This window comes from Dendrobates tinctorius, unplaced genomic scaffold, assembly GCF_039654945.1.
Source record: "Dendrobates tinctorius isolate UK_male_01 unplaced genomic scaffold, ASM3965494v1 ptg000038l, whole genome shotgun sequence".
In the NCBI taxonomy this organism is placed as follows: Eukaryota; Metazoa; Chordata; class Amphibia; order Anura; family Dendrobatidae; genus Dendrobates; species Dendrobates tinctorius.
The window spans coordinates 5,337-133,102 of NW_027361706.1; the positions used below are offsets into that span (position 1 = coordinate 5,337).

The following is a 127,766-nucleotide window of genomic DNA, read 5'->3' on the forward strand; positions in this document are numbered from 1 at the left end:
ACACATATTATGTATGCACATAAGAAAGGAAAAAAATAATGGCGATCAGACCGGTTTAGAACATTTTTACTCTATATGACTATAGCAGGCTAGTGTGTGATTAAGCTCTGTTACTGCTATTACACAGTTCATACAGTGTTTTGCTAAATTATTCACTTCGTTGGCATTTTCTGGGTTTTGCTACCTCACAACCTGGATTTTCACAGCTTTTTTTTTTTTGAGGGTTTGCATTAGTTCATGTAAAGAACATGCCTACAACTGTGAACATTTGGTATTCTTTTTATTGTTAAGCAAATAACAAATATGATAAAATAACTGAAAACTTCAGTGTGCTTAACTGTTTAGCTGCCTAAAGTCAGTACTTTGTAGAGACTCCTTTTGCTGCAGTTACAGCTGCAAGTCGCTTTGGATAACGCTCTATGCTCTTTCCACTTGGGATTTTTGGCCATTCCTCAAGGCAAAACTGCTCCAGCTTCTTCACGTTAGATGGTTTCCTCTGGTGAACAGGAATCTACAAGTCTGACCACAGATTCTCAAATGGATTAAGGTCTGAGCTTTGACGAGGCTGCTCCAAAACATTTACTGAAACAGTTTCTGCACCATCCATCACTCGGATCATTTTCACTGTCCCTACTGCCGATAAAGATTCCCACAGCATGATGCTGCTACCACCATGTTTCACTGTGGGGATGGTGTTCCTGGAGTGATGAGCGGTGTTGGTTTGACACCAGACATAGCATTTACCTTGATGGCCAAAAAGTTCAATTTTGGTCTCATCTGACCACAGAAACTTCCCCCATACATATGAGGAGTCTCCCACATGTATTTTGGCAAACTCAAAACAAGCTTTACAATTTTTGTGTGTAAGTAAAGTCTTTTTTTTCTGGTTACTCTTCTATAAAGGCCACCTCTATGTAGTGTATGGCTTATCATGGTCGTATGGATAGATACTCGGGTCTCTGCTTGGGAACACTGCAGCTCTATCAGGGTTACCTTTGGTCTCTGTGCTGCCCCTCTGATGCATCACACACGAATCGGATTACAACAAATATTTACACACAGGTTGTAATGTAACAAAATAGGTCAAAAGCCATGTGGGTGAATACTTTCGCAATCCGCTGTATATAACTCCTGTCTGCTATTTCGCACAAAATCTGTAGAAAGGCACAATCCTTCAGCCCTCATCCCCCACAATAAGTTAAAACTGCCTGGTGCACACACCAATGTGTGCAGGAACGGTCAGCACTCTGCCATCACTATAGGTGCCAGAACCTCATTTTCCTCACGTCCTAGTACGCATTGCTCCTGCCATTGCCCGATGGATTGTGTGTCCTGGACTGAATGTTCACCTGTTATTTCTGTAAGCAGTTTTATAGCGATAGACACAAAGACCCACTCCCCGCTTCCTCCCTGCGGGGCGACAAAGGCCCGCTCCCATGATCGCCATGTATACTACTCGTAGCAAAGTCCAGAAAAGATGAACGCCGGTCCCCCAATATTGGAGGAGGGGGAATTAATTTAGCTGACATTAAATAAGGGGAGAGAACGGGACATATCGACTGGAGAGACCATTGAAAAACTTGTGCATGGGAAAAGATGAAGCGTTGTACTAACATTCTGATTTTGGATCTAATTTCATTATTTTAAATTTTTTTAATTTTCCAGATTCCTACCAAGTTAAAAGAAGCTCTGAAAACAGCCAAAGAATGTATGGAGAAGAGGCTCGCAGAGGAGCAGAAATTGGTAATGTCCCTGCCATTATTAGATTGTGCCGAGATGACATTAAAGGGGTTCTTTGGTTAAAACAAACTATCAACTATTCGCAGGACAACTGGAGGTCCGACCGCTGGGACCCGCACCGAGAACGGGGAACTTTTATGCTCGTTGCAAGATGGTGGGCAGACCGGATGCCCGACCATTGTTTAATTCATTCTCTATGGTTCTGCCTGAAAAAGTGGACATGGAGAATGAATGGAGTGCTGGTTGAATATGAGCTGTAATGGGGATAAGTGTCCCAGCAGTCGGACCCCCACCGGTCAATAAGTGAAGGGTCTGACCCCTGGGATTTGTTTTTGTTCTGTTCATCGCGTATAAAACTGGAAATTACATTAGTAACAATCAGGAGTATCCGTAAAGGATGAAGAGGTTTATGTTAGAAAATGTGACTAGACCATCTGTGGTCACACCGGCACTAACCCAGCCTCGCCCACATTATCGTGTAGATCTACCAGCACAGACGACTGACACGAGCACAGTCACATCACGGGTCAGAGGAGGAGAAGAAAAAGAGGAAAATTCTGGCACGAAAGGTAAAGTAGAAATGTATTTATTTATTTTTATAAAGCCATAAACCCCTTTTATTATTGCACGTTTTCCATCTTAAGGACCAAGTCTTCATCCCGTCTCCCTTGTTCTTGCATTCCCTAGAAGTCAAAGCGCACAAACTGCGAATCCGGAGAGGAGCAGTCCACGAAATGCAACAACTCGAATAATTCAGGTAATAACTTTTATGGATTTTTTTTTTTTTTAAATATATAGAGGTTTTATCCACTTAGAAAAATTGCTCTTTAGAGGTGTTGAAAAAAATACTAATAAATGACTATAATCACATAATGTGCAATCCAGGGTCCAGCAGCTCCGCTTTATTTCTATATGAGTATTTCCTGTGTTAGCAAGTGACCGCTGCGGTTTGTGAAGGAGGCTGGCTGGGCCTTTCAAAAGCTAATCCAGCCCCCTCTCAGTATGTACCGGGATGGTGAAGGGGGCTGGCTTGGCTATTGAAATGAGGTGATAGCCAGCCGAAACATGACTGCTCTGTACGCTGTGTAGTGGCCGGTCACATTCACTTCAATATGGAACTGTGCTGTTACGGCTCCGTACACTGTTTACAGGCACCTACAACTCTCATCATATGTTAGCGACTACAACTACAGTTTTCGGATCTTTGATGTGTAATCTTTTGCTTCCTTTTTCATCTGTTAAATATGTCCGTCATTTCTGGTTTTCAGGCTCTGGAACAAGTTCTCCTTTGACGTCTCCCTCATCTCCGACACCACCTTCAACAGCAGGTCAGTATCAATGGTTCTTTGTCTGTTTGTGTAACCCAGGAACTATGACTTTAAGCTGGACTACACACTTCAGCCCTTCTGGCTTACAGCGCTCTCTTGACCCCCCCATACACGTGCATGCTCAGTTTGGTTGAGCGTGCATGGGTTCCGATTGGGAAGTTGCTGCCAGGCACCTCTGATGTCGGCGTATCTCTCCTCTGGTCTTGGCTTTGAAATATAACATGCCCCATCCTTACTCCCCTCCGAATATCATGGCAGACCCTTCCTCACACAGTCAGGCATTTCAGACAAGGTGGAACGGGGTTTCGTCCAACGTTAATCTAGTCAATTTGAGAAATTGGCCATTGACATCTGGAGGGTGACGAGTCTGATACTGTAAGTTCTGGTTCCTTATGGGTTTTTTTAGGTCAGTTCCCCTTTGAGTATTTGCTCATAAAATAGGAACAGTCATTACTAACCCAGTTTTCTTTCCAAGAACAGCTACAAGGTAAGTTATGGCGCGATGTGCGCTCCACCCAGAGCTACCTCCGCTTCTCTCCGCACCGGCTGCTCTCATGCACGCTTTGTGTCCACACATCGCACCTCCTGATCTCTCACGTCATCACATCACCGCCTTTACCGGAAATATCCTGCGCTGAGATATTTCGACCCTTTTCATGCAAAACAGATTGTGGCGCAATGGATAAAAGGGACATTGCTGTTACTGCAGAGAAATTGGTTTGGCTTGTAATTTAGACATTCACTTTGATATGTTTTATAGGACTCAATGAGATACATAATTTATAGTAATGAAAAAAGGAAATGTTAAGTCAGTTTCTGCTTCCCATTTCCGGTGTCTCTCCATTATGGGGGGGTGGATACCCAACCATTGTCTTTGACAGGGTGAAATAGTTATATTAACATTTGTTTTTTTTTGTCCATTACTGCACTTATCTACTATCTATCAGACTCTAGACTTATTTCAGGTTTCCTGATTTCCTTTCCTTGCAGTTCAGCCTTCTCTTGACACCATCTTGAATTTGAGATGTCACTCTGTTTCTTCCTCTCTGTGCTCTGCTATCAATCCCCTGATGCATCAGTACAGCATCTATACCTGCTGGGAAGACAGTGTCATTATTTTTTTTCTTTTTTACAAAAAAAGGCTGACACTCTGTCGTCATGTAGGTTAAACTAATTTCCTTCATTATAATTGTGTGGCAGGAGCTGTCTAATAATCATCAGTAACTGTGATGAACGTTTCTGCAAAAACTGTGGAGAAGCACTACTTTAGCCAGATGATAAAGATTACCTGGGGACACAATGTAGGGAAAAACATAAAGGGGACACATCGCTAAATGCACCAGCATCCCCTTTATTCTTCATATTGGTGGGATCTCAAAGGTCAGAATCCTCACTTTGAGATGTGCAGTTTCACCGCATGGGGCACACTCTACATGGTATTGTGTGTATTTAGTATACACTTCACAGGTGGCCCTACAATATTGTTTTGGATTTACTTAGATCAGGATGGTACCAGAGTCCACCAATTGACATGCATTATTAGCATACACTCCTTATCGTGTGTGAATTCACTTTTGTGTATTTTATAGGTTTTTTTCTTTGAATAATTGAAGCATTTTCATGACATGGCCTGATGGTGCATAATAGTCTATTGAGTGATAGATGTCGGACATGTTGGATGAGCAGTGTTGTTGTTCGGTTCCCATTGGAAAATTTTCCTGATTATGTAAATATTCAGTGATCGATGTTGGTGGGGATTGATGCGACTAGAGACTTCATCCAAATACATAAATGAAGTTGCTATGTGGAATATCTATAGAGGACCGCTATTGTCCCCTCTAACTGCATTCTCCCACCAGATCTGAGATGTAGGGCAACCATGCAACTTCTGGAGCAACCCAATCCTCCCTACCCCAGTGTGGAATTCAAGTATCACTCCCTCTGAGGTTTCTATGATGGCACTGTCAATCAGTAGTGCATCATAGGATCAGGTCTATTGTATATCTGTACACTACTCACAAAAAGTTAGGGATATTTTGGTTTTCGGGCAAAATTTACAGAAAACGTAAAAAGTTCCCACTACAGTGATATTTTCTCATGAAAGTAGGGCATTTAAGTAGAAGCATGCAGTTGTTATTTCCTCATCGCAAACAATTTATTGAAACAAAAGCCAACAATGGTGAGTATACCACCCCCCCCCAACAAAAAAAAAAAAAATGCCAATGACTTGTCATGTGGCCTTGAGCATCAATTACAGCTTGACAACAAAGTCTCCTGCTGTTCACAAGTGGAGTTATTGTCTGCTGAGGCATGGCATCCCACTGTTTTTGAAGGGTGGCCCTCAGGTCATTGAGTTTCTGGGGTACAGAGTTACGAGCCTCTACACGGCGACTCAGCTGGTCACATCGGTTTTCTATAGGATTGAGGTCTGGAGACAGTGCAGGCCGCTACATTAGCGGTACCCCAGTCTGCAGCAGCCTTTCCCTAATGAAGAGACCTCAATGAGCTGGAGCATTGTCATCCATGAAGATGAATTTCGGCCGGTGTTGTTGGTGCAGAGGCACAATGACTGGATTAATGATGTTCTTCAAGAAGGAGGGGCTTGTTACAAAGTGTAGGGCAGCTCTGTATTGACTAGACACACCTGCCCATACCATAACACCACCACCACCACCAAAGGCTCGTCTGGTGTCAACAGTGGCTAATGCATAGCCTGCTCCTTGACATCTCCAACACTGTTGGCGGACATCATTTCTACACTGAGGCCCACTGGTCACTCGTCCAGCGTGGATGAAGCCTGGGTCTGGTGGTGGGGTCATGTACCCTTGCTGATGTACACGGTTTTGAATGGTCTGGAGTGACACTTGGGTGCTTCTCACCTCCCTTAAATGTGGCTGGAGTTGTGTGGCATTCATCATCTGATTCCGAAGGGCATTGTTCACAATGAAGCAGTCATCGGTGTGGGATGTGGCCAAAGGACATCAGCTTTGCGGCCTTTGTGACTCTTCCAGCACCTCTGTGTCTCTGTTGCACCCTGCTGATGACTCTGTGACCCTCTAAGCTCAGCGGTCATTTCCAACCGAGAACGTCTTGCTTGAAGCCTCACAACGGCGAGGTTCCTGTTCATGAAATGTTGGGTGTCGTCTTGGTCTCATGATGTCAAAAATGTGAACATCCTGATGAGGATGACTGTTTAATACCAATTCTAATTGAACCTTGAAATTTATTGGGCGATTTATGGATCAAACACTTGTTGTGAATTTTGCCATTAAGCTCCTTGTTACAGAAAATTGTGCAAAAAGTCCTGAAACCTAGAACGGTTGGACATGTGGATCCAAAAGTTTAGAGCTGGTCACATAAAGTTCACCTGAAAAGTTTAGAGCGCATTTTAGGTTCATTCTGAAATTTTGCCCGAAAACCAAATATCCCAAACTTTTTATATGAGTAGTGTTTATGGCCATTAAGGTTTTAACAACAATCCCCAAAATGGAAGCGGTCAATGTGGCTTAAATTCCATAAGTGTCATGGACTCCACAAAAATGTCTTCTAGCATTACTGTCTCTTCTGGTGTATACCCCATGCTGATTGTTTCCATCATGCTATCATGCTAAGACATTGCTGCTTCATTGTGTATTGTCGGCAGCATTCTCTGAACCCATCGTGGAGAATGTTGTCCTCCCTGCTTGTCGGAAATGTCGCCTTGGCCTAAACACATTCTCATCGTTGTCTATATAACTACATTTATGTTAACTCTTCGTCATGAAAAGTTTGATACCCTTAGGCCACGTTCACATGTTCAGTATTTGATCAGTAATTCTATACTGTGTGTAGAGAGAATGCTGTCAATGTAACAGCAAGGGCAGAGGGCACCGAGGTCTTGCATTTTGAAGCCGTCACTTGTGAGCATAGTCAAATGCACTGACCGGTGGACTTTCAATATTCTGTCATTTTCATAAAATCACCTTTTTATCCTGCTCTCATATCAGGAAGAATAAACCTTGTATTACGTTCCCTTTTCAAGGGGTCATCCTGCTAAAACATTTATCCACTGGATAGATAAGTATTCAATTGGTTTGGGGTTCGATTACTGGGAGACTCACCGATGCTGAGAATAAAGGTACTGCAACCCCTGAGCAAATGGTGCGGTAGTGGACATGTATGAAGACCACTGTATCAGGAGCTGTCCAATGATTATCAGGAACTATGATAAGAGTTTCTGTTCCCTCCATATGTTAATTCCAGAGTCTCTATTTTGGCATAGTATTTGGAGAGAGCTTCCTTTCGAAGCTGATGTAAGCCAAAATGAAGGACTTTTTTTTCCCCACCTCTGTATAAAAATTAAAGCCTACAGCTGTATGTTTTGTATCATAGATTGATACAAGTGCTACATCACCGCAGTGTATACAAAGGATGTCTTGTGACTGATTTTCATGGATTTAATAAACATTTATTAGATATTTTTACGGAAAAAAAATCCATGTGCTTGCTTGCTAAAGCTGCTCTGATTGGTTGCCAGTTAAAAATCCGCCTCAGTGTATTTAGTGTAGTCATAGAAACCATTATTGTTTACAATGTTGATTATTCAGAACAATAGCAATAAGGTTCAGTTACAGGAGGACTTTTGATTTCATGACTACAGTGACTTGCAAAAGTATTCACCCCAAGTTCTTGTTTTTTTTGCCATCTCACAACCTGGAATTTCACTTTTTATTTGAGGGTTTGCATCAGTTCATGTAAAGAAAATGCCTACAACTGTGAATATTTGGTTTTCTTTTTTTTGTGTGAAGCAAACAATAGGACAAAATAATTGAAAACTTCCATGTGCAATACTATTCATCCCCCTAAAGTCAGTACTTTGTAGAGCCTCCGTTTCTCGTTCGCCTTATTGGGGGACACAGAGACCATGGGTGTATGCTTTGCTGCCACTAGGAGGCTGACACTATGCACAAAAAAATGTTAGCTCCTCCTCCGCAGTATACACCCCACCGACTGGCACCAATTTCCTCAGTTTAGCTTAGTGTCAGTAGGAGGTGGACACGGGTCTTTCATTAGACCCATATCTACCTCGTCGTGCGTCGTTCCTTTACAGGTTCTACGGAGGGATACAGAGTGAAAAGTCACATCTGTACTCCCACATGGAGTCTGCGAGTACGGCGTGTACTGCCACCCCGTATCCTTGCAGTTCTCCGCGGCAGGACCAGCCAGACTGACGCCGACACCAAGACGTGCCAGCGACTCCAGGGGTCCTTGTCGCCAGTCTCCCTCCCACTCGCCTACCAGAGCCTGTCGGTTGGATGAGACGCAGGACTTCTTCAGACCCAGGTACCGGATCGGGGATGGGTGAGTATAGATTTTTTTTTTTTTAAATTTTTATTACCTGGCTGCTCATTCCCGATGGACAGGGGGCCTCTTCAGTGGCACAGGGATGCGGGCGCTGCGGACGCTCGCAGTCGCCCTACTTCTATAGGCACACCATGCTCTTTTTTGCTGGCCCCGCATTCCCCCCCCTTTCTGGGGACAGGGAGCACAGGACCTTTTTCCTTTCCTCCCCTTGAGAGCGGCTTGCGGCTGCGGCGTCCCCTTCTTCCGACCTCCGCGCTGACCCCCTGCTGACAGGCGGCCGCCGCAACTAATTTAGGCCCCGGCTTCAGTTCGGGCCTACCGCTGCGTCGCGGCCACGCCCCCCGCCCCTTTCTTCTAAGCGGGCTTCTCTCCCGCTCTTCCCAGGCCCTCCCACCGCCTGTCCTTCACCTGCCCAGCCTGCTATTGGCTAGAGGGCGGTGAATTTTAACCCTGCGATGTGCTCCGCCCTCCCTCCTCTCCTGGACGCGCGCTCTTTCTCAGGCAGGCGCCATTTTACCAGCCTGTTAGCCGGACACCAGCTCGTCACCGGATTATCTTCTGCCAGCTGTTTTTTTTCGTTCAGGACGTCTATCGGCCGGATTTCGCTCTGACCTGCATCCACTGACAGGTCGCAGAGCATCGCTTCTGGGGACACCGGACCGTGAGTAGCTCTGCACTGCAGACTGACCCTTCTCCGCCCTCTGTCCCCCAACCTTCTGGCATTACCTCAGCTTTCCAATAACACGGTTCTCCCGCTTTCAGGCGTGGCGTCCCTAAAGGATTCTAATGACAGGATTATAGAATCCCTGGCGAAGTCTGCCTTTGAAGCGGCTTCAGCGGCTGTGTGCCCAATCTTTGCTTCATCCTGGGCAGCAAAGGCCATAGCCACGTGGGCAGACTACCTTCGTCAAGGCGTCTTAGATAAGGCGCAACCGGAGCGTTTGGCCGATCTCGCCAATCAGATCTCCCATGCTGGGGACTATCTTCTTTCCGCTTCCTTGGATGCCGCATCCTGTGCAGTTCAGGCGTCAAGCAACGTAGTTGCAATTTGACATACAGTTTGGCTAAAGGCCTGGCAAGCGGACTTGTCTTCTAAAAAGTCCCTCACTAACCTGCCTTTTCAGGGGGTGCGCCTCTTTGGGTTCCAATTGGACCAGATTATTAAGGACGCCACCGGAGGCACAAGTTCACTCCTCCCTCAGTCCAATCCTCGCAGACCTCCACTAAGGCGTCAGTTTCCACCCTTTCGGACTTTCCGCCGTTTCAATACGGCGGACAACTCCTCCAGCCAACAGAGACCGCAGGCTCGCAAGGAGAGAAAGAAAGTTTCCTTCAGACCCACTCCTTCCTGGCGATCCCACTCTTCCCAGGGCAGACCGTCCAGATCTGGATCTGGACGGTCTACTTCAGCATGACTATCGTCGGACACGCGAGGGGCCTTTCCAATTGGGAGGCCGACTTCCTTCAGGGACGTTTGGCTGGCCTCCGTAGAGGACGCTTGGGTCAGGGAGGTCGTATCCTCAGGATACAAGATACAGTTCGCCTCTCCCACGGGATCGTTTCTTCGAATCCCGGCCTCCAAAGGATCCAGCCTTGATCCCGGGGTTCTCTACGGCTATCGCCTCTCTCCTCAGACAGCACCACTACCAGCTCGTCGCACTGCCCTTCGGTCTTGCCACCGCTCCCAGACTCTTCACGAAGATCGTGGCTGCGTTGATGGCTTTGTTGAGAGTCAGAGGTCTCGTTCTTTTCCCGTACCTAGACGATATTCTGATCAGGGCTCCCTCATTTCAACAGGCTCACCAAAGTTTGTCAATCGTCTTGGACACTCTTTCCGATTTCGGGTGGATCGTCAACAGGAAAAACCTGTCTGGTTCCTACCCAACGCCTGGTCTTTCTAGGCCTTCTGTTCGACACTCGTCGGTCAAGGGTCTTTCTCCCACAAGAGAAGATTCTCTCTCTGCAGCAGGAAGTACGATCGCTGCAGATCTCAATTCCCGTCCCTCCGTACAGCCAGGAGGGTCATGGGAAAGATGGTGGCGGCGATAGAGGCAGTTCCCTTTGCCCAATTTCACGACAGACCTCTCCAGCAGGCCATTCTGTCGAAGTGGAACAGGTCGCCTCGGTCCCTGGATCGCCCTGTTCCTCCTTCTTACCGGATCAAGCGGTCCCTCAGCTTGTGGTTGTCGTCATCTCTCATTCTATCGGGTCGATTCTTCCTTCCCATTCGCTGGCAGATGCCAGTCTCCTCGGTTGGGGTGCAGTGTTCCGCAACCACACTGTTCAGGTTCGATGGTCGGATCGGGAATCAGTACCGATCAACATTCTGGAGATTCGAGCTATCCATCTTGCTCTCGTTCACTGGGCTCCTCAAGGGACTGCCAGTACGGATTCAGATAGACATCGCCACAGCGGTGGCATATGTCTACCGCCAAGGGGGAACACGGAGTGTCTCATCCCTGGCGGAGGGGTCCAAGATTCTTCGTTGGGCGGAGATTTCCGTTCCGACAGTTTCCGCGGTGCACATTCCCGGCGTAGACAACTGAGCCGACGATTTTCTCAGCCGCAAGGGTCTCGCGGCGGGAGAGTTGTCCCTCCATCCGGAGGTGTTTCATCTGCTCTGCCTTCGGTGGGGAACCCCGGATGTAGACCTCATGGCATCTCGCCTCAACAGGAAAGTCCCACAATTCGTGTCCAGGTCTCGGGACCCTCTGGCAGTGGGCGCCGACGCCCTGGCCGTTTCTTGGTCCCAGTTCGACCTTCCCTACCTGTTCCCTCCTCTGCCTCTTCTTCCCAACCTGTTGAAAAAGATCAAGGCAGAAGGAATTCCAGTCATTCTCATCGCCCCGAATTGGCCCAGAAGGTCTTGGTTCGCGGACATTGTCAACCTTCTCGCGGACGCCCCCTGGAAGCTTCCAGACAGAACAGATCTGTCTCAGGGACCGATTTGCCACCCCAATTCTCGGCCGCTCAATTTAACGGCGTGGCTGTTGACCGAGGTTCTGAAACGGGCAGGATTTTCCGACCAGGTAGTTCAGACCATGATCCGAGCCAGAAAGCCATCATCTTCCAAGATCTACTACCGTCCTTGGAAGGCCTATTTCACTTGGTGTGAGACCAATGACATCGCGCCCATGTCTTTTTCGCTCCCTTCAGTCCTAGCGTTTCTTCAGGCAGGATTGGATGCGGGCCTTCCCCTCAGTTCCCTGAAGGGTCAAGTTTCGGCGCTGTCCATTCTATTTCAGAAAACATTGGCTTCCCGTCCTCAGGTTAAGACCTTTCTTCAGGGTGTGGCTCACACGGTTCCGCTGTACAGGGCGCCCGTGGATCCATGGGATCTTAATCTGGTTCTTGAGGTTCTGCAAGGTCCTCCCTTTGAACCCCTCAGGGATATTTCCCTTTCTCTCCTTTCTTGGAAGGTAGCCTTTCTGGTGGCCATCACCTCCGTCCGGCACGTGTCGGAATTGGCAGCTCTTTCGTGCCGCTCCCCTTTTCTGGTGCTCCACCAGGATAAGGTAGTTCTGCGGCCTCCGCCCTCTTTCCTGCCGAAGGTGGTGTCCTCGTTTCACCTCAACGAGGATATCGTGCTACCATCCTTTTGTCCGTATCCAACTCATCCCCGAGAGCGGTCCTTGAACAAGCTGGACCTGGTTAGGGCGATAAGAGTCTATCTGTCTAGGACGACTTCCTTGCGAAAGACAGAGTCTCTTTTCATTATCCCTGATGGGGCGCGGAAAGGTCACTCGGCGTCAAAGGCCACTATTGCTCGCTGGATCAGATCGGCAATTTTGGAAGCCTACCGAGTTAAGCGTCGCGGAGCCCCTCTGGGGATCAGGGTCCACTCTGCTCGGGCAGTGGGTGCCTCCTGGGCGGTGCGCCACAGAGCTTCCGCGCTGCAGCTTTGCAAAGCTGCAACATGGTCATCGGTTCACACGTTTGTGAAATTCTACTGAGTCCACACCTACGCTTCGGCGGACGCCAGCCTAGGTAGACGGATTCTGCAGGCCGCGGTGGTGAGTCCGCTGGCCTAATGGAAGTTTGTTTCCCACCCCAGGGACTGCTTTGGGACGTCCCATGGTCTCTGTGTCCCCCAATGAGGCGAACAAGAAAACAGGATTTTTTGGGTTGCTTACCGTAAAATCTGTTTCTCGGAGCCTTCATTGGGGGAAACAGCACCCTCCCATGTTTTACAACTCCTGTTCTTATGTTTGTCGGTTGGTTACAGTTGAGTTGTCTGTTCTGTTTTCATTCTGTTTTGTTACTTCTCCTACTGCTTTCTCACTAACTGAGGAAATTGGTGCCGGTCGGTGGGGTGTATACTGCGGAGGAGGAGCTAACATTTTTTTGTGCATAGTGTCAGCCTCCTAGTTGCAGCAAAGCATACACCAATGGTCTCTGTGTCCCCCAATGAAGGCTCCGAGAAACAGATTTTACAGTAAGCAACCCAAAAAATCCTGTTTTTGCAGAGATTACAGCTGCAAGTTGCTTTGGATAAGGCTCTGAGCTTTCCACACCTTGACACTGGGATTTTTGCCCATTCCTCAAAGCAAAACTGCTCCAGCTCCTTTACATTGGTTTCCTTTGGTTAGCAGCAATCTTCACGTCTGACTGGAGATGTTCTATTGGATTAAGGTGTGGGCTTTGACTAGGCCACTCCAAAACATTGACATGTTTTCCCTTAAACCACTCGAGTGTTGTATTAGCAGTATGCTTTGGGACATTGTTGTGTTGGAAGGTGAACCTCCGCACCAGTCTGTAATCACTGACAGAATTAAACAGGTTTTGCTGAAGACTATCCCTGTATTTCACACCATCCATCTTCCCCTCGACTTGGACTGTTGTCCCTGCTGACGAAAAACATCACAGCATAATGCTGTCACCACCATGTTTTACTGTGGGGATGGTGTTGAGCTGTGTTGGTTTGATTCCATACATAGCGTTTACCTTTGTGGCCAAAAAGTTCAATTTTGGTATTATTTGACTACTGCACCTTCCTCCATACATCTGGGGAATCTCCTATGTCTTTTGGCAAACTCAAAAGAAGTCTTACAATTTTTGTAAGTAAAAGCTTTTTTTCTGCCCACTGTTCCATAAAAGCCACTTCTATGGAGTGTACGGCTTATTGTGGTCGTATGGACAGATACTCCAGTCTCTGCTTGGGAACTCTGCAGCTCTTTCATGGTTACCGGTGGTCTCTGCGCTGCCTCTGATTAATACCCTTCTTGCCCAGGCTGAGAGTATTGATGGCGGCCCTCTCTTGGCAGGTTTGTTGCGGTACCATGTTCTTTCCATTTGATGATGCTTCGGGGGATCATCAGAGACTGGGATTTTTTTTTTTTTTTATAACTTAGCTCTGACTTAGTTTGGAGAGCTCCTTGGTCTTCATGATGGTGTTCGGTTAATGGTGCTGCAGCCTATGTGGCCTTTCAGAGAAGGTAAAGTGTATATACTAACAGACATGTGACATTAGATTACACACAGGGAGATGTCCTGTCACCAAGCATGGGACTTATGAAGGGAATGGCTTGCACCAGACACTTTTAGGGGCATCATACACATGCACATCACAATTTTTAGTTATTCAATCCCATAAACTTAATTTATGCCTATATTTTTCTAACTTTACTTCACTAAACTTAGACTATTGAGTGCTGATGCATCACACACAAATCTGATTACAAAAATATTTACACACAGGTTGTAATGTAGAAAGCCGCAGCCTTAGGGTGAATAATTTTGCAAGCCACTGTAGATAGCTTTCCTTTATAGAGTTAAAATGCCTGTTCATGTAGTCATCATAAAGGGGTGAATCCCATCACAGGGACTCCTGTCAATCGTTCTTACATGGCTGCAAAGAACGTGGCCTGGAGTAATAGAATGTATTGGCTCGTCGTGTATGTGCCCGGCTATCCCATTCATGTTCTATGGGAGTGAGGATGAAGGCCTAACACAACAGTAATCATCTATCCATTGGATAGTTGTTAATTTTTGTAAACTGGAATACCCCTTTTTGACAGGAGTGAAGAATCGTAAAACTATTCATAAAGTGGGTGAACAAAATTCCAGGGTGGAAATGTTAAAGGGAAAAAAAAGAAGCCCCCATTAGTTTACGCACATAAGTGGATTTTTTTTTTTTGTTATTTCTGGTGACCGATGAGTAATATTGTTTTTATGTGTTTTGTCTAATGTTATTATTGATCGGTGTCCTTTTTTTCTTCCTCTGCTGTCTTTCTATGTAGAGCATGCATCATTTTGAACGTGAAATATCGGTAAAGTAAGCAAAATGCTTCTTTTGTCGCATAAAAAAATAAAATGCCAGTTGCTACCATGTGGGGGCAGTGTGGAGTATTGCCCCATCACCATGCTACTGTGTCACTTGTTATTTTACATTTTGGCAGAATTAAATTTTGTTTTAATAATTCTTTTTTGCCATTTGCATTTCACCCATTAGCCAGGTTGGTATGATGGTTGCTTGGTTAAAAAAAAAAAAAAAAAAAAAATAGACTCTAAGACAATTTTAAGAAATTGTCAGAAATCTCCCCCCTCATCAGCTGATGAAATGTATTACATGGCGAATGTAGTATTACATAGTTGCCAACAGTCTGACTTTTGCGGAGGCAGACGCAACAAAGGAGCACAAGAACCACCCAAAAGTGGGTGTTCCTTGTTTGGGGGCAGTCACAGGCTTATGCCCCGGTTTTGCCTATTAGATTGTGGGCATTTATGGTAGTAGAGCAAGCAGAGATCTTGAAAAACATATTTTAGACAATGTTCCAGGTTAAGTTCTTTCTTATACTATTTGCAGGACCCCTCAGCCTCCAAAAACGTGTACTTCTGGAAATGGTCAGCTCAACCACTAGGGCTAGTACTTCCTGTTCTCTGCTGATGACCCCTAGATGTTCGGGGCTGGCGAGTTTGGGTAATTTGGGTAAAAAAAAGTCAGGTGCCAGAACAGTACCCGAACATCCATTGTTTGCCACACTGTCATGTGCATGACAGTGCGGTAAACACTATGTATGATCGGCTGTATAATCATTACCACGGGTAAGATACCCGTGGTTCTCATACTGTCAAATGATAGTGTGGGAACCGCGGCTGGGATTGAAGGTAAAAAGTTTACCTCCGGTCATTGGCGTCAGCTGATGGGACTACTCATCCTATCGGCCTGCTGCCGCTTATAAAAGAGAGTGGGCGCAGCTGATTGGAGTATTCATCAGCCGGCACCTGCGCACAAACCAAATAATACAAAAAAGAAACTCGATGTGGGTTTTCCTTTATTTTTTATAACCAGCCAGGCAAAACTGACAGCTGCGGGCTGTAATCATCAGCTTAAACAAATCTTGCTAAAACATTAAAAAACGATAACCAATCTAAAAATAAAAAAAACAACGGTGTGGATTCCCCCCGCTTTTTGACAACCAGCCAAGCTAAAGCAAACAACTGGGGGTTGGTATTCTCAGGCTGGTAAGGTGCTCTGCATATTAGATGTGCCAATTTTGGTCCGGTTGTTCTCACTTGCCATGTGGCAGTGGCAACTGGGGTTCATAGTTGTGGGGTTGATGTCTCGTTTATGTTTTCCAGTGACATCAAACCCACGGCTTAGTAACCGAGAGGCGTCTTTAAGACACCTATCCATTACTAATCCTATAGTTATCCTGTAAATAAACACATCAAGAATAAAGTCCTTAATTTGAAATAAAATACTTTTAATTAAAAATAAGGAAAAACCGTTATACTCTCCTAACTAACCATTCCATTGAAGCCCTTGTCTCTTGTTACTACAAAGACTAAAAACAATAATATCCCTCACCTGTCAGTCGTTCTGTCCCATGCCACAATTCATGTCTGGGGATAAACAGATTTCAACCTGGATGGTGCCAAGATGCGATCCGCCAGTATGAGAACCACTGGGAGAATAAGCTGCTGTGAGCACAGTGGTAATGTCATAAGTGACCCCATTTTGGAAACTAGACCCCCCCAAGGAACTTATCTAGATATGTGGCGAGAACTTTGAACCCACAAGGGCTTCACAGAAGTTTATAACGTACAGCGGTACAATTAAAAAATCATTTTTTCCACAAAAATGATCTTTTCACCCCCAATTTTTATTTTTCCAAGGGTAACAGGACCCTAAAAGTTATTGTGCAATTTGTCCTGAGTACGCTGATACCCCATATGTGGGTGTACATGACTATTTGGGCGCATTGGCAGAGTTCGGAAGGGAAGCAGCGCCATTTGACGTTTTTGGCTGGAATTGAGATCGGACACCATGTCGCGATTGGAAAACCCCTGATGTACCAAAACAGTGGAAACCCCCCACAAATGACACCATTTTGGAAGCTAGACCGCCCAAGGAACTTATCTAGATGTGTGGTGAGCACTTTGAACCCCCCAGTGCTTCACAGAAGTTTATAACGCCCGGGCGTGAAAATAAAAAAAATCGTATTTTTTCCACAAACATGATCTTTTAGTCACCAATTTTTTTTATTTTCCCAAGGGTACCAGGAGAAATTGGACCCCAAAAGTTGTTGTGCAATTTGTCCTGAGTACGCTGATACCTCATATGTGGGAGAAAACTACTGTATGGGCACACGTCGGGGCTCGGAAGGGAAGTAGTGACGTTTTGGAATGCAGACTTTGATGGAATGGTCTGCGGGTGTCATGTTGCTTTTGGAGAGCCCCCACAAGTGACCCCATTTTGGAAACTAGACCCCCCACGGAACTTATCCGAGACACCTATCCATTGCTAATCCTATAGGTATCCTGTAAATAAACACACATCAAGAATAAAGTCCTTAATTTGAAATAAAATACTTTTAATTAAAAATAAGGAAAAACAGTTATACTCTCCTAACTAACCATTCCATTGAAGCCCTTGTCTCTTGTAGTAAAACAAAGATTAAAAACAATAATATCCCTCACCTGTCAGTCGTTCTGTCCCATGCCACAATTCATGTCTAGGGATAAACAGATTTCAACCTGGATGGTGCCAAGATGTGATCCGCCAGTATGAGAACCACTGGGAAGAATAAGCTGCTGTGAGCACAGTGGTAACGTCATAAGGACCCCATTTTGGAAACTAGACCCCCCCCAAGGAACTTATCTAGATGTGTGGTGAGCACTTTGAACCCCCAAGGGCTTCACAGAAGTTTATAATGCCCAGGCATGAAAGTATTAAGTTACGTACCGGTAACGGTATTTTTCGGAAGCCCATGACAGCACCACGAGAGAGGGGATCCGCCCTTTAGGAACAGGAAACCTACAGATACAAAAGGGCGGCACCTCTCCCACGCATCAGCTGGTTTACAGAGCTGGAGAGGCTACCATGGTTAGTACACAACATATAATATATACAACCTATCTACCCTATATAGCAGAAATATTTTTTTTTTTTTTACACCATCTCCCACATACCGTAAATTGTGGACAATCTTCTAGAGGAGTGCACCCCTATATGTGAACAAGGGAGGGAACTAAGGGTGCTGTCATGGGCTTCCGAAAAATACCGTTACCGGTACGTAACTTGATACTTTATTCGGACTCCCATGACAGCACCACGAGAGAATTACAGAGATGTAAACTAATTTAGGGCGGGACTACATCCTGCAGCACCCTTAGCCCGAAGGTGAGATCTGAAGAGGCACCCATATCTAATCGATAGTGGTTAAAAAAGGTGGAAGGAGATGACCAGGTGGCCGCCTTACATATCTGATCAATTGACACTCCAGATCTTTCTGCCCAAGATGATGCCATGGCACGAGTGGAATGCGCCCTCAGGTTCTGCGGAGCCGGACCTCCACCTGCTGTGTAGGCAAGAGAGATAGCCTCCCTAATCCACCTCGCTAATGTGCGTTTCCTGGGACCTTGGAAGGATAGGAATAATGCATTCTCCTTCTTCCAAGGATCCGTGGCTGCTAAATATTTAAGTAAGCATCTCCAATGCCTGAAGTTTTTGCTCCTTAGGGTTGGTCGGATTAGGGAGGAAGGAAGGCAGAACTATCTCTTGTGTCCTGTGAAATTGTGATGCTACCTTGGGAAGGTATGCTGGATCTGGCCTTAGGATTACTCTATCCTGTAAGAACTCTGTGTAAGGGGGCAATCTGGAAAGTGCCTGTATGTCGCTCACTCTACGTGCGGATGTTATCGCCACCAGAAAAGCTGCCTTAAGAGATATAATCTTTAATGAGGCCGAATCCAGAGGTTCAAATGGTCTTTCTGTCATGGCCGTAAGGACTAAATTTAAGTCCCAAGGTACACATCTGTCTTTGTGTATGGGTCTCGATGTAGCCGCTGCTTTGATGAACCTTGCTACCCAATAGTTATTGGCAATATCACATGCAAACAAGGCCCCTAAGGCTGAAACTTGTACTTTTAATGTACTTGTGGAGAGACCCAATTCGAGACCCTTCTGGAGAAATTCCAGAATATGTTTCGTGGGAATTCCGTCTCTGGCGTCAAACTGAAAGGTGGACAGGAATCGCTTCCAGGTCCTAGCATAGATGTTAGTGGTAGTCAATTTCCTGGTTTTTAGGAGGGTATCAATTAACTTCTTGGAGAACCCTCTATCCTCTAACAGTAACCTTTCAAAGACCACGCCGTCAAATGGAGTCTCGCTACTTGTGGGTGGCTGACTGGCCCCTGGTAGAGGAGATCCGGAAGGTTCGGGAGCACCCAGGGATCGCATACAGACATGGTCCTCAACCCTGCAAACCAGGTCCTCCCGGGCCAAAAGGGGGCAATTAATATGACTCTTGCCCGATCTTCCCTGATCTTCCTTACTACCAGAGGTAGAAGATTTAATGGCGGGAAGGCGTATGCCAGAGAAAAGTTCCATCTTATCAGGAGGGCGTCCACTGCTAGTGGATTTTCCCTGGGATTCAGAGAGCAGAACGATTTTTCTTTTCTGTTTTCTCTGGTGGCAAAGAGGTCTACCTCTGGCCGACCCCATCTGCGGACAATCTGGTGGTAAATATCCCTGTTCAAAGCCCATTCTCCTTGCTTTAGAGCCTTGCGGCTTAGAAAGTCTGCCTTTACGTTGTCCTTTCCTCTGATGTGGAGCGCCGTCAAAGATAGAAAACTTCCCTCTGCTATTTGAAGGAGACGTTCTGTTGTCCGCATCAGGGCGTCGGAGCGGGTTCCACCTTGGTGGTTGATATATGCTACCGCTACCTGGTTGTCCGAGAGTATCCTCACGTGATGGCCCTGTAGGTACATGAGTTCTTTGACTGCCTGCTCTATCGCCAATAGCTCTCTTTGGTTGGATGAGATCTCCGTATCCGAATCCCACTGTCCCTGTACCACTATGTCCCCCATATGGGCCCCCCAACCGAAGGGACTAGCGTCTGTGGTTATAACACGGGTTATCTGCGTTATCCAGGGCACCCCTGAGGCTAGGTTCTCATCATCGAGCCACCATCTAAGCGATGTGACAGTCGAGGGGCTTAGCAACAGTTGACCTTGTAAGGAGTGTCTTAAGGCCCTGCTATTAAATAGGACATCCTTCTGAAGGGCTCTAGTATGGAATTGTGCCCACCTAACTGCTGGGATGCATGAGGTTAGAGATCCCAACAGGGACATGGCCTGTCTGAGGGTCATAGAAGGATTATCAACCGCCCGAAGAACCTGCTGCTGTATCTTTTGCATTTTATCCAATGGCAACAGACACTGCTGAGTTTCTGAATTTAATAGTAAGCCTAGAAACTTTTGTATTTTTGAGGGCTGGAGTCAGGATTTCTCGTAGTTTAATATCCATCCGAGGTTTTCTAACCTTGACTTAGCTCTTTCTATCTGGGATGTACAATGGCCCACCGATTTTCCCACAATTAAAAAATCATCCAAATATGGAACCATCAGGATGTCCACTTCCCGTAAATGCGCCATCACTTCGGCCACTATCTTTGTAAATACCCGGGGCGCTGCAGAGAGACCAAAGGGAAGGGCTCTATATTGATAATGACGGACTGTGCCGTCTATTGAAACCGCCACCCTCAGGAACTGCTGGAAGTGTGCATGGATAGGTACATGATAGTACGCATCTTTCAAATCTATGACTGCCATAAAACACCCTTTAAACAATATTTTTATTGTCGTATTGATGGACTCCATCTTAAAAGTACGGTTCACCAAAAACTCATTAAGGAAACGTAAGTTAATGATCGTTCTAAATGTCTTATCAGGTTTTTGGATCAGGAATAAGGGAGAGTAGAACCCTCTTCCTCTCTCAGCTTCTGGAACCTCTATCAGGACGTTTTTCTGGCATAAGCTCAAGACCTCCGCTTCTAAAGCTGCTTGTTCGAGGGGTGAAGATCTTAAAGGAGTGGATTTAAAGGTATCCCGCGGGACCTGGGTAAACTCCAATCTAAGCCCGGTGGATATTACATTGCGCACCCAGTCACTATTTGTAATCTGTGACCATGCCAGAAGGAAGGATGATAGTCTACCCCCCACGGGAATTGCTAGTCATTGATTCTGTCTCTTTTGATCTCTAGACGAGCGTCTAAACATGTAGCCCGTACCTCTTCTCCTTCTATCTTCCCATCTGGGACGGTCTCTAGTAGGCGAAGAATTGCGCCTTCTCCCCTGACCGAATCTCCTTCTACCAAATGGGCGTCGGTAGGATGTAGGCCAGAGATTTGGGAATTTTTTCTTGTCGTCCCCAGCAGTTCGTCCAGGACTGCGCCGAACAAATATTCCCCCTCACACGGAATAGTACAAAGCTTCGCCCTGGTCTGAATGTCTCCCTGCCAGCACTTTAGCCACAGGGCTCTACGAGCCGCATTAGAGAGACCTGCTGCTCTGGCTGCCATTCTTACTGCATCCGCCGAGGCATCTGCTAGGAAGGCTGCTCCCTCTTGGATTGTTGGTAGGGCCCCAAGAATTGTTTGTCTTGACGTACCCTGTTTTAATTGTGACTCCAACTGGTCCAACCAGACCATCATGGACCTGGCTGTGCATGTTGACGCCACTGTTGGTCTTAAGGAAGGTGTCTGCCTTCCTGTCTAGGGGATCTTTAAGGGATCCCATGTCCTCAAAGGGCAGCGAGGATCTTTTCGATGCCTTTGCAATGGCCGCATCTAATTTGGGGGCCTTGTCCCAAGTATTTACTGCCGGATCGTCGAAGGGATATCTGCGTTTGAGGGCTGGTGGTAGCGACCCTCTTTTATCCGTTTTTTTCCACTCTCTGTGGATTAGATCCTGGATCTTCTGATTTAACGGGAAGACTCTACGCTTCCTCTGCTCCAGCCCCCTGAACATGACATCCTGCATGGATAATTGGGGCTTAGGCTCCTCTACTTCCATTGTCCCTCTGACTGCTTTGACCAGCCAAAACCGCCAAGAGTCCTCTTCTCCTGAGGAGGACGAGGGAGATGAAGCCTGGGAGTCTCTACTTCTCCTCCATTCCGCCGAGGAATCGGACTCCACCGGGACCCCGCCCTTTATAGTTTCCGGCTGGGACAGTGACTTTAGGGTTTCCTTCATTTCTGCCCTAACAATGTCTCTCAAACTCGCTGCTACCGCGGGCGACTCTTCCGCCACTGTCTGCTGAATACAGGGGGGGCACAATTTTTGGGGGCATGAGTCCGGTAATGGGCATGCACAGAATGCGCATTCCCTGTGTTTAGTTTTACTTGAAGCCTTCTTCCCCTAGAATAAAGCACAGAAGGGGGGGCCCCGTCACTGAGTGAACTTTCACGAAGATCACTTACCAGTGTGCCACAATCAAGTACCGGAGGAGGAGGGGGATTCTTCTCAGTCGATGCTCCTGTCTGCTTAGAGGAGCTTTTATGACTGGACTGGTCACTTCGTCCCGCACGTTCGCTGTCACGTGACTTTCTTTTTCTGCTTGACCTGCCGAAGGTCATCCAGGGGCGGCAGAGATGTTAGTCGCTGCTGCCGTCATTGCTGCTGCTGCTGCTCCTGCTCGCAATAATGTGGCCAAGGCAAGGCACCCTGCCAGGGTCCTGCCTATATACCCCTCCTCCGGACAGCAGTATGCGTGCCGCGCCCCTCCCCCCCTAATAGGGCTCCCTTCCCCAGCTGGCGCCGCACCCGGCCGGAGAGCCGACGCTCATCGGCGTTTGCGATGGGCGCCGCCATCTTGTTTTCCTCGCGCCTGCGCAGTGGCGCCGCCGACCCGGAAGCACCTCCGGCTGCCCCCTGACGTCACCGCGACCCCGCCTGACCGGAAGTCACGCGGGACGCCCGGGAGCTTCGGGATACCGCGCTCCCCGGTCGCAGCCCCCCCTCGCAGCGCGCCGGCCACCGCACTAGCGCCGCCGGATTCGGGGGCCTTTATCCTGGAGTCGGACCCCCCCGCTACCTACCAAAACCGGTCAAATTTTGTTAAAATACAGATTGCACATTTTCTGTTAGTACAATAAACCTTATTTGAATCCAGAAATATAACTGAGTCCATCAGTTATTGGATATATGAAACTGAAATAGCTGTTGCAAAAACCAAAATTGTTATAAAGAAAAAAGGTTAACATTAATAGGGGTGCCCAAACTTTTACATATGACTATTTTCAAAAAATGAATTTATTGGGGAATATTTTTTTTTTTTTACTAATTTATTTGGCAATTTTTTTTTTTTTTTTTAAACTTTATTACATTGTACCAGTTGGGACATCACTGTCCTGTGACAGATCGCTGATCTGTCACATCACAGATCAGCGATCTGTCACAGGCATAGACGCAGACTTCATCATGCCTGTGCTTTGCAGGCAGTGAGGATGTCAGCTCCCTACAGGCCCGTTGCCATCTTGGATCCGGGGGCCTGTAGGGAAAGAGCCCCCCGCAGCAGCGCTGCACATTGCGCTGCTGTGGGGGGCTCAGGGAAGCACGGAGGGAGCCCCCTCCCTGCCGATGCTTCCCTTTAACCTCCGGTACACCGCGATCGTGTTTGATCGCGGTGTAGAAGGGGTTAACGTGTCGGGGGCGGTCCGTGACCGCCCCTGACACATTGTGCCGGGTGTCAGCTGTGATAATTAGCTGACACCCGGCCGCGATCAGTGGCGCTCACCACGTGGGCGCTGCTGATCGCTATGACGTACTATCCCATCCCTGGGAATTAAGTCCCAGGGCACATGGACGGGATAGTACGTCATATGGCAGAAAGGGGTTAAATAAAGGACTTTATTCTTGTGGTGTGTGTTTATTTACTATATAACTATAGGATTAGTAATGGATAGGTGTCTTATAGACAACTCTTCAGTACTAAGCAATGGGCTTGATATCACCGTCCAATACAAAGGCGACACCGACCCCACAAATATGAACCCCCAACTTGCCACCGTCACAAGGCAAGTAGCAAAAGTTGGGCAAAGCGCCAGAATTGGCACATCTAATAGATGTGCCTTTTCTGGACAGCTGCGGGCTCAATATTCGTGGCCCCTTACCAACCTGAGAATACCAGCCCCCAGCTATCTGCTTTAGCAAGGCTGGTTGTCAAAAAATGGGGGGGGGAGGCACCCCACACAGTTATAAAAACAAAACTACGTGGGAACCCCTCTCTTCTTGATAGCATTAGCAAGATTGGTTAACAGCTGAGGGTTACAGCCCGCAGCTATCAGTTTTGCCTGGCTGGTTATCAAAAATACAGGGGAAACCATTTTTTTTGTTTTTTTAAATTATTTATTTAGAGTGCAGGCTGATGAGTACTCCCATCAGCCACACTGTTATTAGCGGCAGCAGGTCGTAGGCTGATGGGAGTTGTAGTCCCATCAACCAATGCCAGTGACAGGAGGTAAACTTTTTATCTCTGATCACAGCTGTGGGCTGACGCTGTCATTTGACAGCATGGGAACCACAGCTGTCTGAGCGGCTATTACCGCCGATCAGAGGCAGTGTTTGCTGCACTGTCATGCAGATAAGAGTGAGAAACACCCAGTGTTCGGGGCGCCGAACCCAAACAATAACACTGACTTCCTGGTGAAGTCCGTGCCAGAACAGTTCTGTTCGGGTTCACCCATCTTTACTTTTCAGCAGTTTCATTATCACAGATTACATTAACAGATAACATCTCTATATACAGTATATAACACAGGAGTCACCATTCCCAATAGGTGATGTCACAGCTCACCTCCTCCTCCTTTACAATGACATCTGCCCAGATAAGAAGATAATCATCACATACTTTGGCTCAGACGTTACTTAACTGTAGTGGTCTGTTGCTGCCAATTTCCATGTGGCGTTCCAGAAAGTATAAGAATTGGATGTCTAATATAAATCCTTGTTTACAGTTTGAAAATGGCAAAACTTAAAGGGGTAGTCCCATCTCCAATATCCTTTATGTAGTAGGTGTAATGTTAATATTAGCAAATATATCTAATTAGAAATGGAGTATACTTTTTCAGATTCGCTGTGTCTCTTTTCTCATGTGCAGGTGTTGCAGGACCTTGGGTATCCATGGTTACGACCACTGATATAGTGAGTTACCTAGCTGCTAGTGGTCATAACCATGGACACCCAAGGTCCTGCAGTGCCTGCACATGAGGAAAGAGACCCAGTGAATCAGAAAAACTATACGACATTTCTAATTGGAGGTATTACACCTACCACATAAAGGGGTATTCCCATGTCTAAGATCTTATAATTTTGTTATTTTTGAATAAATTGCAATATGAAAAAAAAAGACATAACTTTAAACAATAGGTCATTTTCTGATGGTATATTCCCTTTAGAATTAAAATGTCAGCGCTGTGAGGCCTACAAATAATTTGCCTCTTCAAAAGCACTGATCTACACTCACCGACAGAAGTTTTGTCGCTTATCCATGTTATGTAAATAAAAGCTTATAACCTGACGTTAAATTCGTCCATTTGTTGTATAAATTATTCTTTTGAAAGCTGAAACCCTCCGAAATGTGGTTTAGGTTAAGAAAATAAATTGCCATCAATGCACAAATATTGATCATTTAATGGACACAGAATGGTCACATTTTGGCAAGACAAAAGTTTTGTTGCCTGGTCATATAATGCACCCAATCCTAGTTTACATCCTCACCTGTGCTCAGTAAATGATCGGTTAATTAGTGGGTGTGTATAAAAAGAAACCCAGCACCACAGACCTTCACTTGAGCTCTGACAACATGCCAAAAATCCACCCTGCGACCAAAGCCTGGATTATCAAGAGGCTGAAGACCAGATCCACTGCAGAGGTGGCTGGCACCTTTAATGTGTCTCAGCGTCAAGTACAAGATTTGAAGAGACTGGAGATGTGTTTGACAAGCCCAGGTCCGGCAGACCCCGCAAGACAACTGCTCAGGAGGAACGTCTGTTGGTTAGAAAATCCAAAGCAAACCCTTCTTCCACTGCAGCAGAGCTCCAACAGGCCTGCTCACCTCAAGTCCCTGTGTCAGCTAGAACAGTTTGTAGGATTCTGTCTCGAAATGGCCTCCATGGTCGAATCAGTGCCCAGAAGCCAGCACTAAACAAAAGGCTAATAAAAAAAACCGTGTGGCATTTGCAAAGTCCCACAGCCTGCAAATGAGATGGACGCTGGAAAAGTGGCAGAAGGTATATTTCTCTGATGAATCTTCAGTAGGATTCCACCACAGCTGCTGCAAATACTGCAGGCAATCTACTGGAGCCCGTATGGATCCAAAATACACCCAGAAAAGTTAAATTTGGTGGTGGAAAGATCATGGTCTGGGGTTACATTCAGTATGGGGGTGTGCGAAACATTTGCAAGGTGGAAGGCAATATCAATAGCCTAAATATCAAGAAGTATTAGCTACCTCTTATATTCCAAATCATAAAAGGGGTCAAATTCTGCAGCAGGATGGTGCTCCATCTCATACATCCATCTCTACAGCAAAGTTCCTCCAGGCAAAAAAGATCAAGGTGCTCAAGGACTGGCCAGCCCAGTCACCAGACATGAACATCATTGAGCATGTTTGGGGTAGGATGAAAGAGGAAGCTTGGAAGACAAAAACCAAAGAATCTAGATGAACTCTGGGAGGCATGTAAGACTGCATTCTGTGCTATTCCTGATGACTTCATTAATAAATTGTATGAATCATTGTTGAACCGCATGGATGCAGTCCTTCAAGCTCATGGAAGTCACACAAAATATTCAATATGACTCTAATAGCACCACAACTTTATTCACCAATGTTATGCAACATATTTGTATTTTAAGTTATTTGTTTGAATATCACATTACTTTCTGTGGCCGACAAAACTTTTGTCTTGCCAAAATTTGACCATTCTGTGTCCATTAAATGATCAATATTTCTGCTTTGATGCCAATTTATTTTCTTAGCCTAAACCACATTTCAGAGGGTTTCAGCTTTCAAAAGAATAATTTATACGACCAATAGATGAATTTAACGTCAGGTTATAAGCTTTGTTACATAACACGGATAAGCGACATAACGTCTGTCAGGGACTGTATAGTATAAATAATTATTATACATTATACACACACTAGTATATCTACATCATAATACCACTATAAGGAGCAGAGATCCTCTCTTTAAACTCACCTTTTGACTGGGTACAGTCCGGCGTCTGACCAGACCTCTATCGAAACGCCTTCACCGTCTGCTGTCCTACTCCAGTCCTCCGCCTCCATGCTGGATCTGCTCCTACTCCAGCAGGTGAACATTTAAATGCCAATTCGTTGAGAAATTTTCAGGTTTCAAACTCCTAGAAATGGCACTTTTTTTTCTGCACAATATATTTTTGGTGGTTTTTTTTGCCAGTCTGAGCTCCATACGGGGGTTGACACATTGTGCAAAGGCTCTGCAGACCATTATAAAGTGATTACACAGTCCAGGTAATCCGTTTCTGGTAGCGTGGGGGGAAACTATTGTAAACGGAGAGAACATAGATGCTCCCTGCAAGTGTTGGCAGTACTATCCCCCTATAGTAGTGATGCTTCCAACCCTTTCTGAGGATATGGGGGTGGGGGTGCACTTCTGTATGGTGCTACCGATGCCCCCATTCATTTATTGCAAACCATATACTGGGGGTAGTTTGTTTCTGTGTATCTTCATATTAGGGCTTTTTCATATGATCATCGGTCTGATGACAGCTTCATTTATTTCATGACCACTGTGTTAAAACGCACCAAAATTCAGGCACAAAAAGGGTTTTGTCCCGCCACCTAAAAAAAAAAAAAAGAACCATAGGTTGTAATGTGATATTGCACCTAGGTTCCAATAGCCCCGACCGTCCGTACCTTTTAAGGGTGTTGTATGTATTGGAGCGCTCCGATACACATTGTGGTTGGCGGCGCCACTGCCGTCATTTTTACCAAAACCGCACCGCTCTCGTCCATGCGTTGTGTCTGGTATTGCAGCTGCACCACATTCAAGCGAGTGTGGCTAAGCTGCACTACTACAGACAGCCTGTGTCCAAGTGTGGCGCTATCTTAAAGGGTGCCTTTATTTTTCCAAATATTTCGTTTAGGGTGTGTGCACACGCTGTGGATTCTGCTGCGGATTGATCCGCGCGGATTTTGCAAAATCCGCAGGTCAAAAGACCTGCGGTTTTTCACCTCTACAATGGAGGAGATGGTAAACCGCAGCGGAATCCGCAGAAAGAATTGACATGTCAATTCTTTCTGCAGATTAGAAACCGCAGCAAATCCGCACGGAAAAATCCGCACCGTCTGCACTGCGGTTTCTATTTCCCATAGGATATTATGGTACTGTACACCGCAGCAGAATCCGCACACACCCTCAATGGGTTTTTTTTTCCCCAGTATTCCACCCATATTGATTTTCTAGCTGTTTTCTTATATTAAAATCTAATGGCCTGATATGAGGTAAGCAGCTGAAATTCTCATTTAGGACACTGCGTGTGATCTTTGATTCTTAAAGAGTCACCATTGTTTTTATTTCTCATAAATCAGTCGTCCACATGAAAAATAAGAAACTGTTTATCTTAATCAGAGCAATCTGCTTCTTTCTCCTCCTGGACTCAATTCAATGCTAAATTCAGGGTAAAATCAGTATTCAGCATAGACACATTTTGCCATTAGTGAGATAGGGGATGACAGTTGGTGCTTTTAAAAGTCTATGGAGGAGGAGGAGACAGACAGACATGCTGCAAGTTTTCCATGGAATTTTATGAGCACCAAGTGTCATCTCAGTAATGGGGAAAGTCTGTATTCACTGAAGACACATTTTACCTGTGAATTTAGAATGATAAAAATTACAAGAGGAGAAATATAATCTAATTATGATTAGATGTAAAAAAAACAAAAACACTCCACCTCCATCCAAGATCACGTTATTACCAAGCCTCTGGCAGCTAGACCGGTCAGAGTTCTAGAACATTTGGCATTAGCGCTATACTAGAGAAAATACCACCGCTATTCAACGCTAATTTTATTTTTTTTCTGTTTAATTAAGGAACGTCTACATTTGCGATACCGGCCCCCCCGCCGCCTCCTCCACTATTCGCGCCCGTTTCTCCTTCAAGTAAAGATGTTCCAACTGACTTGGCCGTGCCCGCTGTAAACGGTACAGACCGTGGTGCCCTTCTCCACTCCATCCAGAGCTTCAAGAAAGGAGGGCTGAAGAAAGCAGTGACGACGGACCACAGCGCCCCCCGGATCAGCTGAATGTGGATGCACACCGTCCGGTCACGACTTACCGCTGAATAGCCTGCTTTCGGTAAAGAGAACCCCTTACATTTTAAGGAAGGTTAATAGTAGGAAAGTAGAGATCCAGACTCTCCTAGTAAACATGCCTTGCAGACCACCTATCAGATGAGGAAATTAAATAGAAAATAATAATTTTACCTGTAAATTGAAGACTGGTCATGGTTTGCTGCCTTCACATATGGAGTCCTCACCATCCTGGCACAGGGACTCTCAGCGGCAGCTTCATCCACAGGTTATATACCAGTAATGAAAGGACATTCGGGGACTTTTTACTGCACTTTTTAAAAGGTGGATCTGGGCAAGACTTAAAAGTTTTATTTGCCTTCTCTGAGACAGATGCACCAGGCAAGATGGAGGTCCTGCAGGCACAGTCTGCAGCTATTCCACAAATGTCTTTGATGGGAATACTCCTTTAAAAGGAAGGTTTCATCAGAAAGTATAATATTTACACCGGCCTAATATTAGACTCTCAGGCCCCGATTCATGAAGACTGGCGCTGTACGTGAATAAGAAGCCCCAAATTCACTAAGACGTGCAAGCTCCTTAATAAATTGGGTACGTCTCAGCAGTGGTGTGTACTGTGCCAGAAAGCTTGCTCCAGCCAGGGACCGGAGTAACGTTTCTAGCATAAGAAACACCAATGCGATTGAGTTTGGCGGGTGTAACCACGTACTGACTTATCCCAAAACTGGCACGTACCTGGCGAGTTGCACACTTATTTTTTTTTTGCAACTTCTCAGTGTTTGAAGAATCGGGGCCTTACTTCCTTCAAGGAACAACAGTCTCATTATCACCACAGAATTATAAAATATTACCTTCTTCTACATTAGCTAACAAAGGATTCACCATTCACAATAGAGGATATCACAGATCACCTCCTCCCCCTCCCTTCTTAATTACCTTTGGGCAGTCAGTACATTAATCATTGTATTGCTACCAATAGGTAGCAGCCAATGCCACATATTTTTACATTAAATATCATCTGCGATTTGAAAAAAGTTAAATAATTTCAAAACATCGATTTAAATAATTGGATCATTTTCTGATGACATTTTTTGCATCTAACGCACCGCATCCGCAGATTGTAGGGCCGCATTTTTCACACCCGCTTGTAACAAAAGGCATCACTCGACTTCTGTGATTGACCCATTTACCCCTGATTATAGCTCCAGCCCTGGGAAACGTGTTGGGAGGATCTAGAACATAACACATTCCAAGATGGCGCCAGGCGGCGTGATTTATCGATTTAGCAGTTTTAATATTTCCATTAGGACAGTCACACGTGTTTACAGTGTTCAGTATATTACCAAAATCCGTTACACGATGTGGGCAGAGGAGAAGATGGAAGGTACAGCCGGCAAAGAATTTTTTTTTTTTTTTTAATTTCTTTTTTGCACTTTAAATTGTTTTCAGAGGGATCTAGTGTATGATTATCAGGCTCAGTAATACAATGTATATTCAGTCATATTTTTATTAAAAATAATAAACCCAAACTTTGGTCTTGTGTGAGTTTATCATATAAAGGAATCTTAATTGGAATTATCAGGCAGGCGCAGGGACTCTTAACATTTTTCGAGCAACTCAAAGACACTCTGTTAGTACCCGAGAATGCTCGGATAACGCCTTATCCAAGCACAACCGCTCATCTCAACTTGTAATTTCTTTGTTAACTACGGTAGCCTCAATGAGAAGAAAAAAAAAAGGACCCACCCCAAAACTAAATAAATTCCAGCTTTTATTTGTATACAAAGCAATATTGTAGATGTCCTCAGTCACAATGTGTGGACCTCTGAGTTTATATGGACGTATGGGTGATTTCTAATAAATATTGTCTGCGCTGTAACACATCTCCAGAATATGATAAACTTGGTGGAGTGTCTTAAAGCGACTGCATATGATAAGACACCTAGTACAGACCCTTTGTCTTAAAGGATTGGCCTATGCTGTTCACTTCCATATTAGTAGGCAAATGGCTCCGATGAAGTCACATCCCCAATTAGCAGATGGGACGTCTGCGTGACCGTCAGGTGTCGTGTGCAGATCCGAGTCTAATGAACAGGACAGGACCACGATACCTGCTGGTCGTGCGGACGTCATCGTCACCGCTCAATGCGGAAGTGAGTGCCACTGGCCAACCCCTCTAAGTCAGTTTTCCCCAACATAAAATATGATTGCACATTTAAAAAAATGTACCCAAAAGACAACATGGGGGTACTGATGTTAGATGTGTTACCTCTTTAACCTCTTTACTGTAAGATATACCTAAATAACATTGAGGGTCTTTTTAACAGCAAATATGATGTCCTTCACTTGTGGTATGCAGTTATCTTCTAATATCTTGGCATAAGGCATGGGAACGTCGGCACCGGTCACACGGAATACGGGGGCATCCAGGTAATTGAACGCAGGTCCTGTTTGAGGGAAAAAAAAAGTGTATCCATATATTCTTAAGTGTATGATGCCGACATGCAATGCCAGACACATCCATGTACAAGTGCGCGGTGTGCTTGTGAGACTACCCCTGACACCTGTCAGAGACCATCTCATAGATACTTTCTTAAAAGGACTTGTCTAAGAGGGTTCAACACTATATCAATGTGACATCAGCACCCCCCAGGGTCTATCTGGTGACAAAGTCCTTTTAAGGGCTGAAAATAGCCTATAAAATTTAGATAAATACCTTGTTAAAATCCCTGAGCACTCCCGATTCTGACACTTTTATGGTTTGTGCTGCATTGCAAAGATATTCACATTTGTTCCTTTTTGGAGGCAGTATGAGAAATCTCCGTTTGCAGACCAACAGGACGTCTCTTCATTCTTCTCTGAGGAGCATTTGCTTCTCACCGCTCGCTCCCAGACATTGACAATCATAACATGGCAGTGTCAGACTGCTAGATCATTTGCAGAGTTGTAATTGGCAGGGTCTGAGAGAAAGCAGTGAAAGTGAACGCCCTGAAAGAAGACTGAAGAAACACTACAACCAGAGATTTCACATGCTGCGCTCCTAAAAAAGAAACAAATGTGAATATCTCTGCAAAGGAGCAACATATTGCAAAACTGAAAAAAAGCATCAGAATCAGGGGCACTCAGGGATTATTATTTATTTTTTTTACAAAGTATTTAACGCAATGTTTCTTTCAGCAAGTGACATATCCTCTCCAAGGAGGGGCAACTATTCATTATGAGAAGGTTTCCCTTACAACAAACTGCTGTTTAGACCACAGCAATAAACAATTATCTGATCATTTTTCCTGGAGCACCACCTCAGGGAAAATGAAACATAACATAGCTCCCATTTAAGTCTTTGGACTATTTGTATAACTAATGGACATGCAGGATCTGTCAGAGCAACAGATATGATTTGTAGGTGCAGTTTCCTTCACATACAAAAATCTCTCCAACAACAAGGGTTCCTTTACCTTCCATGATCTTTGCGCAGATTTCAGCTCCAACTCCGAATTGTGGCCAGCCGCCTTCGACAGTCACTAGATGGTTTGTCTTCACAACGCTGGCTTCAATGGTTTCAGTGTCCATTGGCCGAATGGTGCGCAAATTGATAACCTTTATAGAAACATGGGAGTTTAATCCATTGATAATTTGAAGAGACGATTGCTATAGGGAACCTGTCAGGACGATTCTACTAATTAAACTAGTCGTCTGGCAGTAAGGCTCATAGAACAATAAAATAGATCGCCCTCTTATAATAACACGATGCATCAGTGCTGAAAAATTAAACTCTGAAGCCAAATGCCAAACTATCCTGAAAATGCATTGGGGGGGCGTCAACGTACCTATTATGTGGCATGAACCCAATGCATTTCCAAACTAAATTGCAGGGGTCTTCAAAGCTCAATTTCTCAGCGCTGGCACATCGGATTACTACAAGTATCATTTATTGTTCTTTTAAGATCTATACAGCCAGACCACTAGTTAAGACAATTATACTAAACAGGTTCCCTTTAAAAGATGCATTTTTTTAGTACAGGAATGTACAAGAAAAATGCCTTAATATTGGGGTTGGTGTCTTTAAATCACTTAAAAACAAGCATTAGGTGTTAAACGCATTACCTTGGTAGCAATTACAACATATGGATGGTAAGGAGTAAGCTTAGCAATCAAAGTGCAATCAATAGCAGTATAAAGCCACATCTACATAGGTGACATTCCTTGGAGAAAGAGCACATTAAAATATATGCAGTTACCAATCGTTATATTAGAGTTGAGCGACTTTGGTCGGATCGGGTTTCGTGAAACCTGAATGAAACAAAATAAGTTTCAGATGAAACTCGTCCGACTAGAGCAAAACAAAGTTGGAGTTTCGTCCGAAACCCGACCCCAATGCAAGTCAATGGGAAATAAAAGTCGGACGAAACTCCGACTTTTTTTGCTCTAGTCGGACGAGTTTCATCTGAAACTTATTTTGTTTCATTCGGGTTTCACGAAACCCGATCCGACCAAAGTCGCTCAACTCTAGTTATGATTAAATCATTTACCTCGCAATCAATTCCCTCCTTGGACAGCACGTTGGCAGCCTCTAAGCAATGTCCGACGGATCGTGAATGGGAGACCATAGTAATCTGACTACCTGTATGGGGAAAGAGGGGTAAGGTTACATATCATACATACACAGAAAAACAACTGCTAGACTGCAAAAGTCTAAATGATGGGAGCGTCAGAAACATTACTTTGTGTTGGTACAATCAATATTATCTGAAGTCTATATGTTGAAAAGGTTGAGTCTGCAGAAACTGCGCTCCGCATGCACCACGTCCATCCCATCCTCTGCCAAGGTGCTGGTGTAAAGGTTCTGATACACTTTAGATAGAAGACGTCTAAACCCGACGTTTTCAACGGGATCGTTCGACCAGAGAAGGAGCCAGCTGTTTGATTTTCAACACTCGATCCTTTTATTCGGCAAGGAGATAAGCGGCTGCCAGAGGAGCCTGGCAGCGGCTGTCTGAGATTACACAAATGCTCAGCATTTCTGTGTGTGGAGGTCTCGGTGGAGATAGCGGACAGCTGATGTATGTGGACTGCTTTAATTTTTCCATGAATATACAGTGGCATGTAAAAGTTTGGCACCCCTGGTCAACTTGGATAACTGTTCACAATAACAGTAATTTTGAAGATGAAATGATCTCTAAAAGGAATGTAAAGATGACACATTCATTTGTACATAAGGTAAAAAAGTGTACATAAGGCAAAAAAGTATACATAATCCTTTTCATTTTAAAAATTACAAAAAGGAAAATGTGCCAATGCAAAAGTTTGGAGATTTGTGTGGTCACATAACTTTGACCGTGGTTTCAGACCATAATTAGCCTGTTAGGGTTATGGCTTGTTCACTATCATTTAGGAAAGGCCAAGTGATGCAAATTCCCCAGTTTTATACAAACCAGCCTCCTCTAACCCTGTGCCAAAAACCAGCAGCCATGGGTGTTCTAAGCAGCTGCCTAGCACTCTGAAATTGAAAATGGTTGGAGGTCCACAAAGCAGGAGAAGGCTATAAGAAAATAAAGCGTTTTCAAGTTGCCTTTTCTTCAGTTCAAAATGTAATTAAAAAATGGTAGTTATCAGGAACAGTGAAGGTCAGGATAAAGTCTGGAAGACCAAGCAAAATTTCAGAGAGCTGCTCGTAGGATTGTTGTTAGACCGGCAAATCAGAACCATCGCTCGACTAAAAGACCTTCACAAAGATTTAGCAGACTCTGGAATGGTGGTACATTGTTCTAACTGTTCATAGACACCTGCACAAAATATGACTTTTATGGAAGAGTCATCAGAAGAAAACCTCTTCTGCATCTTCACCATAAAATTCAGCATCACAAGTGTGCAGAAGAACATCTAACCAAGCCTGATGTATTTTGGAAACAAGTCCTATGCACTGATGAGGTTAAAATAGAACTCTCTGGCTGCAATGATTAAAAGGTATGTGTGGAGAAAAAAAAAAAAAATAGGACAATTTCAGGAAAAGTCTTAGTTACTCACCGGTTAACGGTGTTTTTCGGAGTCCATGACAGCACCACCTGAGAGGGGATCCGCCCTTCAGGAACAGGAAACCTACAGATACAAAAGGGCGGCACCTCTCCCATGCATCAGTTGGATTACAGAGCACAAGAGGACCACAATGGTTAATGGCAAAATTTATATACAATACTTTTACACAACTATTCCTTACCAGTGTACATAAAAGAGGAAGAAGTGCACACCCAAATTTAAACTAAAGGGAGGGAACGGGTGCTGTCATGGACTCCGAAAAACACCGTTAACCGGTGAGTAACTAAGACTATCGGTCGTCCATGACAGCACCACCTGAGAGAATTACAGAGAGTAAAACTATTTAGGGAGGGACTACAGCCTGCAGTACCCTTATACCAAAAGAGAGGTCTGTGGAAGCACCCAAGTCTAGCCTATAATGACTATAAAAGGTGCTCGGAAAGGACCAAGTAGCCGCCTTACATATCTGGTCAATGGACACTTCTAATCTTTCAGCCCACGAGGTCGCCATGGCTCTGGTGGAATGCGCCCTCAGCTTCCGGGGTGGCGACCTGCCTTTTGAGGTGTATGCTATTGAGATGGCTTCTCTAACCCACCTGGCTAGTGTACTTTTTGACGCTCTACAACCTTTCCTAGGGCCTTGATGAGAGACAAACAGGGCATTATCTTTTTTCCAGGGATCGGTAACTGCCAGATATTCTATGAGGCATTTTCTAACATCCAAGGTGTGAAGTTTCTCTTCCTTCTCATTAGCTGGATTAGGGAGGAAAGATGGAAGGACTATCTCCTGTGTCCTATGAAAGCTGGAAACTACCTTAGGTAAATACGCCGGATCAGGTCTGAGTATTACCCTATCGTCCTTGAACTGTATATAAGGAGGACGTCTAGATAATACCTGGATGTCGTTTACCCTATGAGCTGAGGTTAGAGCTACCAGGAAGGCTACTTTGAGGGACAGGTTTTTTATGGAAGCTGATGAGATGGGTTCGAATGGTGCTTCTGTCATAGCCGTGAGGACTAGGTTCAAGTCCCACGGCATGAATCTATCTTTCGCTATTGGCCTGGATCTACCTGCTGCCTTAATGAATCTACTGATCCAGTAACTACCCGCGATGTTGCAGCTAAAGAGGGCCCCCAAGGCTGATACTTGTACTTTAAGGGTAGTGGAGAGCCCCATATCCAGACCTTTCTGAAGAAACTCTAAGATTTGGTTTACAGGTGCTGAAGTGCCAGCGACCACTCCAGAGTTCTGCAGGAATTTTTTCCAAATTCTGACATAGATTTTGGTAGTGATGACTTTTCTACTTTTAAGTAGGGTGTTAATCAGGTCTGGGGAGAAGCCTTTTTCTCTCAGCAGTGTCCGTTTAAACTCCACGCCGTCAGATGTAGGCCAGCCACCTGAGGATGGAACACTGGGCCCCGGGATAGGAGATCCGGGATGTCCGGAAAGACCCAAGGGTCGGACACCGACATGGTCCTGAGGCAAGAAAACCAAGCCCTCCTGGGCCAAAATGGAGCGATAACTATCACCCTTGCTCTGTCTTCTCCTGATTTTCTTCATCACCAGGGGTAGTAGCGATAGGGGAGGGAAGGCGTATGCTAGCCCGAAGTCCCACTTTATCAGAAAGGCATCTACCGCCAGGGGGTTCTCTCTGGGATTTAGGGAGCAAAATTGTTTTAATTTTCTGTTTTCCCTGGTAGCGAAGAGGTCTACCTCTGGTTGTCCCCATTTTTGTACAATTAGGTCGAAGATGGAGGTGCTTAGGGACCATTCTCCTTGTTTTAGTGGATTGCGGCTTAGGAAATCTGCAGTGATATTTTCCTTCCCTTTTATATGTAGAGCTGTTAAAGATTGAAAATGCTGCTCTGCTAGCCGGAATAGCCGCTCTGCCACATTCATCAGGGGTTTGGAACGAGTCCCGCCTTGGTGGTTGATATAAGCCACGGTGACCTGATTGTCGGAGAACACTCGCACATGATGGCCCTGTAGATACACAAGTAGCTCCTTAGCTGCCTGCTCTACCGCTGTCAACTCTTTCAGATTAGATGACATTTCTATCTGATGATGCTCCCATAGGCCCTGTACCAGAATCTCACCCATATGAGCCCCCCAACCGGAAGGGCTAGCATCCGTGGTGATTATGCGGGATATGTCATACTCCCAGGGGACCCCTTTGGATAAATTTTCCTTGACTAGCCACCACTCTAGGGACTCCCTTGTGTTTCGGGACAAGGTTAGCTGGCCCTCTAAGTAACCCTCAAGGATTCTCTGATGCCTTAAGACCTCGCCCTGCAGTTTTCTTGTATGAAACTGTGCCCACTGGACTGCCGGGATACAGGACGAGAGGGAACCCAGAAGGGACATGGCTTTCATGAGGGACATGGTAGGGTTATTGGAAGCGTTCAGGACCTCATAGTGTAGGCGAACAAGCTTCTCCGGGGGCAGACGACATTCCTGTTTCTCAGAGTCTACGATCAGGCCCAAGAATTGTTGGACTCTCACCGGCTGTAACCGAGACTTTTTAATGTTAAGCAGCCATCCTAACCCCTCTAGGGCAGACATTGCCCTTTGTAGTTGTTCCAGACAATGTTTTCCCTACGATCAGGAAGTCATCTAAGTAGGGGATCACCAGAATGTCCGATTCACGTAGATGGGCCATAACTTCCGCTACTACTTTGGTAAACACACGGGGAGCGACTGCCACCCCAAAGGGGAGGGCCGCATATTGCAAATGTTGGACTGACCCATCCAGCTGAACCGCCACTGAGAAACCGCTGATGAGCTGCATGAATGGGAATATGGTAGTAAGCGTCTTTTAAATCTAACACCACCATAAAACAGTTTTGAAACAGTAATTTTATTGTTGATTTAATTGTCTCCATCTTAAACGGGCGTATGACCAGGAATTCGTTGAGGGATTTAAGGTTTATTATAGTCCTGAAGGACCCGTCTGGTTTGCGGACCAGGAACGGGGGGGGGGGGGGGTTGGGGGGAGTAGAACCCTTTCCCCGTTTCTCCCTCTGGGACCACCGTTAGGACCCTCTTACGGCAGAGATCATGCACCTCGGCCTCCAGGGCAGCTTGTTCTGGTGTGGAAGACCTGAGCGGGGTGACTTTAAATCGATCTTGGGGGACCCGGGAGAATTCTAGGCGTAGACCCGCAGCTATCACCCCCAGTATCCATTTACTATTGGAAATCAAGGACCAGGCTGGGTAGAAGGCAGCTAGTCTCCCCCCTACCGGGGTAACTAGTCATTGGGGCGGTTTTTTAGTGTCACGTGCTGGACCTTCTTGACGCCCCCCTCCTCCGAACATGAAACCTGTACCTCTCCTTCTTTTGTCCTCCCATCTGCCCTGATCTCTGGACGGCCTTCTACGGAAATAGCCTTTCCTGGTAAAGGGACGTCTGTAAGAAGGATTCGGTAGACTGGGGAACTTCTTTTTATCATCCCCGGCTTTCTCTAAGAGTTCATCCAAGACTGGGCCAAACAGATATTCACCCTCACATGGAATGGAGCAGAGTCGTGATCTGGCCTGGATATCTCCCGGCCAGCATTTTAACCAAAGGGCCCTTCGAGCTGCGTTAGATAAACTCGCAGTTCTGGCTGCCATCCTCGCAGAGTCCGCTGAAGCATCCGCCAAAAAAGCTGCTGCACTTTGGATGATTGGCAGCGTTTTCCGGATAGAAGCTCTTGAGACTCCGTCCTTTAGTTGGGAATCCAATTGGTCTAGCCAGACCATCATGGATCTGGCCGTACATGTGGCTGCTATCGCTGGTCTTAGAGCACCTGCTTACATCTCCCAAGTTCCCTTCAAAAAGGAGTCTGCTTTCTTATCTAGCGGGTCTTTTAAGGAGGCCATGTCGTCGAAGGGAATGGAGGATTCTTTGGAGGCTTTGGCTACTGCCGCATCCAGTTTAGGGGCTTTATCCCATCTGTTTACCACTGGGTCGTCAAACGGGTACCTCCGCTTGAAGGCCGGAGGTAAGGAGCCTCTTTTTTCAGGTCTCTTCCATTCCCTATCTATTAGGCTCTGGACCTTATCATTTAATGGAAAGGCCTTCCGCTTCCTGGGATCTAGACCCCCGAACATCACGTCCTGAGCTGAAAGTTCCGGTTTTGTGTCTGCTACCCCCATGGTGGACCTTATTGCTTTAACTAGCTTATCCATCTGGTCTAAGGGGAAGCAGAATCCACTCGAGTCTTCCTCCGAAGAAGACGAAGTGGAGGCCGGGGAATCTGAAGAGTCATCGATCCTTAGGGCGGTCGAGGACTCTGAACCTGAGAAACTACATTCTCTTCCCTTAGAGGAATCCTTTTTAGATAGGGCCTTTATCTCTGTCCTGATTATGTCCCTCAGGCTTGTGGTGAAGTCCGGCGTTTCTTCCGCTACCTATATGGACGGGGGAGAGTGTAAGGGCCTGTCAATCTACCCCAGGGCCAACGTCCCCTTCCACCCCTACCGTTTGTCTCACGCATGGCTGACACAACTTTTTAGGGTGGCCGTCCGGCAAGGGGTAACTAGAGAGGGCACATTCCCTGTGCTTCTGTTTTCCCGTAGCTTTCCTCCCCTGCGAAAAAACATAAGGGGACACTGCATCAGGGTACATTCACGGAGATCTCTTACCCATGCAGATGAGGCAGGTACTGGATCACAGAGGGAAGCAGGAGGGTCCTTTAGCCTGGAGGAACTTCTGTGGCTTTGTTCGCCCGTCCGTTTCTTCTTCTGCTGGCCACTCGCATGTGGTTTCACTGTGGCCTGTTTCTGTGGGTGCTCCTGCACCTCGTCCAGCTGCTCTATGGGGGCTTCTGTCGTATCCATCGCTGGCCTTCAGAAGCACCCCAGCAGCGTCACCTCCTGCCTTTTAAGGCCTCCTTGTCCGGGTCAGCAGGGTTCTGGCGCGCACCTCCCACCCGGGACCCCCCCGCAAGCTCCGGTCATTGACCCCCCCCCCCACCTTGCGCCGCCCAGTACCGCCGTGCGCGCGCCGGAAGCCGGCCGGCACCCGACTTCCGGTTTCAGCGTCCCCGGCCCCGCCCCCTCCGCCGCGTCACTTCCGCCGCCCGTCTGAGGCCTGCGGGGACGCGCAGAAGGAGCCGGCACGGCGCCCCCGGCTCAGGCCAGGCCACAGCCCCCACGCGCGCCGACCTGCACCCGCCAACCGGGCACCACCGCCGGCCCGGCCGGAAGAGAGAGAGCGGACCACGGGGAGAGCGCACCAGGAGGGGCCCGGGACATACATACCTCCTGGTGCGGCAACATGGAGGTGGCTGTCCACCGGACCCCTGGCTCCACCTGCTCTCACCACCGTCGTGGTGACCTACCAGGCCCCACCGTGGCGCTTCCAGGAACCCGAGCTTGACCGAGGTAGGAGACCCCCTCGCTACCTGGGTCGGTCAGCCGGCCTGGGAATCCCTCGGAGACTCCATGATGGACGATCTGAAGGAAGTCCCGTCCTCTAGGAACAGGAAACCAACTGATGCATGGGAGAGGTGCCGCCCTTTTGTATCTGTAGGTTTCCTGTTCCTGAAGGGCGGATCCCCTCTCAGGTGGTGCTGTCATGGACGACCGATAAAGAACATCTAACCAACCATTAAGCATGGGGGTGGATCAATCATGCTTTGGGGTTGTGTTGCAGCCAATGGCACGGGGCACATTTCACGGGTAGAGGGAAGAATGGATTCAATGAAATTTCAACAAATTCTTTATGCAAACATAACATCTGTAAAAAAGTTGGAAGGTGAAAAGAGGATGGATTCTACAAATGGATAATGATCCTAAACACATCAAAATCCACAATAGACCTCAAAAGGCACAAGCTGAAGCTTTTACACTGGCCCTCACATTCCCCTGATGTGAACATCATTGAAAATCTGTGGATAGCATGCAAGATGACTCAGGAAACTCACAGAACTGGAAGAATTTTCCAAGGAAGAATGGATGAAAATCCCTCAAACAAGAATTGAAACCCTTGTCTGGCTACAAAAAGCGTTTACAAGCTGTGATGCTTTCAAAAGGGGGCGCTACTAGGTACTAAACATGAAGGGTGCCAAAACTTTAGCAACAGATCATCTCATCTTGAACTCTCTTAACTATTCACAATAACAGTCATTTTGAGCAGGGGTGCCCAAACTTTTACCAGCCACCTGTAAGGTAAAGACGAAAAAAAACAAACAAAAAAAAAACAATCTAAACTTACCTTGTCGCTCTATCTTTGCCTTTCCAATAGGAATAACAAAGTCTTTAGATAGGACGTCATCAGATAGTTCAAAGGGGACGCCGTACATCAGCTCGTTCTCCAGTACGACCACTGAAAGTTACGGGAAAAGGTCAGCATGGCTACAAGACCACAGCAGAGCAATGGCAGACTACCAGAAAACTCGCCTGGGTTATCATCTCTGATCGCAGCTTTCATAAGACCTCTAGCATCTTCGGCGTTCCAGGGGCTCACCACCTTCAATCCAGGGCAGTGTCCGTACCAGGCGGCAAAGCATTGGGAATGCTGGGCAGCGACGCCAGCTGACGCGCCATTGGGCCCCCGGAACACAATGGGGACAGGCACGAGGCCCGCAGACATGTAATAGGTTTTAGCAGCAGAGTTAATCACTTGATCGATGGCTTGCATGGAGAAGTTGAAAGTCATGAACTCGCAGATTGGCCTCAACCCAGCCTGTTATACATGGAAAATTATACATATAAATTATACATATAAATTATATACACACGCGCATTCACTTACTGTATGCATCTGATGGCAAAAAGCTTATCCACTTACCATAGCAGCACCGACAGCAATCCCAGCAAATCCCATCTAAACAGGAAGAAAAATTAAGAAGATGTATCAACCTTCTAGAAAGAGAAATAATTAAAATGCTATTATCATAATCATCGGGCAGAGAAAAGTAGGATCTGCATTTAGCATAAGCATGGTCTTACTCTTCTCATCCCCCCCTACCAATTTACAAAATTTACAAATTAACCCCTTCATGTTCGGGCAATTTTCCGTTTTTCACCTTCAATGCTTCCGGGAGCAATAATTTTTTTTTTTGTCCCCATAGCTGTATGAGGGTTCGTCTTTGGCGAGACGAGTTAGACTGATTGACCCCACTAACTGCATCAAGTAATGCACTGGAAAGTGCGGAAAAAAAAAATCCAAGTGCCTTGAAATTGCAAAAAAAAAAAAAAAAAGTTCAATCACAATAATTTCTCTTATTTTTTTTTAATTTACCATGTGTATTATATGGTAAAACAATATGCAATATGACTCTCCAGGTCAGTACGAGCCTGCACATACTAAAACTGTATAGGTTTTTTTTGATTTACGTGGTAAAAATAAATAAAAAAAAGGATTTTGCTTGTGTTGCCATTATCCGAGGCCCATAACGCTGTCAGTTTTCAGGACATGGGGCTGTGTAAGGCCTTGTTTTTCCCCCCGATACCATTTTGGGGTAGATACCATGCTTTGATTGCCTCTTATTGTAATGTTGCGTTGGCCAAAAACAGTAATTCTGGAGTTTCAGTTTATTTACTAATCAAATTTATTAATTTTTTGATGAGAGTTTTACACACCCTGGAGATACCAAGTGTGTGTACTTATTTATTTTGTGTTTTTTTTAATGTGGAAAAAGGGGGTGATTTCAATGTGTTTTTATTTTTTTTTATTCATTTTTTTTTTTTAGTTTATACTGTATTTAAAACAGTACTTGAAGCTGCGATCGTCTGATCGCCTGTGCTATGCAGAGCTACGTATCAGAACTGCTACGTATAGCTAAAATCATGATCTATGAACGCCGGTTTTCACAGGCGTTTGGCAATGACAGGCACAGGGGTCTTCAGCAGAGCCTCGGCTGTCATGTCAACCCATCGGTGCCCTGCCGGCGCGTGTTAAATGCCGCTGTTAGACTGACAGTGGTAATTAACAGCCGTGGCAGAGCTCAATTCCACATGATGGCTGATTAAATCAGCCACTATCTGCCAAGGATGGGGACTATGTGCGAACCCGCATCATTCGGCGACATGGCATGTGACAACTGTCTGTCATGTTGTGGTGGGTTAAAACTGCTTCAGTGCACATAGGTCCAATATGTCCAAGAACGTTCCCTGATTTCATCTAGAAATTGTCATTCCTCTCCTATTGGCCAGTTGCTACTATCAGCACTATAGGTGCTGGAACACCCTTTCCCCTCACTTCCCATTCTCCAATATCTTGCTTGCCCTAAGCTCACAGCCCGCATCTCTGTTGTCAGGACGCAGTTCGACAGACGGGAGAGCAGGACCAGAGGCACGAAGCCCAGACCCTCCCACACCCTGTAATCCTGGCGTCTCTGCTGCTACAGTCGGATTACACGTAACAGGCAGTGGACAGGAAGTTTGATAATAGGGAGACACTCCTCAATCAGCACGTGATTTGCTTGCCTCGAAAATGTCGCTTTGGGTAAATAAAAGTACTTAGCAACTTTGTTAACTCTTTTTCCATCGTAAGAGCAAACTTTGATTGAAATGACGTCAAGTCTCCGGAGTGCATACATTAAAAGTGTAAGGCTGGTTTCACATTTGCGTTTTTTAGCGCTGGAAAAAAACGCATATGTGCGCATGCGTTTTTTCCCCTATATTTAACATGGGTGCGCATACCTGCGCGCTTGTAAGCGCATGTATGCGATTTTCATGCGCTGCGTTTTTTTGGGGTGTGCGTTGGTATTTTCCAGACGCAGCATGTTGCATTTTTTGGCCCTGCAAAAAAGCGCATGCGCACATATGCGCACGTTTTGCGCTAAAAATGGCCATTATAGCCTATGGATGCGCATATGTGCGCACTGGCATGCTCATGTATGCGTTTTTTTGCATATGCGTTTTTTTTTTTTAACCATGGAATTTAGGGGTTTGGGTTAGAGTTAGGGTTAGTTAAGGGGGTTTAGGGTTAGGGTTAGGGTCAGGGTCAGGGTTAGGGTTAAGTATGGTTTGGTTAAGGGTTAGGGTCAGGGTTAGGGTCAGGATTAGGGTTAAGTATGGTTTGGTTAAGGGTTAGGGTCAGGGTTAGGGTTAGGGTTAAGTATGGTTTGGTTAAGGGTTAGGGTCAGGGTTAGGGTCAGGGTTAGGGTTAAGTATGGTTTGGTTAAGGGTTAGGGTCAGGGTTAGGGTCAGGATTAGGGTTAAGTATGGTTTGGTTAAGGGTTAGGGTCAGGGTTAGGGTCAGGGTTAGGGTTAAGTATGGTTTGGTTAAGGGTTAGGGTCAGGGTTAGGGTTAGGGTCAGGGTTAAGTATGATTTGGTTAAGGGTTAGGGTTAGGGTCAGGGTTAGTAAAGTCATGGTTTGGGTTAGTGTGAGGGGACATCCAATGTTGGAAAAAAACGCAAACGCGGTAAAAACGCACTAAAAACGCATACAAATGCTTAAAAACGCTGCGTTTTTTTTCATGCATGCTCATAAAAATGCTTGAAAAAAACGCAGCAGTTGTATGCTTTTGTATGCGTTTTTTCAATGCGTTTTTTTGCGGGAAAAACGCGCTGCAAAAAAAAGCAAGTGTGAAACTAGCCTAAGACCAGTGGGCCCGCACGTAACCCCATGTAAATGTGCAACTATATCTGCAACAAACATGCCGAATATGAACACACCCTTATAGGAGGTTCATTAACCCCTTTACCCCCAAGGGTGGTTTGCACGTTAATGACCCGGCCAATTTTTGTACTTCTGACCACTGTCAATTTACTCAGAGGTTATAACTCTGGAACGCTTCAAAGGTGATCGAGATTATTTTTTGTGACATATTGTACTTCTTGACAGTGGTAAAATGTCTTCGGTATAATAGGCATTAATAATAATAATAATAATAATAATAATAAAAAAAACAAAAAAAAAAAACGTGTAAGTCTGGAGAAAATTTAGCAATTTTCCAACTTTGAATTTTCATGGTCTTAAATCACAGAGATATGTCACACAAAATAGTTAAATAACATTTCCCACATGTCTGCTTTACATCAGCACAGTTTTGGAACCCAATTTCTTTTTCGTTAGGAAGTTAAGGGTTAAATTTGACCAGCGATTTCTCAATTTTCCAGCAAAATTTACAAAACCATGTTGTTGTTTTTTTTTTTTTTAGGGACCACATCACATTTGAAGTCACTTTGAGGGGTCTATATGATAGAAAATACCCAAAAGTGACACCATTCTAAAAACTGCACCCCTCAAGGTGCTCAAAACCACATTCAGGAAGTTCATTAACCCTTCAGGTGCGTCACAGTAATTTTATGGCAAAAAAAAAAAAAATTAACATTTACCTTTTTTTTTTCACAAAAAATTGACTTTAGATCCAACTTTTTTGTAATTTGACATGGGTAACAGGAAAAAAAAAAAAATTGTTGTTTAGTTTCTCCCAAGCATGCTGATGCCCCATATGAGGGAGAAAACCACTGTTTGGGAGCACGTCAGAGATCGGAAGGGAAGGAGCACTATTTGACTTTTTGAATGCAAAATTTGCTGGAACAATTGGCGGATGCCATTTCTTTATCGCCTTATTGGGGGACACAGAATACCATGGGTGTATGCTGCTGCTAAGAGGCTGACACTATGCAAAACAAGAAAATTAGCTCCTCCCCGGCAGTATACACCCACCGACAGGCACTAGGCACCTCAGTTTGTGCTTAGTGTCTGTAGGAGGCGGACCGGGATCTCCCCAGATCCGCAGTTAACTTTTTTCCTTAGGTTTTCTAGTAGAACGTTTTAATTCTTTGTCTTTTGTTTTTCAGATTCAAGTCGGGAAACGGTGTAAGTTTCACCCTGCTTTCCCATATCAGGCGGCTGAGCGGGCAGTGTGGTTGATCCCACATCGCAACTCTCAGTACCTTTGGCAGGACTTTTTCCCTATCACCTTCTGGTGCTATGGGATGTGGACAGGTGGCTGGTCCTTGCCAAATCCCCCTCCTCACCCCTCTCTCGGGACAGGGCTGAGAGGAAGACGGCGATCGCAAGATTCTCCTCGTCAACAAGAGGTTAATGCCGTCTTCTGCAGGATGCGGGTACAGAGGACATTTCCCAGCGGCTTGCCTTATGCTCGTGGGCCCCTGTGATCATCCTCTTCAGGGACGTCAGGTAAGTGCCTGTACGATCCCTCCAGCCCCCGCAGTGTTACAGAGAACCCATCGGCATTTGAATCTCCCGCCTCTCTCCCCTGCCTGCCACGCACTGCTCTCATCAGCGCGCGCCTCCCTTTCTATATTCAGGGGGGCACAGCACATGGCCTGGGCAGGGATTTCAAGAAATCTGCGGGCATAGATACCTTAATAGCGGCATTTTTTATTGTCCTGAGTTGTTATCAGGCATGGGGCTGCGACGACGTCAGTTTCACTTTCGCCGCTCTCAGCGCGCTCCCTCCTCCTTCTGAGCGCGCTGTCGCGCTTTTTCTAGCCCATCACAGGGCTCCTTTCTCTTTGGCCTGGCCAGCCCTCCGACTCGCCGCCCCCCCACCCCCCGCTGCTCTTATCCAATCGCGGCTCAGCCGCTAAGCTCTGCCCCCCACTTCCATCATCAAGCATTTCCTGGGTTTTCACTCCTCTTCCTGCGCTGCTTGGGGGATACTTCGGCGTTTCTGCTGCTCGCCTGAATCTCGGTAGGCTCTGCTCTGAGGCTGGAATTAGCTCTCCTCTGCAGTTCTTCCCCAATTCCTTCGGCCATTCAGCGCAGTTTACTTATGCCCAACCCTTCAGGGGATCTCTGCTTCAGGCCCACCGCTACCCATTACGCCTGTGCGCGCGGTAAAAAGAAGTGGGCATCGGGTCAGTCGTCTCCCTTCTGCCCATCCTGCAGTCCTTCAACTATGTCTGCATCTCAGGAGCACACGAGTCCCTGCCTGTGGACACCACCGCTCCCAGGAGTGGGCCGTTGTAATGTCTCAGTCAGTATCTGACTTGACAAAAGTTTCTCAGTCGCTGGTCCAGGTCTTAGAACGATTACCTTAGCTATCTACAGCCACCTGTGCTCCGACCGCCTCTCAGGCGTGAGTCGTCCGCACCTGACCGCGACCTTCAGAGAGACAGACAGGGCAGGAGTTCTAGGAAGCGAGCCTTATCTACTTCGTCCCTTCCTCGGATGACGACCTTAAGTCTGGCGATGACTCTCAATCGGGATCTAGTTCAGAAGCAGACAGCGTTTCTAAAACACGGGACATGGTTGATAGCCGAAATGAGACTATCTTCCAAACCTTTAAAATTAAACAAGATAAGGCTCCCCCTCAGGAATGCTCTGTTCTCTTTAAACGAGCAAGGACTCCATCTCGAACCTTTCCCAATCACAAAGAGTTCGATACTACCTTGTCCAAACACTGGGAGCTCCCGGAGCAACGTTTCTCAGTCCGCAAGTACTTAGACGTGCTGTAACCCTTTGATGCAGACCTGCTCACAAAGTGGACTAAGGCTCCCGAGGTGGATCCCCCAGTTTCCCGGATAGCCTCAAAAACGGTTCTATCCCTTCCAGATGGGGCATCGCTCAAAGATCCTACTGACAGGCAGATTGAATCTTTGAGGCATCCGGCGCCTCCCTCTGCCTTATTTTCGCATCCGCCTGGGTGGCGAAAGTAATTTCCGCTTGGGCAAAAATTCTTCGCAGGGGCGTCTTAGCGACAGCTCATCAAGACGAGTTGGCAGATCTAGCGGATCAGATTAACCATGCGGTAAAATATCTTTTAGCCGCCTCCTTGGACACGGCCGACTGTGTAGCAATTGCTAACAGCATCATAGTAGCTATACGCCGAGTGCTTTGGCTAAAGTCATGGAATGCAGATACTACTTCAAAAAAGTCGCTTACTAATCTTCCATTCCAGGGCTCTAGGCTATTCGGAGCCAAGCGGGATCAGATAATCTCCGATGCCACGGGTGGTAAAAGCACCTCTCGCCCCCAGTCTCGACCATAACGTTTTTTTTCAACAGAAAGGGTTTTCGGCCATTCCAGGCCCTTTCATCCCTTCTCTTCCACGGAAAGATCTGCCCAGCAAGATCGTCAGTCCACCACCAGGGAGCGGGAGCAGAAAAAAAAAATAAAAAAAAACCTTCTTAGGCTAGTTTCACACTTGCTTTTTTTTGCAGCGCGTTTTTCCCGCAAAAAAACGCATTGAAAAAACGCATACAAAAGCATACAACTGCTGCGTTTTTTTCAAGCATTTTTATGAGCATGCATGAAAAAAACGCAGCGTTTTTAAGCGTTTGTATGCGTTTTTAGTGCGTTTGCGTTTTTTTCCAACATTGGATGTCCCCTCACACTAACCCAAACCATGACTTTACTAACCCTAACCCTGACCCTAACCCAAATCATACTTAACCCTAACCCTTAACCAAATCATACTTAACCCTAACCCAAACCCTAAACCCTAACTAACCCTAACCCTAACCCTGACCCTAACCCTAACCAAACCATACTTAACCCTAATCCTGACCCTAACCCTGACCCTAACCCTTAACAAAACCATACTTAACCCTAACCCTAACCCTGACCCTAACCCTTAACCAAACCATACTTAACCCTAATCCTGACCCTAACCCTTAACCAAACCATACTTAACCCTAACCCTGACCCAAACCCCAACCCTAACCCTGACCCTGACCCTAACCCCCCTTAACTAACCCTAACTCTAACCCAAACCCCTAAATTCCATGGTTAAAAAAAAAAAAAAACGCATATGCAAAAAAACGCATACATGAGCATGCCAGTGCGCACATATGCGCATCCATAGGCTATAATGGCCATTTTTAGCGCAAAATGTGCGCATATGTGCGCATGCGCTTTTTTGCAGGGCCAAAAAATGCAACATGCTGCGTCTGGAAAATACCAACGCACACCCCAAAAAAACCGCAGCGCATGAAAATCGCATACATGCGCTTACAAGCGCGCAGGTATGCGCACCCATGTTAAATATAGGGGAAAAAACGCATGCGCACATATGCGTTTTTTTCCAGCGCTAAAAAACGCAAATGTGAAACCAGCCTTACAAACCCGCTTTTTGCTGGAGATCTAGAGGACAGTACTCCAGATCTTCAGGCGCCAGTTCCGGCAGGTTTTCCTTTAAGGGACGGGTCACCCCCACCTGGAATTTCTTCCAGGGTGGGAGGCAGACTTTCCTTTTTCATGGTTGCTTGGCTCTCTTGTCGACGACGCTTGGATCAGGGAAATCGTCGCATCTGGATACAAGATCGAATTCGCTTCCCTCCCTAACAGACGTTTTTTCCTGTCTCAGCCACCAAAACAGCGGTCCCACATTTCAGGGTTCTTTCAGGCCGTTTCCTCCCTACTTTCCGCCGGAATGATTGTTCCCGTTCCCCCAAACGAACGGTTTTCAGGGTTCTACTCAAATCTCTTCGTAGTCCCGAAGAAAGACTGCTCCCTTCTTCCGATCTTGGACCTCAAGTTGCTCAATTCCCACGTGAAGATTCTTCATTTCAAAATGGAGTCCCTTCGGTCGGTCGGTATAGCCTCAATGGAACCCGGGGTATTCCTATGCTCTGTGGACATACGGGATGCCTATCTGCACATTCCTGTTTGTGTGCAACATCAGATATATCTTCGATTTGCGATTCAGAAAGATCACTACCAGTTCATGGCGCTTCCCTTCGGCCTAGCCTCCGCTCCCCGTGCTTTCACGAAGGTAATGGTGACTGTCATGGCCATCCTTCGCTCCAGGGGGATCCTCATCATCCCTTACCTGCATGATCTCTTGATCAAGGGCTTGTCCCGTCAAGACTGCCTTCAGAGTCTTCAGATAACCCTGGATACTCTCCGCCGCCTGGGATGGATAGTCAACAAAGAGAAGTCCATTCTAAATTCCCACTCAGCGTCTGACCTTTCTAGGCATGGAATTCGACACGAACCTAGCCCGGGTGTTTCTTCCGAGGGACAAATTTGTGGCTCTTTCCAAAGGCATCAGAATCCTAAAACAGCCAACTCCCATTCCCCTTCGGTTCTGCATGAAGGTTCTGGGGAAGATGGTAGCTTCCATGGAAGCAGTGCCCTTTGCACAATTTCATCTTCGCCCCTTCCAGCTGTCCCTTGTTTCAGCCTGGGTCAAGACCACGCTGTCTTTGGACCATCCCATTCTCCTCCCTCTCAGAGTGAGGCAATCCCCGACTTGGTGGGCAATGCCAGCGTCAGTTCTACAAGGGAGGTCTTTTCTCCCTTTCCAGTGGCAAGTCATCACCACCGATGCCGGCCTTCTCGGATGGGGAGCGGTGTTCCATCAGAGAACGGCCCAAGGACGCTGGAGTCCACAGGAGGCTCATCTTCCTATCAATCTTCTGAAGATTAGAGCAATCTCCCTGGCCCTTCTTCAATGGCAGCCTCCCCTCGTCGGCAAACCGTTACACATTCAGTCGTACAATGCCACGGCTGTGGCGTACATAATCCACCAGGGGGGCACTCGCAGCTAGCAAGTTATGTCAGAAGTGGCCAAGATACTGTGCTGGGCAGAACGTTACGTTCCGGCAATCTCCGCCGTTCACATTCCAGGGGTGGAAAGCTGGGCAGCTGACTTTGAGTCGTCAAGGTCTAGCATCACACGAATGGGCTCTTCATCCCACAGTCTTCGATCAGATATGCCAGCGCTGGGGCTCTCCGGATGTCGATCTCATGGCATCTCGGATGAACCAAAAAGTTCCGCGCTTCGTGGCCAGGTCCAGGGACCCGCTAGCCGTGACTCCGTGGTCCCAGTTCCAACTTCCTTATCTGTTTCCGCCTCTTGCCTTGATCCCACGAGTGGTCAAAAAGATAAAATCGGTAGGCATACCAGTGATTCTTTTGGCGCCAGACTGGCCAAGACGTCCTTGGTACGCGGAGCTGTTGAACATGCTCGCAGACGTTCCCTGGAGGCTTCCAGACCTTCTCTCGCAAGGCCCCCTTTACCACGAGAATTCTCAGTCTCTGAGTGTAACGGCATGGCCGTAGAGGCCGCGATCCTGAAAGGATCAGGTCTGTCCAGCCAAGTTATTCAGAGTATGATCAGAGCCAGAAAGCCAGCCTCTTCCTGCATCTACCGCAGGTACTGGAAGGCTTTTTTCCGTTGGTGCGATGATAAGAAAGTCTTTCCAATGTCCTTTTCCATTCCGTCCATACTGGGTTTTCTCCGGTCTGGCTTAGATTCGGGTCTCTCTCTCAGTACCCTCAAGGGCCGGGTTTCTGCTTTGTTTATCCTCTTCTAAAGAGAGCTCGCTTCCTTGTCGCAGGTTAAGACCTTTCTCCAAGGGGTCGCCCACGTGGTTCCTCCTCATCATTCACCGATAGACCCGTGGGATCTCAATCTCGTCCTTAGCGCTCTTCAAAAGGCGCCGTTCGAGCCTATCCAGGACATTCCGTTGTCCCTTCTCTCATGGAAGGTAACCTTCTTGATTGCCTTACGTCCATCAGAAGAGTTTCTGAGCTGGCCCATGTCGTTCCCCTTACCTGGTCCTCCATCAAGATGAGGTCGTCCTCAGGCCCGTTTCCTGCCTTTCTTCCGAAGGTGGTGTCCTCTTTCCACATCAACGAGGATATCGTTCTTCCATCTTTTTGTGCTCCTCCTTCTCACCCTCTTGAGAAGTCTCCACAAACTGGACGTAGTTAGAGCCTTGCGTGTCTATCTCACCAGGACCTCTTCATTTCGTCAGTCCGATTCCTTGCTGGTCATCTATGAGGGTCGCCGGAAAGGACTTCCGGCATCCAAATCCACGATCGCTCGCTGGATTCGTTCTACCATTCTGGAAGCATACTGGCTACAGGAAAAACGGCCCCCTCCGGGAGTGAGAGCTCACGCCACCCGAGCCGTGGCGGCGTCGTGGGCCGTTCGTCACCAGGCCTCGGCCTTACACTTTTGCAGGGCCGCTACCTGGTCGTCCTTGCACACCTTTGCAAGGTTCTACAGGGTTCATACCCAGGCCTCGTCTGATGCAGTTGTTGGTAGGAAGGTTCTGCAGGCGGCGGTGGCGCACCGGCCGACCTAAGCCCTTCCTGTTCCTTATTGCTGTTCCCGCCCTTGGGACTGCTTTGGAACGTCCCATGGTATTCTGTGTCCCCCAATAAGGCGATAAAGAAAGATGGATTTTTGGTTCTTACCGTAAAATCTCTTTCTTGGAGCCTTCATTGGGGGACACAGCACCCTCCCTGTTTAAATTGTACCGTGTTGGGTCGGTACATATGTTTAGAGTGGTTTCGTTGCTTCTCCTACTGCTTTTTCACCAACTGAGGTGCCTAGTGCCTGTCGGTGGGTATATACTGCCGGGGAGGAGCTAATATTCTTGTTTTGCATAGTGTCAGCCTCCTAGCAGCGGCAGCATACACCCATGGTATTCTGTGTCCCCCAATGAAGGCTCCAAGAGAGAGATTTTACGGTAAGAACCAAAAATCCATCTATTGCGTTTGCAGAGCCCCTGATGTGCTTAAACAGTGAAAATCCCCCACAAGTGACCCCATTTTGGAAACTAGACCCCACAGGGAACTGATCTAGATGTGTGGTAAGCACAATGAACCCAAGTGCTTCACAGAAGTTTATAACGTTGAGCTGTAAAAATTAAAAAAGAAAAAAAAAAAAAAAAAAAAAAATCTAATTTTCAGCACTAATATGTTTTTAGCACAAAATATTGCATTTTCATAATGGTAACAGGAGAAATTGCTCCACATAATTTGTTGTGCAATTTCTCCTGAGCATGTCAATATGAGGGAGAAAACTACCATTTGGGCGCAGAGCAGGGCTCGCAAGGGAAAGTGGTTTGACTTTTTGAATGTAAAAATTTCCTACAATTATTAGTGGATGTTATATCCCATTTGGAGAGTCCCTGATGTGCCTAAACAGTGGAACAGCACCCCCCCATAAGTGACTATTTTACAAAACACACCTTTCAATGAATTAATCTAGGGGTGCATTGATCATATTGACACCATGGGAGTGTCACAGAATTGTATACTATTGGGCAGTGAAGAAAAAATAACTACATTTTAACCACCACAATTTTGTTTCAACTCCAGATTTTACATTTTAACACAAGAAGTTAGTAAAAATGGCACCAAAATTTGTCCCTCAATTTCTACTGAACGTGGCAATACCTCATCTGTGACTGTATAGTACTGGTTAGCCATATTTTAGCGCAGATTTTCCTAAACGAGTTTGCAGACTCCATATACAGAGCCCCTATTTGCTAGAAGAGCAGAATCCCCCCTCATGTGACCCCATTTGGGAAACTATATCCCTTGGGGAATTTATCTACAGGTGTAGTGATGATTTTGACTCCATGGGCATTTTCCAGAAACAAGCAGCAATGACTGTTGCCAAGTGAAAATTACAAACCGCCGTTGCAGTGACCAGTACGTTGTAGTGACCAGTACATTATGCCTAGCCCCTGCTTCTGGAGACACGCATCCATAAGTTAGGCGGACTCTCATCGCTTCAGAAATGCCAAACGTGGATGCAATATGTGGTTTACGTACACTGTGGGGCTCAGAAGGGAGGGGGGCATCTGGATTTGAGAGCTCAGAATTTGTGGAATTTCTTTTGGGGGTGAGGAGCCATTTCGCTTTTCTAGAGCCTTTGTGCTACCAGTAACGTGGAAGCCCCCTATATTTCCATTAACAAATGACAGACCTTAGTGGGGACTTGCTTTTCTTTGTGGATTGAGTTGAAGCTTTTATTGGGAACATTTTACATAACATTTGGGATCACATTTATCCGGCGCTCTACGCTGAGTACTTACTTTGGAATTTTCAGCTAACTCTCCGAGTGACGTGATTCAGATGAAACCCCCGAAGGATCCATTCAATATAATGAGGCAGCAGATTTACTCTGGACTCCGTCTGGCCTCTGTTCAGCGGTGTCTTTTTCAGAAGTGCACAAAACTGTGGCCGAGGGCACTTTTATGCAATCCTGAAAAGACGGACAGGTCAGGCGGCGTCCACAGTGCCTCCAAAGCCTCATTATAGGGAATCTTCCACCATAGGCTCCGTCTGAATCACATATTTCAGAGATTTACACAGAAACCCCGATGCAAGCGCTCAGCGCAGGATAAATGTGCGTCGAGCCTTACTGTGATCTTTGGGAGGCAAAATGAAGCAATGAACAGCAGGTGAAAAATTGGTTTTATTTTTACACCGTTCTTTGTACAGTAAAAGTGATTTAGGCAACTTTATTCTTGGGGTCGGTGCGATTACAGCGATAGATTTATAGCGGGTTTTTAGGCTTGTCAGCTGTCACACTAAAAGACGCATTTATTGCAAAAAAATAGTTTTTGCATCACCATATTTTGAGAGCCATAATTTTTCCATATTTTGGCCGACAGAGTCATGTACTGGCTTGTTTTTTACTGGATGAGTTGAAGATTTTTACTGGAACCATTTTCGTGCACATGACATTTTTTGATCGCCTTCCATTCCGATTTTTAGGATGCAGAAAGAACAAAAAACAGCAATTCAGGATTTTTTTTTTTTTCGGGGGAGGGATTACAGTGATACCACAATTTTTTTATGTTTTGGCGCTTTTACACAAAAACTATTTTATAGCCAAAACTACTTTTGCATCCCTTTATTCCAAGAGGTATAACTTTATTTTTCCACTGACATAGCTGTATGGAGTTTATGTTTTGCAGGACAAGATTATGTTTTCAGCGGTAAAATGTGTATTTAAGACCCGTCTTTTTGATCACGTTTTTTTCCATTTTTTGTATGATGATAAAGCAGTTTTTTTCCTTGTTTTTTCTATTTATTTTTATGCTATTCACTAAAGGGGTTAACTAGTGGGATAATTTTATAGGTCGGGTCGTTGCAGATGCGGCGATACCAAATATGTGTACTTTCACTTTTTTTCATTCAAATATTTATATATATTTTTACAATTATTTACAAACATTTTTATAATTTTTTTTTTTTTTACTTAGTCCCACTATGGTACTATCATTTTTTGCAGGCTGATCGCTTCTATCATGGGGTTGCAGCAGCATCCCCATGCTGTAGAAACTGCCAGCTCTGCACTGACCGAGAAACTTGCTGATCATGTACTGCGCACACATGATCAGCATGCTTCCTAGCTGTGATGACCCGGATGTCGTCATACACACACGATTTGTTTTTGCGGCAATTTCAGACTTACGTAATCTATGGAAACTTCTGCCATTTTTACGCAAATCAGAAATATACTATAAATGCAGGTACATCCTCAATGAATGGTTTCGATCTCCAGACAAAACCACGGGTAGGGGGTGAAACGCACATCGAAGTGTGCAACAGTCTGTCCCCATTTACCATGTCCACAGACAATCACCATCTTTAACTCACTAGAATGGAATATTTTGCATATATGTATTGTGAGGTATATTCATGGTTTAGGAGGCTTTTATAGTCAAATATTTTCCTACCTTTGTATGTTTATGTTCTGCTATAGTAGAGTTCCTACATACTGTATATATGGCCAATTGACCTATACAATGTATATTGGTTTGACATACACAGCTATTTTCCTATACAAGTATTTACCCATTAATTATATTATTCTTCATTCTATGTATGCCAGCCATATTCATCTTATATGGCCTTTTATATGTTTAGTTAACTCATCTTTTCAGAGCATCCATTTTAGGGTGCACAGTTTTACTTGTGTTTCTGTTTTTTGTCCATTTTTGTGGTGACCTATTTGGGTTTACCTTTTTTCTATGGTATTGATGTATTTATTGGAAAATATATGTTGATGCTTTTTTTTTTTTTGGAAACTTCGCATACCATTGTTTCTTCTTGTAGGTTTCATATACTTTTGAATGAAGGGACTCTAGATTTTATAGAGGATCGTTATATGTTTCTACATCGTCGATGAGAATTCGCCGAGCACTTGTTTTTTGGGGTTCAGAGACAAACAATATCCGATGACTTCGCCTCCATCAAAGAAGCCTCATACCTCCGATATAGGAGTGTCCATGATCCTTTTATCACCGTACTTTTTCCAAAGACCTCTGCTGATCTGAAAAACAGTTAAGGAATAAACAGTCAGAAACAGACAAACAAGCAAGCAAGACAACAGAAGAACAGGCTTCACAGCTCCTAGCTTATAGGAGGGTCTTTTTCCTGTCCTCTCATCAGGTCTTCTAGCCTCAGCAGAGACATAGGCCCATAACCAACGATTTGCTGGGCATCCCTCATCATTGGGACACGACCCCATAGTGCGTAAAGATTATCACAAAGACCCATCCACCGCACACAATCATAAAAATCATCAATACTTTCCTTCCCTACTTTTTTCTTAGATCTCTGCAGTGCTGTTCTTCCTCCTGACCATAGTGTGCAAAAAATACTGAGGACACTAACGTAAATGTGTTGGCTGGGTAAAAATAATGTTTCTCAACGGTCTTGGAAAAAAAAAAAAAATTATATATATTTTTTTTTTTTTTTTAGAAATATGGCACAGACCCTGGATTCAGTGCTCAAATCAGCTGTCTGCTGCGGCAGTGACATCTCCCCTTCCAATGTCAGCACAGACCACGGAACCGCCGACCCCGGAACCTGGTGGGTGCTGGTAGGGGAGTATCACCTTTTTTTTTTTTTACAGCTTCAACTGCCTGGGGAAATTTTCTTTTTGCCCCAACAGAGGTTATTGTATACACTAAAAGAGGACTTGTAGAAAAAGGAGATTTTTGTGTACTCACCGTAAAATCTCTCTTAGCCTCTAATTGCGGGACACAGAACCATGGGTGTTATGCTGCTGTCCACTAGGAGGCAACACTATGCATAATCTGAAAAAGATTAACTTTGGCTCCTCCTCTGCAGAATACACCCCTGGACGGCGTCAGCCTTCTCCAGTTTTGTGCAAAAGCATTAGGAGGAACGTAACCAAATAACATAACCATGCCTGTTAGAAGGCTACTATGTACGAGCTCAAAGAACAATATGAGAACTCAACTGTAAACAACGGCCCATAAGAGCAACAGGGTGGGAGCTGTGTCCCCCAATTAGAGGCTAAGAAAGATTTTACGGTGAGTACGCAAAAATCTCCTTTACTCTGTCGCCTCACTGGGGGACACAGAACCATGGGACGTCCGAAAGCAATCCCTGGGTGGGAAGCAATGGACGAATATTGTGCTACCAGGTCCCTAAATTTGGGGCACTGCTGCCTGCAGAACCCATCTACCCAGGCTCGCATCCGCTGAGGACTGGGTATGAAAACTGTAGTGCTTTGTAAACGTGTGTAGGCTAGTCCAAGTGGCCGCCTTACACACTTGTTGTGCCGAAGCCTGATGCCGAATGGCCCAGGAGGCCCCTACTGCCCGTGTAGAGTGTGCCGTGATACCGGCCGGAAGAGGGGAACTGTTAAGTCGGTAGGCCTCATGTATGGTGGACTTGATCCACCTGGCAAGGGTAGCCTTGGAAGCCGGCAGTCCCTTGCGACTAACTTCTGGAAGAATGAAGAGGGAAATCGACTTCCGGAAAGGTGCAGTCCTGGACACGTAAATCCGCAATGCTCTGACGAGGTCAAGCGTATGCAGAGCCTTCTCCACTGAACAGGAACCGGGCAAAGGGATGGCAGTGAAATCTCATTGAGGTGAAAGTTGGACACAACCTTCGGAAGGAAGGATGGTACCGTGCGGAGAACCACCTTGTCCTGGTGAAAGGCTAGGAAAGGCCGTCTGCAGGAAAGTGCTGACAATTCCGACACTCTGCGTAACGAGGTGATCGCCACTAGAAAAAACACTTTCTGAGATAGAATGGAGAGTGGAACGCCTCTAAGATGTTCGAAGGGTGGAGCTTGCAATGTTGTCAGGACCAGATTGAGGTCCCACGTATCCAGCGGACGTTTGTAGGGAGGAACCAATCGGGAAACTCCCTGGATGAAAGTCCTTACTTGCGGTTTAATAGCAATGCGCTTTTGAAAAAGGACTGAAAGCGCAGACACCTGACTCTTAAGCGAGCCTAAGGATAGCTTGGCGTCTAGGCTCGATTGAAGAAAACCTAGTACCTTCGGGAGGGAATAAGGGAGTGGGACTTGTCCATGAGATTCGCACCAAGAAAAGAAAGCTCTCCAGGTACGAAAATAGATCTTGGCGGAGGCAGGCTTCCTTGCCCTGATCATAGTTGCAATGACTGCCGGTGAAAAACCTGCCTGGGTTAGAATCCAGGTTTCAAGAGCCATGCCGTCAAATTGAGAGCCCCTGAATTCTGATGGAAGAACGGACCTTGAGACAGAAGGTCGTGACGGTCGGGTAGACGCCAGGGGGCGTCTGCTGTAAGTTGAACGATGTCGGCGTACCATGTACGTCTGGGCCAGTCTGGCGCGATGAGGATGGTTGGAACTCCCTCTTGCTTGATCTTCCTCACGACCCTGGAGATTAGGGGGAGGGGTGGAAAAATATACAGGAGTTGGAACTGGGACCAGTCCTGGACCAGGGCATCCGCTCCGAGCGACCGCGGGTCATGTGTCCTGGCCATGAAATTGGGGACCTTGGTATTGAGACGGGATGCCATTAGGTCCACCTCCGGGGTTCCCCAGCGTTGACAGATCTGGTAAAAAATCGCGGGAACCGGCACCACAACTCCTGCTTGAAGGAGAGAGACCGCACGAGCCTTGTCTGGTGGTGTTGGAGGAATAGAAAGGAAGAACCGGTTCGGTGGGCTGGAAGTGAACTCTATCTTGTATCCGGAAGACACTATTTCCCTGACCCACCTGTCTTCTGTAATAGGCAGCCAGACTTGCTGGAAGAGTAAAAGTCGGCCGCTTACTGGTGGGGTGTCTTCCGGAGTTCGTGAGTCATGATGAAGCGAAGTTCTGAGGTTTTCCTCCCTTGGGTTTCACTTGGCCTGCTTTCGACTGCCAAGACCTGTCCAGTCGCTGCTGCGTCCGTGGGTTGTCCCTGCGGTTACGGTTTTGCGCTGGGCGCGAGACGGACCAGCCCGAGGAATTCCGAAAGGATCGGAATCGCATCTGGTTTCTTCGTTTAAACGTGCGTTTCGGTTTTAGTTGAGGGAGAGAGGTACTCTTACCCCCAGTGGCATTGGCTATCCTTGTGTCCAACTTTTCGCCGAAAAGTCTTCCAGTAAGATACGGAAGTCGCGTGAGGGACTTCTTTGAGGCCGCATCCGCTTTCCATTCTCGCAGCCAGAGGATGCGTTGGATCGTGATGGCGTTTGATGCTATTCCCGCTACACCTCTTGAGGAATCCAGGGCTGCACGAAGCATGTAGTCTGCTACCACTGCTATCTGGACCGCTTGGTCCGAGAGCTCGGGATTTGAAGCTTGAAGACCCTCCTGTAGTTTTTTGGCCCAAGCCAGGATGGCCTTGGCCGCCCAAACTGAAGCAAACGCAGGGCCCAGAGAGGCGCCGGCCGCTTTGAAAATAGAACGAGCCATGCGTTCTACTTGCCGGTCTGCTGCGTCCCTGAGGGTTGAGCTATCTGGCAGAGAGAGTAAGGTCTGCGCTGCAAGCCTAGAAACCGGGGGGTCCACTTCAGGTGGATCTGTCCATTGTTTGGTGTCTGTCTGTGGGAAGGGGTACTTCGCTTCCAAATATTTGCGATTAGCAAATTTTTTCTCAGGCTGCGCAAACTGTTTGGTAAGTATTTCCTCAAACTCATGGTGATTAGGGAAGACCTTAGGTGGTTTCTGAACACTTTCGAAGCAAATCCTATGTTCTGGGACTTCCGGGGCCGACTCTGGAATTTTTAGCACCCGATGAATGGCAGAGATTATGTCCTCAACTAGCGCTGTATTGCTAGGGGGAGAAGGTACCACGGACCTCTCCGTTTCGTTATCTGAGTCGGAGTCACAGATGCCCTCCGAATCCTGTGCCTCGCTAAGGTGATCCCTGGAGGGCGACCTGGGGCGGGGGTCTTCTGTGGTGGGGGATCTCTGTGGTAAATTGCACTGTGTCTGTGACAAGGGACTGCCTAGGAGACCTGGAATGACGGTGTCTCTCCCTGGGGGGGGGGGGGGGAACGACCTTGTGCTATAGGACGACTCAGGTGATCAAGACCGGTGGGTCCGCTTACGTCTGTGAGAGTCGGAAGCAGCATGTTCCTGAGACAAGCTGTCCGCTTGCTGTGTAACGTCCATAGCCGGGGCCAGACTCTGCAGAGCTTGCAGCAATGTGGCAGTTAAGTTGTCTATGGACTGTGTCATAGACTGTGACATCTGAGTTGCCCATTCCGGCGTGGCCTGTGACACTGAAGCGTCAGTAGGGACTCCCTGGGGTTCTGACCCAGAGTTCTGGATGCAGTCCCGGCAGTGCGGATTTGTGCTGCCACTAGGGAGCGTGGCTTTGCAGGCTGTGCAGAATGCATAGAAACGTTCCTGCCTGGTTCTCTTCCTTGAGCCCGGCATAGTGCACAGAGGCTGGCTATCAGGGATCGTACAGGGGTGGCTACGCAGAGGGAACCCACAGAGAGCCTTATAGGAAGTATGGATTCACAGCTGAGTAATGAGAACCCAGCTGTGAGCTTACCCCACCGGTGTGCCCCTAGGTCCAGCGCTGACAGATCCCAGTTCTGTGCCCCCCGGAGACCGCCGTGATGCTCCTCTCCTGGATCTCATCCAAAAAAAAAATGGCCACCGGGACGCTGAGGAGAGGGAGGAGGGGGCGGAGAGCTGAAAAGGGCGCGCTGGGCTGTGTAAAAACGCGCCCTTTCTGCCTCAATCCGCCCCTTCTATGACACTCCAGCGTGTCATTTTAGTCATCCGGGGGGCGGGCCGGGGAAAAGGCGGCGGCTTCGGCTGGGCGGAAGCCGCGGTCTAAATTAGAGGCCTGATGCCCAGGAGGGCTCCAGAGCGGCGCAGTAGTCTGGGGGGGGGGTTGGCGGATGTACCAGACCCCCCCAGAATGGTCGACTGGATAGCGGTGGGGGTAGCAGGGGAAGCGGTTCTTGTATGGGGGGCCCCTGGAGCGCTATGGAGCTGCTGCTGCTGCAGAGACAGGGACGCAGAAAAGCCCTGTCTCTGCTGTGCCATGCCAGTCCGCACCCTCCCCCGGCCCCAACAGGATCCCTCAGCTGGTCTGGGGTCCCTGGAAGCTGCGGAATGGTGCCTATTCTCCAACCCTACCTGAGGCGTCTCAACCTAATGCCCCCTGCGGGGGATTAGGGAGGGTGCGTCTGTCACCGTCAGGGGGTCTTCATCCTCGCCTCAACCTCAACCCAGACCCCAAAGGGGTTGGGGAAGGAGGGGGGGGGGGGCTCAACTTCGGACCAGTACCCGCAGGACTGGGGAAGGAGCGACATGGGGAATAGCCATCTCAACTTCAACCGGGCACCCCTAAAAAGGGGGCCAAGGAAGGAGCCATGTCGGGAGTCTCGCTGGAGACCCACTTTTCTTCATCTGTTGCTGACGAAAAAAAAGAGAACGGAAAAAAAGGTGTGCCTCCTTGCGACACTAAGCAAAAACTGGAGAAGGCTGACGCCGTCCAGGGGTGTATACTGCAGAGGAGGAGCCAAAGTTAATCTTTTTCAGATTATGCATAGTGTCGCCTCCTAGTGGACAGCAGCATAACACCCATGGTTCTGTGTCCCCCAAATGAGGCGACAGAGTAAGGTACATGTCTTGCACTAATCACCCATAACATGAAACCACCTGCTTCAGAGGAACATGTGAAACATTGTCCATTTCCATTTTTTTTTTTGACATCCCAGATTAAAATAAATAATCTTAAGAAGGCCCAACTCGATTTCCCATGGCTCTGTCCATCTTTACATACCCACTGAGTTCTTTAGACAAGTGTCAACCCCCCCAAAAAAAAAACCAATAGAGGGCGTGACTTCTTGAGAAAGGATTGTGGCTAAGGATGCAACATCGTGCACTAAAATTGTGTTATGCTGGATATGTATAGAGAAAGGCACACGTGAACTAATGTATTCACTTAAATTGCTGCTTGTGCTATCCATCGTGCACACGGACAGCACATAAATGGAAAACGTGGAGGTGTGAACTGTGCCTTATATTGTTTATGTCCTCCTTGAGCAGCAGAAAACCCTTATAGGTCTCCTGTGGTATCTAGCCCCAAGATGCAAGCACATCCTGTCACAACAGAGTGACTGTTCAAACCAAGCACTCAGCAAACCCTTGGTGTAGCAGAGCAGTTCAGTGCACCTTCCTACCAACTTATTTTCCATACATCTCAGCCTCCCGCTTCCTTGACTGACCGGTCTGGCCTTGAAAAAACCAAAGGAGTGAGGATATAGATGGAAAACATAGGTGGGAAGGTGCACTGAACTTTGCTAATCACTGCATTGAACGCCTGTGCTTGGTTTAACCCCTTCACCCCCAAGGGTGGTTTGCACGTTCATGACCGGGCCAATTTTTACAATTCTGACCACTGTACCTTTATGAGGTCATAACTCTGGAACGCTTCCATGGATCCCGGTGATTCTGACATTGTTTTCTCGTGACATATTGTACTTCATGATAGTGGTAAAATTTCATTCAAATAACTTGGCGTTTGTGAGAAAAACAGAAATTTGGCGAAAACTTTGAAAATTTCGCAATTTTCCAACTTTGAATTTTTATGCCCTTAAATCACAGAGATACGGCACACAAAAAACTTGATAACTAACATTTCCCACATGTTTACTTTACATCAGCACAATTTTGGAACCAAAATTTTTTTTGTTAGGAAGTTATAAGGGTTAAAAGTTGACCAGCGATTTCTCATTTTTACAACACCATTTTATTTTTACGGACCACATCACATTTGAAGCCACTTTGAGGGGTCTATATATGATAGAAAATACCCAAAAGTGACACCATTCTAAAAACTGCACCCCTTAAGGTGCTCAAAACCACATTCAAGAAGTTTATTAACCCTTTAGGTGCGTCACAGGAATTTTTTTGAATATTTAAAAAAAAAAATGAACATTAACTTTTTTTCACAAAAAAAATACTTCAGGTTCAATTTTTTTTATTTTACCAAGGGTAACAGGAGAAATTGGACAGCAAAAGTTATTGTGCAATTTGTCCTCAGCACGCTGATACCTGATATGTGGGGGGGGGGAACGACTGTTTCGGCGCATGGCAGAGCTCAGAATGGAAGGAGCGCCGTTTGACTTTTTCAATGCAAAATTGGCTGGAATTCAGATCGGACGCCATGTCACGTTTGGAGAGTCCCTGATGTACCTAAACAGTGGAAACCCCCTACAAGTGACCCCACTTTGGAAACTAGACCCCCCCAAGGAACTTATCTAGATATATGCTGAGAACTTTGAACCCACAAGGGCTTTACAGAAGTTTATAACGTACAGCGGTACAATTAAAAAATCATTTTTTCCACAAAAATGATCTTTTCACCCCAATTTTTATTTTCCCAAGGGTAACAGGACCCTAAAAATTATTGTGCAATTTGTCCTGAGTACGCCGATACCCCACATGTGGGGGTAAACCACTATTTGGGCGCATGGCAGAGCACGGAAGGGAAGCAGCACCATTTGACGTTTTTGGCTAGAATTGAGATCGGACACCATGTCACGATTGGAAAACCCCTGATGTACCAAAACAGTGGAAACCCCCCACAAATGACACCATTTTGTAAACTAGACCCCCCAAGGAACTTATCTAGATGTGTGGTGAGCACTTTGAACCCCCCAGTGCTTCACAGAAGTTTATAACGCCCGGGCGTGAAAATAAAAAATTCGTATTTTTTTCCACAAACATGATCTTTTAGTCACCATTTTTTTATTATTTTCCCAAGGGTACCAGGAGAAATTGGACCCCAAAAGTTGTTGTCCATTTTGTCCTGAGTATGCTGATACCCCATATGTGGGAGAAAACTACTGTATGGGCACACGTCGGGGCTCAGAAGGGAAGTAGTGACGTTTTGGAATGCAGACTTTGATGGAATGGTCTGCGGGTGTCATGTTGCCTTTGGAGAGCCCCTAATGTACCTAAACAGTGGAAACCCCCCACAAATGACCCCATTTTGAAAACTAGACCCCCTAAGGAACTTCTCTAGATGTGAGGTGAGCACTTTGAACCCCCAAGGGCTTCACAGAAGTTTATAATGCCAGGGCATGAAAATAAAAAAATCGTATTTTTTCCACAAACATGATCAATTAGTCCCCAATTTTTTTATTTTCCCAAGGGTAACAAGTGCTTCACAGAAGTTTATAACGCTCGGACGTGAAATTAAAAAAATCATTTTTTTCCACAAAAATGATATTTTTGCCCCAAATTTTTTATTTTCCTGAGGGTAACAGGAGAAATTGGACCCCAAAAATTGTTTTGCAATTTGTCCTGAGTAGGCTGATACCCTACATGTGGGGGTAAAACACTGTTTGGGCGCATGGCAGACCTTGGAAGGGAAGGAGCACCATTTGACTTTTTCAACTCAGAATTGGCTGGACTTGAGATCAGACTCCATGTTGCATTTGGAGAGCCCCTGATGTGCCCAAACAGTGGAAACCCCCAATTCTAAATCCAACCCGAACCCCAACACACCCCTAACCCTAGCCCTAACCCTGGACCTAACCCTAACCCAAATGGAAATAAATACATTTATTTTATTATTTTTCCCTAACTAAGGGGGTGATAACGGGGGGTTTGATTTACTATTTATGGCGGTTTTTATGTTTGGCAGCTGTCGCACGCTAAAAGACGCTTTTTATTGTAAAAATAGTTTTTGCATCACCACATATTGAGAGCTATAATTTTTCCGTATTTTGACCCACCGAGTCATGTGAGGTCTTATTTTTTGCGGGACGAGCTGATGTTTTTATTGGTACCATTTTCGGGCACGTGACATTTTCTGATCGCTTTTTATTCCGATTTTTGGGACGCAGAATGAACAAAAACCAGCGGTTCATGAATTTCTTTTGGGGGGGTGCGTTTACACCGTTCCGCGTGCGGTAAAATTGATAAAGCGGTTTTATTCTTCGGGTCAGTACAGTTTCAGCGATACCTCACTTAGGTCTTTTTTTATGTTTTGTCGGTTTTATGCAATGAAAACTATTTTATATAAAAAATTAATTATTTTTGCATCGCTTTATTCTGCGAGCTATAACTTTTTTATTTTTTCGCTGATGATGCTGTGTGGCAGCTCGTTTTTTGCGGGACAAGATGACGTTTTCAGTGGTAGCATGGATATTTATATGCGTCTTTTTGATCGCGCGTTATTACACTTTGTTTGGCGGTATGATAATAAATCATTTTTTGCTTCGTTTTTTATTTAAGGGGTTCGCTAAAGGGGTTAACTAATGGGACAGTTTTATAGGGCGGGTCGTTACGGACGCGGCCATACCTAATATGTGTACTTTAAATTTTTTTTTTTTTTATTTCCAAAAAATGGATTTATTGGGGGAATATTTTTTTTTTTTCTAATTTATTTGGCGATTTTTTTAAAATTATTTTAACACTTTTTTTATTTTATTTTTTTTTAACTTTATTACATAGTCCCAGGTGGGACATCACTGTCCTGTGACAGATTGCTGATCTGTCACATCACAGATCACTGTGACAGATCAGCGATCTGTCACAGGCAGTGCAGAAGGCTTCCTCATGCCTGCGCTTTGCAGGCACTGAGGAAGCCAGCTTCCTGCAGGCCCCCGACGCCATCATGGATTCGGGGGCCTGCAGGAAAGGAGCCCCCTGCAGCAGCGCTGCACATTGCGCTGCCGTGGGGGGTTCAGGGAAGCACGGAGGGAGCCCCCTCCCTGCCGATGCTTCCCTTTAACCCCCGGTACACCGCGATCATGTTTGATCGCGGTGTGCAAGGGGTTAACGTGTCGGGGGCGGTCATTGTGCCGGGTGTCAGCTGTGATAATCAGCTGACACCCGGCCGCGATCAGCGGCGCTCACCATGTGGGCGCCGCTGACCGCGGTAGACTTACTATCCCGTCCATGGGCATAGGGGCCCGGGTCCCATGGACGGGATAGTACGTCGGATGTCAGGAAGGGGTTAAACAGGCAATTGGTGCTAACAGACTCCCTTCAAAGTTTCAACTCCAAGAATAGGACTTACACACAAATAAGACAGGACTAGTCGTGACCTAGACTCTCCATCATCCTCCAAGGAAAGATTGTCAGCCTTCATCACACTACAGAAGTGGAGTCTCTATACACTGAAAGCGTCAGACTTTGAACCTGCTGTTGGCTTGTACAAGGGAAAATTGTTTGTTCGTTATAAGATACAAGGGGCGTTCGTTAAAGATTTCCCCTGGCCCACTTCCATTTATCACAGGACGGTGAAACTGCACTTGTGTAATGATATAAGTCTCTAGAGTTACATCTCAATTTGCAACTTAGAATTGATAAGGGTCTTGATTTTACAGGTGCTGAACTGGTGTGAGGTTTGATAATGGACTCAGTGGTACAAATGCAGTTATCAAGTTCCTTTTCTTGAAAGGCCACACTCCAAAGGATACATTCGATGAGATGAAAGATATTTATGGCAATGATTCACCATCATATCATGTAGTCAAAAACTGGCATCGTCAATTCAAACGTAGTCGGACAAATAGCTCCAATTCCAGGGCGACCCCACTCTGCTATTGATGAACACACCATCCAGCAAGTGGAGGTTGCCCTTTTGGATAATCGCCACATAACCATTCGCCACCTAGCCCAAAATATCAAAATTAGTGTGGGATCCGTGGTAAAAAAAAATCATCCAAAACCAATCTTCACATGCATAAAGTATCCGCTCGCTGGGATCCCCGGCTGTTCACACCTTTCCAGAGGCAGGAACGAGTTGAATGCTCTCATGCTCTATTGACAATGTGCCATGGAAACCAGGAGGACTTTTTCAACAGACTGATCACACAGGATGAAAGCAGGGACCATCACTAAGTCCAGTCGATGCAGTGGAAGCATCATGACTCACCACCTCCAAAGAAGGCATGTGCCCATCCCTCAGCAGGCAAGGTCATGCTCACAGTATTTTGGGACCAGCACGGAGAAGTATTGATGGATTTCCTAGCAAAGGGTACCATGATCACTGGGGCATACTATGCATCAATGCTGCGAAAATTGCGGGAGGCCAACAAAACCAAAAGATGTGGCATGCTTACCAAAGGTTTCCACCTTCTGCAAGACAATGCACCAGTTCACAACTCACATGTTGCCCAAATGGAAGCAGGCTCCTGTGGCTTTGAAATTCTACCGAATCCCCCGTATTCACCTGACCTCGCACCATCAGACTTCCAACTCTTTCCAACAATGAAGTTATTTTTGAAGGGCAAGCATTTTCCAGGTGATTACTGATTTCTGAAGTCATAACGTGGCTTTTGGAGCAAGCTGTCGACTTCTGCAAGCAAGGTGCTTATAGCTGCTTAAAGAGATGGGAAAAGAGGGAGTGTCCCTAGGTGGCACCTATGTAGAGGACTAATAACTGTGCCAAGTTTCATTGCTCTCAGTCCACAGGAAGTGGGTCAGGGGAAATCTTTAATGAACACCTCTCGTACAGCCCCATACAATATGGTGCACATCGATATACAGGACCCAGTCTATTGCCTCCTTGGTAATCTATGGCCGCTCACATATGCGACACAATGCAACGATGAACCGTGGATTCCAGGAGGATTCTCAGGGCTCCCATCCAGTAGTCAGAGGTTACAGACTTGGTCACTTGACTGGGTCAGAGTTGGTTCACACCAAAATTAACACCTTAAATATACATGTACCTTGTATGCTCCATCGTACTGAGCGACTTCCTCCCCCAACAGAAACACATTCTCATCTCGTTCCAGCTCTTCATCTAAAGCCTGGTTTATAGCATCTCGCACGGTGACCTACAACAAGAAATAAAGGATGAGATTAACTAAGCTGAATGTGCACCAAGACATTGCCATATAAGCCTTGCACCGGGTTGTGCGATTCACACACTTTGTGATTTATGTGACATTCTGCATGGTCCAGTGGAGCACAGGCAAAACATCATGGGGACGAGGCGATTCAAAACGGTGCTCCAAAATTACTCCAAAACCCATCACACCTTATTCAAACGATTGGATCGGCTGCAGAAATCTTCCAGACGTGACTCCATACAGCTTTTTTTTTTTTTTTTCTTCTTCAATATAGTTTCTTAATGCATTTCTTTTTGCCCAAAAATACTGTAGTCAGATATTACCGTACATGATTTTTTTTTTTGCTTAGGTGGTTTTCTTTTGGGTCAGTGGGTCATAAAGTAATGAATGGAATCATGTGTAGTGAAGCAGTCATTTCAAAACAGTCATGAAGAAGCCTACACGGGGGAACGTCACACTGGTCCTACTGAGGGGATTACAGTTTGAGGTGGCAATATTTTGGTAGTTGAACTCCTCAAGTCTTCAGCATAGTGTTACATTCATTTGGTGGTGGAACTAGTGGTATGGCCATTTCTCCAAAGTGTCTCAAGAGCTGTTTTTCAATATTATAACTAGTGATGAGCAAGTATGCTCGTTGCTCGGATTTTCCCGAGCATGCTCGGGTGAACTCCGAGTATTTGGATGCGCTCGGAGAATTAGTTTCTGTTGCCGTAGCTGCATGATTTGCAGCTACTTGACAGCCTGAATACGTGTGGGAATTCCCTAACAGGCATTCCCCACATGTATTCAGGCTGTCAAGTAGCCGCAAATCATGCAGCTGTGGCCAACAAACTAAATCTCCGAGCACATCTAAATACTCAGATCACCCGAGTATGCTCGGGAAAACTCTAGCAACGAGCATACTCGCTCATCACTAATTATAACTCCAGGCTACATGTTCCTCGTGCCCCTGTGAGCAGCCCGTCTGGCCTAAATGATCTGCAGTGTCTCCGTACTTATCTCCTATCAAACTCAATGGAAGCACTGATGTCTGCAAAACGGCCATCACCTTTCAGTGTCTGGCACCTCTCTGCTCTTCCCTAATTTGCATTTTTTGGTACAAAATAAATACTACAGATCGGACGAGTGCACACACTTTTGTCCCTACATTGAAGCATGGGTACAAGTTTTACAAATTGCGCAACACCACCGTGATCCATCCCAGAGGACCATATTAGTCTCATACACCGATGAGAAAAAGGGTAATGAATGATGTTTTGAACTTTTGACTTTCAGGCTCCATATCTCACCATCCACTACTGCTTTGATCATGAGATTTCGATCATTTCATAGACCATCATCGTGGACATCTCAAATAAATTTGACTTGCAACCATATAGCATATGATAAGTTATGCAGATCTTTTCCATGTCACTGGATTACGCAAAAAAAAATCTAAATTTTACTTTTTATTACTAAATTTATAAATCCACCTTTGGTTTTCAGCACTGCCCAAATCCTTCTGGGCTGCTCTCGATCAGATTCAAGCGTGTCTCCACCGAAATCCGATCCCATCTCTACTACACGTTTCCAAAGTTGGCGCGTACTGGTCGACTCACTTGGGTATGTACACAGTTTTTTCTTCAACTTTACCCAGTTTTCAATTGTATTTAGGTATGGAAACTGTTTGGGGGGGGGCTGCAATCCAGCAAATCTACTAGTTTGGTGAAGAAATCGTATACTCGGGGTTGTTGTCCTGCTGGTTTCAGACCACCATAGATTCAGGTGAAGTATCCAAGCCTCATATCATCAGGCTTCCTCCACCAAACTTGAAAGTTCCTTCAATTTCTCGATCCGTTAGCCCCTTTTCCCCTTATTTCTTCGAGACCAATTTGCATCCATTCAAGCCTAGTCTATTGACTTTCATCTCATTGCTCCAAATAACCCATTTCCATTTTTCGTGCGTTTTCGTAAACTGGAGCCAACGTTTCTTATGGCAACATTGAAGTCGAGGCTTCTTCACCTTTTCTCGGGTCAGCATTCCAGACTTCTGTAACCGGCGTTGCACGGTGCCTTCATAGACGTCTGTTATCTCACTATTATGAAGCATACGAGCCTCCTCCACTGCCGCGTTTGTCGCTCCAGAACGGACAGATCTTGGGATGAGTCGACTTATTGACTGATATTTTGCCTGGACGTCCACCTCTTGGCTCCGGAATGGATGGACGGACTTCATTCCGTATGCTTCCAGCTGTCATGACCACACATGATGCAGTTTGGCAATTTTTTGGGCCAAGAGACCGCTATCGATGAGCTGGATGATGCTGTTTCTCTTTTCTTGGGAAATCTCCTTCATGGCTGCTCCTCGATTTGAACCAGTGACCTTTCACTTGGGAATCAACCCAATAACACACTGAGCTATTAGGGGATGTAAGAGCAGGTTGTAATTCGTTGTGTTCAGGAAGACAAAGATTTTTCCTCCACCGGGAGCAAAACAGTAACAATGCAGGGACACGACAAGAATCGGCATAACTAATCATATGCTAAATAGTTACAAGTCACATTTACGTATGAGATAGCCAAGATGATTGTCTATAAAATGAAGGTGGTCTCACGATCAAAGCAGTAGAGGATGGTGAGATATGGAGCCTGAAAGTCAAGAATCCAAAGCGTTTACGGCGGCAGCACTGAGGGGAGGGCAGTACTGTGGGGGCAACTGTGAGACAGCAATAAGAGGGGCAGCACTGTGGGGGCAACTGTGAGACAGACCTAAGGGGGGCAGTACTGTGGGGGCAACTGTGAGACAGCACTAAGGGGAGCAGTACTGTGGGGGCAACTGTGAGGCAGCTCTAAGGGGGGGCAGTACTGTGGGGGCAACTGTGAGGCAGCTCTAAGGGGGGGCAGTACTGTGGGGGCAACTGTGAGGCAGCTCTAAGGGGGGGCAGTACTGTGGGGGCAACTGTGAGACAGCACTAAGAGGGGCAGCACTGTGGGGGCAACTGTGAGACAGCACTAAGAGGGGCAGCACTGTGGGGGCAACTGTGAGACAGCACTAAGGGGGGCAGCACTGTGGGGGCAACTGGGAGACAGCACTAAGGGGGGCAGTACTGTGGGGGCAACTGGGAGACAGCACTAAGGGGGGCAGTACTGTGGGGGCAACTGGGAGACAGCACTAAGGGGGGCAGTACTGTGGGGGCAACTGGGAGACAGCACTAAGGGGGGCAGTACTGTGGGGGCAACTGGGAGACAGCACTAAGGGGGGCAGTACTGTGGGGGCAACTGGGAGACAGCACTAAGGGGGGCAGTACTGTGGGGGCAACTGGGAGACAGCACTAAGGGGGGCAGTACTTTGGGGGCAACTGTGAGACAGCACTAAGGGGGCAGTACTGCAGGGGCAACTGTGAGACAGCACTAAGGGGGGCAGCTGTGAGACAACACTACGGGGGGCAGTACTGTGGGGGCAACTGTGAGACAGCACTAAGGGAGCAGTACTGTGGGGGCAACTCTAAGGGGGGAGCAATACTGTGGGGGCAACTGCAGTGCAACACTAAGGGGGGTAGTACTGTGGGGGCAGCACTAAGGCGGAAATTGGGGGGGTAGTACTGTGGGGCCAGTACGTACAGAAAGACTAAATACAGTCCCTGACAGCTGTCAGCGCAGTGGGCTCCTCACCTGGAGGGCGGCGGGCGAGCTCCTGTGGAATTCTCTCCGGAGGATCTCGGATACATGGCTCTGTGAAGACACGGAGAGCGTTAATACCGGGGTCCCCTCACAACCAGACCCCCACATCCCCTCTCCCCGCCTCACCTTCCCCCCGCAGAGCAGTCTCCTCAGCGCCGCCATCTTTCTTCTGTCCTCTGACAAGACGTCGCCCTTCGCCTGACACCTCCTCCAATCAGATCCTAGCAATGACCGCCTCTCCAGCAGGTGACCAGATTAAACCAATCACAAGTGAGATACCGTACAACGCCTCTATCGTGCCTTCGATTCCGTTGTGGGGGCGTGGAAAAGAAATGGTTGCCTTGCAACCTCCAATCATAGCGCAGTAGTAGAAAAAAAAGTGTACGGGAAGGAAAGAGGACCATTTCTATGATTCTCACGGATCTGTGGGCGGAGTCGCAGGCTGGCGCTGCAGGCCTCGGATTTATCGCTGCACACATCGGGGTGATCGCAGAGCTGAGGAGGATCTCCCTGCTGGGGTCACATCACACCCAGGCACACAGCCATCAGGTGAGGCCGGGGATGTGAGGCCTGTGGTGTCCGGCGGGGATGGGCTCCGGTCGCACGACTGCTCTGTTTCTATCATTGTAGCTGGAGACTGTCACCTCCTGGTGCAGTCACACCTGCCTGATAGAAAGCGCACCATGATACAGAGGATGCGACCGAGCGTCATGACCGTACGATTACTGTACAATGTCCATATATCTATGTCTGCTGCACATAGAGCAGCGATCAGATCTGTCCTCCTGGCGTACATTATCCTCCAGAGCTGCACTCACTATTCTGCTGGTGCAGTCACTGTGTACATAAATTACTGATCCTGAGTTACATCCTGTATTATACACCAGAGCTGCACTCACTATTCTGCTGGTGCAGTCACTGTGTACATACATTACATTACTGATCCTGAGTTACATCCTGTATTATACTCCAGAGCTGCACTCACTATTCTGCTGGTGCAGTCACGGTGTACATACATTACATTACTGATCCTGAGTAACATCCTGTATTATACTCCAGAACTGCACTCACTATTCTGCTGGTGCAGTCACTGTGTACATACATACATTACTGATCCTGAGTTACATCCTGTATTATACACCAGAGCTGCACTCACTATTCTGCTGGTGCAGTCACTGTGTACATACATTACATTACTGATCCTGAGTTACATCCTGTATTATACTCCAGAGCTGCACTCACTATTCTGCTGGTGCAGTCACGGTGTACATACATTACATTACTGATCCTGAGTAACATCCTGTATTATACTCCAGAACTGCACTCACTATTCTGCTGGTGCAGTCACTGTGTACATACATTACATTACCGATCCTGAGTTACATCCTGTATTATACTCCAGAGCTGCACTCACTATTCTGCTGGTGCAGTCACTGTGTACATACATTACATTACCGATCCTGAGTTACATCCTGTATTATACTCCAGAACTGCACTCACTATTCTGCTGGTGCAGTCACTGTGTACATACATTACATTACCGATCCTGAGTTACATCCTGTATTATACTCCAGAGCTGCACTCACTAATCTGCTGGTGCAGTCACTGTGTACATACATACATTACATTACTGATCCTGAGTAACATCCTGTATTATACTCCAGAGCTGCACTCACTATTCTGCTGGTGCAGTCACTGTGTACATACATTACATTACTGATCCTGAGTTACATCCTGTATTATACTCCAGAGCTGCACTCACTATTCTGCTGGTGCAGTCACGGTGTACATACATTACATTACTGATCCTGAGTTACATCCTGTATTATACTCCAGAACTGCACTCACTATTCTGCTGGTGCAGTCACTGTGTACATACATTACATTACTGATCCTGAGTTACATCCTGTATTATACTCCAGAGCTGCACTCACTATTCTGCTGGTGCAGTCACTGTGTACATACATTACATTACTGATCCTGAGTTACATCCTGTATTATACTCCAGAGCTGCACTCACTATTCTGCTGGTGCAGTCACGGTGTACATACATTACATTACTGATCCTGAGTAACATCCTGTATTATACTCCAGAGCTGCACTCACTATTCTGCTGGTGCAGTCACTGTGTACATACGTTACATTACTGATCCTGAGTTACATCCTGTATTATACTCCAGAGCTGCACTCACTATTCTGCTGGTGCAGTCACTGTGTACATACATTACATTACTGATCCTGAGTTACATCCTGTATTATACTCCAGAGCTGCACTCACTATTCTGCTGGTGCAGTCACGGTGTACATACATTACATTACTGATCCTGAGTTACATCCTGTATTATACTCCAGAACTGCACTCACTATTCTGCTGGTGCAGTCACTGTGTACATACATTACATTACTGATCCTGAGTTACATCCTGTATTATACTCCAGAGCTGCACTCACTATTCTGCTGGTGCAGTCACGGTGTACATACATTACATTACTGATCCTGAGTAACATCCTGTATTATACTCCAGAACTGCACTCACTATTCTGCTGGTGCAGTCACTGTGTACATACATTACATTACTGATCCTGAGTTACATCCTGTATTATACTCCAGAGCTGCACTCACTATTCTGCTGGTGCAGTCACTTTGTACATATATTACATTACTGATCCTGAGTTACATCCTGTATTATACTCCAGAGCTGCACTCACTATTCTGCTGGTGGAGTCACTGTGTACATACATTACATTACTGATCCTGAGTTACATCCTGTATTATACTCCAGAGCTGCACTCACTATTCTGCTGGTGCAGTCACTGTGTACATACATTACATTACTGATCCTGAGTTACATCCTGTATTATACTCCAGAGCTGCACTCACTATTCTGCTGGTGCAGTCACTGTGTACATACATTACATTACCGATCCTGAGTTATATCCTGTATTATACTCCTGAGCTGCACTCACTATTCTGCTGGTGCAGTCACTGTGTACATACATTACATTACTGATCCTGAGTTACATCCTGTATTATACTCCAGAGCTGCACTCACTAATCTGCTGGTGCAGTCACTGTGTACATACATTACATTACCGATCCTGAGTTACATCCTGTATTATACTCCAGAGCTGCACTCACTATTCTGCTGGTGCAGTCACTGTGTACATACATTACATTACCGATCCTGAGTTACATCCTGTATTATACTCCAGAGCTGCACTCACTATTCTGCTGGTGCAGTCACTGTGTACATACATTACATTACCGATCCTGAGTTACATCCTGTATTATACTCCAGAGCTGCACTCACTATTCTGCTGGTGCAGTCACTGTGTACATACATTACATTACCGATCCTGAGTTACATCCTGTATTATACTCCAGAGCTGCACTCACTAATCTGCTGGTGCAGTCACTGTGTACATACATTACATTACCGATCCTGAGTTACATCCTGTATTATACTCCAGAGCTGCACTCACTAATCTGCTGGTGCAGTCACTGTGTACATACATTACATTACCGATCCTGAGTTACATCCTGTATTATACTCCAGAGCTGCACTCACTATTCTGCTGGTGCAGTCACTGTGTACATACATTACATTACCGATCCTGAGTTACATCCTGTATTATACTCCAGAGCTGCACTCACTATTCTGCTGGTGCAGTCACTGTGTACATACATTACATTACCGATCCTGAGTTACATCCTGTATTATACTCCAGAGCTGCACTCACTAATCTGCTGGTGCAGTCACTGTGTACATACATTACATTACTGATCCTGAGTTACATCCTGTATTATACTCCAGAGCTGCACTCACTATTCTGCTGGTGCAGTCACTGTGTACATACATTACATTACCGATCCTGAGTTACATCCTGTATTATACTCCAGAGCTGCACTCACTAATCTGCTGGTGCAGTCACTGTGTACATACATTACATTACTGATCCTGAGTTACATCCTGTATTATACTCCAGAGCTGCACTCACTATTCTGCTGGTGCAGTCACTGTGTACATACATTACATTACCGATCCTGAGTTACATCCTGTATTATACTCCAGAGCTGCACTCACTAATCTGCTGGTGCAGTCACTGTGTACATACATTACATTACTGATCCTGAGTTACATCCTGTATTATACTCCAGAGCTGCACTCACTATTCTGCTGGTGCAGTCACTGTGTACATACGTTACATTACTGATCCTGAGTTACATCCTGTATTATACTCCAGAGCTGCACTCACTAATCTGCTGGTGCAGTCACTGTGTACATACATTACATTCCTGATCCTGAGTTGCATCCTGTATTATACACCAGAGCTGCACTCACTATTCTGCTGGTGCAGTCACTGTGTACATACATTACATTACTGATCCTGAGTCACATCCTGTATTATACTCCAGAGCTGCACTCACTATTCTGCTGGTGCAGTCACTGTGTACATACATTACATTACTGATCCTGAGTTACATCCTGTATTATACTCCAGAGGTGCACTCACTATTCTGCTGGTGCAGTCACTGTGTACCTACATTACATTACTAATCCTGAGTTACCTCCTGTATTATACTCCAGAGCTGCGCTCACTATTCTGCTGGTGCAGTCACTGTGTACATACATTACTGATCCTGAGTTATTATCCTGTATTATACTCCAGAGCTGCGCTCACTATAGCCGGATGTTGCCGCTGTCTCCTCATTAATTATGGATGATGTCACTGAGATCTTGCGCTATAAACATTCACCTGCGGGAATAAACAGTTTCTCACTGTGTGATGTTCTGTGCTGTACACAGGCGCCATGATGATGTCCTTACAAGAGATGTCTGGATTTGCCGTTTTCTTCGGTGACTTTGGCCAGATCGTTACATGTTGCTGCTACATCGCAGCCTAATGCAAGTGAATGGGGTCACATCACAACCGTGAGAAGCAAGTTGCAAAAACTCCCCCCTTTCACCCCTAGGTCCTATTCTTGGCAGATCCTCCCATGTCCCAATTGATGCACCAGTAATCTGATAGTCTGGATTTTCCTGCACATCCACATGTGAATTGACTCGAGCTTCTGGTTGCCCATGCGACCGTCTGCACAGTGTCAGAGACTTTAGAAATATTTTTTGTTTTTCTAGTTCACCATTGTGCGCGTGCTTTTTATTTTCCCGTCTTTGCAGCTGTTTTTTTATGCACAGTGGATTGTTTGTTTCCATTAGAGGCAACTTTTTGCTGTATAAAGCCAAAAAAACTTAAAAACTAAAATGAAAGAGGATTTTTTTGAGATTGCGTAACCATATGCCAAATTTGGCGCAAATTAACAAGTACCGCAAGACAGGAATGAAAAGTCTTACTAAAAAAAAAAGGCAATGGAAAATCTTAAGATTTCCTTTAGTTTGAAAAATGTTTTCTTAAAGGGATTCTCATATGTAACTTTTTTTTAACCTGGTGTAAATGCCGCCGTTCTGCCGAATCCGGCATAGTTTTTCTTTTGTTCCTGCGCCTTTGCGTTCCTGAGATACAGCCTCTTTTTCCCTGCTGGTCTTGTTAGCCAAGTGGGGGTCGTCCTCAAGATAAAGAGTTTATGACTACGCCCACTTAGTCAAAAGGACTAAATTTATAAAGAACGCAAAAAGGGCCGTATCTCGGGAACGCAGGGGCGTAGGAACAAAAGAAAAACTACGCCGGATTCAGGAGAATGGCGGCATTTACACCGGGTAAGAAAAAAAAATATTTATGGCAACCTGTAAGTTCTTCTTTAACTTGGTGATATGAGGAGACTGCACCTTCGCGGTTTTCAGAGCTTGAAATGGATGATTGCCGAGCTGGAAGGGTCCTGCCCCTGCCGGCAGAGATGTCCATGGTCCCAACCTCCTGCTCCATCACATCCGCCTTTTATTCCAGGTTTCGATCCTTCCGTGAGATCTGGATCAGCGCGCTCGTCCGGGACGAGGACTGATGCGCAGGAAGGACGTTGTCAGAAAACCCTGCAAATAATTACTGCACTCTGTGATACTTTATGCTTTTATTCTCTTTTTATTTGTTCTTTTATCTTTTGGGTTTTTGGTGCCATTCTTCCTCCATTCTTTACACTGCAGGTCTGCTTGTTCAGACAGCGCAGAAAATCAAGTGAATGTAGAACCGATTTGCATTACTGCAGTAACTGCAACAATTAGCCTACACTGAGATACATACGAGTCATTGCTGGATATATTGTGGGGTATATGTTCCTCCTTAAAGGTTATGGACACTTTGGGTTTTTTTTATTTTTTTATTTTTTTTTAACTTTAATACTTGTATTTTAGATTAAAAATCGTGTTTGCTGTTGGGTTTCGTTAAAAATGTCGCACTTTTGCCTTCCATAGCCTCCTTGTTACAGAATGAGTTAATGGAGAATCTTTCAGTGAGCTCATTCTGAGGGCTCATGCAGCATTGATCACAACGCCTGGACTGGTCGCGAGTGTCTCAACCTGAGCGTGACAACCTCATAGAAATTTATATGAAGAACTCATACTCATACTTTGGTTAGGAGACCCACGGCCAGGCAGTGTACTGCGGCTCATGCTCGGACCGAGAGTGAGCTCACTGAAGGATTCTCCGTTAACTCATTCAGCAGCCAGCAATAGACGGTGTTGCATTGATGACTTCATAAGCCCCGTACAGAGAGATTCTGCCTCTTGTCTTTCTCCTTCTGGTGATTTATATCCACAGAAAGCTGGAGCTGAACTTTGTGGTTATGAATCAGCCGAGAGAAGCCCAGAATAAGAAAGATAGAAGTTATAAACTCGCTTATCAGAACGAGCTCACTGAAGGATTCTTAGTTGGCTCATTCTACAATCAACTGTAGAAAATGCAAAAAAAAATACATACTTTTTTTTTTGTCAAAATTACAACCACCTCCTCTTCCCCCTCGAAGGTGTCTACAGCTTTTAAGACTGTGATGACTCTAATGTGGAAATCCTTTGATGTGTTTTGTAGGCGAAGGACTCCGATCGGTGTATGCATTCCTCAGCATTCAAGCGTCGGGTTCATTCCAAGCATCAGTCATTTGATCAAATGGATAATGGAGACTGGGGATACTTGGGGCGGAACGAAGTAAGTGGAGACTTTTCACGGCTGCAAAGCGCTTTACGGGCAGATGACGCCCATTAGAGGAAAGTCAGACGAACGTGTTGGTCTTGGCGGGACGCACTGACCATATAACGTGCATGATGGCGTCCTGATCCTTCCCAATGGCAGATCCCAGGGATTGGGCATGTTGGACTTTGATATGCCCAATTATTATTTTTTTTCTTTCTTTCTCACGAGACATGAGTCTGTCTGGAGGACAGTGGGTCAGGATTTCCTATACGGTCACTATTTAAAGGGGTTTTCCAGAACTTTGGTATTGCTGGTGTATGTTTAGGAGGGGTCATCCATATTGGTGGGTGGCTGACACTTGGCCGCTGCAGTGATCAGATGTTTGCGGCTTTTACATCTCCATACACTGTGCAGTGCCAATATTCGGGTACCGTAGCTCAGCTCACATTCACTTCAATAGGAGCTGAGCTACAGTACCAGAAAACTCTCACTGCGCTGTATATGGGGCTGTGGGGTCCCGGCTTCATACAGTGGGTGCATCCGACCACCTCGGAGCTGTAAGCATCTGATCATCGGTCAGGTCCCAACCGTCATCGGTAAAGTTGGCGCAGGACCAGGTCCCTCGGAGACATCATTAATCTGTGGTCACTGAATGGGACCTCTGAGAACCGCCGCCTGCCTCTCGGCATTCCCGGCTCTTCGATTGATTAGCCATCCTGGAACGATGTCTCATGTACGCCATGCCAGGCTGGCTAGTCGGTAGAAGGGTCGTGGATCCCGGGAGATTCTCACCATTGGATCTGGTCCCGCGAATCGATTTGCACCAACTCTAGTCATTAGTGTGGAAATCCTGATAAGTTAAAATAGTTTTTATTGCTGTACGCCTTTAAATAATGTCATTCTTTCCCTTAGATGACTGATCCTGTCACACTGAATGTCGGGGGCCACGTGTACACCACCTCACTCTCAACACTCACCCGCTATCCGGATTCCATGTTGGGCGCGATGTTCCGCGGCGACTTCCCCACCGCCAGAGACTCCCAGGGCAATTACTTTATTGACCGCGACGGATCCCTTTTCCGGTACGTGCTGAACTTCCTCCGGACGTCAGAGCTCACCCTGCCCGTAGACTTCAAAGAGTTCGATCTGCTGCGGAAAGAAGCCGATTTCTTCCAGATCGAACCCTTAATACAATGCCTCAATGACCCCAAACCTTTGTACCCCACGGACACTTTTGAAGAAGTGGTGGAACTGTCCAGCACGAGGAAACTGTCCAAGTATTCCAACCCGGTGGCTGTAATCATCACCCAGCTGACGATCACCACCAAGGTTCACGCGTTACTGGAGGGCATCGCCAACCACTTCACTAAATGGAATAAGCACATGATGGACACTCGGGATTGCCAGGTCTCGTTTACTTTCGGCCCGTGCGACTACCACCAGGAGGTCTCCCTAAGGGTTCACCTGATGGAGTATATCACAAAGCAAGGTTTCACAATCCGGAACACGCGGGTGCACCACATGAGCGAGCGGGCCAACGAGAACACGGTGGAACACAACTGGACTTTTTGCAGGCTAGCGAGGAAGACGGATGACTGATTGGGGCGTCCCGATGACCCGTCCGCGCCTGCGCACATCCTTATTTATTAACTGGATCGCCCCGCTAACGTGATGCCTCCATTGACCTGTTCCCCAGCACGTATGCATGTGCCCAGACATGGAGGAACTTCCGTGCTTCCACATTGACCCGAAATGCACATTACCCTCCTCCACCCTCCAATATTGCTATATGAACACTCACGTACAAGAGGCTCGTTGGTAACGCAGGCCGAGGATTAGTGCTGGAACTTCGGGGAGAATCTGAAGTTTCGTCTTTATGATCAAATTTTATGGATGTTTCGAAATTTGACCTTGGATAAGTTAGAGAACAAATTGTGGGAGAGACTTTTGAGCGGAAGCCATTGGCACAGCGTACTTTGTAAGACTCGGCAATTTACAAACGCTGTCGCCAATTACACTAACGTGACATTCGCATCATCTGCTAATCGCTGCCGACATGATCCGGATCGTCAGCCTTTGCCGCCATATTGGTATCCGTTATTTTAGGATTGTGCCCAGGCAGATAAAAACGTCAAGAAATGCCCTGACGGGTTTGCACAAGGTGGCCATGGGTGGGTAATCGTGACCATCCAACCAATTATTTTGGGGTGATCGTGGCCACGTCTTTGGTGGGTCGGGACCAATTGTAATGTGTTGGGGAGAAAAAAAAAGTTATAAACATTCCACCGTTGGAAAGTTTACGTGGTTAAAACTTTGTACCTGCAGCCGCCATTAATGAAATGGGATCTCTTCCCATTTCAGATCCATCTGGTGGATCCCACTGACTTATAATAAGGTTTGTTGGGTTCCATCGAGGTTTTAGAAGTTCCTCCAACGTAGTTGTGAAAAAAAACCCTCACTACAAAATCTCTGGCCATAGTATGGAGTCATAAGGTTAGGATCAAGGATGGAATTGTATCCTGCAGGGGCCTCCCAAAGCTGGAAGAAAGAGTTCTCTGGTTTGGCCATGAAAGGATAAATAACCCTGGCTTATGGCCTTACAAAGGTGCCGAGTCTGATCTAAGACCTCCATCACCTCCCCGTCTGTACATGTGAGGAGATATTCGAGTTACATCACGCCATAGGGAGACGATTGGGAACAAGAAATAGTCCAGAAATGGAAACGTAATGGCAGGTGTCGGTGGTGCCCCCGTTATATAATGCATAAAAATTGCAAAGTGCTTATAAAAATTAAGTAACTTTGCTCTTTTTTTTGTTATTAAAATTCCTCTCTGTTCTCAGGAAGGGAAGAATTTTTAATTTTGTCGTTTACCGCTCATTGTTTAGGTTACCGGCCACCGCTGCAGTCTATCAGAAGTGGCCGGTTTCCTAGGCACTCGGCATTTACATGCTCTGCGATTGGATGATTTGCAGGAACCCGTCAGATTCAGTGTCACTGCAGAGGCAAAGATGCCTCTTCTTGTAGCATCGGAGTGCGCACAACGCTGGACTAGCGGCTCAAAGATGACGCCAACCAAAATTGTGTGTCGAAAGCGCGCCACCACCAACAAATGGGGAAACTGGGGAGTAGTGTGCTGCTGGAAAACAAAACGCCCTTTAAGGCTCATTCAGACATCTGCAAATTGGTCTGAGCACGGATCGTTAATCACAGAGTGGCTGCAGCTCTGCCGATCCGAGCGCGACACCTTCATAACGGTTGGGAGACCTGCGGCCGGTCCGTGCTCTGACCGATTCGCACGGACGTCTGGATGAGTCCTAGGGGGTATTCTGAATCATGGAACACTTTTCCACTAAATGTGTGTTCAATGCTAAGTCAGTAGCACCTACAGTAGATTGCTGGACAGCATCAGCGACGCTGACGGAAACTGCAAGTGCAGCGCTCGTCCGTGTTGTCTAGTGCCATAGTGGATCTGTTGGGTGCATGTCCGACCTCCGCTCCAATCAAACTCCGCCAGCAGATATCACGTGGTGCCCCTTTTACCCATCAGTTGATCGCTGTTATTTCAATATTTAGTACATTAAATTGGGAAGAGACATGGAACAAAATGGTCACGTTCACCTCCCCGGCGGTAATCACCAATACTTAACCTGAAGGTCGGGGAAGGTTTTCTATCGGGCGCTGTCCGCACATACGTCAGTATTAGTGTACAGGTCTCATAGCCGAATCTATGCAGATACAAGTGTCCAAACCCCACTTTATTCTCAGATTAGACCTTTTTGTTTTTCTAGATAGACTTCAGACAGAAGTGGTGGAATTAATAAATTTGTAAATCTGGTTAATTATGAAACAATGTATTGCCTGCGTAAGATATTCTAATAAAAGACGCCTGTTCAGATCGTCTGATTAATAGATGCCTATTCTGGGGGGACCGTAGACCCTGCACAGGCCGCTCCGGTGGTTGGCACTAGATTTAGAAACAATGAACCTTGCAAGTGTCACAGGACCGCCGCTGAAACTGGTGATTGGCTGCAGTGCTGGGGTTCCTGGCAAAGCACGTCTGCTGAAACGCTGTTTCTCTCACTTGACCACTGCAGCCAGTCGTAGGTTTCAGAGGTGACATCCAGATGGTTTAGTCATTGGTGCTGGAGCCAGCGCTATCTTCCTGAACGGCCCGTACTAGATCCATGGATGGAACAGGAGAAGAGGACGCCTGCACTTGTGATCTCATGACAGTCCACACCCCTTTAAGAGCCGTCCAGGATTTATTAAAACCACATTAAAAAGTGGGGAAAGTAAAGAATTGACATAGTAAATCCCCCACTACTTCAGTACCTTTCTTTGTTCCCCCCCAGTCTTTGGTGACTTGTCCTGCAGCTGCTGTGATGTGCCGTGACTTCTGCAGCCAATCACTGACTTTAGCTATGATGTTAAATGTGCAAGGCACAAGACCGCTGAAAACAGTGATTGGCTGCAGCGGTCATCTCTGCACAACTCAACAAAGTATAGCAAGAGCGGCACTAGCCGACCATATCCATCTCTGAAGACAGGAAGAAATCTGTAATCTTATTATTGGCATTATACAATATTTCTTTTTATACAGTTGTACATGAGATCGCAGTCGACATTATGGATTTAGTTACACTTTCACATTATATTTTCTTTCTGCACACGACGCTGCGGGAGAATTGTGACATTTGGCACAAAGAGGGCAGTTTTGGGAGGTTCACAAGACCCAAGTATAGATTAATTCATGTTCTGCTACCTGACATTCACCAACGCCAGCAGAGACGAGGTCTCTGGTCCTTTCCTGCCACCATTATGTATTACTATATAAAAAAAAAAAAGTATCCCTGAGATGTATCTCAGCTGCCAGTACCAGCGGCTGGCAAGAACTGCAGGCAAAATGAAAAACTTCCTGCAGCATCTCTAGGATGTTGTAGGAGTGTCCTCTTCATAATTTGGATGGGTTGCTTTGCATGCATGGCTTCAGGTAGGTCTCAAACACTGGATTCACCTGCGAGAAAAAAAAGTGTTCACACATAGAGGAGAATCAGTACTGTATCTGGGCTGCTGGTGTCTCCTGCAGAGGGAACATGCAACCCCTGCAGTTCTGCTCACTAAAGGGCATCTCCATCTGAAATCTGCACCTGGTTGCTTTATTGGCATAAGTCATGTGTAGAAACTCATTTAAAAGGTCAGACTCTGACTTCTAGATGCATGTGGCGCAAAGAGGCTACTTTCTTCCTTCATACTTTCCCCATCAGGAAGCTGTCACAGGGTTACCGCAACAGTGTGGAGCCAGAAGACTGCAGCGTCTGATTGTTCCTACTCCGGCACTGAGAAGAAGCATTTCTTCATTTTAAATGTGTTTACTTCTGGCAGAACAGGGGTTAATCGGTCATGTTTAAAACCCTGTCTTGACAGCTGAGCTCGGTTAGCCACTCCCTTCCCCTTTCTAATCTGGGCTCAGTTACTAATCCTTGTCAGAGCTAGCATTTGCTGCATGGCTAACGGTGGGAGAGGAGTACATATGAGAAGGAGAGATGGAGGAGATATCTGTGACTGTTGCATGGTTTGTATATGTTGTAATTTTATGTCCTCTATTTTGGTTTATTCCCCTACCTTCACACCCCAGTGCATTCCTCTGTTATATGTGAGTGAATATTGTGTGTGTCATGATCCCAGTGCAGGTTTTGACCTGCACGTCAGGGGTTAATGTCTTGAGCTCAGTGCAGGCTTTGACCTGCACACATGGGGTTAATTAATGTGGTCTCTCTTTGGTTCAGGGAGAGCATTTTATTGCCCTGAGATACTCCAATCCCTGTCAGTTATACTTTTGCCTTTGGCCGAGTGTTGTGACCCCTGTGTGCCTGTTCGTTGTCTTATAGCTTGCTTATATGGTTCTGATCCGGTTCTGTCCCCCGTTGTGAGTTTGCCTGTTGATTCTGTACTGTATATCTGCTTCTCTGGTTTCTGACTTCTTGGCTACGTCTTGACTATCCGTTCTGTCTTGCCCTTTGGTAATTGTCGTGCTATCTCGTGCTTTGCCCCGGCCTGATCTGGTTTATTTCTCTGTCTATGCCTATTAGTAACTTTGTTCCGTAGTTACCATTCTAGGAGTTTTCCTGCAGCTCCTAGCTCTCGGGAGTTTAGGCCACGCCCCCAGCAGTCACGTGCTTCAGGTCCTGTGGGTCTGAAGCACGCATCTTCTCTGCTGCTGCCCGCTGCACAGGTTGTCTTACTCAGGACACGCGCACTGGCTCAGTGAGCGAGTGCAGTGCGGTGTTCCTGACAGTGTGTGTCTGAAGTTTTCTGTTAACCCTTGTTTGTTTTGCCTTGGTTGTCGGGTTGGTGTACGACGGTGCACAGTAGCGCCCCCTCTTCCCTGGGTGGGGGAAGAGAATAGACGGAGGGTTAACTCAGGAGGTAATGCAAGGGCGGAGGCCCCGGCATCTTCACCTTCAGAAGTATCCCGGGAAGCAGGGCGAGCTACGGTGCCCCCTAGTGTTAGGGGCAGGGAAGGAGTCCTGGGCCACCCGCCAGCTGTGTCATAACAGAAGCATTGTCTGGTCTGTAAGACTATGCTCACGCTGTCTTTTTTTGTTTAGAAAACTGTAGCAAATTGTGCCAGGAAGAAGAAAAGAAAAAGCCGCACTGCAACCTCCACATGTGAACGCAGCCTAAGGTTTCCTTTTGTCAATTGAAAGTCTACACAAGCAGAGACAGAATTTGATATGGGGAATTTAAAGGGGTATTGCCACCCTGCTAACCAGTACCATGCTCTCTCCAACCAAGGACTATAAAGAAGTTGATCTTAAAGTGATGAGTCTAACAGCGAGAAATTACATTTTGAAGTTCTGTACGTGTCTGGAGGAAGATCGGGCGTGATGATCCGCTTACAGCGCCTCAGTCTCACGCTGCATTCCCTGCCGTGTGTAGGGGGCAAACAACCTGTCAATCAACCAGAGGAGAGGGGCGCTAGGCAGGGAATACAGCGAGAGGACGAGGAGCTAGAAGTGCATAGTCACGCCCCAATGCACATGCAGACGGGAGAGAAAAATAATAATTTGGTTGTTTCCTTTTGCCAACTGGGAGTGGTCATAAGGAACACGCCTACAAAGGATCTAAAAGCAATGCCTACTTCGCTAACAAAACCAGTTTTATATGCCCAAAAGAAAGGGCCATATCTTGGGAATAGAGAGGAGCAGAAACATAAGAAAAACAGCGCCGGATTCAGAAGAACAGCAGCATTTACACAACGTAATACAATTATATATTTGACAAGTGACTGATCTACTAAAAGCTTCCATCCTGCCCCCACTGCAAGGATCGGTAGTGGTGAGCACTGGACTGCAACACTAACTGTAGTACAAGTCATAGCAAAATAGGATCCCTTCAAGAAAAATCAGTATCAGAATTTCCCCCCCCCCCAAAAAAAAAAAAACAACTTTACATATCCATTAAGAAAGTTGGTCCCTTTTTTCCTCATATCTCAGGAACAGAGAGGTGCAGGAACAAAAGAAAAATGTCACTGGATTCAGGGGAACAGCGGCACTTACATCAAGTAATAAAATTACATATTTATTGGTCACAATTCCAGAACTAGGCTGCCATCACACTTAGACCTCACCTCTTTGTTCTCAGGGTTTTTCTGCGCCCACTCCAGCAGGTTATGGTATACGTTCCCGTCATAGGTCCCGATAGCCGATAACAACTCGTCATCTGTGTAATCAAACGCATCGACAAGTAGAACGGCATCTTTTCTGCAGATAAAAAAGGGGGAAAAAAATTACATTCAAATTTTGATTCAAAACCCCAGTACACCTCTATGCACTAAATATTGTGCTCACCGCAGCTCAGCCAGTAGCCCAAGGTAAGCTGTTGTGGCCATGTCCAGCTGTTTCCCTGATAGGTAGCCATGATGGAGGAAGTCCCCAGCACTTGTGAATATCCCATGTAATGCATACAGGTCACACAGCCGCTTCAGGACGACCTTAATCTCAGGATGATCGGAGGCCAAATTCAGAGCCGAGATGAAAATCTTCACGGTCAACAAATGTGCGTGCGCCTAAAAGAAAGATGACAGGGTGGAAGTTCTTGAATTCCCTAGAGGGATCACTTTTTGCCTGGTGTAGGTCCAACCTCTGGGACTTGCATCGGTTGACATAAGGGGGAAATTTTAGCCCAGGTGGAGCAGCAGGTCAGAAGCTGGACCAACGGATCAGACGCTCCACCACTGAGTCAGAAGCTCGACGACCAGGTCAGACGCTCCACCACTGAGTCAGAAGCTCGACGACCAGGTCAGACGCTCCACCACCGGGTCAGATGCTCGACGACCAGGTCAGACGCACCACCACCTGGTCAGACGCTCCACCACCAGGTCAGACGCTCCACCACCAGGTCAGACGCTCCACCACCACTCCTGAAAAAAAGCGCTCAGCAGTGAGCACATACTTACTATTGAGGTTTTCACAAGCTCCACAGAGGTGTTATTCCACGCCGCATATTGCTCAGACCCCGATTGCACCAGGTTCTGCATTTTGTTTGCTGCAGATGCGATGAGACTGAAAAATAATAAATTATATATACGATTTCATAACAGCCCCTCCGCCACATAAGAGCGTGGCACTAAATGTTAGTGGGGAGTGATGGTTGTCAGGACCAGATAATGATTTTGCATCCGGTCCCGGCGAGTGCAAGTTCCATTTTGGATGATTGGTTCGTTTTCAAAATAGTTGTCCCATAAAGAACATTAATCACCTATTTACGGGATGAATGATAAGTTTACAGTTCTGTGCTCCATTCAGACAGGGGGACTATTGGGACCCCATTTTTGGGATTGGTGGGAATACCAGCAGTCAGACCCCCACTGATCACCCGTATCTTATGTATTTTGGGGGGGTAACTCCTATAAGTAGGCATTACTCCAATTCCCTATGTTTGGAGAGAGTGTTTGTTCTGTCTGCCAGTCCCCACTCACCACCATTACCTCCTGATTATTCTGAATATTTTGGGTTCCTCCCCATCATTTAACCTCCAAAATCATGACTGGAAAGCAAAATTCCTGTGCAAGGGTCGTTTGTATAGTCACATTATAATTTTTTTTTATTTTTTTTTTTTGGAGGGAAAAAAAATATTAAAAATTCTGGGAATTAAAACATTGTTAAAAGTTAGTAAACTCCTGTGACATCTTTCATTTACCTGTACGCCCTGTACTCGTACGCCTTCAAGTACACCTCTGGATTCAGGAAGTCAGCGGGCATCCTCGCATGGCAGCCACCGGCAGGTGGAGAGGAGAGATAGGCGGTGCTGCTTGGTATTGGTGCCCCTGACTGAGCGCCAGCAAAACATTTAAGCAAAAATCTAGAGGAAAAAAAATAAGTGAAAAATTAAAAAAATTAAAATAATTCACTAATATCATATCTCGTTGCATAGCGTTACCTCGCCACCTGCAAGTGCAGGACGGTATTCTCCCCTTCGTAAGTACAGGAGGCGGTAACTCTGGTGTAGAGGCTGGGTATACCGCTGTAGAGGGAGTAGCCGTGGCCACCACATGCTTTGCGGCAAATTTCTACGCCATTGGAACACATCTCAGTTGCAAAAGCCTTCATTCCGGCTGTGAGAGCATGGAGCTAAAAGTATGGAAAGGACAAAAGTGTGTTATACAGTCTAGAAGACCGATTCATACTCATGTCAGGGGGACCAGGATCTGACAGGTGACTAATAATGCACAATCGTATGGTGGCACCAGCAAAAGGAGCTGAGATGCAACGCCCAAAGTTTAAAACAGAGGCGCTGTTCTTATTTTATTCAAGTCCTAGTACACAGACCACCATCACATGTCGCTTCATTCAAACCTAGAGCGGACCAATTTAGAGAGTTAAATTCATAGATCTGTTCATAAATATGACAACAGGGCCATTAAAAATACAACTAAACAGCAAGTATAAGTGACCCTCAATACATACCAAAAAGGCAAACACACATAGGAATAATACAGAAAAAGAAAACCCCGGGACTCCAAATGTATGGAAAATGATAGTTATATTCCTAGACTTAAATTTTATAGGTCTAGTACTGCTTGAGAAAGCCATCTGACGAAACGTACGTCGGAGTCCTGAGGTTTGTTTTCTGTGTTATTGCCTATTACATGGCATGTCTGTCTTGATATATACTGAAGATTTTCTATACTTACAAATAATTGTCAAATGGCCAGAATGACAAGAGTAGAATATCCTCAGTACATACAGTGTCTTGCGAAAGTATTCAGCCCCTTGGAACTTTTCAACCTTTTCCCACATATCATGCTTCAAACATAAAGATACCAAATGTAAATTTTTGGTGAAGAATCAACAACAAGTGGGACACAATTGTGAAGTTGAACGAAATTTATTGGTTATTTTAAATTTTTGTGGAAATTCAAAAACTGAAAAGTGGGGCGTGCAATATTATTCGGCCCCTTTACTTTCAGTGCAGCAAACTCACTCCAGAGGTTCATTGTGGATCTCTGAATGATCCAGTGTTGTCCTAAATGACTAATGATGATAATTATAATCCACCTGTGTGTAAGTCTCTGTATAAATGCACCTGCTCTGTGATAGTCTCAGGGTTCTGTTTGATGCACAGAGAGCATAATGAAGACCAAGGAACACAACAGGCAGGACCGTGAAACTGTTGTGGAGAAGTTTAAAGCCGATTTGGATACAAAATGATTTCCAAAACTTTAAACATCCCAAGGAGCACTGTGCAAGCGATCATATTGAAATGGAAGGAGTATCATACCACTGCAAATCTACCAAGACCCGGCCGTCCCTCTAATAGTTCATCTCAAACAAGGAGAAGACTGATCAGTGATGCAGCCAAGAGGCCCACGATCACTCTGGATGAACTGCAGAGAGCTACAGCTGAGGTGGCACAGTCTGTCCATAGGACAACAATCAGTCATACACTGCACAAATCTGGCCTTTATGGAAAAGTGGCAAGAAGAAAGCCATTTCTCAAAGAAATCCATAAAAAGTGTTGTTTAAAGTTTGCAACAAGCCACCTGGGAGACACACCAAACATGTGGAAGAAGGTGCTCTGGTCAGATGAAACCAAAATAGAACTTTTTGTCAACAATGCCAAACGATATGTTTGGCGTAAAGGCAACACAGCTCATCACCCTGAACACACCATCCCCACCGTCAAACATGGTGGTGGCAGTATCATGGTTTGGGCCTGCTTTTCTTCAGCAGGGACAGGGAAGATGGTTAAAATTGATGGAAAGATGGATGGAGCCAAATGGAGGACCATTCTTGAAGAAAACCTGTTGGAGTCTGCAAAAGACCTGAGACTGGGACGGAGATTTGTCTTCCAACAAGACAATGATCCCAAAAATAAAGCAAAATCTACAATGGAATGGTTCACAAACAAACGTATCCAGGTGTTAGAATGGCCAAGTCAACGTCCAGACCTGAATCCAATTGAGAATCTGTGGAAAGAGCTGAAAACTGCTGTTCACAAACGATCTCCATCAAACCTCACTGAGCTCGAGCTGTTTGCCAAGGAAGAATGGGCGAGAATTTCAGTCTCTCGATGTACAAAACTGATAGAGACATACCCCAAGTGACTTGCAGCTGTAATCGCAGCAAAAGGTGGCGCAACAAAGTATTAAGTTAAAGGGGCTGAATAATATTGCACGCCCCACTTTTCCGTTTTTGCATTTTCACAAAAATTTAAAATAACCAATAAATTTCATTCAACTTCATAATTGTGTCCCACTTGTTGTTGTTTCTTCACCAAAAATTTACATTTGGTATCTTTATGTTTGTAGCATGATATGTGGGAAAAGGTTGAAAAGTTCCAGGGGCCGAATACTTTCACAAGGCACTGTATCAAGGCAGACATACCATGTAATAGGGAATAACACAGGAAAAAAAAAACCTCAGGACTCCGACGTACGTTTCGCCAGGTGGCTTTCTCAAGGAGTACTAGACTTATAAATTTTAATTATCGGACTATAACTATCATTTTCCATATGTTCGGATTCCTGGATGTTTTCTTTTTCTTATGTTATTCCTATTGCATGCTTGCTTTTTTGATATGTGTTGACAGATAAATGGTAAGTATAATAAGAGACCCTCACTTTAACATTAACTTGTATTTTTAATGAACTGTACCATATTTATACACAGACCTATAAATTTAACTGTTTGAATATAACTTTTCCATTTATATTATACCCACTCTGTACATTTTATTGTGTATTTTCATTCTGTATGCCCCCCCCCCCTTCCCCTATTTCTTAAAAAAACACACATATATAAATCTTTTTTTATTTGTGGTTATTCACCATATTGCTAGGATTTCTAGTGTTGATATAGTGAATATACACATATGTAATGCTTTATTATTTATATTTATAGTGCACTTATATTCTGGGGATAAGTGCGGGTGCCACCAGTTGTATCCTCACTTATCATAAGTTGTTCAAGGTATAATCCCCTTTAAGCTCAACTTATATGAATAGATTAGTTGTTGTCTTTAATTCTGCATTGGCAGAGTAATCATTACCTTCTACAGCCCACAGGGGACCAACAATAAGGTATAGGTGTCATTCATGGTGGACCCTGTTTTTCAAGCATTTTTTTTTTTATTTTTAATCTTAATGCAATTTTTGGTTTGCGGTGCACATGTATATTATATCAGATCTTTATTCCCATTCTCTTGTCAAAATACAAGATTTTAAGAAAAACCATCATGGTACCTCAGGAAGCAAGCTGAAGTTTTCCTTCTGGATCTCGTCGGACACATCGTTGTAAAATTTTGCCACATATTTGGTGGTGAAGTGGACGGAATAACAAGTTGCCACCAGTGGTAAAAGTTTTTGCTGCTGAGTTTGGTAGTCAAGGATTTTTGGTTCTTGGTCCCTAGGGGAAAAATAATAAAGATCAAAAAAATGAGGAAAATTTTTAAAAAAAAATGACCACAAAAAAGTGACAAAAATTGAAGTGTCTGATGTTTTCATACTGTAGAAATCATTATTCTATTACGAGAAAAGCTTTAGTTTCCATTTAAAGGGCATGTGTCAGCATTTCAGTTTAGAACCATGTTATTAGTATTTTCCCCTGCGGAGGCGCTGCAGGGAGATTGTACACTTCACACTTACATTACAGCAGATCATTAACAGAAAGTGGACAACCCCTTTAAGCAAAGACTGGTATTATGAAGCATAAACAAGAACGAGTGATGTCACCAAGTGAGCCTGTGATGTCACTAGACGTTGATGCAAAGTCACTGATACGACTGTCTATATTACACGGGAATATGTAGTTTATTAACTAGATGACGTTTTTAATACCGATATTAAAAAATAGCTGGGTGACAGTTATGGTGGCTATTTGTTATCCCAAAAAAAACAAATTGTGATTGCTTATTTAATGGGGAATTGTTACCTCCAATATCCTATCCCAATATGTAGTAGTTGTAATAATGATATTGTCCAAATGCCTCCAATTAGAAATGTATGGTTCTTCTGATTTACTATGTCGCTTACCCCATGTGCAGGGAATTGTAGTAACTTTAGTCGTAACCATGGATACCTCTCATATAGTGACAGTGGTCATAATCATGGATACCGAAGCTACTGCAATGCCCTCCATATGAGGGGAAGCAACACAGCGAATCAGAAGAACTATACTACATGTCTAATTGGAGGCATCTGCTAAGATAGGATCTTAGAGATGGAATATCCCTTTTAATGGCTGAATAGAAATTTTAAAAAGTTGAACCAAAATGTATACATAGAGTCCTGGAGACATATACATGGCAGACATACCCTGGCTTTAACTCCGATTGGCGTCTGACAGCCGAGTATCGGACGGAGATGGTACAGGCCTTTGTCAGCGCCATCAGCACCTCCTCCCGCAGCATTCCGACCCTCACCGCAATCATAGTGAAATAATTTATCTTGTCAGATCCACGTTTGACATAGGAGCCATCGGGCAGAACCTGGTGCCAAGGAGGAAAACCAAATGAGATGTCTATACGGTACAATGTGAATATACCGGCAGCCGCCCCGACGACATGTGCCCTGAGGTCTTTTAGAGAGGAGAATATTCATGAATATTCATTTCTCTACATACCTGGAAGGGTCCCAGGATAGGAGGCCGGGACTGAAGGGCATACATACCAGGAAGGGGCCCAGGATAGAGGTACATATATATCAGGAAGGGGGGGGGCATACAGTGGGGGGAAATTATTATTATTATTATACATTTATATAGCGCCATTTATTCCATGGCGCTTTACATGGGTGAGGATACACTAGGAGAGGGTAGAGCAGGTTGTGCGGTGGTTCAGTAGACAGAGGATCATTGCAGGCTGTAGGCTTGTCGGAACAGGTGGGTCTTCAAGTTCTTCTTGAAGGTTTCCGTTGTTGGTGAGAGTCTGATGTGTTGTGGAAGAGAGTTGCAGAGTATGGGGGGAGCACGGGAGAAGTCTTGTATGCGGTTGTGGGAAAAAGAGATAAGGGGGGGAATAGAGAAGGAGATCTTGAGAGCATCGAAGTTTGCGTGCGGGTAGGTACCGGGAGACCGTATCACAGATGTATGGAGGAGACAGGTTGTGGATGGCTTTGTAGGTCCTGGTTAGGGTTTTTAACTGGAGCCTCTGGACAATAGGAAGCCAGTGAAGGGCCTGGCATAAGGGGGAGGCTGGGGAATAGCGGGGAGACAGGTGGATTAGTCAGGCAGCAGGGTGTAGGATGGACGGGAGTGATGCCAGAGTGCTAGAGGGGATGCCAGAGAGTAGGAGGTTGCAGTAGTCGAGGTGGGAGATGATAAGGGCGTGCACTAGTTTTTTTGTGGTTTCATGGTTGAGGAATGCGCAAATCCGGGAAATATTTTTGAGTTTGAGGAGGCAAGGGCTTGGATATGTGGTTTGAAAGAGAGGGCACAGTCGAGGATCACCCCAAGGTACCGAGCGTGCGGGACTGGGGAAAGCGAGCAGCCATTGACATTGATGGATAGGTCTGGTGGAGGGGTAGTGTGAGATGGGGGAAAGATGAGGAATTCTGTTTTGTCCATGTTCAGTTTGAGAAAGCGAGCAGAAAAGAAGGCTGAGATAGCAGACAGACATTGTGGGATTGGGATTGTAAGGAGGTGAGGTCAGGTCCATATAGGTAGATCTGCGTGTCATCGGCGTAGAAGTGATACTGCCAACTGTGGGATGCTATGAGCTGTCCCAGGCCGAAGTTATAGATGGAGAAGAGTAGGGGTCCTAGGACTGAGCCTTGAGGAACACCGACAGACAGGTGGCGAGGTGAGGAGGTGGTGTGTGAGAGGGAGACACTAAATGTTCGGTCTGTTAGGTATGATGAGATATACGGTAAGTATTTGATCCCTTGCCGATTTTGTAAGCTTGCCCACTGACAAAGACATGAACAATCTATAATTTTAAGGGTAGGTAGTGTCACGATCCATTTTTGGATCTGTGTCAGATTCTGGATTCTCATATATAAACTTTTTTCCTTTCAGGCCATCGGGGGTTAATATTAGTTTTTCCCCCCCTGTGGCCGCTGGTGTAATTGCATTGCTAGGTGAGTTTGCTGATGCAGGTGGTGACCAATCCCACATCCCTTTAAAAGGTCACCTGGTGCATCAGCTGACTGTTGGTTATACAGGTCGTTTGGAAACCAACCGCGGTGAAGACAGGAGCTTTCTGGTGCCGTGGTGCTTCTGCTGAATGCTGTGATCTGGTGCCTTACTCTGCTGTCCGGTGCATTGCAGCAGAGAAAGCTAAGTGTTGTTTGTCTTACCTCATTTGTTATTTCTTCCCTTGGTGTTGTATTAGTGCAGCGGTGGGACCTGTGTCCGCACTTGCCAATTCCCTACTGAGGGATAGGTGCAGGGCAAGTGAGGGCTAAGGTATCCTGCTCGGCGACGGTTTGAAAGAAACCATATAGGGACATCAGGATAGACCAGGGCACAAACTTAGGTGAGTGCCGGAGTTGTCCATTTCCCCGTTCCCTATCGCAGGGCCCATCATTGTAATTGTGTCCCCGGTGTTCCCTTGTTTGTTTGCTGTTCACTGACCGACCGATTGCTGGGTCGTGTCACACAGGGCCAGTCAATTTGTGACAGATAGAATATCAAAACTAAAATCCAGAAAATCACATTGTATAAATTATATAAATTTATTTGCATTTTGCAGTGAGACAAAGGTATTTGATCCCTCTGGAAAACAAGACTTAAGACATGGTGGCAAAACTCTTGTTGGCAAGCACAGCAGTCAGGCGTTTTTTGTAGTTGATGATGAGGTTTGCGCACATGTCAGGAGGAATTTTGGTCCACTCCTCTTTGCAGATCATCTCTAAATCATTAAGATTTTGAGGCTGTCACTTGGCAACTCGGATCTTCAACTACCTCTATAAGTTTTCTATGGCATTAAGGTCTGGAGACTGGCTGGGCCACTCCATGACCTTAATGTTCTTCTTTTTGAGCCACTTCTTTGTTGCCTTGGCTGTATGTTTTGGGCCATTGTCTTGCTGGAAGATCCAGCCACGACCCATTTTTAATGTCCAGGCGTAGGGAAGGAGGTTGTCACTCAGTATTTTGCGGTACATGGCTCCATCCATTCTCCCATTGATGCAGTGAAGTAGTACTGTTCCCTTAGCAGAGAAACACCCCAAAAACATAATGTTTTCACCACCATGCTTGACAGTGGGGATGGTGTTCTTTGGGTCTTAGGCAACATTTCTCTTCCTCCAAACACCTGCGAGTTGAGTTAATGCCAAAGAGCTCAATTTTTGTCTCATCTTACCACAGCACCTTCGCTCAATCACTCGCAGAATCATCCAGGTGTTCATTGGCAAACTTCAGACGGGCCTGCACATGTACCTTCTTGAGCAGGGGGAACTTGTGGGCACTGTTGGAATTTAAACCTTTACGGTGTAATGTGTTACCAATGGTTTTCTTGGTGACTGTGGTCCCAGCTGCCTTGAGATCATTAACAAATTCCTTCCGTGTACTTTTAGACTGACCTCTCACCTTCCTCATGATCAAGGATACCCCATGAGGTGAGATTTGGCATGGTGCCCCAGATCGATGTCGATTGACGGTTATTTTGTATTTCTTCCATTTTCTTACTAATGCACCAACAGTTGTCTCCTTCTCACCCAGCGTCTTACTTATGGTTTTGTAGCCCTTTCCAGCTTTGAGCAGGTCTATGATCTTTACAAAGCTCTTTGGTCTTGCCCATGTTGTAGATGTTAGCATCTGACTGATTAATTGAGTCTGTGGACAAGAGTCTTTTAAAAACGTGACTATGTAAGACAACTGTCTTTAATGCAGGTAACGAGTTGATTAGGAGCGTCTAACTGGTCCATAGGAGCCAGAACTCTTAATGGTTGGTAGGGGATCAAATACTTATTTCTCACTGCAAAATCCAAATAAATTTATATAATTTATACAATGTGATTTTCTGGATTTTATTTTTGATATTCTATCTCTCAATGTTAAAATTAACTTACCCTTAAAATTATAGACTGTTCGTGTCTTTCTCAGTGGACAAACTTACAAAATCAGCAAGGGATCAAATACTTATTTCCCCCAATGTATGTACTGTATACCAGGAAGGGGCTCGGATGTAGCACATATATATATATCTCAAGAAGTATTTTAGGAAGTGGGTGGGGTGTATATATATGTCCCCCCCTTCCTAATATATATGTGCTTCATCCTGATATGGATCTACCACGAAGGGCGGGCATATATACCAGGAAGGGGCCACGGATGAGGCACATTTATACCTAGAAAGGGTCCAGTAAGGGAGACATTATGACATAAATGGGAGGGGCAACTCGTATGTCCCTATAGGTTTCAGAAATCTACAAAAGACCCACACATCTGACCAACATACGGGGGTTGAGGGAAGGGGACACGGGAGGTTTACATGTTTTCATTGGACTCTAGTTACGCCACCGGTGAAGGACCTTTGGTCACATGACCACAATAATCGTCAAAAATTCTTTTAACCTTGAAAAAAACCCTATAATGCAGAACTGGCTTTATTAGTACGGTTTCTGAGTCGTTATGGCTACGGGCCTTTTTGGTGATGTAAGCCCTGGGCAATTACCCAGTTCATCCCCACCCAATGCTAGTACTTGACTGTAGCTGCTATTTAATATTATGTGGCCTCTGTGGTGGCTGAATACACAGAATAGTCTCTGTACCTGCGAGTATCTGCTCAGCATGTTTTCCCTTGGGACTCGAATATTCCTCATTATGAGATAACCATTGTCAATATTCTCAAAAGACATCTTAGGCCCGATGTCCCCAACAGATATTCCTGGAACAAAAGGAAACATGATCTGTCCTGGTGATTAATGCACAAGAACCTGTATAGCTCTGGATCAATTGTTCATCTACTAATATTATTCCCTTCAACAAAGACATTTAAAGGATTTGTGACACATACACATATATATATATATATATATATATATAATTTATTTTTTTACTTAAAATTCGCTTTAAATGGTCTATTAAACTCGGGATATTACCTGGGAGTGGAGAGTGGTCCTTAAGACTTCTAACCTGGACTATGAACGGATGCATGCCGTACTTCTTCCCGTTGCTGTAAAGCTGGGCGAGGACCACAGCATGAGTGCAGGTTTTTCCTACTGTACATATGAAAAAATAAAAAATGTACAGAATTTTTTTTTTTCTGAAAAATGAAAAGGCTAAAATTCGAGAAGTTACTAATGAAAGATATTACGTACAATCCCCGGGCCACCATTTAGTCGCTGTTATCTGTGGGGTGTCTATTATAAATTCCTGGGTGCTAGGGTCAAAAGTGGCTGTGGTTTCTAATCCCCGCAGGTTTGTCCCTGCAAATACAGAACAGAAATGGTTAAAATTTGCTTTGAGCTGATGTGTCAGCGACGCAGAAATTAATTCTAGAGACATAAAACAAACATGGCGACACAGCTGGTAACCCATGACATGGCAGCGGATCCTGGCCTCTTGCCTCCAGCGATTGCCTTCACTTGCAAGAATCATGTATCTGTCATTAACTTTTCTGTTATTCCTTGGATCAATTATTAATTTTTAAAAAGTAATCACTGTTTTATTTTTTATTTCAGAAATCAATAGTCCACATGAAAATAAGAAACTTGTGATAAGATTATCAGAGAAATCGGTTTCTATCTCCTGCTGGACTGAAAATCTTTATTCAGGGAAGACAAATTTTCACACATTGCTGAGAAAGGAGATGACAGTTGGTGCTTGTAAAATTCTATGGAGAGGAGGAGGCGCTAAGGACATTCTACTGACAGCAGATGACAGTTAGTGGTTGTAAAATTCTATAGAGAGGGGGAGGAGCTAAGGACATTCTACTGAACATTCCATAGAACTTTATAAGCATCAGCTATCATCTCTCTCAGTTATGGGATAGTCTGTAGTTTCACCAGTGAATTGAAAATGAATGGTCAGGAGGAGAAAGAAGCTGATTTCTCTGATAAAATATATTACAAAAGTTTCTCATTATCACATGTACTACTTACTTCTGAAAAAATATCAAAACCATCTTTGTCAGCCTTTTTGATCATACATACGCCCTAAGTCTTCAGCAGAATTCATAAATCTTAAAATGAGGATTCTTCAGCCATTCAGACATGGATTTTTATAAAAAAAAATCACCAGCCTCCTCAGGTCCATGTAATCAATATAATAATGTTTGAGCAAATACCATACATTTTAAAGATCTAGCCATGCATGAACTTACCATGTCCCAGTTCAGTTTGTGCATAGGTTCCAAAGATTTTATAATTATTTCCAAGTGGCTGCCACTTGGAAATTTGCTCATCTGTGCCCAGGGCACTGATAGTTTTCAAGAAAAGTTTTTGTATATTAAAACCAATTTCTCCGCCCACCGCTCTATAATAAAGAAAAAAAACAACACAAGGCTGTAATGTCAAGAGTCAACTCGCACTAACAATTTTCCATGATCTACAGTAAATTCCTTATCATGTAGAGTTCCTTCAAACACATCATCTCTCATAAGCTCTCTGATCTGAGGACCTTCCTTCAGTTTTGCTGGTGAAATGCTGGAGAATATCTGTGAAATGTACTGGAACCTGTTATGATAGAGTGACCGTAGGAGGCAGACACAAAAATAGAAGCTACGTCCAGAAAACCAGAGGAATTGGCAACTATCCGATTGCAGACCCCTGAACCTATCAACACAACTAGCAGTAGCCGAGGGGGGTTCCTACGGTGGCCTAGACCCCTCGATCACAGCCGGAGAACTATATAGCCTAAAGATAGAAAGGGAAATCTAAACTGCCCCAGAGCAGACCCCAAAGTAAAAGGCAGCCCCCAACATATAATGACGGTGAAGCAAGATGAAAAAACACCAACACAGATAGAAAGATAGGCTGAGCAAACGTTGGGGCCCAAGCTAATCTAAACAGGACAGGAAAGGAAAGCTGCTGTCTGCAATCGGCCAAAACCCTATCAAAAACATAGGCCAACAAGCTGATATGGAAAAAGACCCTGAAGCAGCTAGGCTTCAAAACTAAATCAGCACTCCGGTATTTTCAGAAGACAGTGCTAAGGAGTTCAGCTCACCCCAGCAGGGAATGGCTGAAATCCAGAAAAACAAAGCAAAGCACAAATGCAAAAAGCAGGGAAGAAAACTTAGCTTTAGAAGAGCAGGAATTCAGACTGGACTCCAAGGATACCACAGAGAAATCACCCGCAGGGCAGAATGGGCGTAGGCAGCCTTATATCCAGTCTGTGACTCCACTCAGCCAGTCATCATCATTAATCTCAGGTGTCTGATAATCAGACTCACTACCTCTCCTTACCAGAAGAGGGAGTTCCTCGGGCCTCAGTGATAAAGGGGAAAATGAACTCACAACAGTACCTCCCCCTTGAGGAGGGGTCACCGAACCCTCAACCACGCCACCAGGGCGATCAGGGTGTGCCTGATGAAAGGCACGCACCAATCTTTTGGCATGAACATCAGAGGCAGAGACCCAGGAATTATCCTCCTGACCATAACCCTTCCACTTAACCAAATACTGGAGTCTCCGTCTAGCCAGACGAGAATCCAGTACTTTCTCTACTTCATATTCAATGTTACCTTCAACCAATACAGGGTCTGGAGGTGCCACTCCCGGAACAACGGGTTCAACAAACCTCTTCAACAAAGACTTATGAAACACATTATGGATTTTAAATGTGACAGGAAGAGCCAAACGAAAAGAGACTTGGATTAATAATCTCCAAAATCTTGTAAGGTCCAATAAATCTAGGCTTAAACTTAGGAGAAGCCACCTTCATAGCAATATTTTTTGATGATAACCACACCATATCACCAACCTTAAACTGGGGACCAATGGTCCTATGTCGGTTGGAAAACCGCTGGGCCTTTTCCTGGGAGAGAGATAACTTATCCACCACTTGGTCCCAGATCTGGTGCATTCTCTCCACCACAGTGTCAACACCTGGGCAGGCAGACGGCTCCACCTGCCCTGAAGAAAATCGAGGATGAAACCCAAAGTTACAAAAAAAAGGTGACATCAAAGTGGCAGAACTAGCTCTATTATTTAAAGCAAATTCGGCCAAGGGTAAAAATGAAACCCAATCATCCTGATCAGCGGAAATAAAACATCTCAAATATGACTCCAAGGTCTGGTTTGTTCTCTCTGTCTGCCCATTGGTCTAAGGGTGAAAGGCAGAGGAGAAGGACAACTGAATTCCCAGCTTGGAACAGAAAGTTCTCCAAAATCTAGACACAAACTGAACTCCTCTGTCAGACACAATGTTCTCAGGAATCCCGTGCAAGCGAACCACCTGTTGCAAAAACAGGGGCGCCAACTCAGAGGAAGATGGCAACTTAGGGAGTGGTACAAGATGAACCATCTTAGAGAACCTATCACAAATCACCCAAATAACAGTCATCCTTTGAGAGACAGGCATATCAGAGATGAAATCCATTGAAATATGGGTCCATGGCCTCTTGGGGACAGGCAAAGGCATCAACAACCCACTAGAGCGGGAGCATGATTTAGACCGGGAGCACGTCCCACAGGACTGCACAAAATTCCTGACATCACGAGACAAGGAGGGCCACCAAAAAGACCGACTCACAAGATCTCTAGTGCCAAAAATACCTGGATGACCAGCCAAAGCAGAGCAATGAACTTCAGACATCACTCTCTTCTTCCACTGGTCAGGAACATACAACTTTCCACTGGAACAACGCTCAGGTTTGTCCTCCTGGAACTCTTCCAGAGCACGTCTCAAATCGGGCGAGATGGCAGAAAGAACTACCCCTTCGCCTAAGATGGTAGCAGGTTTGGTCACCACAGGAGAATCAGCAAAGAAACTCCTAGAGAGTGCGTCTGCCTTGACATTCTTAGTTCCAGGAAGAAAAGAAACCACAAAATCAAAACGTGTAAAAAACAAGGCCCACCTAGCCTGTCTAGGTTTCAAGCGCTTAGCCGACTCTAGATAAATCAAATTCTTGTGGTCGGTGAGGACCACGACTTGATGCTTAGCTCCCTCCAACCAATGTCTCCACTCCTCAAATGCCCATTTCATGGCCAACAGTTCCCGATTCCCCACATCATAGTTACGTTCAGATGGAGAGAACTTTCGGGAAAAGAAAGCACAGGGATTCATTTTAGATGTTACAGGATGCTTTTGGGACAAAACAGCTCCTGCACCAATCTCAGAAGCATCCACCTCTACCTGGAACGGAAGTGAGACATCAGGTTGCCGCAAAACCGGGGCGGAGGTGAATCTTCTCTTCAACTCCTGAAAGGAAGAAACAGCCTCCGGAGACCAATTTAACACATCAGCACCCTCCTTAGTCAAATCAGTCAATGGCTTGGCAATACTAGAAAATTTTGCTATAAATTTCCGATAAAAATTAGCGAAACCCAAAAACTTCTGGAGGGCCTTCAAAGAAGTGGGCTGAACCCAATCATAAATGGCCTGTACCTTGGCCGGGTCCATTTCAATAGTTGACGGAGACAAAATAAATCCCAAAAAAGAAATCCTCTGTACTCCAAAAAGGCATTTAGATCCCTTGACATACAGGGAATTCTCCCTCAAGATCCGGAACACAGTCCGAATATGTTCCACATGAGAATCCCAATCCTTGGAGAAGATCAAAATATCATCCAGATAGATAATCAAAAATGTATCCACAAAATCTCGGAAAATATCGTTCATGAAGCACTGGAAGACAGAAGGGGCATTAGTGAGCCCAAAAGGCATCACCAGGTACTCAAAATGTCCCTCCGGAGTATTAAACGCCGTCTTCCATTCATCCCCATGCTTAATGCGAATAAGATTATACGCCCCCCTGAGGTCAAGCTTGGTAAACCAGCAAGCACCTTTAACTCTGGAGAATAGATCCGAAATCAGGGGTAACGGATACTGATATTTAACAGTAATCTTGTTGAGGGCACGATAATCAATACAAGGTCTTAATGATCCATCCTTTTTGGCTACAAAAAAAAACCGGCACCTAAGGGTGACGAGGATGGTCTAATATGACCCTTCTCCAACGCCTCCTTAATATAGGATCGCATAGCCTCGTGCTCGGGTACAGATAAATTGAAGAGCCGACCCTTGGGGAATTTACACAGTTCAATTGCACAGTCATAACTCCTATGAGGAGGCAGAGACGCAGACTCATTCTCACTAAATACATCATAAAAGTCCGCCAAATAATCAGGAACATCATGTGACTGAGGAGAGGTGGAAAACACCGGAGCCTCACTAAAGGCACACCGACAACCCCAACTCACCACAGACACAGATTTCCAATCTAAAACTGGATTATGAATTTGTAACCAGGGAAACCCCAGAACAATGGTATCATGCAGATTATGCAACACCAAAAATCTGCAATTTTCCTGATGGTCTGGGGCGACCCGCATTACCACCTGGGTCCAAAACTGAGGTTTATCTTTAGCCAAAGGAGTAGCATCAATCCCCCTCAAAGGGATAGGCGTCCGCAGAGGTGTCATAGGAAATCCACAACGTTTAGCAAAATCCAAGTCCATTAGGTTTAGGGCTGCTCCCGAATCCACAAAAGCCTTGGCGGAAAATGTGGACAGGGAGCAGATCAGAGTAATAGCCAGAAGAAACTTAGGTTGAACACCACCAACAGAAAACGTGTGTGCAAAGCGTTTCTCTCGTTTAGGACAGACAGAAATAATATGTGAGGCATCTCCACAGAAAAAACACAACTTATTACGCCTTCTGAACTCCTGACGCTGCTCTCTGGAGAAAACTCTATCACATTGCATAGGTTCAGTCATTTGTTCAACAGGTGGCAACACCTCTCGTGCAGTTTTGCGTTCGCGCAAACGCCGATCAACCTGAATGGCTAATGACATAGAATCGTCAAGACCAGAGGGAACAGGAAATCCCACCATAGTATCTTTTACGGCTTCTGACAAACCCTTCCGAAAGAGAGCAGCCAAGGCAAGTAGTAAGTACTGCCCACTTTCGGAATTTTTGACAGTACAATTCTGCAGAATCTCGACCCTGGTTAAATGCCAGCAGGGTCTTTTCAGCCTGATCAATGGCATTAGGTTCGTCATACAACAAGCCCAAGGCTTGAAAAAATGCGTTCACATTAGTCTGAATAGGATCATCTGGTTTCAAAGAAAACGCCCAATCCTGGGGATCGCCACGCAGCAAAGAGATGACAATATTAACCTGCTGCGCGGAGCTCCCTGACGAGTTAGGCTTCAAGGCAAAAAATAATTTACAATTATTTTTGAAATTCAAAAATTTAGACCGATCACCACAAAATACATCAGGTGTAGGAATCTTTGGTTCAGCAGCATATGAATGAGCAAGGTAGGCGGAAATTCCCCGCACTTCCGCAGCGAGCTGCTCCACACGATCAGACAATTGCTTTATCTCCATTGAGAGAAAAAAAAAAATTCCCCCTACGGCCTCAGAGATATAGAGGAAAAAATATACACACTTTTTTTTTTTGGAAATTCTTTCCTGCTATTAAGTACCCTAGGATCTGCGGTCAGGCGGGTGATTCTGTTATGATAGAGTGACCGTAGGAGGCAGACACAAAAATAGAAGCTACGTCCAGAAAACCAGAGGAGTTGGCAACTATCCGATTGCAGACCCCTGAACCTATCAACACAACTAGCAGTAGCCGAGGGGGGTTCCTACGGTGCCCTTGACCCCTCGATCACAGCCGGAGAACTATATAGCCTAAAGATAGAAAGGGAAATCTAAACTGCCCCAGAGCAGACCCCAAATTAAAAGGCAGCCCCCAACATATAATGACGGTGAAGCAAGATGAAAAAACACCAACACAGATAGAAAGATAGGCTGAGCAAACGTTGGGGCCCAAGCTAATCTAAACGACAGGAAAGGAAAGCTGCTGTCTGCAATCGGCCAAAACCCTATCAAAAACATAGGCCAACAAGCTGATATGGAAAAAGACCCTGAAGCAGCTAGGCTTCAAAACTAAATCAGCACTCCGGTATTTTCAGAAGACAGTGCTAAGGAGTTCAGCTCACCCCAGCAGGGAATGGCTGAAATCCAGAAAAACAAAGCAAAGCACAAATGCAAAAAGCAGGGAAGAAAACTTAGCTTTAGAAGAGCAGGAATTCAGACTGGACTCCAAGGATACCACAGAGAAATCACCCGCAGGGCAGAATGGGCATAGGCAGCCTTATATCCAGTCTGTGACTCCACTCAGCCAGTCATCATCATTAATCTCAGGTGTCTGATAATCAGACTCACTACCTCTCCTTACCAGAAGAGGGAGTTCCTCGGGCCTCAGTGATGAAGGGGAAAATGAACTCACAAGAGGAACCCCTGTGAGTTTGTCTTTGCCATGGCTTTCACAAAGTTTTTAATCAATCCCAACTTTATATGTAGTGGAGGAAGAAAGTTTTTTGTTGGAGCAGCTAAAGGATCATGTGGAACATTGTCTCTACCTGGAGCACAGATGTTTCTCTGTCTCCAATCACGACCAACATAATGCTCTACTGTATTTCTACTGTCCCATAAACACAAGAAGCAACAATCACAAAAAAATACACTGGCGCTGACCAATAGAAGAAGCGGGCTGCTGATACCTAGACAGAATCTGTGCTCAAACTGTCAAAATAGATTGTGGAAAATGTAAAAAGAAGGTGCCGCGATCCAATCTGCATACACATTAGACTAGAAACGGCCCAATGAGACTAGGAGTGAAAGTAAATGAACTACCAATGTAAATGGATCACAAAAAGCCGACATTTCTCAGGAAAGTGAAGAAGGTAGGATTCAAACACGCCTGCAATAACACTGGTGCACGGTGACAGGCTAGTGCTGCAACACATAAGAGGCTTACCCTGACTCTGGCTGAAGAGCAGGTGCCGTCCTGATCGTGGTATATAGTCCACAATGGGGAACGATGGGTGCAGAGCAGGCTGGGATGATGAAGCAGACACACTGCAATGTGTGAGGTGCAGATGTATCGAGGTGCCGGGCAGAGCCAGAGCCACTCCAGCCGGAAGCGTACTGGATGCTCGGCAGAATAATGGCCGACGCTGTACTGAGCTGACAGCGTGTGACGTCACAGAGCTGGACTACGGAGCCTAGCTGGGGTCAACAATCCAACGCGTTTCGAAGGCAAGTCGGCCTTCTTTGTCTGGAGCCAGTCTCCAGATCTCAATCCCATAGAAAACCTTTGGAGAGATTTGAAAATCTGTGTTGCCCAGTGACAGGCCCAAAACATCACTGCTCTAGAGGAGATCTGCATGGAGCAATGGGCCAACATACCACCAACAGTGTGTGCCAACCTTGTGAAGACTTACAGAAAATGTTTGACCTCTGTCATTGCCAACAAAGGATATATTACAAAGTAGAGATGAACTTTTGTTAATGACCAAATACTTTTTTTCCACCATAATTTGCAAAATAAATCTTGCCAAATCAGACAAGGTGATTTTCTGGATTTGTTTTCTCCTTTTCACTCTCATAGTTGTGGTCTACCTATGATGTCCATTACAGGCCTCTCTCATCTTTTTAAGTGGAAGAACTTGCACAATTGGCGGCTGACTAAATCCTTTTTTTCTCCACTGTATACAGTTGTGGGGTAAACGGGTCAGCCTATTCCTTACAGATGAACGTCTGCAGAGAGGCATTTTCTCAGTGTGATATTGGCTGCTTTCAGGCTCTCTCTCTGTGGCGACCCTCACTCACTTACACCTCAGTGGCTGAGCTGTTTTCTTCCCTCTAAGGCGACTTGCCCTCCCAGATATGCAGTGAAAATCCTCTCACAATAGCGGCTGTCCTCTGCCTTCCCTTCTATCTCCCTGTGGCAGGGCTCAGATCCCTGTAAAGGCCTGTCTCCTGTCACAGTCCCACATACCAGTCCTTGCTGCCATCACCATCCTTTTCAGACTGACTCAAATCTTACTGCCTCATAACAGTTAGCTCCTCCCCATAACATGTGACTTTCCAAGAAGCAGTCATTGTTTGACAGCACGATCAATACTCCTTCCCATAAAACTCACTAAAACCGTTACTGATGTTGTCCCTGTAAGAAAATTCACACTTAAGTAAGACAAGCATAGAAATAGGAATAAACATAAGAAAAACCACATACACTGAACATGCAGAAATACCGTAATAACAAAAATACTTCTATCTCAGCAAAACTAAGCATATTTTTGGAATCAGCACATCAAACTCCATAAAACAGACATATTACCATTGCTACTTCACTGATGATTTTTTTGTGTTGACCATGACCAGTATTATTTTTTATAATACACTTTTTTTTCACCCCCCTCAATGGAAGTGGGGTTCGTAACAGCAATTTAGACTGGCTTTTTATTTAATTATTTTTAATTTCACACATTGTGCCCCCCATAGTTCATAAAAGACCCTTTGGTTGCATTTCAACACTTGAAAAACATTTTTTTATCTAATTTCCCCGGTAACTTGGGCTGGAATATTGGCCCGTGTACAGTGGAAATGCATTATTTTGTTTAATCTTAGGTATTGCAGCAAATTTTACAATTTTTTCATTTTTTTTTGTTTCCTGTTTATGTGTTTTCCACTAAATAACCTGTTATCACTGGCAGAGCCAACGTGGGGTGGCAGAGATCATTTGATCGTTGAGCACAATACAAAGAGCTTAATGAGCACAATGTAGCCTGGAAAGGAGAGGACAGAATTGATGAATAATTGCTTTTTTCTGCTCCTTAGGGGCCACGGCAGGCAGTCAAAGACCCGACCTTTCCCTAGAGTAACACCAAAAAGACATTGGCCTGAACGCATTAGGGCAGTGCCTGGAGAGCTCCGGTCCGGGGTACATTGGTGGATGCCCATTATGCCTCACCTTTATCAGTCATATATTAGGCTCTAGATAACTAACCTGACTATATAGGCAAACTCTCGTCCGTTTTCTTCCCATCCCATTTCCTTCAACTTTTTCTTTATGTGGATACTGTTCCTGACGGCTCCTTCATATCTCTCCGCGCGGGTCTTGAAGTACAAGAATTCTCGGCTGAAGACAGGGTCCTTGATAATGGCGCTCACTAAGGAAATTAGAGTTGATATGTGCATCTGTTAGAATGCAAAATAATGTAGGAGTTATCCCCCCCTCCTCTTTTGTCCAGCATGGAGAGTAGGGATGAGTGAGTAGTGTAGTATTCGGACTCGCTGTACACGTTACGAGTACCTCCTAATGCTCGGGTACTCGTAACGAGTAGCGAGTCCAATGTAAGTCTATGGGAAATGCGATTAATGGGCGGGGACTGTGCCAAGACTGTGCCAGGCTATGCGGTACTGTGCTGGCCTGTGCGGGGAATGCGCTGGCCTGTGCGGGGACGGTGCCTGGCTGCGCGGACTGTGCTGGCCTATGTGAAGACTGTGCCGGGCTGTGCGGACTGTGCTGGCCTATGTGAAGACTGTGCCAGGCTGTGCGGGACTGTGCTGGCCTGTGCGGGGACTGTGCCGGGCTGTGTGGGACTGCGCTGGCCTGTGAGGATACTGTGCCAGGCTGTGTGGACTGTGCTGGCCTATGTGAAGACTGTGCCGAGCTGTGCGGGACTGTGCTGGCCTGTGTGAAGACTGTGCCGGCCTGTGTGAAGACTGTGCCGGGCTGTGCGGGACTGTGCTGGCCTGTGTGAAGACTGTGCCGGCCTGTGTGAAGACTGTGCCGGGCTGTGCGGGACTGTGCTGGCCTGTGCGGGGACTGTGCCGGGCTGTGCGGGACTGCGCTGGCCTGTGAGGAGACTGTGCCAGGCTGTGTGGACTGTGCTGGCCTATGTGAAGACTGTGCCGGGCTGTGCGGGACTGTGCTGGCCTGTGCGAAGACTGTGCCGGCCTGTGTTTAGACTGTGCAGGGCTGTGCGGGACTGTGCTGGCCTGTGCGAAGACTGTGACGGCCTGTGTGAAGACTGTGCCGGGCTGTGCGGGACTGTGCAGGGCTTTGCAGGTACTGTGCGGGGACTATGCTGGGCTGTGTGGGACTGTGCTGGACTGTGCTGGGCTGTGCGGGGACTGTGCTGGGCTGTGCGGGACTGTGCTGGACTGTGCTGGGCTGTGCGGGGACTATGCTGGGCTGTGTGGGACTGTGCTGGACTGTGCTGGGCTGTGCGGGGACTGTGCTGGGCTGTGCGGGACTGTGTGGGGACAGTGCTGGGCTGTGTGGGGACTGTGCAGACTGTGTCGAATATTGCGAGGCGAGTAGTGAAATACTTGCAAGGATTCGAGTACCGCGAGTACCGCATTACTCGCCGAGTACCGAATCCTAACGAGTATACTCGCTCATCCCTAATGGAGAGTAATTAAACTTTTGCAAATTATTTTATTAGGGGGATTTGTCTTCATTCCTGAACAAAAAAAATTACATACATTTGGCTTCTAACCTCTGCTTTTTCCCCTCAGTCTATTCACCTGCACAGATATCAAAACATACTTATTTGGAGTACAGATGATAGCAATGATGGATCAGCTGACCCATCACTGCTATCATCTGTACTCCAAATGAGCATGTTCTGATATCTGTACAGCTAAAGGCAGGGAAATAATAAAAAAGCCGGGGTTAGAAGCCACTTGCATGTTTTATTTTTTTTACAAGAATGAAGACAAAGCATTGTGTTTGGAGCAGTGATGCATGTCGTCACTGTCGGTGCAGGTTACTTCAGACCAACGCACTTAAGCACGGAGTCGGGCCTGTTGTGACTCTCGAACTTCGGCTTTACAACACATTTATGGCCTGTAGTTTAGAAACATCTGAAAACCATTTTGCTTTCAGGTGACTGATTGTGTGTACATTATTACACGTCTGGAGGCATCGCTGCAGGGTAAACCGTTAGCCTTCTGTATGTAAAATCATAGACGACGCATCCCCATGCATTTTATCTAACGACAATCAGCTATACTACATTTACATACAGAATTTTTTTTTTACGCCACTTAAAATTTGCAGCATAAACCCATTAAAAAAAAAAAAAAGCTTTAGTCACCCTCCCCAGGTCTAGCATTTAGTACAAGTCTGCGGTTCTAAGCAGCAAGTGCTGTCATCGTGGGAGAAGCTGCTGAGCTCAGTGAGTGACAGACAACACGGGCAGCAGCAGAGACTCAGTGCTGGGCACAGTGAGTAAAAATTGGTTTGTTTTTTTCCTCCTTCAAACAAACTGCAGCCAGGTTTGTGTGTTGTTGTTGCTGCTGTGGTTGTTGCTGCTGTTGTTGTTGCGGTGCTGTTGTTGTTGCTGCTGCTGCTGCTGCTGCTGTTGTTGTTGTTGTCATGAAAAAGGGCAATAAAACAATGCCAGAGAAGCAGCGTAAGCTTCAGATTTCGGATCTCCATTGAAATATATGTGTAAAATTTGCATTTCCGAGTCAATTTTGCAGAAAAGAAGAACATAGAAATCTGTGAACCCTCAGCTTGTGGATAAGAGTAAGTTAAAGCTAATTAGTTTTGCCAATACCGTAAAATGCTGCGGATTTAATGTGCGCAAAATCAGCAACGTGTGAACCGAGCCGAATATGTGTAAAGTCCTACACAGAGACCGGCGTCCTGAAGAAGCTCTTACCTATTGCTCTTCTGAGGCGGGTTTCCTCGGCTCCTTCATCCAAAATGTTAGTGAGGGTCTCCACATTGAAGGAAGGGCATTCCCTCTCGCTGGCGAGGTCGGGGTTGACGTCTCTTCCTGCAGAACTCACCTTCCACCAGGCCATTGTGTACTGGGAGCTGCGCCTTTGCACTGGTTGCTCTTGGACTGTCCTGGATTGTGACTTTGTAGAGGTAGGACTCTTTGCACAGGGCAGGAGTGAGGAGGAGCAGGAGCAGATCAGCTGGGGATGAAGGACAGAAACCACACACATAGCTAAAAGGGATCACAAATAGCTAAAAGGGACTAAAAGAAGGTGTTCCCATACAGGCAGCAAAATTCTCCAGAATGTTAAGCAGAAAATCTTCTTAACTCTTTTCTAACCTGACATATTATAGTATCATCAAAAAGTTAATTTATTTCAGTTCTTCAATACAAAAAGTGAAACTCGTATATTATATAGAGTCATCACACACAGAGTGATCTATTTCACGTGTTTATTTCTGTTAATGTTGATGATTATGGCTTACAGCCATTGAAAACTCAAAAGTCATTATCTCAGTAAATTAGAATACTTTATAACACCAGATTGAAAAATGATTTTAAAGTCTGAAATGTTGGTCTATTGATATATATGTTCAGTAACTGCACTCAATACTTGGTCGGGGCTCCTTTTATATCAATTACTGCATCAATGCGGCGTGGCATGGAGGCGATCAGCCTGTGGCACAGCTGAGGGGTTATGGAAGCCCAGGTTGCATTGATAGCAGCCTTCAGCTCGTCTGCATTGTTGGGTCTGGTGTCTCTCATCTGCCTCTTGACAATACCCAATAGATTCTCTATGGGGTTAAGGTCAGGCGAGTTTGCTGCCAATCAAGCACAGTGACACTGTTGTTTGTAAACCAGGTATTAGTACTTTTGGCAGTGTGGACAGGGGCCAAGTCCTGCTTGAGAATGAAATTTCCATCTCCAATAAGCTTGTCGGCAGAGGGAATCATGAAGTGCTCTAAAATTTCCTGGTAGACGGCTGTGCTGACTTTGGTTTTGATAAAACACAGTGGACCTACACCAGCAGATGACATGGCTCCCCAAACCATCACTGATTGTGGAAACTTCACACGAGACCTCCAGCAGCTTGGATTGTGGCCTCTCCACTCTTCCTCCGGACTCTGGGACCTTGATCTCCAAATGAAATGCAAAATTTACTTTCCTTGTGGAGTGTGTCAGTGACTGCCTTCTGGGCATCTGTCAAGTCAGCAGTCTTCCCCATGATTGTGGAGTCTACTGAAAAAGACTAAGTGACTTTTGTTAAACCCTTAGGAAGCCTTTGCAGGTGTTTTTTGTTAATTATTTTAATTTACTGAGATAATGACTTTTGGGTTTTCATTGGTTGTAAGCCATAATCATCAACAGAAATTAACATTTGGAATACATCATTCTTTGTGTAATGACTCTATATAATAAGAGTTTCACTTTTTGTATTGGAGAACTGAATAAATTAACTTTTTGATGATTAATATTCTAATTATGTGAGATGCACCCGTAATAACACGGCTCTTTTGTTGCAACTGCCCTTTGACTTCTTCACACTTGGTGGAACCCCTTCGCCTTCGAGCCCCCCCACCTATCTAGTTTGATCGTATTTGTTTTGACTGGTTCATATCGGATAGAATAAGGCTGCATGCACACGTTGCAGATTGGAAGCGTTTTTATATTGTTTTTTTTCTGTGCAGATTTGTGACAAAACCTGAAGGAATCTTGATGAATGACAAACCTGAAGTGTCGCGCACATGTTGAGTATTTTTGACTTTTGATTTGGCGCAGAAGATCATCTGCAGCCTGTCAATTATCTGTGTGTTTTTACCCAGTTTTTTCAACATTGACTTCACTCAAATCATTCAAAAACGCAGGGAAAAAAAAGAACCAAAAATGCACGTTTTTGTAGCTGCATTTTTCCTGACAAGAGATGACGAAATTTAATAATAATAATAATAATAATAATAATTATAATAATTTTATTTCTATAGCGCCAACATATTCTCAGCACTTTACATTATAGAGGGGACTTCTACAGACAATAGACATTTACAGGACAGCAAAGCATAGCAATAAACACATAGATCCAAACAGATACCAAGAGAAATGAGGGCCCTGCTGGCAAGCTTACAATCTATAAGGGAAAAGGGTAGACACGAAAGGTGGATGGTAACAATTGTTTTTATTGTTTTCATTGTTTGGACCATCCCTAGTGTAAGAATCGGGTGTTCCTGTTGCTGCATGTATAATACCATGGCCGCCGGGGGGGTAGCTTGTGCGGCTGCTCCAGTACTCACTGTGCTGGAGGCTGTTTCATCACCCGTATGCTGTTCACATTGGGGACCCAATTGACTGCTGACAGAGGCTGGAAGCAACTTTAACAACTTAGCTTTATTCTCTTCAGGGCCCAGCACGTCCAATACAGCAACAAGATGCTTTACTTGGTAACAGCAATACATCTTCATCTACAGCAGTACGTCATTTCTTCCTTCACTTCACACATATGCACCACACAGGCAAGCTGACACGTCACACGGAGCAGGATGAACACTGAACACTTCCCTTCTTCCAGAGCCTGACTCAGCCCACAAAGGTACCCGACTTTTCTGTTACAGCTCACCCCCTTAAGACACTGTTGCTCCTGTTCGTGTCCTAGATTCACAGCTCACTAAACTCTCCACAAAGCTCCCGTACTCGAGCTGCTACTCCCACAGGGACTCTTCCACGGACCTCCCTGGCTTGCAATTTCCAGACACGGGCTGGACTCAAAAGACTGGCTTGGGTTGTCACTTCAGCTCTTCCTTGCTAGCTGACTTGACCGACGAGACTCCTTCTGTCTTACCAGCCTTACAGTCCCTGACTGAAAGGCCTCCAGCACCACCACGTGCTGGCTACTGCTGTAGGCACTCTGCTGTTCTTCACTCTTGTCATGTCCTGTTCGCTACCCCCAGTTCAACTCAACTCTTGGAGGGAAATCTATCTCCTTTTCTCCTATCTGGCCACTCCTCTAAATTAACCCTTTTAATGTCTTCTCACTAGTTGAGCTCAGTGCCCCCATCTATTGGCCCTTTTCTAATATAACACCTAACTCTAACTAAGTATTGTCATGCAGCCACACACACACACATGACATATATACTCTATACAGACATGTAAGGAACACAGTTAATATGCAGTAACAATATTTACAGGGCTATGCCCTCACCTCCTTACATTCCCCCTTCCTGAAATCTTTGCCGTCCTTGGCAATGCAGAAGTTTACCAAAATAGAATTCACATTTAAACTATACAATTTGTACACTTCTACATGTTGCTAAAGTTCCACATATTTTTTTTTTTTAAATTTTCAAAAATTTTCAGAATTTTCTTTTCTTCAAACATATAAAATTCTTACTCAGTAAAACCTGTAGATACTGTGCATTCTACCATTAAGCATAAACACACTTTTACCATCACATATAAATATATATATTTCCAGGACGTCCACCTGACAGCACCATGGAGGACGTCCTCCTCCTTACAGGGACAGGAAAGCACACGAGAGGTTAAAAGGCCCCGTCCCACCCCTTTCCCTCAGTGTCTTTCCTGTCCCTGCACGGAGGGACATACGAGAGGAGCAGGAGATTACCTGAGGGCGCAGGGGGATCGGGCGGCCGGTCCAATCCTTCCCCCTGTCAGGATGCCCAGGGCCGACACTTCCCGGTGGGGACTCCCTCTGCCCCAAAGCCAGGAGCAGGACGCGCTCCTGGAGGAAGCCGCTCCTCCCGGTGGCAGGCTCTCGGCTCCAGGCCGCGCGGCAGTCGCCCGGGTCCCCGCAGGCAGCGCCGGTGCGACATACAGACCGCGCGGCGGTTGCGGCTGGAAACGCTGCCCCACACGCAGCCGGCGGTGTGGGCGCCGGCGAGAGATCCTGGGGCAGCTGGAACCGGGTCCCCGCAATGGGCGCCGCCATTGCAGGACGCTCGGGGGGCGGGGCTTCAAAACAGGAAGCGGAAGTGGCCGGCGCGCGGCGATGACGTCACGCGCCGATTTGAAAACAGCGCGCCAGCAGCCTGGGCACGGCAGCAGCTCGCCGCACGCCAGCAGCCCGCCGCATCAGCAGCTCTCACCGCACGCCAGCAGCTCACCGCAGACCAGGAGTTCACCGCACGCTAGCAGCTCACCGGAGGCAACAGCTGCTTCACTGGTATGGACCCAGAGGCGCCAGCCGACAGAGGGGTAAGTGCGCCTGGCGCAATCCAACCCCCACACGGCCTTCCCCGCAGCCCAGGACAACTGACCCGACTATCCCTGTTCTGTATCGTACAGGAGAAGGGTACCCCAGCCCCCCCGACAGAGGTTAAGGACTCGGTAAAGGCCACATCTAAGTCTGTCAGATGCCCGGTTTGCAGGGTAAAGCTGCCAGACAACTATACCAAGACTCTCTGCGGACCCTGCACTTCAAGGGTCGTAAGAGACGAGCAGCCGTCCCTCCTGGCCGAGATGCGATCCTTGATTCGGGAGGAAGTACAGGCCTCCAGATCCAGTCTCTCACGGCAGCAGTCCCCTAGTCCAGGGCCAAGCCGGAAGCGGCCGAGGTGGGAGACGGAGCTAGCCTCGGAGACAAGTTCGCCTGAAGGGTCAGACCCCCGGGACTCGGATCCCGAGGAGGGGGAGATCCCGACTGACAGGAGGGACCAAGGCAGGAAATACCTGTTTAAGTTAGAGGACACCAAGGACTTGGTGCAGGCGGTAAGGACCACCATGCAGATAGAGGATGTTCCAAAACCGCAGTCCCGACAGGACCTGATGTTTGGGGGACTGGTCGCTCGGAAACAAACTGTGTTCCCCGTAAGCGAACACATTAAGACAATGGTCCTAGAAGAATGGAAAGAGGCAGAACGGCGACTTGTACTGTCTCGGGACTTTAAGAGCCGACTGCCCTTTGACCCAGAGGAAACACGATGGTGGGAGGAAATCCCTAAAATCGATGTTCCTGTAGCTAGGGTGACCAAAAAAACCGCCATCCCCTTCGAGGACTCATCAAGTCTCAGAGACCCGATGGACCGGAAGGCGGATATTCTGTTAAAGAGAACATGGGAATCGGCAGCCGCCCTTACTAAGGTTAACATAGCAGCCACCTCAGTGGCCAGGTCCATGTTCCTATGGGTGGGGGAGTTGGAAGAGCATTTATCCAACAAGACCCCTAGATCTGAGATCCTAGCTTCTCTCCCTCTGATGAAATCAGCCACTGCGTTCCTTTCAGATACATCGGCCGAATCAGTAAGATTCGCAGCCAGAAACAGCTCCCTTTCCAACGCAGCTAGGCGAGCGGTTTGGCTGAAGTCTTGGTCTGGGGATAACGCTTCAAAGGCAAAGCTTTGCTCCATCCCCTTTTCAGGCTCAAGGGTGTTCGGGCCCGCTCTAGATAGCATCCTAGAGCAGGTGTCTGACAAAAACAAGGGGTTTCCAGAAGAAAAACCCAAGCGTCCCCTGTCCTTTCGTAGAGGGTCCTTTTTCAGGAGATAGACCGATTTTAGGAGCCAGGGTAGATCCAACAGGGGCTCCTTTAGAAACACTCAGAGCCAAGGGGGGAGAAGCAAGGCCCCTCTTTTCGCGTCATCCTCCAGGTCTAGAAAGCAATGACGCCATAGGTGTCGGGGGAAGACTGCAACGATTCGCAGCAAGGTGGCGCCAGGTAACCCAGAACCGGTGGGTCCTCAGAACCATCAAAGAAGGGTACAGCATAGAATGTTATTCCCCTCCCCCCGACAGATACATCGCCCCCACCATAGTCCCGGAAGACTCTACCATGTGGGCAGACCTACAGGACCTGCTCCGGTCAGATGTCATAGTGCCAGTTCCGCAGCAGGAGAGGGGAAAGGGTCATTACTCTTCCCTATTATCCATTACTAAACCATCTGGCGAGGCCAGAACAATTATAAACTTAAAACCCCTAAATGCCTGGGTGGTATACAAAAGGTTTCGAATGGAATCAATACGCTCAGCGATTCAACTTATAGACAGGGATGCTGTTATGTGTACTCTGGACCTGAAGAGTGCATACTATCAGGTCCCCATGCATCCCGCATCTCAAAGCCTATTAAGATTCGCGATCAGTCTACCATCCCGGACCTGCCACTTCCAGTTCCAGTGCCTTCCGTTCGGGCTGGCTTCGGCCCCCCGAATATTTACAAAGCTGGTAGCGGAGGTGGTAGCCTACCTGAGAAAGCAGGGAGTCATTATAATACCCTATCTAGACGACTTTCTCCTAGTCGCAGGATCAGAAGAAAGGCTCATCCAGGACAGAAGCAGAACGATCAGAACACTGGAGTATCTCGGCTGGCTGATCAACGACCAGAAGTCAGACCTAAAACCAGAAAGCAGGAAGATCTTCCTGGGAATCCTTCTGGATTCAAGAGACAGAATATCCCGGCTACCGAGAAAAAAGCAGCAGACAATTCAAGACAGAGTCAAGGGACTACTGAGACACCGCTCCTCCATAAGAGGTGCAATGGAAGTTCTGGGTCTGATGACGGCTTGCATTCCATGCGTCAGATGGGCCCAGTCCCATTCGAGGCCCCTGCAAAAGGAAATCCTCGCAGGATGGAACAGGCGTCAGGATTCTCTCGACGGGCCCATATCCTTACCAGACACGGTAAGAAGATCCCTGCGGTGGTGGATACAGCCCCAGAACTTACAGGTGGGCGTGCTATGGACGACCTCGCCGTACGTGGTAATCACCACAGACGCCAGTACGTGGGGATGTGGAGCCCACGTAGAAGGGAGAATTTTTCAAGGAAGATGGCCGGTCAGCATCAGAAGCAGATCCTCCAACTTCAGGGAACTCTATGCGGTCTGGGAAGCCCTGCGTCAGAACCGGTCGGTAGTGAGAAATCGACATGTCCGGATATTGTCTGACAACACAACGGCAGTCTCATTCCTGAAACACCAGGGAGGTCCGAGACATCGACCACTCCAGGCACTCGTAGGTCGAATATTTGCCTGGGCAGAAGAGGTGGTCCTCTCCATAACGGCAATCCACCTAGAGGGTTCTCAGAACGCAGTAGCAGACTATCTAAGCAGACAGCGGGTCAGCCCGACAGAGTGGGAGCTAAACGAAGAAATCTTCCATCAGCTTTGTCAGCGTTGGGGAACCCCCAGTATAGACCTGTTTGCAAACCAGAAGAACTCAAAGGTCGCCAGATTCTACTCCTTGAACCCAGCAGATCACCCGGACGGAGTAGATGCCCTGAGCCAGACCTGGATGGAACCCCTCTTGTATGCATTCCCGCCACTGGCGCTGATACCGGCGGTACTCAGGAAGATCTGCGAGGACCGCGCGTCGGTGATATTAATAGTGCCATACTGGCCAAAGAGAAGCTGGTTTCCGCTGCTAGGAGCCATGGCAGTAGGAAACCCAGTCGAGCTACCCCTGAAGGGAGATGTTATCCACCAGGGGCCGATTCGCCATCCAGACCCAGCAAGGCTACGCCTCTCGGCATGGATCCTGAAAGGGACATCCTGGGAGCAAAGGGCTTATCCGAGCAGGTCATATCCACTCTACTGGCCAGCAGGAAACCGGTAACATCCGCAATATACAGAAAAATATGGAAGAGATTCTGCCTGGAAGGTGGCAGGTCCGACCTCTCGGCAGGTACCCCTGACCTCCCTAGTGTCCTAGACTTTCTGCAGTCGGGATATAATAAGGGGCTTAAACCCAGCACGTTAAAGGTCCAGATCTCGGCTTTGAGCGCCTTCTTCGACTACCCTTTAGCCTCCCATCCTTGGGTGGTAAGATTCATAAAGGCCACGCAGCGTCTTCGCCCCACAATTAGGCAGCTCACCCCGCCCTGGGACCTCGGCCTGGTACTCAGATCTTTATGTAGGGACCCCTACATGCCTAGTGATAGAATGTCCATTTCGACTCTCTCTCGAAAGACGGCTTTCCTCGTAGCCATCACCACGGCCAAAAGAATAGAGGAGATCCAGGCCCTGTCCACCAAGGATCCATATCTCCAGATCAGAGACGATCATATAACCTTAAGATTAGATCCGGCTTTTATCCCCAAGGTAGCCTCTTACCAGAATATAAATCAGGAGATAGTGCTACCATCCTTCTGCAGCAATCCCCGCAATGAGAAAGAACAGCGTCTCCACTCCCTAGACGTAAGACGGGCAGTTATAAGCTATCTAGAGGCCACCAATGACTGGCGTATTGACTCAAACTTGTTCATCCTCTTCGGGGGTAAAAATAGGGGGAGAAAAGCCTCTAAGGCGTCCATCGCAAGATGGATCACATCAGTAATTTCAGACGCCTACCAGTCGGAAGGCGCCAACCCACCAGATCCCTTAAGGGCCCACTCTACTAGGGCAGTTTCAGCCTCCTGGGCCGAGCGCGCAGGCGCCTCAGTCGAGCAGATTTGTAGAGCGGCAACCTGGGCCAGCCTGAATACATTTTGCAAGCACTACAAACTTGACGTGCTATCAGGCCAACATACCGCATTTGGGAGAAAAGTTCTCCAGGCGGTGATCCCACCCTGAGGAGGTGCTTTGGTACTCTCCATGGTGCTGTCAGGTGGACGTCCTGGAAAATAGGTATTAGACCTACCGGTAATGATGTTTCCAGGAGTCCATCCTGACAGCACGGGTAGTTCCCTCCCTGTTATGTTATGTTTTGTTAAGTTATGTCATATGATGTAATATGATGATACCATTAAAAGAGTTATAGCATTATCCACGCTGTGGTTCTTGTTAAGTCACTGAGGGAAAGGGGTAGGACAGGGCCTTTTAACCTCTCGTGTGCTTTCCTGTCCCTGTAAGGAGGAGGAGGACGTCCTCCATGGTGCTGTCAGGATGGACTCCTGGAAACATCATTACCGGTAGGTCTAATACCTATTTTCTTCATAACAAAACCATTTTTTTATAAAAATATATCAATCTCTTTCACTTAATAAACACAGTTATTTTGTACATATTGCACTTATCAAAATTATCATCACATCTACAAAAGTATATCACATGAGAAAAAACAATAATGTCCATATATAAGACTTCTTCAGAGGAAAGCACAAGTGTCCTTTTCTCCCCCTTCCTGTGAGGGGAGCACTTCAAGTGTCCAAGTTTCCTTTGAAAAAACAGTAGTTTCCATTTTCCAATCTGACAACGTGCGTGTCCACATACAAAAACTTCACACGAAAAGATGCCTCCCCCCTTCCTGTGAGGGGAGCACCACGTATGTCCACGCTGTCAGGGACTCGAACAAGTCATTTTAGCAATTCTTAAAGGAGTACACCCCTTTCCTGGTGTACAGCACAGTCCGGTGGTACATGTGCGGGCTGCCTGGTAATCATACGCAGTCTGTTGCTGCAGTCGCATTTGGTCCTAAAGTTCATGGACCTATGGCCCCACACAAGGGAAGTTCCACAATTCAGTAGAAGGGCCATAACAATAACACATATACAGGATAATGTTCTTGGGTTGCCCTCCCAGGGCTGTGGGGTACTCGGTACCGGGCCGGTGTCAGGGGGATGTGTCACAGCAGCGGTGACCCGGTCCGTGGCCCTGGGCACCCAAGTAATGGGGGAATGTAGTTAATGGTGGAATAGTTTGTGACGCCACCTGTGGTGCTCGGCAAGTAAGATGTCAGGCCGACGCTGCATGCAGATCCTCTGGGGCTGGTGGTGTGTTGCAGCCTAGATGATGTAGCTCCCCACAGGTGAAGCTGTAGCCCCAGGGCAGTGTAGATGTGAAATTAGAGGAGAGGCAAAAGCAGTGTGGATGCTGGTACAGAGGTAGCGGTGCCGAGTGTGTTAGCGCACAAATGAATGGAGAACACCGGAGCTTGCAGTTCCAAAGCTTTACTCACGGTCTGTAGCACACACGGGTGCCTGCCTCTGTGCTGTGTCCTCCGGGTCAGAGACTCAATCAACCTCCGGGCAAGTTAGGACTCTGCCCTCCAACACTCCGCCAACATGTACCTTTCTGAACGACTCCTTTATAGCACCTTAAAGTGTGAAGATCTCCTAGTACTGAGTACCTCTTCCAGATGTTCCCAAGAACCTCACTTGTACGGCAGACAGCTGTAGCCTGCTTCGGGGACTCCCTTCTCCTGAGTCCCGGCTCTCTATTCAGTCGCTGTTGTGCCCCAAGTCTTAGATGGGAGTAGTGCATTTACAGCCGTCTACTCCACCGGTGTCTGCTGCAGAACCATTAGTGTCCATACAACCTCGAGGACCGGGCCCCGGCCTTGCGCTTAGAACCTATAGGCAGGGTTCTCTCCTAACCCACGTCCTCTCTGTTCTCTTTTCTCCTTCGTTCCGCACTTGTCTTTCTCTCTTATGGAATCTTAGGTTACAGTTCTACATCTTCCTCCTTCTCTTCCCTTCCCGTGCCAGCTGGTTCAGATCACTGAGGCAGCTGCAGCACTCCTTCCTCGATCCCTTCTTCCAGGGATCCTCACTCCTGTCTGAGTGACCTTCTCCTGCCTGACCGCCCGTCAGACTGACCTGTAATTCTAAACCTTCCCAATCTTTTATGTATCTTAACTCCACCCACCTCCCAGCACGTCCAGTGTTCCAAGCAGGGAACCACCAAAGGTGCTCTGCTACCCTCTGAGCATGAAGCCGCAATGTGGTTGTGCTGAACTACCCTGTTGTGTGGGATGCGAGTGTTGGAGTGTGGAAAGGAGTTCCCACCTTACCTGGATGGTGGGGCACCACACCTTAGGAGAAGGTGCAGTACCTCTGTGGCAACTGAGCCTCAGAGGCACCACATACCCCCCCGTTAAACACAGCACGTCCGCGGGTTGCAAGGTAAACAAGATGACAATACAGGAACATACAAAATTTTGCAATGCTGAACAAACATTTTTTATACTAAACCTCCTAATATAGGAGGTACTCATTCTTGAACGTTACCAGCAATTCCTAATTAGCTATCTAAAGTTCTAAGTCAAAAAAGTGCAATTCTCAATAATTCAAAGTGCTATTATTCGTTACTCTCTATCACTTCAATACTCTTCATTAACACTTTTCTTTATCACTTTTCCTTTTTCATATTTTCTACTTTCACTGTCTCTTCTAGACTTAGGACGCTGACCGCAAATACCTGGTCCATCACCTGTCATTTTAAATTCTTTATTCAAATCTCTCATCTCTAGATCAAAACATTCTTAATTCTCTGTAAAAGCTATGTCTCAGTTGCTAATACTCTTATAAAACACATTATCAAATACTTTACAGTAAAACATTCAACAATTCTTGTAAGTGCTGGACACCGCTCCCAGCCGGGATTTCTTGCAGTGTCCTTTAAGGTAGACATCATCTTCGAAAAGTGTCCCATGTAAAACCTAGAGAGAGCACCTAAACAAGCGCAAACTATTTACAATAAAGTTTGTGATGCACTCCAAGTTCATGATCACGGAAGTTCAAATTAGAAAACGCTGCCAATCAAAAACTAGGCAACCAAAGTGCAAACAGAAAACATGATGAACAAAAATAGAAAGCACAACGGTGCAAATAAACCCTCCTGGGTAACGAGAGTTAGTTATTTATGCAGATTCTAGTTAGTTGTCCCCTCCTGGGGTTCTGGAAGCCGAAATGGAACTGCTACCAGATGAAATGTCTTCATCCTGTTGCTGGTTGCTTGCCAAAGGGCATGGTGGTGACAACTGGTGTGATTGTTGCCTGGGGCCTTGAAGCTGTGGTAGAGGGGAACCCATGATGCATATCAATACCCATCAACCATTCTTCCTCGATGGGTGGTTCCTTTGCCCCGGTGCGTGGCCGAGCACCAAGGGCTGCCGCAGCTTGCCGGCGCTGATAGGCAACTACACGGGGACTTGGCAGCCAAGGGATCCCAAGATCACTGTCCCAAAGCGACCTAGACTCCTCCAATCCCCGAAGATGTTGAATCGTGTGCGCCTGTTCCAGCCGTACCCTTCGCAGTAGGGATCTCCTCCACCTCCCCATCTCCGACAGTCCAGTGCCCCCAGCCGACTTTTCCAACTGCCCCATTTCGAGTTGCTGCAAGCCCGCCTCATACAACATAAATTCGGAGGGCAACTCATTAGGAGGGCCGAGGTATATACCTGGTGCCTCCTGGCGGTGCGGCCTCTGCTCCAGTGCAGGCGTAGTGGCAGCGGGCGCTGTCCGGTGGGACACCGGGGATAGCGGTGGAGCTACCGGCGGCTCCGGATCCGCGGGGGTGTCTGTAGGGACATGCGCAGCCGCGTCAGGTCCGGGCGGGAGCTTCTCCTCCTCCACTTCAACTCCCGGTGCCGTGTACAACTCCTTCGGTAGTGGCGGCAGAGAGGGAACAAGGTACGCCGCCGATGGCATGGCAGCGGTTGCAGGCTCCACAGGGTCTGCCTGGAAGAGGTCCGGTGCAGCAGCGGCGGGTACCGGTGTCGCGGGTACCGCAGGTGTAGGCCTCTCCTGGGCGCGCTGCAAATTCAATTTCCATAGCGCTTCCTGCCTCAGTTGCAGGCGGCGTGTCAGCTCGGTAATCTCGTCCTCCAGCTGCTGGCGGTTCATCTCGGAGATTGGGTTGGAGCCTTCAGCCATGGCGCCAGGGAGATCCGTTTCCCCGCGCTCCGCAGGCCTCCTTCCCTCTCTCTCCAAAATGGCGTTCTGGCGTTCTTCTTCCTGCCTCAGCCCCTTTCCCACCACTGGCTTCTTCTGCCCCTCCTTCTTGGGGCGGCGTCTTCTTCCAGCGCCTCCATACCAAGCCAGTATACGGACCCCTCGTGGGGTGGACCATGTTGCTGTCACATAGTAATTCAGGCAGGGGAGGCCTAAGACTCTTTGTGGTCTTTTCCTAGGACCTCCCATCTCTTTACGCCCTTCTTCTCCACGCCAGCGGCCATTTTTAATGCTCATGTCACAGTCTATTAAATTGGGTCTTCTGCACATTTTCAAAAGTTCAAAGTCCAACAAATCTTAGGCGCACAGAACCCGATGGCATCGGGTCTCGTCATCCTGTTTGTGACGCCAAGTTGGGTCGCCCTCCCAGGGCTGTGGGGTACTCGGTACCGGGCCGGTGTCAGGGGGATGTGTCACAGCAGCAGTGACCCGGTCCATGGCCCTGGGCGCCCAAGTAATGGGGGAATGTAGTTAATGGTGGAATAGTTCGTGACACCACCTGTGGTGCTCGGCAAGTAAGATATCAGGCCGACGCTGCATGCAGATCCTCTGGGGCTGGTGGTGTGTTGCAGCCTAGATGATGTAGCTCCCCACAGGTGAAGCTGTAGCCCCAGGGCAGTGTAGATGTGAAATTAGAGAAGAGGCACAAGCAGTGTGGATGCTGGTACCCAGAGGTAGCGGTGCCGAGTGTGTTAGCACACAAATGAATGGAGGACACCGGAGCTTGCAGTTCCAAAGCTTTACTCATGGTCTGTAGCACACACGGGTGCCTGCCTCCGTGCTGTGTCCTCCGGGTCAGAGACTCAATCAACCTCCGGGCAAGTTAGGACTCTTCATTCCAACACTCCGCCAACATGTACCTTTCTGAACGACTCCTCTATAGCGCCTTAAAGTGTGAAGATCTCATAGTACTGAGTTACACTGGAGTTCCTCCGGCTCTCTATTAAGTCGCTGTTGTGCCCCAAGTCTTAGATGGGAGTAGCGCATTTACAGCCGTCTACTCCACCGGTGTCTGCTGCAGAACCATAAGTGTCCATACATCCTCGGGGACCGGGCCCTGACCTTGCGCTTCGAACCTATAGGCAGGGTTCTCTCCTAACCCATATCCTCTCTGTTCTCTTTTCTCCTTCGTTCCGCACTTGTCTTTCTCTCTTATGGAATCTTAGGTTACAGTTCTACGTCTTCCTCCTTCTCTTCCCTTCCCGTGCCAGCTGGCTCAGATCACTGAGGCAGCTGCAGCACTCCTTCCTCCATCCCTTCTTCCAGGGATCCTCACTCCTGTCTGAATGACCTTCTCCCGCCTGACCTCCCCTCAGACTGACCTGTAATTCTAAACCTTCCCAATCTTTTATGTATCTTAACTCCACCCACCTCCCAGCACGTCCAGTGTTCCAAGCAGGGAACCACCAAAGGTGCTCTGCTACCCTCTGTGCATGGAGCCGCAATGTGGTTGTGCCGAACTACCCTGTTGTGTGGGATGCGAGTGTTGGAGTGTGGAAAGGAGTTCCCACCTTACCTGGATGGTGGGGCACCACACCTTAGGAGAAGGTGCATTACCTCTGTGACGACTGAGCCTCGGGGGCGCCACATTATTTATAGGCCGTATTGCCTCCAAACTTGAGAGCGCATCAGTGCTCCTTAGGAAAAAAAAACACAATAAATGGGGGAAAAAATATTTTCACGAAAAAGGTCCCTCAGACCTTCATAGGCTCTCCATAAGAGCATTGCAGGGTTCCCTTTACCCTGAGGGGACGCGGAACAGTCCCAAATGGTGCAACAGGCACTTAAAGGGTTAAACATAGTAAGTTCAGCAGTGCGCATTCTGCGCAATTTTTTTTCACTTATTGCCCGGCCCCTTGTGCGGGCTAAAAAGGACTCTGCAGCCGCAGAATCTCCATACTGAGGGGAAGAATCAAGGGCAGAGGGGCCCTCAGTTGCCTCTGCACGTGGATCCACATCAGCTCAAGGGATACAGTGGTTTCAGGGGACTCCTGGCTGAAGCGCTGCTGCTCAGGGGCTTTGGGGGACGCCTGGCGGGAGCGCGGGTGCACGGTGGCGCAGACCTTGGGCCGCATGTCCCGGCAGTGGGACAGCATTGGGGCAGCGTGGTCCACCACTGGTTGAGGCTGAGTAGCACTCACCTCCTTTATTTGCACATCTCCGACCTGTCCGGCCCTCAGCTCCTCCAGGTACTGCTGCATGCGGGGATGTCGGGATCTCTTCCGGCTCTGTGACCCCCTCTATCGTGATGTCGCTGCCAGGCTGGTCCTCCACGGTGTGCTGGGGTCCTTCTTCCTGCCGTCCTGCGGAAACAGCCTCCTTGTCCTCAGGTTCCCCGGGGTGAGGAGCAGGCCTCGCTCTTCGCGAGATTTCCGGGGTCGCGGCCTGCGGAGAGTGCGGGCGTCTCTCCGGTGCAGCAGAGCCAGGTGTCAGCGGCTCCGTCAGCTCATGGTCACTTCCGGCACTTGTTTCTAGGATGCACTTGTGTTGCATCTTCAGCGGTCCGACGGGAACAGATTCCGGGTCCATTGGTTGCGCGGCCTGTTCTTCCGGTCCTCGCTGCTGTGGAACTGGCTCAGGAGACAAAGGTTCCGCCTCCCGCCGTAGGTCCCGCACGGACTCCCGATGCTGCTGGAACGACACTCCTTCTCCCTGTGACTCCGGCACGGCACATCTTCTTGATTGCGGTCCAGATGCCGGTGGCCTCCTAGGTTCCTTCGGGTGAGTAACGGGTGTTACCTCTTGTGGTGTCTCCAGCACGGCCTGTGCTGTGGGCAGATGCAACTCCGGACTGACGTCAGGCTCCTGCTGCAGATCTTTGTTACAGGTTTGCGCCTGATGTCCTACTGAGGCCAGACAGCTGCACTCAGCACATTCTGCAGGGCCACTCCCGTTCCAGGGTGGTGCTCTGTCCGGCCTCTCCACCCACTTCTCAGCCTTCAGGGGAAGAGGGTGCTGCACATACCACTCCTTTCAGGGGCGGACCCGACATTGCTGACAGTTCACTTTTGGCGCCATCCAGACACTGTCACGCCCACAAAGTGCTCCTTGCTGACAAGGACAGTCCATTTTGGCGCCAGAATTCTCCATCTTGGTAGCCGCCATCTTGGGGTCCACAGAGTCACTTTGCAGATCTTCTTCTTTGGTCACCATCGGTCTGTTGGTCTCATTTTCCAGCATTTTTCCAGCCACAATCGGTATTTTAGTCACTTTTACTTGCCCATCACTGTTCTCTTCAATTTGCATCTTATAGGGCGCTGCAGTCACTGTTAGACTGTCTCCTTTCTTCATCTCCGCTGCGGTCTCGCCGCCATTTTGGGCAGCGAGATCCTGCCGACAACGCCAAATGTAATACCATGGCCGCCGGGGGGGTAGCTTGTGCGACCGCTCCAGTACTCACTGTGCTGGAGGCTTTCATCACCCGTATGCTGTTCACTTTGGGGGCCCAATTGACTGCAGACAGAGGCTGGAAACAACTTTATCAACTCAGCTTTATTCTCTTCAGGACACAGCACGTCCAACACAGCAGCAGGACTCTTTACTTGGTAACAGCAATACATCTTCACATCTTCATCTACAGCAGTACGTCACTTCTTCCTTCACTTCACACATATGCACCACACAGGCAAGCTGACACGTCACGCGGAGCACGATGAACACGGAACACTTCCCTGCTTCCAGAGCCCGACTTCAGCCCACGAAGTTACCCGACTTTTCCGTTACAGCTCACCCCCTTAAGGCACTGTTGCTCCTGTTCGTGTCCTAGATTCACAGCTCACTAAACTCTCCACAAAGCTCCCGTACTCCAGCTGCTACTCCCACAGGGACTCTTCCATGGACCTCCCTGGCTTGCAATTCTCCAGACACGGGCTGGACTCAAAAGACTGGCTTGGGTTGTCACTTCAGCTCTTCCTTGCTAGCTGACTTGACCGATGAGACTCCTTCTTCTGTCTCGCTAGCCTTACAATCCCCAGTCCCTGACTGCAAGGCCTCCAGCACCACCACGTGCTGGCTACTGCTGTAAGCACTCTGCTGTTCTTCACTCTTGTCCTGTCCTGTTCGTTACCCCCAGCTCAACTCAACTCTTGGAGGGAAATCTATCTCCTTTTCTCCTATCTGGCCACTGCTCTAAGTTAACCCTTTTAACGTCTTCTCACTAGTTGAGTTCAGTGCCCCCATCTAGTGGCCCTTTTCTAATATAACATCTAACTCTAACTAAGTATTGTCATGCAGCCACACACACACACACATGACATATATACTCTATACAGACATGTAAGGAACACAGTTAATACGCAGTAACAATATTTACAGGGCTATGCCCTCACCTCCTTACACATGAACCAGTTAACAGTCTAAATATGTAACCGTACAGACACAGAGGGCTATTAAATGCAAAAAGCATGTGAGAACATGATGAGAGGAACCTGGTTATGGTAAAAAAATTTTGAAATGAGCCACACAGGGATAGTTAGGTTACTGCGTTGAGGCGATAGGCCAGTCTGAACAGATGCCTTTTTAAGGCACGCTTAAAAATGTGGGGACTGGGGATTAATCTTACTAGCCTGGGTAGTCCATTCCAAAGAATTGACGAGGCATGTGAAAAGTCTTGGAGACGGGAGTGGGAGGTTCTGATTATGGGGGATGCTAACCTCAGGTCATCAGCAGAACGGAGGGCACGGGTAGGGTGCTAGACTGAGACGAGGGAGGAGATGTAGGGTGGTGCTGAGCCATGGAGTGCTTTGTGGGTGAGGGTAATAAGTTTGTACTGGATTCTGGAGTGGATGGGTAACCAGTGTAATGACTGGCACAAGGTAGAGGCATCGGTATAGCAATTGGTGAGGAATATGATCCTAGCTGCAGCATTCAGGACGGATTGGAGAGGGGAGAGTTTGGTAAGAGGGAGACCGATTAGTAGAGAATTACAATAGTCCAGATGAGAATGAATAAGAGAAACAGTAAGAGTTTTTGCAGAGTCGAAAGTAAGAAAGGGTCGAATTCTAGAAGGTGTAGATAACAAGAGCGAGCCAGTGATCGGATGTGGGGGAGGGGGGATGAATGAAAGCCTAGAATCAAGTATGACCCCAAGACAGCGGGCATGTTGCTGGGAAGTAATGGTGGAATCACACAATGGCAATGTCAGGCATAGGTACATCAGTAGAGGGAGGAAACACGAGGAGTTCAGTTTTTGACAGGTTCAGTTTCAGATAGAGGGAGGATATGATGTTAGAAATTTGACTCAACGTGTGCACATACCCTCATAGCGTCTTCTAACATCAATAAATGAATTGATTTACTATAAGCCTATACGCAATTCTTCACTTGATGACTTATGTGATCTTCACTTATAATAGTTTTAGCACTAAGGGTAAGTTCACACTAGGCTTTTTTCAGCGTTTTTTTTTGCAGCAACACCTGATCTCTTGACAAAAAAGAAGCTGCAGAAAAAAGGCATGTTTTCCTTGGTTTTTCTTGCAGTTTTTCAGGCGATTTTTGTGCGTTTTTTGCGGCGGTTTTGGCATGCTAGATTTATCTCTTTTGCATGCTGATAAAGTTTA

General features: G+C 46.5%; 4 protein-coding genes across 7 annotated transcripts; 2 read left to right on the top strand and 2 right to left on the bottom strand.

Annotated features, from left to right (window-relative positions):
• The first annotated feature begins 1,003 nt into the window (after positions 1 to 1,003).
• Positions 1,004 to 30,520, top strand: LOC141088196 (PX domain-containing protein kinase-like protein). 3 transcript variants are annotated; one of them, XM_073574125.1, is made up of 6 exons: positions 1,004 to 1,743; positions 2,223 to 2,309; positions 2,428 to 2,497; positions 3,009 to 3,068; positions 14,651 to 14,680; positions 28,774 to 30,520. In XM_073574125.1, the coding sequence occupies exons 1-5, from the start codon at positions 1,711 to 1,713 to the stop codon at positions 14,665 to 14,667; spliced, it is 267 nt and encodes an 88-aa protein (XP_073430226.1). In that variant the 5' UTR covers positions 1,004 to 1,710; the 3' UTR covers positions 14,668 to 14,680; positions 28,774 to 30,520. The 3 variants fall into 3 exon arrangements, with proteins under 3 accessions (XP_073430226.1, XP_073430225.1, XP_073430224.1); XM_073574124.1 differs by having other exon boundaries at positions 1,554 to 1,743; positions 14,651 to 14,685; XM_073574123.1 differs by lacking the exon at positions 14,651 to 14,680 and having other exon boundaries at positions 1,598 to 1,743.
• A 225-nt stretch (positions 30,521 to 30,745) lies between these two features.
• Positions 30,746 to 71,725, bottom strand: PDHB (pyruvate dehydrogenase E1 subunit beta). Its single transcript, XM_073574120.1, has 10 exons — positions 71,500 to 71,725; positions 71,365 to 71,424; positions 67,591 to 67,698; positions 55,904 to 55,966; positions 41,801 to 41,836; positions 41,410 to 41,695; positions 41,225 to 41,335; positions 33,521 to 33,612; positions 32,447 to 32,588; positions 30,746 to 31,438 (listed from the first exon to the last, which is right to left on the bottom strand). The coding sequence occupies exons 1-10, from the start codon at positions 71,533 to 71,535 to the stop codon at positions 31,290 to 31,292; spliced, it is 1,083 nt and encodes a 360-aa protein (XP_073430221.1). The 5' UTR covers positions 71,536 to 71,725; the 3' UTR covers positions 30,746 to 31,289.
• A 43-nt stretch (positions 71,726 to 71,768) lies between these two features.
• On the top strand, positions 71,769 to 82,349 carry KCTD6 (potassium channel tetramerization domain containing 6). Its single transcript, XM_073574122.1, has 3 exons — positions 71,769 to 71,922; positions 78,351 to 78,467; positions 79,365 to 82,349. The coding sequence occupies exons 1-3, from the start codon at positions 71,782 to 71,784 to the stop codon at positions 80,049 to 80,051; spliced, it is 945 nt and encodes a 314-aa protein (XP_073430223.1). The 5' UTR covers positions 71,769 to 71,781; the 3' UTR covers positions 80,052 to 82,349.
• LOC141088193 (peroxisomal acyl-coenzyme A oxidase 2-like) lies at positions 82,188 to 109,775 on the bottom strand. 2 transcript variants are annotated; one of them, XM_073574118.1, is made up of 14 exons: positions 109,532 to 109,775; positions 106,864 to 107,026; positions 98,218 to 98,369; positions 97,214 to 97,321; positions 96,995 to 97,114; positions 96,665 to 96,780; positions 92,270 to 92,442; positions 91,199 to 91,361; positions 87,895 to 88,085; positions 87,655 to 87,816; positions 86,912 to 87,017; positions 86,304 to 86,521; positions 86,084 to 86,216; positions 82,188 to 83,467 (listed from the first exon to the last, which is right to left on the bottom strand). In XM_073574118.1, the coding sequence occupies exons 1-14, from the start codon at positions 109,674 to 109,676 to the stop codon at positions 83,405 to 83,407; spliced, it is 2,013 nt and encodes a 670-aa protein (XP_073430219.1). In that variant the 5' UTR covers positions 109,677 to 109,775; the 3' UTR covers positions 82,188 to 83,404. The 2 variants fall into 2 exon arrangements, with proteins under 2 accessions (XP_073430219.1, XP_073430220.1); XM_073574119.1 differs by having other exon boundaries at positions 106,864 to 107,054; positions 109,532 to 109,667.
• Positions 109,776 to 127,766: the final 17,991 nt, after the last annotated feature.

Coding starts and splice junctions, on each gene's coding strand:
- LOC141088196 (XM_073574123.1), top strand. CDS start 1,711: ATGGAGAAGAGGCTCGCAGAGGAGCAGAAATTG. Junction 2,310..2,427: donor GGAAAATTCTGGCACGAAAG/GTAAAGTAGAAA, acceptor TGCATTCCCTAG/AAGTCAAAGCGCACAAACTG. Junction 2,498..3,008: donor CAACAACTCGAATAATTCAG/GTAATAACTTTT, acceptor TCTGGTTTTCAG/GCTCTGGAACAAGTTCTCCT.
- PDHB (XM_073574120.1), bottom strand. CDS start 71,535: ATGGCGGCGCTGAGGAGACTGCTCTGCGGGGGGAAG. Junction 67,699..71,364: donor GCTCGCCCGCCGCCCTCCAG/GTGAGGAGCCCA, acceptor TTCTTGTTGTAG/GTCACCGTGCGAGATGCTAT. Junction 31,439..32,446: donor CTGCGCAAAGATCATGGAAG/GTAAAGGAACCC, acceptor TCCCTCAAACAG/GACCTGCGTTCAATTACCTG.
- KCTD6 (XM_073574122.1), top strand. CDS start 71,782: ATGATTCTCACGGATCTGTGGGCGGAGTCGCAGGCTGGCGCTGCAGGC. Junction 71,923..78,350: donor CCCAGGCACACAGCCATCAG/GTGAGGCCGGGG, acceptor TGTGTTTTGTAG/GCGAAGGACTCCGATCGGTG. Junction 78,468..79,364: donor GATACTTGGGGCGGAACGAA/GTAAGTGGAGAC, acceptor TCTTTCCCTTAG/ATGACTGATCCTGTCACACT.
- LOC141088193 (XM_073574118.1), bottom strand. CDS start 109,676: ATGGCCTGGTGGAAGGTGAGTTCTGCAGGAAGAGACGTCAACCCCGAC. Junction 97,115..97,213: donor TAAATGGTGGCCCGGGGATT/GTACGTAATATC, acceptor TCATATGTACAG/TAGGAAAAACCTGCACTCAT. Junction 96,781..96,994: donor GGACCACTCTCCACTCCCAG/GTAATATCCCGA, acceptor CTTTTGTTCCAG/GAATATCTGTTGGGGACATC.